The 144,179-nt window shown below is 42.4% G+C and overlaps 1 protein-coding gene across 7 annotated transcripts; it reads left to right on the top strand.

Moving 5' to 3' along the window:
- The first annotated feature begins 24,303 nt into the window (after nt 1–24,303).
- On the top strand, nt 24,304–129,045 carry LOC109889708 (fibroblast growth factor receptor 2). 7 transcript variants are annotated; one of them, XM_020481338.2, is made up of 18 exons: nt 24,304–24,959; nt 27,537–27,813; nt 53,269–53,538; nt 54,116–54,190; nt 66,132–66,301; nt 70,553–70,676; nt 73,923–74,113; nt 74,564–74,702; nt 85,129–85,328; nt 86,306–86,448; nt 93,090–93,211; nt 93,801–93,911; nt 98,473–98,663; nt 99,482–99,604; nt 113,712–113,782; nt 123,926–124,063; nt 124,652–124,757; nt 128,791–129,045. In XM_020481338.2, the coding sequence occupies exons 2-18, from the start codon at nt 27,624–27,626 to the stop codon at nt 128,953–128,955; spliced, it is 2,529 nt and encodes an 842-aa protein (XP_020336927.1). In that variant the 5' UTR covers nt 24,304–24,959; nt 27,537–27,623; the 3' UTR covers nt 128,956–129,045. The 7 variants fall into 7 exon arrangements, with proteins under 7 accessions (XP_020336927.1, XP_020336924.1, XP_020336923.1 ...); XM_020481335.2 differs by having other exon boundaries at nt 24,305–24,959; nt 85,129–85,334; XM_020481334.2 differs by lacking the exon at nt 74,564–74,702 and adding an exon at nt 75,606–75,750 and having other exon boundaries at nt 24,306–24,959.
- The last annotated feature ends 15,134 nt before the right edge of the window (nt 129,046–144,179 follow it).

Below are 144,179 nucleotides of genomic sequence, written 5' to 3'. Positions count from 1 at the left end.
GAATTAAATGAAATAACACACATGAAATCATGTAGTAACCCAAAACGTGTTAAACAAATCAAAATATATTTTATATTTGAGATTCTTCAAAGTGGCCAACCTTTGCCTTAATGACAGCTTTGCACGCTCTTGGCATTCTCTCAACCAGCTTCATGAGGTAGTCACCTGGAATGCATTTAATTTAACAGGTGTACATTTGTGGAATTTCTTTCCTTAATGCATTTGAGCCAATCAGTGTTGTTGTGACAAGGTAGGGGTGGTATACAGAAGATAGCCCTACCTTTTAAAAGACCAAGTCCATATTACGGCAAGAACATCTCAAATCAGCAAAGAGAAACGACAGTCCATCATTACTTTAAGACATGAAGGTCAGTCAATCCGGAACATCAGGAACTTTGAAAGTTTCTTCAACTGCAGTTGAAGAAACATCAAGCGCTATGATGAAACTGGCTCTCATGAGGACCACCACCGGCAGCTCAGCTCAAATTACCTTGACTAACCTGTACCCCCGAACATTGGCAGGGATACCGACTGTATATAGCCTCGTACCGGTACCCCCTGTATATAGCCTCGTACCGGTACCCCCTGTATAAAGCCTCGTACCGGAACCCCTGTATAAAGCCTCGTACCGGTACCCCCTGTATATAGCCTCGTACCGGTACCCCCTGTATATAGCCTCGTACCGGTACCCCCTGTGTATAGCCTCGTACCGGTACCTCCTGTATATAGCCTCGTACCGGTACCCCCTGTATAAAGCCTCGTACCGGTACCCCCTGTATATAGCCTCGTACCGGTACCCCCTGTATAAAGCCTCGTACCGGTACCCCCTGTATACAGCCTCGTACCGGTACCCCCTGTATATAGCCTCGCACCGGTACCCCCTGTATATAGCCTCGTACCGGTACCCCCTGTATACAGCCTCGTACCGGTACCCCCTGTATATAGCCTCGTACCGGTACCCCTGTATATAGCCTCGTACCGGTACCGCCTGTATACAGCCTCATACCGGTACCCCCTGTATATAGCCTCGTACCAATACCCCCTGTATACAGCCTCGTACCGGTACCCCCTGTATAAAGCCTCGTTATTGTTATTTTATTGTGCGTTAGCTCTGCAGAGGATAAATTTGAGTTTTCCAGCCTCAGAAATTGCAGTCCAAATAAATGCTTTGCAGAGTTCAAATAACAGACGCATCTCAACATCAGCTATTCAGAGGAGACTGTGTGAATCAGGCCTTCATGGTCGAATTGCTGAAAAGAAACCACTACTAAAGGACACCAATAAAAAAGAAGATACTCTCTTTGGCCAAGAAACACGAGTAATGGACATTAGACCGGTGGAAATATGTTCTTTGGTCCAATGAGTCCAAATTTGAGATTTTTGGTTCCAAACGCCATGTCTTTGTGAGACGTAGAGTAGGTGAATGGATGATCTTCGCATGTGTGGTTCCCACCGTGAAGCATGGAAGAGGAGATGTGATGTTGTGGAGGTGCTTTGCTGGTGATACTCTCAGTGATTTATTTAGAATTGAAGGCACACTTAACCAGCATGGCTACCACAGCATTCTGCAGCAATACGCCATCCCATCTGGTTTCCGCTTAGTGGGACTGTAATTTGTTTTTCAACAGAACAATGACCCAAAACACACCTCCGGGCTGTGTAAGTGCTATTTGACCAAGAAGGAGAGTGATGAAGTGCTGCATCAGATGACCTGGCCTCCACAGTCACCCGACCTCAACCCAATTGAGATGGTTTGGGTTGGACCGCAGAGTAAAGGAAAAACAGCCAACAAGTACTCATTATATGTGGGAACTCCTTCAAGACTGTTGGAAAAACATTCCAGGTGATGCTGGTTGAGAGAATGCCAAGAGTGTGCAAAGCTATCATTAATGCAAAGGGTGGCTACATTGAAGAATCTCAAATGGAAAATATATTTTAATTTGTTTAACAATTTTTGGGTTACTACATGATTTCATGTGTGTTATTTCATAGTTGGGGATGGACGGTTGAGGGAGGAGGTTGGGGGTAGGTGTGCTGAGGGCTTGGGTGTTAATGAGTTGCTGTTGCAGGACACAAAGCAGAGTCTTTCCTTGCCCTGGGGGGGAGGGGGGTCAAAGGTCAGGCAGCCCATTTACTGACCCTCTGATTTATATCACTGGGCCTCTATCTCACTGTAAACAGGATGAAACAGTGTATGTTGGGAATGTAGTATGCCTCTATCAGGAGTATCCTTTGAAGTAATATACACCTTAAGGCGTCCTTCCAAACTGTTTCGGCATGCTTCCCAGCCGAAACAGTTTGGAAGAGTTTGTCCATATATTCAAGGCAAGCCGAAGTCGGTAGCCGAAGTCTCCGCCCCTTCGTTGGTGATTGGTCAACAGTAGGAGTTCTTCATTAAAATCTTTGTTGTCATTCAACAGGAGATGACTTGTTTTCATGCACTATTTTTCACTGACTCAAACATCTTTAGTTAGATGTAAAATTGAACGACTAATATCTCCTCAACAAAAACAGTAGATTTTTTGAGTTATCCGAGATTCATCCTAACTTTTTTGAGGAAGCTACGGCTTCTCAAAATGGACAAACAGAATGGACAAAATGTATATTTAATTATTTATTTATTTTGCTATATATAATTCATGTTTGTTATGTTATGCTACTTTCCATGATGTAGACAGTATGTGTTACTACATTACACAAGCTGACGTTTTGACCACATCAAATTGGGGGGAATTATGCATCCTTTTTACCTAAGATTGGTACCAAGAGAGTTCACATCTATATTATTCGTAGCCATCGATTTACCACCACAAACTGATTCCAACACTAAGGCCAGACTCAACAAGCTGTATGAGGCCATAAGCAGTGACACAAGCACTATCCTTTATGAATATTGCAGGAAGGTTATCCAGCCCAGTTGCTTTGTTTATGCTCATTAAGCATAGTAGATTGCAAACGTTGTCCTCTGTTATCATGCACAGCTCAAACAAATCATTAGTGATCCTTTGCTGTGGTAAAAGTTGTTAATGAAAGACTGGTCATAGTGTCCAGAGCAGGTGGTTAACTTCTTAACCAGAGATGAGGCTATAGTGTTAAAATAATTTGCAACCTTTGCCTGGTCATAACATAAACCATCATCAATATTCAGGCCCATATTACAGGATTTTACCTTATGGGGAGTTTTTGAGCCAATGTCCTTTAAAATGATCCACAGTTTTCGAGACTGATGGAAGTTGTCATTAACGGCGTCTATATAATGTTGGGATCTGGCCGTATCCATTTTGTATCTTGCCTGGTTTCTACAGTTAATATAACTGTCATAATCTTGTTGTAGATGTGTCCTTATGAATCTGGCCAGGTAGCGATCCCTTTTACTTATGAGGTCTAAGATCTCGGGAAGTGATCCATTTCCCTGACCACTGTTTGATTCAAATTTGTTTCATCTGAGCCAGAGAGTCGAGTGCAGACAGGAACAGATCTTTAAAAAGATACCAAGCATGATCAACATCACAGTTTAGACCAATCCAAAATTACAAGTACTTCTTTTGAGTATTGTTTCATAGACCGTACCTTAATGTATTTATTACCTGGATCTAGTAGCATTTTCGATTTCTTAAAGGTACAGTAGGTTACCATATGATCACTAAAACCAATATTTAAGACACCTGATTAACAGACGTTCTCTTGATCTGATACAATAATCAAATCCAAAGTTGATTTACTGTCAATACATACCCGGGTTAGCTGAACAATGAGTCGATTTAGTCCAAATAACTGATTAAAGTTATACAGGACATTACTAGTGTACTTTTCTTGGGTGATAACTGCACATATGTATTGAAATCGCCAAGCAGAATACATTCTCTGTCAGAAAATATTTTGTGATCAACAGCAATTCGATTCAAGTAAATCATAGAAATCATTCTGCTTAGGAGGCCAATAGCACACACCAACAAGTACAGGACGACATTTAGGAATAAGTATATCTACCCATGCAACCTCAAGACCAAACATTTTCAGATCTGAACGAGGGTTAAAATGCAAATCATTCCTAGTAAAAACACACACGCCGCCACCGTTTCAGTTTTGATCAATTCTATGAATGCTAAAACCTTGTAGCTCAACCTCATCGTCCACAATAGACCCATCGAGCCACGTCTCAGTCACAGCAACTACTGCAGCCCGTGTGTTAGAAGCAAGGAGTTTTAATTCCTCTAATTTCGGCAGCACGCTCTGTGCGTTCACATGGTTAAAATGAAGTCCTATTTGATTGAAACAGTCAAACATGTTATTTTCTGTGCTCACTGCTGATACATATACTATCTCATCTAGATTGCGCTCATCCCTGTTTTTGCACCACATTTAAACAGCATACATTGCAAACAAGAGAAATGTTACTTTGAGATTTTACAGCATCATCATATGGCAAGGGGTTGATAGCTCTGCACTTTATGTGAGAAAACCACCGCTTTTGAGGCAGAGTTTGGGCAGAGTTGTGTTGATTGCTTTGTGGTGTTTGGGCCAGGACAGGGTTGTACATTGCCACAGAGTAGCAGGCTGAAGGTATCAAGCAGCTTGTTGGAGTTAACACCGGTCTCAACGGCGCTGCAGCGTTTCCTGTGTACAAGCGGCTCAGCTGTTTCCGTAGGAAAGGTGATATCAGGTGCCGGTAAAATTGTTCATGGCTGAAGTTCACAAAATGAAAGTGAAGATCTCCATCCAAGTCTTTTGGTGTAGGTGGAACAGGATTGTGGGATAATCTCCATGTTTGAATTGTAGAATAAATCAGAAACGCAGAGGCAAATATTCTGGCTAGAGCCATAATAGTATTTCACGTTGCGATATACAAACAAGCAATACTGATATACAAACAAACAGTGTTCCAGATGACCGTGTGCTCACGCTCTCAGTAGTCGATGTGAGTAAGACCTTTAAACAGGTCAACATTCACAAGGCCACAGGGCCAGACGGATTACATGGGAGTGTACTCACGGACCAACTGGCAAGTGTCTTCACTGACATTTTCAACCTCTCCCTGACCGTGCCTGTAATACCAACATGTGTCAAGCAGACCACCATAGTCCCTGTGCCCAAAAATGTGAAGGTAACCTGCCTAAATGACTACCGCCCCGTAGCACTCACGTCGGTAGCCATGAAGTGCTTTGAAAGGCTGGTCATGGCTCACAACAACAGCATCATCCCGGACACCCTAGACCCACTCCAATTCACATACCACCCCAAAAGATCCACAGATGACGCAATCTCAATCGCACTCCACACAGCCCTTCCCCACCTGGACAAAAGGAACACCTATGTGAGAATGCTGTTCATTGACTACAGCTCAGCGTTCAACACCATAGTCCCACAAAGCTCATCAACTAAGCTAAGGACTCTGGGACTAAACACCTCCCTCTGCAACTGGATCCTGGACTTCCTGATGGGCCGCCCCCAGGTGGTAAGGGTAGGCAACAACACATCTGCCACACTGATCATCAACACTGAGGCCCCTCAGGGGTGTGTGCTTAGTCCCCTGTTCACCCACGACTGCGTGGCCAAGCACGACTCCAACACCATCATTATGTTTGCTGACAACACAACAGTGGTAGGCCTAATCACCGACAATGATGAGACATATTTTCTTAACTCTATTTCTTAAACTGGGCTTTTAAGTAAGCATTTCACTGTAAGTCTTACACCGGTTGTATTCGGCGCATGTGACAAATAAAATTTGATTTGAGTTTGGTGATATAAGGGTGAACCCCCGTATCAAAACGCAACATTCCAAAATGTATCTGACTGTGTTCTGCAGGTTGTCCTCTAACCAGTGATGTAAAAATATATCTAGTTTCCATGTGTTTTTGAGTTTCAACATGTGTTTTTGGTAGTTTCAACAGCACATATCCCCCCTATATTTAGGAATATAACTTGAACTTTCATCATTAATTTCCAATGGTATTTTACTTAATCAGGTAAAAACTGCTGAATGATTTAAAAAACGTGATGTGATTGATTTATTTTGACAATATACCAGAAATCAACTAAACTGATTTTCCCTGTATAATATTAGTGGCAAATCAGACACAATGTCAGTATTTGACACATGGAATCTTTTATTTTTTTTAATGTTATTTCACCTTTATTTAACCAGATGGGCTAGTTGAGAACAAGTTCTCATTTGCAATTGCGACCTGGCCAAGATAAAGCATAGCAGTGTGAACAGACAACACAGAGTTACACATGGAGTAAACAATTAACAAGTCAATAACACAGTAGAATCGAGTCTATATACATTGTGTGCAAAAGGCATGAGGAGGTAGGCGAATAATTACAATTTTGCAGATTAACATTGGAGTGATAAATGATCAGATGGTCATGTACAGGTAGAGATATTGGTGTGCAAAAGAGCAGAAAAGTAAATAAATATAAACAGTATGGGGATGAGGTAGGTAAAATTGGATGGGCTATTTACCGATAGACTATGTACAGCTGCAGCGATCGGTTAGCTGCTCAGATAGCAGATGTTTGAAGTTGGTGAGGGAGATAAAAGTCTCCAACTTCAGCGATTTTTGCAATTCGTTCCAGTCACAGGCAGCAGAGAACTGGAACGAAAGGCGGCCAAATGAGGTGTTGGCTTTAGGGATGATCAGTGAGATACACCTGCTGGAGCGCGTGCTACGGGTGGGTGTTGCCATCGTGACCAGTGAACTGAGATAAGGCGGAGCTTTACCTAGCATGGACTTGTAGATGACCTGGAGCCAGTGGGTCTGGTGATGAATATGTAGCGAGGGCCAGCCGACTAGAGCATACAGGTCGCATTGGTGGGTGGTATAAGGTGCTTTAGTAACAAAACGGATGGCACTGTGATAAACTGCATCCAGTTTGCTGAGTAGAGTATTGGGAGCTATTTTGTAGATGACATCGCCGAAGTCGAGGATCGGTAGGATAGTCAGTTTTACTAGGGTAAGTTTGGCGGGGTGAGTGAAGGAGGCTTTGTTGTGGAATAGAAAGCCGATTCTAGATTTGATTTTAGATTGGAGATGTTTGATATGAGTCTGGAAGGAGAGTTTACAGTCTAGCCAGACACCTAGGTACTTATAGATGTCCACATATTCTAGGTCGGAACCATCCAGGGTGGTGATGCTAGTCGGGCGTGCGGGTGCAGGCAGCGAACGGTTGAAAAGCATGCATTTGGTTTACTAGCGTTTAAGAGCAGTTGGAGGCCACGGAAGGAGTGTTGTATGGCATTGAAGCTCATTTGGAGGTTAGATAGCACAGTGTCCAAGGACGGGCCGGAAGTATATAGAATGGTGTCGTCTGCGTAGAGGTGGATCAGGGAATCACCCGCAGCAAGAGCAACATCATTGATATATACAGAGAAAAGAGTCGGCCCGAGAATTGAACCCTGTGGCACCCCCATAGAGACTGCCAGAGGACCGGACAGCATGCCCTCCGATTTGACACACTGAACTCTGTCTGCAAAGTAGTTGGTGAACCAGGCAAGGCAGTCATCAGAAAAACCGAGGCTACTGGGTCTGCCGATAAGAATATGGTGATTGACAGAGTCGAAAGCCTTGGCAAGGTCGATGAAGACGGCTGCACAGTACTGTCTTTTATCAATGGCGGTTATGATATCGTTTAGTACCTTGAGCGTGGCTGAGGTGCACCCGTGACTGGCTCGGAAACCAGATTGCACAGCGGAGAAGGTACGGTGGGATTCGAGATGGTCAGTGAACTGTTTGTTGACTTGGCTTTCGAAGACCTTGGATAGGCAGGGTAGGATGGATATAAGTCTGTAACAGTTTGGGTCCAGGGTGTCTCCCCCATTGAAGAGGGGGATGACTGCGGCAGCTTTCCAATCCTTGGGGATCTCAGACGATATGAAAGAGAGGTTGAACAGGTTGAGCTGGTAATAGGAATGTCAAGCCCAGCTGATTTGTACGGGTCCAGGTTTTGCAGCTCTTTCAGAACATCTGCTATCTGGATTTGGGTAAAGGAGAAGCTGGAGAGGCTTGGGCGAGTAGCTGCGGGGGGGGGGCGGAGCTGTTGGCCGAGGTTGGAGTAGCCAGGAGGAAGGCATGGCCAGCCGTTGAGAAATGCTTGTTGAAGTTTTCGATAATCATGGATTTATCGGTGGTGACCGTGTTACCTAGCCTCAGTGCAGTGGGCAGCTGGGAGGAGGTGCTCTTGTTCTCCATGGATTTCACAGTGTCCCAGAACTTTTGGGAGTTAGAGCTACAGGATGCAAATTTCTGCCTGAAGAATCTGGCCTTTGCTTTCCTGACTGACTGCGTGTATTGGTTCCTGACTTCCTTGAACAGTTGCATATCGCGGGGACTATTCGATGCTATTGCAGTCCGCCACAGGATGTTTTTGTGCTGGTCAAGGGCAGTCAGGTCTGGAGTGAACCAAGGGCTATATCTGTTCTTAGTTCTGCATTTTTTGAACGGAGTATGCTTATCTAAAATGGTGAGGAAGTTACTTTTAAAGAATGACCAGGCATCCTCAACTGACGGGATGAGGTCAATATCCTTCCAGGATACCCGGGCCAGGTCGATTAGAAAGGCCTGCTCGCAGAAGTGTTTTAGGGAGCGTTTTACAGTGATGAGGCGTGGTCGTTTGACTGTGGATCCGTACCGGATACAGGCAATGAGGCAGTGATCGCTGAGATCCTGGTTGAAGACAGTGGAGGTGCATTTGGAGGGCCAGTTGGTCAGGATGACGTCTATGAGGGTGCCCTGGTTTACAGATTATGGGTTGTACCTGGTGGGTTCCTTGATGATTTGTGTGAGATTGAGGGCATCTAGCTTAAATTGTAGGACTGCCGGGGTGTTAAGCATATCACAGTTTAGATCACCTAGCACAGCTAGGAGCTGAGGGGGGTCGGTAGCAGGCGGCAACAGTGAGAGACTTATTTCTGGAGAGAGTAATTTTTTAAATTAGTAGTTCGAACTGTTTGGGTATGGACCTGGAAAGTATGACATTACTTTGCAGGCTATCTCTGCAGTAGACTGCAACTCCTCCCCCTTTGGCAGTTCTATCTTGACGGAAAATGTTATAGTTGGTTATGGAAATCTCAGAATTTTTGGTGGCCTTCCTGAGCCAGGATTCAGACACGGCAAGGACATCAGGGTTAGCAGAGTGTGCTAAAGCAGTGAGTAAAACAAACTTAGGGAGGAGGCTTCTGATGTTGACATGCATGAAACCAAGGCTTTTTCGATCACAGAAGTCAACAAATGAGGGTGCCTGGGGACATGCAGGGCCTGGGTTTACCTCCACATCACCCGCGGAACAGAGGAGGAGTAGTATGAGGGTGCGGCTATCAAAACTGTTCGCCTAGAGCGTTGGGGACAAAGAATAAAAGGAGCAGATTTCTGGGCATGGTAGAATATATTCAGGGCATAATGCGCAGACAGCGTTATGGTGGGGTGCGGGTACAGCGGAGGTAAGCCCAGGCACTGGGTGATGATAAGAGAGGTTGCATCTCTGGACATGCTGGTTGTATTGGGTGAGGTCACCGCATGTGTGGGAGGTGGGACAAAGGAGGTATCAGTGGTATCAAGAGTGGAACTAGGGGCTCCATTGTAAACTAAAACAATGATAACTAACCTGAACAACAGTATACAAGGCATATTGACATTTGAGAGAGACATACAGTAATCACAGGTGTTGAATGGGAGAGCTAGCTAAAACAGTAGGTGAGATAACAGCTAATCAGCTAGCACAACACCAGCAAGTAAAATGGCGTTGACTAGGCAGAGAGGGTCGGATTAACTACACACAGAGCCTGAGTGCGGCCGACAGATAAAACATAAACAAACAGAATGGAGTACCGTGATTAATGGACAGTCCAGCAGGCATCAGCTATGTAGCCAAGTGATCACAGTGTCCAGGGGGCTGGGTTTCAGGAGCTGTTAGGAGCCTATGCGTACTGAATATCGGTCGCAAATGGCACACTAATCTCTATATAGTGCACTACTTTTGACCAGAGCCCTATGGACCCTGGTCAAAAGTAGAACACGATAAAGGGAATTGAGTGCCTTCTGGGACACATCCAGATAGTAATGTTTAACCCTTCTTCCTGTTGATCCAGACAGAGCAAGTGCATGGATCACCAGCATCAGCGCTAATGCCTAACTCCCTCCACCATGGCGCAAACAAGAATGAGCTCTTACAGTCACTAATAGTATGGAGGCCTGTGTCAATGTCTGGTAATGAGCAGTAGGCATAGAGAGAGAGAGTGTGTGTGTGTGCGTGCGTGCGTGAGTGTGTGTGTGTGTGTGTGTGTGTGTGTGTGTGTGTGTGTGTGTGTGTGTGTGTGTGTGTGTGTGTGTGTGTGTCCTACAGAAGGTACGAATGTCTGGTGTGGGTGTGTGTGTTTGCAGGCTATCCAAGCATGTTTGATGTAAACCCAATAGCTCAAAATTGGGTGAGTCATATCCTGTATAGAATCTGAAACGTGCATAGAGTGTGTGTGTGCGTGTGTGTGTGTGTGTGTGTGTGTGTGTGTGTGTGTGTGTGTGTGTGTGTGTGTGTGTGTGTGTGTGTGTGTGTGTGTGTGTGTGTGTGTGTGTGTGTGTGTGTGTGTGTGTGTGTGTGTGTGTATGTGTGTGTGTGTGTATGTGTGTGTGTGTGTGTGTCCTACAGAAGGTACGAATGTCAGGTGTGGGTGTGTGTGTTTGCAGGCTATCCAAGCATGTTTGATGTAAATCCTATAACTCAAAATTGGGTGAGTCATATCCTGTATAGAAACTGAAATAGGTATTTCTGTACTTTTGAGTTCATTTGCAACAGAAAAACATTGATATATTCGGGCGGCAGGTAGCCTAGTGGTTAGAGCGTTGGACTCGTAACCGAAAGGTTGCAAGAATGAGCTGACAAGGTTCAAATCTGTCATTCTGCCCCTGAACAAGGCAGTTAACCCCACTTTTCCTAGGCTGTCATTGAAAATAAGAATTTGTTCTTAACTGACTTGCCTAGTTAAACAAAGGTAAAAATCAAATTGGTTCTTCTCAAAAGGCCTGGACTCCAAGTCTCATATTGTAAAACCAACTTTGGAGACTCTCTCCCTTTTGTTCACGCCCCAATGTAAGCCAAGCATCCAGGCATCCCAGCTATTCCAAACACTACGAAGAACTGTGGCGGAAACATGAGGAATATGGATGACTGACCCTCTACCCCCTCACTGAATCCCTGCTCTGTCTCTTACCTGACTGATGGTTAGGGGAGTGAGGAGGGTTTGGGCAGTAGAGGGTCTTAAGTGTCCTAATTGGGTTGTTAAGAGATATTGGGGATGCTGAGAGGGGGTAGCTACCTGTACTTCTGTATCCTATCCAGGGTCGTGTTCAGTAGGCATGAAACAGATAAAAAAAAAAATATAAATGGAGTGAAACAAAGATGTACTATCTGAATTTGTCCAATAAGAAACACTAGTTATCAAAAAAACAAGGACCAAGGCACTCTTCATATGATTAAAATGTGTTTCGGCAGCATGGCCTTCGTCAGGGAGTAACTTTCATGTTCAATTGAGCATGCCGTAAAAATAAAGGCATTTTAATTATATGAAGAGTGCCTTATTCCTATTTGTTTTTTATGGTTACTCCCTGACGAAGGCCATACTGCCGAAACACGTCAGACTTTTTAAGACTTTTATCCATTGAACATGCCGTAAGAATAAAGGCATTTTAATTACACTATATGCCTTGGTCCTCATTTGTTTTATGACTACTTAACCCCTTTGCCAAAGAGCAACCTCTAGCTACAAGATTGTGTACCCTAGCAGCGATTCCCTTCTTTTTTCCCCTACAATAAACAGTAGTTATCGTTTTAAATTGCACATTTTAAAATGTTTTGTTACGGTGTGCCCTAATGAACACATGCAACGATATGTAGTAGAGGCTGGGTTCTGGAGTCTACCGTACTGAAAGCAGAGAACCACTGCTAATCCACATTCCTTGGGATATCAGGGAAGGGAAGAGATCTGACCTCTTGGCTGACCCTATCTGGAGGGCTGTGATATTGGTCATGGGTGCAGTATGGTATCAATACTATACCTCTCTTCCCCTCTGTCTCTCCTTCCCTCCACCCCAATACGATAACTTTTATCTCTCACACCTTCTACGGAATGTCCAATAGACTGGTCTCCTTCAATTTAACATGCAATTATATCAGCTCTTGATTTGTGTAGGCTACTAATTGTTTCCCTTACACCAACACTATCCCTCCTGCAGTGACTCCTCCCCCTTCCATCCCCACATGGCTGCAAAGTCAAAGTTATATGGTTCAAATTAAACGCTGGGGCATACTTTTCCTTCTCTCTTTGTCCCCCCCTCCTCCACACACACACACATTTGTTTCAGGTTCTATACAGGATATGACTCACCCACTTTTGATCTTTTAATTATAACGTGACAAAAATATCAAGAGAAAAATCTGGGAGAATAAGAAGAGAGGAGGGGCCCTAGGGCTTTTGGAAGTAGTAAAGTTATACATACCTTTCATATCACTAGGGAAGGGAAACAAAGTTTATATTTTGGTGAGACATGGAATCCAAACCTAAATCACAGTCCAACTAATGTGCCACCCTATGGGTTTACCTCCAAAAATTATATCAATTCTTTACATTGCAAAGAGGATACGTTCATTAGAGTTACCAGACTCAGAAATTGCGTCCCAAATAAATGCTTTGCAGAGTTCACGTAACAGACACATCACAACAACTGTTCAGAGGAGATTGCGTAAATCAGGCCTTCATGGTCAAATGGCTGCAAAGAAACCACTACTGAAGGACACAAATAATAAGAAGAGACTTGCTTGGGCCAAGAAACACGAGCAATGGACATTAGACTGTTGGAAATATGTCCTTTGGTCTGATGAGTCCAAATTTGAGATTTTTGGTTCCAACCACTGTGTTTTTGTGAACAGATGATCTCTGCATGTGTAGTTCCCACCGTGAAGCATGGAGGAGGAGGTGTGATGGTGTGGGGGTGCTTTGCTGGTAACACTGTCAGTGATTTATTTAGAATTCAAGGCACACTTAACCAGCATGGCTACCACAGCATTCTGCAGCGATACGCCATCCCATCTGGTTTGTGCTTAGCGGGACTATCATTTGCTTTTCAACAGGACAATGACCCAGAAGGCTATTTGACCAAGAAGGAGAGGGATGGAGTGTGGCATCAGATGACCTGGCCTCCACAATCACCTGACCTCAACCCAATTGAGATGGTTTGGGATGAGTTGGACCGCAGAGTAAAGGAAAAGCAGCCAACAAGTGCTCAGCATATGTGGGAACTTCAAGACTTTTGGGAAACCATGCCAGGTGAAGCTAGTTGAAACAATCCCAAGACTGTGCAAAGCTGTCAACAAGGCAAAGGGTAGCTACTTTGAAGAATCTAAAATCTATTTTGATTTGTTTAACCCTTTTTTGGTTACTACATGATTCCATATGTGTCATATCATAGTTTTGATGTCTTCACAATTATTCTACAATGTAGAAAATAGTTTTTTTTAAATAAAGCAAAACCCTTGAATGAGTAGGTGTCCAAACTTTGACTGGTACTGTACATGTCGGTTGTTTTGCTCAAGGATGCCCACTAGACTCATCTGAAGGTAGCCTGGTGAATTCAGTTCATTCAAAGTAAAATAAGTAGCATATCTGGATGTGATTTACAGTAGATAAATCTGTCAACCCAGTCATACACATGATGTATAATCCTGTAATATGATTCTGGCCCGCAACGACAAAAATATATTTTAATGTGGCCCTCCGTAGAAAAGAATTGCCCAGGCCTGAGCTAAATGATCCTTGGCATGACCATCTTAAAACAATTCCTTATGCTAGCCTATTATACCTTATTTTCCATGGAGGGCCACATTAGAATATATTTCTGCCATCGCGGGCCAGAGTCATATTACAGGATTATACATCATGTGTATGACTGTGTTGACCAATATATTTACTGTAAATCACATCCAGATATGCTACTTATTTTACTTTTTTAACATGCACAGAAATAAACCACATCCATGTTCTCCTTTTGGTAGGTATTTTCACTATTTTACTAAACATGCAATGAACTACACGGAGGGAAAAGTACACTGCATTCAGCACCACGGACAGAACTCTTGTTAATGGGAATGCACAAAAACAAAAGAAAGAGTGAGAGCTCAACATTACATTTAAACTACTCAATCAGTGTGAGGAGTGAAGTCACTGATGGGCATGGACTAGAGCAGTGAAGTCAGGTGTAGTTTCTGAAGTTGCTATGTGCAGGATTGCTGAGAGGTGAGAGTCAGTAAGAGATGATCTGTGCCTTGACCTGTTATATTTCATCACTGAAAATGTCTGTTCACATATATAGGTTGACCCAAACAGTACAAACATCTTCTGAGCATGACTCCTTATCTTTGGAAAATGTGTTAATCGAGAGATGCATAGAACCTCGTCAGTGACATTGTTTTGAATAGTTCTCCAATTACTGCATCAGACTGAAGATCGATAATGTTACGGTTTTCTAGTGGTGATGAATGAGAGTCGGACCAAACTGCAGCGTGTCGATTGCGATCCATATTTATTAAACAAAACGTAAACACGACTAAACACTACAAAAACAAATAAACGAAAGGAAAACCGAAAACAGCCTATACTTGTGTCAACTAACAAAACAAGGACATCAAGACAAATAGGACAATCACCCACGACAAACTCAAAGAATATGGCTGCCTAAATATGGTTCCCAATCAGAGACAACGATAAGCACCTGCCTCTGATTGAGAATCACTCCAGACAGCCATAGACTTTGCTAGAATACCCCACTAGCTACAATCCCAAATAATTACATACCAAAACCCCAAGACAAAACACACCACAATACAAAAACTCCATGCCACACCCTGGCCTGACCCAATACATGAAGAAAAAACACAAAATACTTAGACCAGGGCGTGACAGATAAACTCAAGTTGCAGGTCAGTGGGAACGTTATCCACATTGAAGGTGACAGGAGAGGAAACCAATAGCATGTCATTTTCCAACACTTTGAAATCCTCAAAACGATGAGAAAACTCACTGTTCAAAGCATGCAGCAGCATTGTATACTTCTCCCGCTGGTTATCTGATAGGGAACAGACTAGTAGTGTCAGAAGGTGGGTGAGATTAATGGCTTCTACTTGGCGGGTCAGGAGGAGTCATTTTCCCTTGAAGGCTTTGACAAGGCTGTACATCTGATGTGCAAAAAGGCTCTTCCCTTGTAGTTTGGGATTCAGTTCATTCATGAGGGCCATGATGTCCACGTTAAAGGCAAAATCAGCCAACCATTCTTTATCTTGCAGTTGACGGAAATCCACATATTTTCCTTCCATTTGCAAAAACACAGCAATCTCCGACTTCAGGTCCCACACCCCTTTTAAAGCACCTTCCCCAAACTCAGCCATCTCACGTTTGTGTGGTAGGGGAGATCTGCACGACACAACTCTGTCTCTTCCAACAGTGAGACAAACTGCCTGTGGTTTAAAGATTTTGCTCTTATGAAGTTTACCACTTTAGTGACTGTATCCACAACATGGCTCATTTTCAGAACACATTTACAGAACACCTCCTGATGAATAATGCAATGCAGGAAAATCATTTTATGATCTGGATTTAGCTCAGCTACTAGATCTTGTATCCTTTTCAAAAGGCAATGTTTTTTCCTGTCAAGTTTGGGCACCCATCAGTGGTGACACTGGATAACTTTTCAAAATTCAGTCCCAGCTTTGCCACACACTTAACCTCACATTAACCTCCTCCAATAAATATTTCCCTGTGGTTGTGCTCTTCACTGACTGCACTGAAGCAAGGTCCTCTGTCATTTCAAAGTCTGGGGTTATGCCTCGTAAGAATATCTACAATTGTGCCGTGTCACGTTCATCACTACTCTCATCCAGGGCCAAGGAGAAATCATTTACCTTGTCTTTCAACTGTTGTTCCATATTCTCTGCAATGTCCTCAACACGCCGTGTCACTGTTCGTCTTGACAGGGAAACGTTTTCAAACAGCTCTTTTTTTTCAGGGCAGTATTGGTGCAGTCAATTAAACATTATTTAATGAATTCACCCACAGTGAATGGCTTGCTATATTTAGCTATTTTGTGGTACAGAACATAGCTAGCTCTCGCAATTCTGTTGTTTGCTGAACGCAGTTTTGTGAAAAGTCCTTGCTGTTTTCCACCCGAGAAGGCAACTCTTTCAATGCACTTGCCGTCTGCTCATGAGACATATTCCTATATTTCTCTCCGCACTGTCTGGAATTGTCGGGACAAGTTGTAGTCTTTCAAGACAGCGATGCTCTCTGATACCTCAATAAAGAAATATTTCGATGTCCACTCTTGCTGGAACACCCTACATTCATTGTCTACTTTCCTTTTCTTTGAAAAACTAATAACAAATACGTTTTTCAAAACTTTACTATTGCAAATTATTTGATCTCAGCATGATTCCGCGGACCGTATCAGGTCGCGGGTCGCATATGGCCCCTGGGCCGACCTTTGCCCAGGCCTGAACTAGCTCATGTTCTGGTTGGTCAGGGGTTAAACAAGGGCTTTTTCAAGTTATAATATTTCCGAAGTTGTAAAGATTTCAAAGTACTAGGTTGCTGATGAACATCACTTAGAGCAATGGTTCTCAACTGGTTTTGCCTCAGGACTCAAATTTAGCCTGGTTGTCTCTGACGCAACCCAATACTAAACATCTCTTTTTTGTTGTTGTCGAAATCCAATCTGGAAAACTATTTTTAATGCTATATTGACAGTAACATTCCCACCTTTCTCATTGTCAGTAATTCCATTTTGCTCATATTCTTGATGTAGAATGTTGGCAGGCTCACTTGTTTGAGAACACAAAATCAAACAAAGCTGCTAAATAGTGCTGCTAATATCTAAATTGAAAATACTGTGACTGAAGATTTTTTTTTTTCAGAGAATAAATTATTTTTAATAAGTAGTTTCATTATCATGTATTTACACTTTCTACCTGGTATTAGTTCTGGCTTAGAGGATAGTGCTTATACAGTTTGTGTGTGTCTGTCTATGTCCCACTAGTTTATTCTCTTCCATTGCTTTGGGTGTTGGGGCAGAAGAAATGGGGGAGGAAATGGGAGAGGGGAGGGGATATTTTCCTTTTGTACATTGTACAACAATGTATATAGACATAATATGACATTTGACATGTCTTTGTTCTTTTGGAACTTTTGTGAGTGTAATGTTTACTGTTAATTATGTATTGTTTATTTCACTTTTGTTTATGATCTATTTCACTTGCTTTAGAAATGTAACATATGTTTCCCATGCCAATAAAGCCCCTTAAATTGAAATTGAGTGGGACATTAGAGAGAGCACAGCTCTTGGGAATTGGGTCCATCCAAGTCAATAGCTTAAAGAAACATAACTTGATTGAGGTTTCTTTCCAAAATAAATGATGTTCAAAAGGTGGAGAAAATGGAAAGCGGTAAATAGCGTAAGGTGAAGGAACGGGGAGTTTGCTTGAATGATTGCCTTGACGCTCTTGTATTAGGAGAAAACTGCAGCAGAACTCTCCCTCTCCCCTCACCCCATCTTTGTTTCAAACGAAGCTGTCATCTTCACCTCTCTCATGGCTTTACTGCAAGAGTGAAAGATGGGGGAGAGAGAGAGAACCCTCCATTCACAGTACAGACCCTCGCTTTTGGTAACAGCCTTATTAGCTGCTCTATTCATCCTGAATGCGAGGTTTTTCCATCTATAAACAGAGCTAGTCCTCTGCCTCCCTCCTTTCCTCCCTCTGTTCCACCCCACTCTCTCTTTCAGAGCCATTGAAAAGGCCTGAACTAATGAGGGAGACTGCTTGAGGCAGAGTGAGAGGGGAGCTACAGGGTGGGCCTATCCTGTGTCTCAGAGGTAGTTGATGAGGTGAGCCTAGGATGTGTGTGAGGGGCTCCTGGGAAGATATACACTGAACAAAAATATAAACGCAACATGTAAAGTGTTGGTCCCATATAACAGGTATCATAAAATAGATTCAGCCAGGGGCCGATTCTTTATTGAGTGGATGATCAGGGGGCCGGAACCTAATTACAAAAATATAGTAGACTGCAAATTGACCACAAGAAACTCAAATAAAAACATTTTCCTAAAACATATTAATTTCAAACCTTGCATACATTTGTATACAATCACGTCAGTGGCGGTCGGTCCCATTTAAAATGAGGGAGGATTATTTTTTTTCCTTCATCGGCATGGCCTTATTTCTGTAACAGCATATTGGATGACTGTCATTCATATTCCATTCACCCAGTTCAATGTAACATTGATAGGTTTAGGCTACTACATGATACTCTAATTTTCCCTATACCCATCATGAGGTTGCTACAACCTTGCCTATGAATGAAAGTTTACAACATACTGTAGGTGCACACAGGTCGAGAGAAGAATACGAGGTGACACATGGACAGACAGTGACATATTCAATACCGCCTTGCACACTCAAATCAAATGTTATTGTATTAGTCACATGCGCTGAATACAACAGGTGTAGACCTTACAGTGAAATGCTTACTTACGAGCCCCTATCCCACAACGCAGTTTAAAAATAATAAGAATAAGAAACAAAAGTAACAAGTAATTAAAGAGAATCAATAAAATAACAATAGCGAGACTATATGCAGGAGGGTACTGGAACAGAGTCAATGTGCGGTGCACCGGTTAGTTGAGGTAATATGTAAAAATTTTAGGGCCTTCCTCTGACACCACCTGGTATAGAGGTCCTGGATGGCAGGAAGCTTGGCCCCAGTGATGTACTGGGCTGTACGCTTTACCCTCGGTCTGTATGGCCGAGCAGTTTCCATACCCGGCAGTGATGCAACCAGGATACTCTCGATGGTGCAGCTGTAGAACCTTTTGAGGATCTGTAGACCACAGTCATCTCCTTTATCTTGATCACGTTGAGGGAGAGGTTGTTGTCCTGGCACCACACGGCCAGGTCTCTGACCTCCTTATTGGCTGTCTCGTCAGGAAGTCCAGGATCCAGTTGCAGAGGGGGGTGTTTACTCCCAGGGTCCTTAGCTTACTGATGAGATTTGGAGTCGTGCCTGGCCGTGCAGTCATGAATGAACAAGGAGTACAGGAGGGGACTGAGCACGCACCCCTGAGGGGCCCCTGTGTTAGAGGTTCTTGGGCACAGGCACTATGGTGGTCTGCTTAAAATATGTTGGTATTACAGACTCGGACAGGGAGCGGTTGAAAATGTCAGTGAAGACATTTGCCAGTTGGTCAGCACATGCTCGTAGTTCACATCCTGGTAATCTGTCTGTGAATGTTGACCTGTTTAAAGGTCTTACTCACATCGGCTGCGGGGAGCGTGATCACACAGTCTTTGGAACAGCTGGTGCTCTCATGCTGTCACGCCCTGGTCAAAGTATTTTGTGTTTATCTTTATGTATTTGGTCAGGCCAGGGTGTGGCATGGGGTTTTTGTAATTGTGGTGTGTTTGTCTTGGGGTTTTGGTGGTGGTATTGGGATTGTTGCTAGTAGGGTTATCTAGCAAAGTCTATGGCTGTCTGGAGTGGTTCTCAATTAGAGGCAGGTGTTTATCGTTGTCTCTGATTGGGAACCATATTTAGGCAGCCATATTCTTTGAGTTTGTCGTGGGTGATTGTCCTTAGTGTCTTACTTGTACTCTCTGTTAGTTTGCACTAGATAGGCTGTTTTCGGTTTTCATTACGTTTATTTGTTTTGTAGTGTTTATTGTTTAGTCGTGTTTACGTTTTGTTTAATAAATATGGATCGCAATCGACACGCTGCAGTTTGGTCCGACTCTCCTTCATCACCACTAGAAAACCGTAACACATGCATGTTTCAGGGTTATTTGCCTCGAAGCGAGCATAGAAGTAGTTTAGCTCGTCTGGTAGGCTCGTGTCAATGGGCAATTCTCGGCTTTGCTTCCCTTTGTCGTCTGTAATGGTTTGCTAGCCCTGCCACGTCCAACGAGCATCAGAGCCGGTGTAGTACGATTCAATCTTAGTCTTGTATTGACGCTTTGCCTGTTTGATTGTTCGTCGGAGGGCATAGCGGGATTTCTTATAAGCTTCGGAGTTAGAGTCCCGCTCCAGATTATTCCTGTGTAACCGATGTGAAATGGCTAGCTACTTAGCAGGGTGCACGCTAATACCGTTTCAATCGGTGATGTCACTCACTCTGAGACCTTGAAGTAGTTGTTCCCCTTGCTCTGCAAGGGCCGTGGCTTTTGTGGAGAGATGGGTAGCGATGCTTTGAGGGTGGCTGTTGTCTATGTGTGCAGAGGGTCCCTGGTTCAAGCCCAGGTAGGGGCGAGGAGAGGGACAGAAGCTATACTGTTACACCTGTAATCCATGGCTTCTGTTTGGGGTATGTACAGTAAGTACGATCACTGTGGGGGGCGATGTCATCAATGCACTTATTGATGAAGCCAATGACTGATGTGGTGTATTCCTCAATGTCATCAGAGGAATCCCGGAACATTTTCCAGTCTGTGCTAGCAAAACAGTCCTGTAGCTTAGTATTTGCTTCATCTGACCATTTTTTTTATTCATCGAGTCACTGGTGCTTCTTGCTTTAATTTTTGCTTGTAAGCAGGAATCAGGAGGATAGAATTATGGTCAGATTTGCCAAATGGAGGGTGAGGGAGAGCTTTGTATGCGTCTCTGTGTGTGGAGTAAATGTGGTCCAGAGTTTTTTTCCCCTCTGGTTGCACATTTAACATGCTGACAGAAATTTGGTAAGACGGATTTAAGTTTCCCTAAATTGAAGTCCCCGGCTACTAGGAGCGACACCTCTGGGTGAGCATTTTCCTGTTTGCTTATGGCGGAATACAGCTCATTCAGTGCGGTCTTAGTGCCAGCATCAGTCTGTGGTGGTTTATAGACAGTTACGAAAATTTGTGACGAAAACTCTCTAGGTAGGTAGTGTGGTCTACAGCTTATCATGAGATACTCTACCTAAGGCGAGCAAAACCTTGAGACTTCCTTAGATATCGTGCACCAGCTGTTATTTACAGAAATACATAGTCCGCCGCCCCTTGTCTTACCAGACGCCGCTGTTCTGTCCTGTCGCTACAGCGTATAGCCATCCAACTGTATGTTGATAATGTTGTCGTTCAGCCACGACTCCGTGAAGCATAAGATATTGCCGTTTTGAATGTCCCGTTGGTAGTTTAATCTTCTGCATAGGTTGATGATTTTATTTTCCAAAGATTGCACGTTTACTAGCAGAATGGAAGGAAGTGAGGGTTTATTTGATTGCCCACTAATTCTTAGAAGGCAGCCCGCCTTTTTCACTGTATTATCTTCACGCAAATAACGGGCCTGTTCCCGGGAGAGCAGTATATCATTCACGTCGGGCTCATCGGACTCATTAAAGGAAAAAAAATATTCTGCTAGTCCATGGTGAGTAATCGCAGTTCTGATGCCCAGAAGTTATTTTAGGTCATAAGAGACGGTAACAGCAACTCTTGCCTGCAACTCCTCAACACTGGAGCTCCCCAGGGGTGCGTACTCAGTCCCCTCCTGTACTCCTGCAGACGACACAACATTGGTAGGCCTGATCACCGACACCGACGATACAGCCTATAGGGAGGAGGTCAGAGACCTGGCCGGGTGGTTTCAGAATGACAACCTATCCCTCAACATAACCAAGACTAAGGAGATGATTGTGGACTACAGGAAAAGGAGGACCGAGCACGCCCCCATTCTCATCGACGGGGCTGTAGTGGAGCAGGTTGAAAGCATCAAGTTCCTTGGTGTCCACATCAACAACAAACTAGAATGGTCCAAACACACCGAGACAGTCGTGAAGAGGGCACAACAAAACCTATTCCCCCTCAGGAAACGTAAAACGATTTGGCATGGGTCCTGAGATCCTCAAAAGGTTCTACAGGTGCAACATCACAGCCTAGTACGGCAATTGCTCGGCCTCCGACCTCAAGGCACTACAGAGGGTAGTGCGTACAGCCCAGTATATCACTGGGGCTAAGCTGCCTTCCATCCAGGACCTCTACACCAGGTGGTGTCAGAGGAAGGCCCTAAAAATGGTCAGCCACCCCAGCCACCCCAGTCATAGACTGTTCTCTCTACTACCGCATGGCAAGATGCACCGGAGTGCCAAGTCTAAGACAAAAAGGCTTCTCAACAGTTTTTACCCCCAAGCCATAAAACTCCTGAACAGGTAATCAAATGGCTACCTCGACTATTTGCATTGTGTGCCGCCCCCACCTATCGTTTTACGCTGCTGCTACTCTCTGTTTATCATATATGCATAGTCACTTTAACTATACATTCATGTACATACTACCTCAATTGGGCCGACCAACCAGTGCTCCCGCACATTGGCTATCTGCATTGTGTCCCACCCTCTTTTACGCTACTGCTACTCTCTGTTCATCATGTATGCATAGTCACTTGAACCATATCTACATGTACATACTCCCTCAATCAGCCAGACTAACCGGTGTCTGTATGTTGCCTCGCTACTGTATATAACCTGTCTTTTTACTGTTTTATTTCTTAACTACCTATTGTACACCTAATACCTTTTTTGCACTATTGGTTAGAGCCTGTAAGTAAGCATTTCACTGTAAGGTCTACCTACACCTGTTGTATTCGGCGCACGTGACAAATAAACGTTGATTGATTTGATTTGATTTGAAAGGAAAGACAGTAGCAGGTGACCCAACTGTGGTTTGTGACTATTATGATTTCCCATTGTAGCAAATTTAATTGCAGTAAATCTGTTAGATTTTTTTTTTGATTACGAGTTTTAATCACTTAATAATTCATAAACAATTTATATAACTAATTGGTATGTCTACCATTACTTGTTACTTCTGTGAACTTTTATTATCCTTCCTCCTCATCAGGGAGAGACATTAGAAAAGACGTGGGTTTTTGGAAACGGAATTACAAGGAAGAAGGCAATAGTTCTTCAATTTACAGAAGGTAAATAATTTCTCCAAAACTAAATATCAGTGTGGATATTAGTTGGCAGGGGTCTTTTTATCAACATTATTGTGTTTTGATGTATTTTTTATACCTTATACAACTTTTTCTGGTAGATGTTTTCGAAGATGCCTTTTCCATTTGTTTATACAGAAATCAAATCCTTTACTTATGCCAAATGTCTTAAATGGAAAATGGTTTAAACATTTATCTATGCCTTAATTTCCCAAAAATATAGACTCTTAGCTCTCATTTGACACTCAATTTGACATACTCCTATGAACTTTATATGTTGGTGCTCATGGGACTTTTCAATGTAAATGCCCTATTGCTATTGTGTACTGTGCATTCGGAAAGTATTCAGACCACTTGACTTTTTCCACATTTTGTTACATTAGTCTTATTCTAAAATGGATTCAATTGTATTTTTTCCTCATCAATCTACACACAACACCCCATAATGACAAATCAAAAACAGCTCTTTAGAAATATATACAAATCCATTAAAAGAAATCTACTGAAATCTTACATTTACATAAGTATTCAGACTCTTTGTCTCGACACAATCCTGTTTCTGAGCTCTCCGGACACATCCTTCTACCTCATGGCTTGGTTTTTGCTCTAGCATGCACTGTCAACTGTGAGACCTTATATAGACAGGTGTGTGCCTTTCCAAATCATGTCCAATAAATTGAATTTACCACAGGTGGACTCCAATCAAGTTGTAGAAACATCAAGGATGATCAATGGAAACAGGATGCAACTGAGCTAAATTTTAAGTCTCAAAGCAATGGGTCTGAATACTTATGTAAATAAGGTGTTTTTGCTTTGTCATGATGGGGTACTATGTGTAGATTGATTTAAAAATGTATATCATTATTTAACTAGGCAAGTCAGTTAAGAACAAATTCTTATTTACAATGACAGCCTACCCTGGACAACGCTGGGCCAATTGTGCACGCCCTATGGGACTCCCAATCAAGGCCAGATGTGATACAGCCTGGGTTTGAACCAGGGACTGTAGCGGCGCCTCTTGTACTGAGATGCAGTGCCTTAGACCGCTGCCCCACTCGGGAGCCCTGAGTGAGGAAATATTTGTATTTAATCAATTTTATAATAAGGCTATAACATAATGTGGAAAAAGTCAACGGGTCTGAATACATTCCAAATGCAATGTATATGATTCGTGCGCATCGGGTGTTTTGTCCGCACGGGGGCGTGGTTATTGCGAGTTGAGCCTAGCCAACGACCAAGTTTGTAGTGAGCTCCGTAAATTGAGCACTCTCTCCTCGGGCGCACGGAGCAAGAAAGGCTCGTCGTTTCTTTCGAGGCAAAAGCATAGAAAGAGAGGGGGCCACTGAGATTTGATTGGCTGAGGAAGGCAGAGCCAAAAACACTCTGGCCAGGAAACGGCTCGAATTTCTGGGGACGTAAGGAGGAGAAAAAATCTAGTAAACCTGACAAAGCGTCTGAGAACAGTACTAGGATTGTCTGGGAAGAAGACGCTCTGCCGCGAGGGATCATATATTGATGGATTCTATGTTTTTGGAGAGTTTATGTTCTTTTTTTACCCATTAGTTCATCATAAATTGCCGACCTTTCGTTTGGATGAAGAGTGTGCTCGCTCTGGTACACTGACATTTGAGTTGACTAGCAACTTGGTGAAGAAGTTTCAGGGACGTAGCTATGTTTTTCTAGTTATTTTTCAAGGATATGGATTTAAATTCGGATTTTTTTAAAGTGCCATGGAACAACAATGACTTCATGATTTAATAATACATTTCAGTGATTTTCTTTTGTTGCTCGTCCAATTTGGGGAAAGTAAAAAAAAATCGCTGCTTGGCATTTTTGGTGCAGTGGGGTGAATTTGCTCCATCGGGACTAGGCTACACATTCCTCTCGATTCGGCACAGGCACTCGCCTCCTGCCTTGTCCATGCATGCGAATCGGAGTTCTTCCAGACTTGAGGTAGTTATTCGTTGTAAGTATTTTGGCCGTATTTTGGCAAATTGTGGGCATAGATCTCAAATGGTTATTGTTCTATTCGTCCTCGGACCAACGAGAATATAATTGAATAGAATCAATTCCTGATGTGGGCTTTACGCATCTGAAATAGAATAGCCTGGTCAAGCACATAGGGGTAGTATTCCACGGCAGTGAAGTTTGTAAGACCTGTTGTTTTAGCCATATTTGTTATTCTAAGCAGTTTTTGAAAGGACTAATCTTATCCATAGGCTAATTAAAATACTACGTTGATCTGATAGTCAAATTATAATAAAATGCCATATAATGTAGCCTACCCCTTTTATACTACGAAGCAAGAGCTCTTGTTTTCTTATTTGGGGGGAAATACTGTTTTTCATTCAACAACAACAGCCTATAAGGCGATGTTTACAATGTTTTCCCTTCAATTAGGAAAACATATCTAAGCAGTGGATGCAGCACCCATGCATGTTCATTAACAACACTGTTCTGGTTATTTATTACTTTGCTTAATTTTCTACATCGCATTAATGGTGCCAACTACCCCGTGACCGCACTTTGTGTTTTTACTGCATGGACTCACTGAGCACTGAGTCCAAAAGCCAACTGATTTGAATATCAATAGGATTAAAATCAGCGCTAAGAAATTTCATTCGGAAGATTTGGTTTAAATGGGGGCCAGGGAAACCTGTGGACATGCATGTGCGGAAAAGCCCTGGTGTCTGAACTTATTGGATGTCATGTTGTTGACAGCAGCAACTCATAAATGGGTTTTCAAAGCTGTAGGCTATACATGTGGTAGTTAGATTTACCACAGCAAAATCCCCAAAAGATGGCTAGACTTGTCCATGGATTGTCGGTTACCTTGCAGTGCCGGTCTGAAGTGTCCATTTTGCTTACGATAATATAATTGAATATAATCTATTCGTGGGCTTTACGCATCTGAAATAGAATAGCTCATTTTTAATGCTGGTAACACCTGTTGTTTTAGCCATATTTGTTATTCTAAGGAGTTTTGAAAGGACTCATCTTGTCCATAGGCTAATTAAAATGCTACGTTGATCTGACAGTCAAATTATAATAAATTGCCATATAATGTAGCCTACCCCTTTTATACTACGAAGCAAGAGCTCTTGTTTTCTTATTTGGGGGAAATACTGTTTTTCATTAAACAACAACAGCCTATTTCTATGTTTTCCCCTCAATTAGGAAAACATATCTAAGCAGTGGATGCAGCACCCATGCATGTTCATTAACAACACTGTTCTGGTTATTTATTACGTTGTTTAATTTTCTACGTCACATTGATAGACGAATTTAGTTTTTTTAAATAAACCATAGTCCTAAACCAATGTAGTCTGCCCACTCTAGTTACGTTGTACGTGCGGGATGCATCCAGGTAGCATCCCATGATGTAGTGCGCGCGGTGGACATAAACGTTTGCTTGCAATCCGCGCGTGCTCTCCCCTCTCCAGTCAATATATATGAACCAGAATCTCTCAACACATGTCAAAGTTGCTGTTTACGCCTACATGTCAAATGACATGCATCTTCCTGGGTAAACCAATCAATACATCGCAGCTGGAGCAGAAGGCGCTTGAGGAAGCGTGACTATGGGCTCTTTGCAGTCGCTCCAAACCCCCATAGATTTCTGAAACGGATTGCACCGCAGATGTTTGGCAATGGCCATATAGATTGATGTGTCCTAGTGTATTCATTTAAATTTCAAGTCGCATAATCCTAGGGCTACAATGAATTAAGTGAATTTATTTTGCAACAGAAAAGTATGCATATTCACTAATACTAACCTCAAATGGAAATCAACAGGTTTGGAGCATCTAGGATAAAACTCAAATAGGCTATTCAGTATTGGATGATTTACATATTAATTGTAACCTACTCTCTGATCAGAAGAGGGTGATGTTTGATGGAATTTGATATTCCACAATTTCAGTAATAATAACAATAGGCTAATAATTTCATTAGTGAAACGGTATAATACAATACATAGGTATAGATAGCCTTGTAATAAAGTTATGTTTTTCACAAATAACAATGCCTATTCTACGCAGTTTCAATATTTATTTTTTATAAATGTACGTCTTTTATTTATAAAGGTTATTTTAGCCTAGAAATGCAAGCGTCAAGTCCACTTAAATGAAATGCTACGTGCTCAGACGGTAGTATTGTAATAGGGAACATGAGGATTTGTGACAATGGGTCTGGTGTAAAGGTAGCTGTAGTGTGGTTGTGTGCTGAGCTGAGGTGCATCAGAGTTTCGGTATGTCTGTGGCAAGGCTTGTTTGACAGCATTTTGTGACACTCTCTCGCTCTTACTCTCTCTACTCTTTCTATTGGTGTTTATTGTAACTGAAATAAATGTAAAAAGTCAGAAAACAAATTAGAATAGGTGAGAATATAACTATAGTATTTTTCTCTTTTGGTTTTCTCCCTATTTCTCCCTCTCTCATCCTTTCTCCCCACATTATTTAAAATGTTCATCCCTACCTACCTTTTTCTCTCCATCTTCACCTATTTACCTCAATTTTTCCAACTTTATTGCTCCTCCCAACAGCCTTTCCTCAGCCCAGGTGATTGGGGGAATTCACAGTGAGTGACAGGCCGGGCAGCCTGCAGTTGATGGTTGGGTGGAGCCCCTCAGATGGGATCAGTGTCCAGGGGGAGGCAGAGCCTGAGGAGGGGAGGATGGGGGACGGACTCACCCTCCACTAACGGGATGGCCTTGTGGGCCTGGCTGCTCGCCACCATCCTGCTGTCCCTAGCAACGGCTACTTTGGCAAGGCCGCCGTACACTGCCGCAGAGGAAGAGGAGGCTACGCTAGAACCTGAAGGTAAGATACTGGCTCCTCATTGACGGTATTATATACATTGTTGCCCCTAGATACTTATCTAAGGTCAGTTTAAATGTTTCCCCCTTCAGTGGTTAAGGTTAGGATTTGGGAAAGATAAGCTGATCCTAGGTCTGTGCCTAAGGGCAATAGGCACCTGTGCCTAAGGGCAATGGTGGGATAGAGAGAAGGAGGTAATGTTGTTGTAAGACTCAACTCCTTAGTTATTGTCTTACACCCCTCATTGTACACTGTAAGGGTGGTTATTGTGGTTTGAGTTGGGGAGGAAGAGAGCTGGCACTTTTGAGTTGTACTCCTATTTCTTTTCCCTAAAATATGCCCTCACCCTCACATTAACAAATCTCCACAGCATTATTGATTCATTAGAAATAAAACATGTGGAATTGAGAAATTGGGGCACATAAAAAGGAAAACTATAAAATGTGGAAACTAACTAACCTTGGCATGTGTGATGTTTGCCACACCATGAGATACTTACTACCATGGCACATAGCTTTGGTTCTTACTTCTTTCCCATAGTCACTTTTTCTTTGCCTGTTGTTGTGAATTTTCAGTCTCAGGACACTATTTGTGTCATCTAAAGTTAAAAACTGTCAAGAAAAGCTTATCAGGCGGTGGTGCTTTAAATTGCCATGGACAAAGCCTAGCATGTGTGAAATACTGGTCCGGGACCTGGAATGATAGGATGAGTGGGAAGGTGAGTGGGACAGTGTTTTCACTTTCACCTCTCGGGTGCCCCGCTGCCCCAGAGAGAGAAGGAAAGAGAGAGCTCTCTTCATCCTCTACTCGCACGGCAGTAGGCTGATTCCCACCATACACAATACTTTTCAAGGTGTTGCTGAGTGAATCAAATGTTTTTTGCTCCTTTTCTACTGTGTTTTTTGCAATTTTTTTCTTCTGTCAGTCTCTCTCTCTGCTTCTTCTGAGGGGAGGAGTGAGGACCACACACTTTAGCCTGTTAGTCTATATGTAGCCTATTTTCCACCAAGCAGCCTTTTGTTTGTTTTTGGTTAACAGTGTGAATGCGAAATGATATACTTTCCTTAATTTTACACAGTTTTTTTGGTTCCTTAGACCAGGGTATGTAGTTTGTAGTTTGTTGTGGAGACAAGCTCCAGCTTGTCTCCAGCTAAATGACCTTCCATGGCCATTTTTTTAAACATCTTTTTGGGCTGCTGAACGGTCACTTCTTGAAATACATTTTGAAAGATGGTTTGTAATACAGGCAGTGTTTGTGAGTATTATGTATTTTGTCGCTAGCCTCCAAGGAGCCTGGAGATTCAGAGAAGTAGGCATACCCTAATTAGAGCTGTTGGGTTGGCTAGTCAGGCAGTAAGTTTTGATAAGTTGGGCCAACACGGCATGACTTTTTAATCCCCCTTCACAGTTTACACACACACTCAGCCCCTGCTCTCTTGCCCTTTGGCCTAGGGGTCGGGAGTTGCCCACACTTTTATTTATTTATTTATTTTACCTTTATTTAACCAGGCAAGTCAGTTAAGAACACATTCTTATTTTCAATGACGGCCTGGGAACAGTGGGTTAACTGCCTGTTCAGGGGCAGAACGACCTTGTCAGCTCGGGGGTTTGAACTCACAACCTTCCGGTTACTAGTCCAACGCTCTAACCACTAGGCTACCCTTGCCCAGACAAGGGTTACCTCACTACCTCAGGTTTTCACTCTTGTTTTTGTTGTTTACAGAAAGAGAGTCCTCTTAGCTCCAATCAGCTCCATTTGAAAAACAGATTTATTGGACATGCCTTTGTTGTAAGAGCCTGGAATTTTCCCCTTGTAATCCAATATTTGCAAATAGCAAAATGTTTTAAGAGGATTTGTGCATAGTTGACTTTTCCTGACTTTTCCTTCAAATAGGGGAGATTACGGAGAAGGAGGAAAAGTTGGGAAGTCATGTGACGGGGATTAAGTGGGCTGAACCTGGGGCTCCCATGATGACTGATCAACAGGGCAGGTTTCTCAGGCTTATTTAGAAAGCCCCGTTATCTGATTTCAGATCAGTTTTTGTTAGCTGACCCTGGTCAAGCACATAGGGGTAGTATTCCACGGCAGTGAAGTTTGTGTGTGTTTTGTGTGTGAACCAGCGTTTTCATTGGATTTATTTGGTTATTTAAAAACACAATCCATACCAGCCACACACAAGTGGATACACTGCATTTTAAACCACCAAAGATGCACCAAACAGTTTTACAATTTATTTCCATTTGGCTCATATGAGAATGAATCTTTCATCTCTCTCACTCTGATTGGTTGTGGTTGTGGTGTCCCATCTGTACTGACAGAAACAGAGGAACGTGAAAAGAGACAGACTAGACTGTCTGTCCCTCTCTTAATTACCCCCCAGAGGTTGTCTTGACAGTAATGGCCTTTGGCCCCACCCCCTCTGAACACTAGAGCGCCCGGGGCCACAAGTGCCACAAGTGCATGCACCACTGTCTCTATATACCTCTCTGGAAAGGGAGGGATATTGTCATAGAGTGCATATCAGTGTTACTGCTTGCTTTGAACAAGGAAGGAACCCATGATAGCTCTGTTGCTAGTCTTTTTCCTACCCACTGAAGAAGGTTGTTAAACTGAAATGTATGTGCACGCCATCCCTTGACTTAGTTTCACTTAAGCATGGGCTGTTGATGCATTTTCTCAATCTCACTCTTTATATCTTTTTGTGTGCAGACCCATAAACTGAAGAAGTAGAGCGAGCATGGTTGTGAAAAGGCTATACAGTACTGGTATTGTGGTTGTCGTCAGTCACCCCGAACGTTCTGTATTTATGGAACTGTTTGCCTTGTCCAGAAGCTAGGCTGGATTTGCACCGTGAAATGAACTGGGAAAGTGGAGCGGAGTAACAATGATATGGAAACGAGTTACAAACACTGGTATGTGTCCCTTTACAATGGCATTTATCCTGCTTGGCTCCGGGGCCTGTTTAGATACTTGTGTTGAATGAATGTGGCACTGTGTGTGTGTAGTCTGTACGTTGAAACTTGCGTGCCGATGGAACTGACAAAGTACAGGTGTTCTAGAAGGTAAACCTAGCTATCTTCACCATAAAAATACAATCTATTCATTCAATTTCTATGGTCCTCACTCTTACTATACTTGTGGTAGTAGTTAAGTGGACTGAATGATAGTCAGGCTAAATCAATGTAAATATGCATGGGCGTGACAACCCATTGTCATGGAAAACACGTAAATTGTGTTTAGTTTTGATTGATTGCTACTCATTATGTGAGCAAAACAACTTGTCAGCTAGTGATATACTGTAGGACTCCTACCTGCAAGGCTAGTATAGCTGGGAGGAACATGCTGAAACGTACTGTGCTACACTTCTGTCCCTCATCTTGTGTGGAGCAGGAAGAGGCTGCTACTGACATTAAAACACAATTTAGTAGGGCTGGGACGATACCAGTATCGCGGTACTCGTTAGTATCATGGCCAAAAAACAAAACACGAAGCAGATTTAGCTTCCTAATGTTAGAAACAAACATTATGTTGTCATCCAGAATCACATCTATTTATTTTCCAAGTTATAGCACACACTATTTTATATACAGCAGGTTTTTAAAGGACCAAAGAGTTTGGTCTGCTTCGTGTTTTCATTTTTGCCATGGGAAACATATTGCGATGCTGGTATTGTTCGTCTCAGCCCTACAATCTAGTAATTATATTTATTGTCTTTAATTATGTTACTTTAAAATCTCTGTTCAGGTTTTCATAACATGATACATGCATAGTTATAGCCAGTTCAATTTTAATAAGAAGAACCCAATTTAATTGCATGTTCATTTTCATAAAAGTGGGTGGTGGAGAAAAGATTGTGGCCATATGACTTACCTCAAACACAGTGATATCTAAACAACAGTAGGATCCAGGTTGTAAAATTGTAAAAGTGTCAGCCTGTCTGCCTGCACCTGGCCTGTTAATGATGTGTGTGTGCGTGAGCATGCTTACTGTGTGTGTGTTTGGTGTGCGTGTACTTGTGTGGGTGAGAGTGCTTATTGTGTGTGTGTATGCCCCAGTGGCAGTGGAGCTGAACTCTCTAACTAAACAAACTATCCTGAGTCCTGCTGTCAATGTGTCCAGGCAGTTACCCAGATAGCCTCTTCTATACAATGGACTTTTATAGGCCCCTACTTGCCTGCCGTTAGGCCTAGTTAGTGTGGTGGTGTATCGGTGTTATATGGACTGTTGTTTGCCTTGGCCGATGCAGCAGAAAACGCCTTGTTGTCACTCCACCACTACCTCACACCTGTCTGATAAGAGGGTGGTAGAACTGAGAGTGCCTTTTCCAGGCTGTGACCAAGGGATGCTACAAGTTGACCACAACACAGTCTGCCTTCCTTGTGTGTTTGCCATGGGCAATGATCAGCTCAAAACATATCTGGGCCCAGTCTAGGCATGACTGGGGTAGGAATGAACTCCAGAGCAGGGTGGGTTGATAGTGACTGGAAATTGCATCCTGAGCCCCCATGAAAGAGCGGGGTGACCAAAACAGTCGCATTTGCGAGGGTTTGACTTGGCAGTGCAACACACATTTTGAATTGGTCGCAAGGGTGGGTACCAGCATTTGTTTTACCTGGTCACGTTAGTTTTTGCTTTGCAATTTGTTAACATGTTTTCATTATGATTTATTCATCAGTACTGTGCAAATTACCAAAAATAAACCAACTTCCTGAACAGGCAACAACGGCGCGGGAATGCCCGTCTGTGTGTCAGGGCTCAACTTAGAGGGGGGGTTTTGGGAAACCCCCGGGCCAGTCGTTCATCCCCGTCTGTAGTGAATATTTCAATAATGCAATTTTTTATCTAGGCTATGTCATTTATTTAAAAAAACAGATGGATTCCTGAAGCTGGTCGTTTGCTGTTTCGATTATTTATCACCTGCTCGCTACACACATATAGCCTATAGATAATCTGTTGGGCAGAGAGAGCACACAGCTTTCAAACAGCTAGTTTTTGCTTGCACTGATGACCGACAGCGGTAGCAGTTCCAAGTTATGAATTCTACCTGTAAATGCTAAGGAAAGAATGGGTACGCAAACCAGGTATTTAAAAAGTTCAAAGTCTTGGTTGAATATTTGCGATGCACAACTCCGTCATCATGGAATAGCCTACCTTGAAAATAATTTCCTCGAGGCTCTTTGGTCCTTGAAAAGTAATTGAAGTTATGGTAGCCGATTTAGAAGTTCTGCAAGCATTTCGCTGCACCTACGATAATATCTGCAAATCTGTGTACGCAACCAATAAACTTTGAATTGATTTGCTCCAATATTATTATTCAACTTGTCACTTTCTCGTTGTAAAACAAGATACAGTAACCCCTCAATAACTCTTCAACATCTCAAATGGCGAGAATGACTAGCTACCACATGGACAGACTTCATTAATGTGTTTGTGTTGGGAGCATGCTGTCTATTTAGTCAGGAAATACTCACATTATTCGGACATATTTTAGAATGTAAATGTATAATTCCATTGGGTAGGCCTATTGAAAAATACATTATGGTAATGTGTGGTAATGCATACTTTTTTGGCATACATTTTGGGAGTTTATTTTTCTATTGGCTATTACAACAATTAAATATAAAATGTAGGTCCTTGAAAATTGCAATTTAATCCTTGAAAAATAATTGAAAGTCCTTGCATTTGACTTGCCAATGTCTCTATGGATCCTGCTATTGAAATTATACATAATTCGCTTTCCTGGCAAATTTACCTGAATGTCGTGACCTGCTGTGTGCGGTTCTATAGGGCCTATATGTATACACTTTGTGTAGCCGTTAGTGATGCTAATTATATATATATAATGTTTTTATTTATTTCACCTTTATTTAACCAGGTAGGCTAGTTGAGAACAAGTTTTCATTTACAACTGCGACCTGGCCAAGATAAAGCAAAGCAGTGCGACATAAACAACAGAGTTACACATGGAATAAACAAATATAGAGTCAATAACACAATAGAAAAAGTCTATATACAGTGTGTGCAAATGAGGTAAGATAAAGGAGGTAAGGCAATAAATAGGCCATAGTGGCAAAATAATTACAATTTAGCAATTAAACACTGGAGTGATAGATGTTCAGAAGATGAATGTGCAAGTAGAGATACTGTGGTGCAAAATAAATAAATTACAGTATGGGGATGAGGTAGTTGGATGGGCTATTTACAGATGGGCTATGTGCAGTGATCTGTGAGCTGCTCTGACAGATGGTGCTTACAGTTAGTGAGGGAGATATGAGTCTCCAGCTTCAGTGATTTTTGCAGTTCGTTCCAGTCATTGGCAGCAGAGAACTGGAAGGAAAGGCAGCCGAAAGGAGGAATTGGCTTTGGGGGTGACCAGTGAAATATACCTGCTGGACTGTGTGCTACGGGTGGGTGCTGCTATGGTGACCAGTGAGCTGAGATAATGCGGGGCTTTACCTAGAAAAGATTTGTAGATGACCTGGAGCCAGTGGGTATGGCGACGAATATGAAGCAAGGGCCAGCCAACGAGATCGCAGTGGTGGGTAGTATATGGGGCTGTGGTGACAAAACGGATGGCACTGTGACAGACTACATCCAATTTGCTGAGTAGAGTGTTGGAGGCTATTTTGTAAATGCCCGCCGAAGTCTCAAGGCTCGTTTGGATAGTCAGTTCTACGAGGGTATGTTAGGCAGCATGAGTGAAGGATGCTTTGTTGCAAATAGGAAGCCAATTCTAGATTTAATTTGGTATTAGAGATGCTTAATGTGAGTCTGGAAGGAGATTATACAGTCTAACCAGACACCTAGATATTTTTAGTTGTCCACATATTCTAAGTCAGAACCGTCCAGAGTAGTGATGCTGGATGGGCGGGCAGGTGCGGGCAGCGATCGGTTGAAGAGCATGCATTTAGTTTTACTTGCATTTAAGAGCAGTTGGAGGCCACGGAAGGAGAGTTGTATGGCATTGAAGCTCGTCTGGAGGGTAATTAACACAGTGTCCAAAGATGGGCCGGAAGTATACAGAATGGTGTCATCTGCGTAGATGTGGATCAGAGAATCACCAGCAGCAAGAGCGACATCATTGATGTATACAGAGAAAAGAGTCGGCCAGAGAATTGAACCCTGTGGCACCCCCATAGAGACTGCCAGCGGTCCGGGCAACAGGACATTCGATTTGACACACTGAACTCTGTTTCAGAAGTAGTTGGTGAACCAGGCAAGCCAGTCATTTGAGAAACCAAGGCTGTTGAGTCTGCCGATAAGAATGTGGTGATTGACATAGTCGAAAGCCTTGGCCAGGTCGTTGAATACTGCTGCACAGTATTGTCTCTTATTGATGGCAGTTATGATATCGTTTAGGAGTGTGGCTTAGGTGCACCCATGACCAGCTCGGAAACTCAGATTGCTTAGATTGCCTTGCGAGAAGGTACGGTGGGATTCGAAATGGTCGGTGATCTGTTTGTTAACTTGACTTTCGAAGGGTGGAAAAATATAGGTCTGTACCAGTTTGGGTCTAGAGTGTCTCCCCCTTTGAAGAGGGGGGTGACCGCGGCAGAGTTCCAATCTTTGGGGATCTCAGACGATACGAAAGAGAGCTGGATTTAGCTGGATAGCTGGATTTGGGTGATGGAGAAATTGAGAGTCTTGGGCAAGTTGCTGTGGGGGGTGCTTGGCTGTTGACTGGGGTAGGGGTAGCCAGGTGGAAAGCATGACCATCTGTAGAAAAATGCTTATTGAAATTCTCAATTATCGTGGATTTATCGGTGGTGACAGTGTTTCCTAGCCTCAGTGCAGTGGGCAGCTGGGAGGAGGTGCTCTTATTTTCCATGGACTTTACAGTGTCCCAGAACTTTATGGAGTTTGTGCTACAGGATGCAAATTTCTGTGACTAGCCTTTGTTTTCCTAACTCCCTGTGTATATTGCTTCCTAACTTCCCTGAAAAGTTGCATATCGCGCTATTCGATGCTAATGCAGTACGCCACAGGATGTTTTTGTGTTGGTCAAGGGCAGTCAGGTCTGGAGTGACCCAAGGATTATATCTGTTCCTGGTTCTAAATTTTTTGAATGGGGCATGATTATTTCACCTTTCTAGCGGAACCCCTCGACAACATTCCTCTGAAAAGGCAGCACGCGAAATATTTTTTGAGTCCAATCCAGCAAATGAAAGATAAACATCTTATTGATCTACCCATCGTGTCCGATTTCAAAAAGGCTTTACACAACATATGATTATGTTAGGTCATAGCCAAGTCGAAAAAACACACAGCCATTTTTCCAGATAGATAGGAGTCACAAAAAGCAGAAATATAGATACAATTAAATCACTAACCTTTGATGATCTTCATCAGATGACACTCATAGGACATCATGTTACACAATACATGTATGTTTTGTTCGATAATGTGCATATTTATATCCAAAAATCTCAGTTTATATTGGTGCCTTACGTGCAGTAATGTTTTGATTCCAAAACATCCGGTGATTCTGCAGAAATACTCATAATAAACATTGTTAAAAGATGCAAATGTTATTCACAGAATTTAAATCTGTGTCAGATTTCAAAAAAACTATACGGGAAAAGCATAATCTGAGAACGGAGCTCAGAACCCAAAACAGCCAGAGGAATATCTGCCATTTTGGAATCAACAAAATTAGAAACAACACCATAAATATTCACTTACCTTTGATGATCTTCATCAGAAGGCCCTCACAGGAATCCCAGTTCGACAATAAATGACTGATTTGTTCCATAAAGTTCCATCATTTATGTCCAAATAGCCACTTGTTGTTAGCTTGTTCAGCCCAGTAATCCATCTTCATGAGGCGCAGGCGATTCATCCAGACAAAAACTCAAAGTTTGGTTACGGTCCTTTAGAAAAAGGTGAAACGATGTATGGAATCAATCCTTAGGATGTTTTTAACATAACACATCAATAATGTTCCAACCGGAGAATTTCTTTGTCTTCAGAAAAGCACTGGAACGAGAGGTAACTCTGTCTGGAGCGCGCGTCATGAGACCAAGGCTCTCTGCCAGAGCACTGACTCAAAGAAGTCTCATGAGCCCCTCCTTTATAGTAGAATCCTCATTCGTTTTTAAAGATGGTTGACATCTAGTGGAAGCCGTAGGAAGTGCCACTTTATCCATATCTCAATGTGTATTCGGTAGGCCAAGCTTTGAAAACTACAAACCTTAGATGTCCCACTTTCTGGTTGGATTTTTCTCAGGTTTTCAACTGCTATATGAGTTTTAGAAATGTCAGAGTGTTTTCTATCCAATACTAATAATAATATGCATATATTAGCATCTGGGACAGAGTAGAAGGCAGTTCACTCTGGGCACGCTATTCATCCAAAAGTGAAAATGCTGCCCCCTATCCCAAAAAGGTTAAGATGGTGAGGTAAGCAGTTTTAAAGTATAACCAGGCATCCTCTACTGATGGAATGAGGTTAATATCCTTCCAGGATACCCGGGCCAGGTCGATTAGAACCTGAGATCCTGGTTGAAGACAGCAGAGGTGTATTTGGAGGGCAGGTTGGTTAGGATGATATCTATGAGGGTTTCCGTGTTTACAGTTGGGGTTGTACCTGGTGGTTCATTGAAATTGCAATCACAATCTTTTGTAAATGTTTTTCCCAAATCGTGCAGCCCTACATTTACCTATTCCCAAAGTTAGTTAAGACATGTACCATAGGCCTACATTTAACATTTGGTGTCATTTGGTTCTATGGTTCATGAGAAATGGTTTTATCATATTTTAGCATATTAGCATGTGCTAATATGCATTTACTGGTATAGTGTGGCAATGTTCGAGTGCATCAATATTATTTTCTCAAACTCTTTAGGGACTATTGTAGGGCTGTAACGATTCACCGATACACATCAGTCTCTGATTCAAATGTTTAAGATACAAGTGCATTCACGCATTCGTCAGAAAATGTATTCAAATGTTATGAATCACCGGTTAAATGTTTTTTTGCGTTTACCTTCCGAAAGTACCATGCTGACCAACGGGAGGTAGGCGACCTGTCCCTGTTCTTGCTCATCTGCAAGGAATCTTCAGCATTCAAATGCTAAAATGGCATGCCTGATATTAGGCTTTAATAGTTGAGTGACAACCTACAGTTGAAGTCAGAAGTTAACAAACACCTTAGTCAAATAAATTTAAACTCAGTTTTTCAGAATTCCTGACATTTAATCCTAGTTAAAATTTCCTGTCTTAGGTCAGTTAGGATCACCACTTTATTTAAAAAATGTGAAATGTCAGAATAATAGTAGAGAGAATGATTTATTTCAGCTTTCATTTCTTTCATCACATTCCCAGTGGGTCAGAAGTTTACATACACTCAATTAGTATTTGGTAGCATTGCCTTTAAATTGTTTAACTTGGGTCAAATGTTTTGGGTAGCCTTCCACAAGCTTCCCACAATAAGTTGAATGAATTTTGGCCCATTCCTCCTGACAGAGCTTGGTGTAACTGAGTCAGGTTTGTAGGCCTCCTTGCTCGCACATGCTTTTTCAGTTCTGCCCACACATTTTCTATGGGATTGAGGTCAGGGCTTTGTGATGGCCTCCAATATCGTAACTTCGTTGTCCTTAAGCCATTTTGCCACAACTTTGGAAGTATACCTGGGGTCATTATCCATTTGGAAGTTAATTTGCATCCAAGCTTTAACTTCCTGACTGATGTCTTGAGATGTTGCTTCAATATATCCACCTAATTTTCCTGCCTCATGATGCCATCTATTTTGTGAAGTGCATCAGTCCCTCCTGCAGCAAAGCACCCCCACAACACGATGATGCCACCCCGTGCTTCACGGTTGAGATGGTGTTCTTCGGCTTGCAAGCATCCTCCTTTTTCCTCCAAACATGACGATGGTCATTATTGCCAAACAGTTCTATTTTTGTTTCATCAGACCAGAGGGAATCTCTCCAAAAAGTATGATCTTTGTCCTCATGTGCAGTTGCAAACCGTAGTCTGGCTTTTTTATGGTGGTTTTGGAGCAGTGGCTTCTTCCTTGCTGAGCGACCTTTCAGGTTATGTCGATATAGGACTCGTTTTACTGTGGGTATAGATACTTTTGTACCCGTTTCCTCCAGCTTCTTCATAAGGTCCTTTGCTGTTGTTCTGAGATTGATTTGCACTTTTCGCACCAAAGTACGTTCGTCTCTAGTTGACAGAACACGTCTCCTTCCTGATCGGTATGACGGCTGTGTGGTCCCATGTTGTTTATACTTGCGTACTATTGTTTGTACAGATGGACGTGGTACCTTTGATAATTGCTCCCAGGGATGAACCAGACTTGTGGAGATCTACCATTTTTTGGGATAATTTCTTTTCATTTTCCCATGATGTCAAGCATCATGGGATGTTCCCATGATGTTCCCATGATGTCAAGCAAAGAGGCACTGCGTTTGAAGGTAGACCTTGAAATACATCCACAGGTACACCTCCAATTGACTCAAATTATGTCAATAAGCCTATCAAAAGCTTCTAAAGCCATGACATCTTTTTCTGGAATTTTACAAGCTGTTTAAAAGGCACAGTCAATTTAGTGTATCTGAACTTCTGACCCACTGGAATTGTGATACAGTGAATTATAAGTGAAATAATCTGTCTGTAAACAATTGTTAGAAAAATTATTTGTGACATGCGCAAAGTAGATGTCCTAAATGACTTTCCAAAACTATAGTTTTTTTAACAAGAAATTTGTGGAGTGGTTGAAAAACTAGTTTTAATGACTCCAACCTAAGTGTATGTAAACTTACAACTTCAAATGTATATAATTTGCTAGATTATTGTTATCTGCTTGGTTGAAAATGGTGTTTTACCGGAATACAAATAAGCTGCTGGAGGCACAATTCTCATCTGGTTATACCTGCTGAATGGGCTTACACAATATATTATTTCGATTTTTCAGGTTCTCCATCAGGAATAGTTTTGGTAGTTTTTCTTTAAAACAAGCAGAGTCATTTTTTTATATGAAATGATCAACTTTGCCCTGTATAACAAGGACAGCAATCACTTTTGAGAGGAGAGGGAGGAGAATATATTCATTGGCTATTTCATAGCTAATATATAAATTATAAATATTGATACATTACTAGCTCACACACTTAGTCAGGAAAAATGGCAGGTTAATTAGTGGGTGATGGTGATGTCAAAACCAAAGTGTGGGGGGACAAAAAACATAGGCTAATCTGATAGTGGTAGTGGGGTGGTAGATGGCTAGTCTCCCTTATGGCTCAGCTCCGGTGCCTGCATAGTACATACAAGGGGTGTGAACAGTTAAACGTTAAAATGTTGTGATCCTTAATGTTAAACATTTTTTATTTAATTTTTCCCCCGACTTTATAAAGTTATCACAAAACATATATATTATTTTCCGTGTTATAGCCGATAGGCTATGAAGGCCTGGGGAAGTTGTGTAATTAAAATAACACCAGAGAGGAAGAAGCAAACTTTAGGCTACTTGGTGAATTTGCAAGGCATGCAAGACAAGACCTGAGATACAGATTACCAAAACATATGAGCACGCTTGCCTGCTCTGTCTCTTTGCTAATGATGCAAGTGTGTGTTCAGTCTTCGGTCTGTTGCGTGCAGAATATCCTAGCCTATTCATGGCACCGATGTCTTCGGGCCAGTCTTGCAAGCACAGGGTTGCCTACTCTTAGTTTTTACCTCATATTAAAGGCATTACATACATTTCCAACAAAGCAGAGGCGTCACGAAAGTCAGAAATAGCAATAAAATAAATCACCTACCTTTGAAGATCTTCATCTGGTTGCAATCACAAGGGTCCCAACTACATAACAAATGGGCCTGCTGTTCGATAAAGTCCTCCTTTATATCCCAAAAAAAGTCAGTTTAGTTGGAGCGGTTAACCGGTTTCCTTCGTTCAAAATGCATAGAAATGAATCCCGTAAGTTACCAATAAATCAAATCAAATGTATTTATATAGCCCTTCGTACATCAGCTGATATCTCAAAGTGCTGTACAGAAACCCAGCCTAAAACCCCAAACAGCAAGCAATGCAGGTGTAGAAGCATGGTGGCTAGGAAAAACTCCCTAGAAAGGCCAAAACCTAGGAAGAAACCTAGAGAGGAACCAGGCTATGTGGGGTGGCCAGTCCTTTTCTGGCTGTGCCGGGTGGAGATTATAACAGAACATGGCCAAGATGTTCAAATGTTCATAAATGACCAGCATGGTCCAATAATAATAAGGCAGAATAGTTGAAACTGGAGCAGCAGCACGGCCAGATGGACTGGGGACAGCAAGGAGTCATCATGTCAGGTAGTCCTGAGGCATGATCCTAGGGCTCAGGTCCTCCGAGAGAGAGAAAGAAAGAAAGAAAGAGAGAATTAGAGAGAGCACACTTAAATTCACACAGGACACCGAATAGGACAGGAGAAGTACTCCAGATATAACAAACTGACCCTAGCCCCCCGACACATAAACTACTGCAGCATAAATACTGGAGGCTGAGACAGGAGGGGTCAGGAGACACTGTGGCCCCATCCGAGGACACCCCCGGACAGGGCCAAACAGGAAGGATATAACCCCACCCACTTTGCCAAAGCACAGCCCCCACACACACCACTAGAGGGATATCTTCAACCACCAACTTACCATCCTGAGACAAGACTGAGTATAGCCCACAAAGATCTCCGCCTCAGAGAGATAAACTTCTTCCAAACAAGTCAAACAACGTTTATAATCAATCCTCAGGTACCCTAATATGTAAATAAACGATACAATTTAAGATGGACTATAGTATTGTCATTACCGGAGATAAATAACGAAGTGCGCGCCCTCACCGGAATGCGCTACAAACACTACAGCCAAAATGGGAGCCACTTACAAAAACTACAAATTCTAGCTTAAACTCTTTCTAAAGACTTTTGACATCTAGTGGAAGCCCTAGGAACTGCAATCTGAGAGGTATTACTTTTATATACCCATTGACAGCCCCTAAATAGAGTGAAGAGAATGAAAAAAGAATAGTCCTGAGATTTAAGTCAAAGGACAGAGAGAGAACACTGAAAAAGGGGAGATAGGCAGCCTATAGCATAGTTTGAGGTGTGTGTGTCAGTGTGTGCATGTGTAACCGGTGCTGTGCTGCACCGCTGTAATTCTGCATTGTGTGTGTGGTTGATTGAGACTATAGACGTCGACTGGAGATCAGGTTGTTTTAATTAATCAGAATTCACTCTCTGCATCCTGCATCCAAAAGAAAAGAAAACATTTGTAGAGCACATATGTTCTATGAATCGTCGCCCCTTTCTCTCAAATCAAATCAAAGTCATAGTGCATCAAAATGAGTACGGCCTCTTCTTATTATGCATCAACACATAACATATATTTTACATAGATAAAACCACATACCTGCATCCCCCCAAAAATAAAACATTTGTAGAGCCACATATGTTCTGTGAATCGTCGTCTCTTTCTACAACAGATGCACAATACAAGGGACTGTGATCATTCGATGAGCTATCCATCGTTCACACATACAATAGCCTGCTAATACCTTAGCTAGCTATTAACCACATGTTGAAATCAGAATGTAATCCTAAAAAGTACAATCACAAGTGCATCTTAACTTCTTGCGTCGAGCCATCCCGGATCGTGAATACAGCCTCTAGCTCATTACCATAATGCAACGTTAACTATTCATGAAAATCGCAAATGAAATGAAATTAATATGCTAGCTCTCAAGCTTAGCCTTTTGTTAACAACACTGTCATCTTAGATTTTCAAAATATGCTTCAACCATAGCAAAACAAGCATTTATGTAACAGCTAGCGCACCTAGCGTAGCATTTAGCGTTAGCATTAGCAGGCAACATTTTCACAAAAAACTGAAAATCATTCAAATAAAATCATTACCTTTGAAGAACTTCAATGTTTTCAATGAGGAGACTCTCAGTTAGATAGCAAATGCTCAGTTTTTCCTGAAAGATTATTTGTTTAGGAGAAATTGCTCCGTTTGGTGCGTCACGTTTGGCTACCAAAAAAACTTTTTTCCAAATTAACTCCATAATATCGACTGAAACATGGTAAACGTTGTTTAGAAACAATCCTCAAGGTGTTTTTCACATATCTCTTCATGATATATTGTTCGTTGAAAGCCTCCTCTCTCCTCTCAATCACTGGATGACTGCGTGCAGCTTGTAGATTACGCACCAATTTAGACAAAGGACACCGGGCGGACCCCTGGTAAATGTAGTCTCTTATGGCCAATCTTCCAATGATATGCCTACAAATACGTCACAATGCTGCAAACACCTTGGAGAAACGATAGGAAGGGCAGGCTCATTCCCGGCACATTCACAGCCATATAAGGAGACAATGGAAAACAGAGCTTCAAAAATTCTACCCATTTCCTGGTTGAAGTTTCATCTTGTTTTTGCCTGTAGCATGAGTTCTGTGGCATTCACATATAATATCTTTGCAGTTTTGGAAACCTTAGTGTTTTCTTTCCAAAGCTGCCAATTATATGCATAGTCGAGCATCTTTTCGTGACAAAATATTGCACTTAAAACGGGCACGTTTTTTTATCCATAAATTAAAAGAGCGCCCCCTATATCCAAGAAGTTAACAATATCAACCACTTATGAGGAACCTCTAAATATACAACATTATTTATGAACAAAACACTGTGTTTTTGCTTTGTGCTTAAAATAATCTAACTTTTCTGACGACAGAAAAAGCTTGCCTCCCTCTCATAGTGCATCAAAATTATTTGAGCACAAGCACGCAGGGCAAAACGTAAGTACACAATCCCCTATTCCCAGGATGCAGGAATGCATAATAACAAGTCAACATGCGATTAATATATCAACCTGGTGAAATTCACAAAATACTTTAACAACTGTTACACGTGTGCATGCTTATGCATGTGTGTGTGTGTACCCTTTGTAATGACTTTCAGTCCTACCATCCCATTATCCACTAAACTAAAGGCGAGAGAGATGGGCGGGAAGAGCTAGCTGGTTTACAGCAGTGTCTTGTTTTATGATCACACACCTTTTAGAAAATCAAACTGCTCTCTATGTATGTATCTCATGCTCCTTTGATAATTGTACTGTTGGTGCTTAGTCTGCTCACAGATATGACAGAGAGTTGGACAGATGGAGTGAGAAAGACAGATAGAGTGTATTCTGGTGTGCGAATTGGTTGCAGCACTTTTGCCGTAGTCTCTCAGGGAGCATGATTACTTCTTGTCAGGATGGTGTGAATGAAGAGAGGAGAGGAGTGCGACAGCGCCAGTCTGTCACACTTGATAGACATGCTAATAATAACTGTCACCAAGGGGGGGGGGGGGGGGAGCGAGAGAGAGAAAGAGAAGACAGGCTATGTGCCCACTGCCCACAAAATGAGGTGGAAACTGGGATGCACTTCCTAAACTCCTGGCAAATTTAGGACCATATTAGAGACACATATTTCCCTCAGATTACACAGACCCACAAAGAATTTGAAAACAAATCCAATATTGATAAACTCCCATATCAGGTGAAATAACAGTGTGCTACTACAGCAACAAGAATTGTGACCTGTTGCCCCAAGAGAACGGCAACAAATGGAACACAAACACCATTGTAAATCAAATCAAATTAGACTGTCACATGCGCCGAATACAACAAGTGTAGACCTTACTGTGAAATGCTTACTTTACAAGCCCTTAACCAACAGTGCAGTTCAAGAAGAGTTAAGAAAATATTTACCAAATAAACTAAAGTAAAAAATAATAAAAAGTAACACAATAAAATAACAATAATGAGGCTATATACAGGGAGTGCTGGTACCGAGTCAGTGTGCAGGGGTACAGGTTAGTTGAGGTCATTTGTACATGGTAGGGGTGAAGTGACTATGCATAGATAATAAACAGCAAGTAGCAGCAGGGGGGTGGGGGGGGGGGGTCAATGTAAATAGTCCGGTGGCCAGTTGATTAATTGTTCAGCAGTCTTATGGGTTGGGAGTAGAAGCTGTCAAGGAGCCTTTTGGTCTGAGACTTGGTGCTCCATTACCGTTTGCCATGCGATAGCAGAGAGAACAGTCTATGACTTCGATGACTGGAGTCTCTGACAATTTTATGGATTTACCTCTGACACCGCCTATTATATGTCCTGGATGGCAGGAAGCTTGGCCCCAGTGATGTACTGGGCCGTACGCACTACCCTCTGTAGCGCCTTACTGTCAGATGCAGAGCAGTAGCCATAGCAGGCGGTGATGCAACCGGTCAGGATGCTCTCGATGGTGCAGCTGTAGAACTGTTTGAGGACCTGGGGACCCATGCAAAATCTTTTCAGTCTCCAGGGGGGGGAAAAGGTTTTGTTGTGCCTCCTTCACGACCATCTTAGTGTGTTTGGACCATGATATGGACACCAAGGAACTTGAAACTCTCATCCCGCGCCACTACATCCCCATCGAAGTTAATGGGGGCCTGTTAGGCCCGCCTTTTCCAGTAGTCCATCATCTACTTTGTCTTACTCACATTGAGGGAGTGGTTGTTGTCCTGGCACCACACTGCCAGTTCTCTGACCTCTCTCATTATTGTTGGTGATCGGCCCTACCACTGTTGTGTCAGCAAACTTAATGATGGTAATGGAGTCGTGTTTGGCCACGCAGTCGTGGGTGAGCAGGGAGTACAGGAAGGGACTAAGTACACACCCCTGAGGGGCCCCAGTGTTGAGGATCAGCGTGGCAGACGTGTTGTTGCCTACCCTTACCAACTGGGGGCCGCCCGTCAGGAAGTCCAGGAACCAGTTGCAGAGGGAGGTGTTTAGTCCCAGGGTTCCTTAGCTTAGTGATGAGCTTCGTAGGCACTATGGTCTTGAACGCTGCTCTGTAGTCAGTGAACAGCATTCTCACATAAGTGTTCCTTTTGTCCAGGTGGGAAAGGGCAGTGTGGAGTGCGATTACGTAGTCTGTGGATCTGTTGCGGCGATATGCGAATTGGATCTAGGGTATCCGGGAGGATGCTGTTGATGTGAGCCATGACCAGCCTTTCAAAGCACTTCATGGCTACCGACGTGAGTGCTACGGGAGTAATCATTTCGGCAGGTTACCTTCACTTCCTTGAGCACAGGGACTATGATGGTCTGCTTGAAACATGTCGGTATTACAGGCACGGTCAGGGAGAGGTTGAAAATGTCAGTGAAGACACTTCCCAGTTGGTCCCTAGATGCTTTGAGTACACATCCTGGTAATCCGTCTGGCCCCGCAGCTTTGTGAATGTTGACCTGTTAAAAGGTCTTGCTCACATCGGCTACGAAGATAATTATCACACAGTCATCCAGAACAGCTGGTGCTCTCGTGCATGCTTCAGTGTTGCTTGCCTCGAAGCAAGCATAAAAGGCATTTAGCTCGTCTGGTAGGCTTGCGTCACTGGGCAGCTTGTGTCTGGGTTTCCCTTTGTAGTCCGTAATAGTTTTCAAGCTCTGCCACATTCGATGAGCGTCAGAGCCGGTGTAGTAGCATTCAATCTTAATCCTGAATTAACGCTTTGCTTGTTTGATGGTTCATCTGAGGGCATAGCGGGATTTCTTATAGGCGTCCGGATTAGTGTCCCGCTCCTTGAAAGTGGCAGCTCTAGCCTTTAGCTCGATGCGGATGTGGCCTGTAATCCATGGCTTCTGGTTGGGGTATGTACGTACTCTCACTGTGGGGGGGACGTCTTCGATGCACTTATTGATGAAGCCGATGACTGAGGTGGTATACACCTCAATGTCATTGGATGAATCCTGGAACATATTCCAGTCTGTACCTACAAAACAGTCCTGTAGCGTAGCATCCACATCATTTGACCACTTCCGTATTGAGCGAGTCACTGGTACTTCCTGCTTTAGTTTTAGCTTGTAAGCAGGAATAAGGGGGATATAATTATGGTCAGATTTGCCAAATGGAGGGTGGGGAGGAGCTTTGTATGCATCTGTGTAGAGTAAAGGTGGTCTAGAGTTTGCTTTCCCTCTGGTTGTACATGTGACATGCTGGTAAAAATGTGGTAAAACTGATTTAAGTTTGCCTGCATTAAAGTTCACTAGGAGCGCCGCTTCTGGATGAGCATTTTCTTGTTTGCTTATGGCCTTATACAGCTCGCTGAGTGCTGTCTTAGTGCCAGCATCGGTCTGTGGTGGTAAATAGATAAGAAGTCTCTTGGTAGATAGAGTGGTCTACAGCTTATCGTAAGGTACTCTCCCTCAGGTGAGCAATACCTCAAAACTTCTTTATTCGACTTGTTACCCGTGGTCCTTAAAAAAACTGGTACATATTTTTGTTTATCACAATTATGGTCTTTAATACAGGGCCAACAGACAAGTTCCTTACTTTTAATGTTTTTTTTTAAACTGAAATTGCAACCAACTTTCTATGGCTTGTTATAAAAAAAATAACAATTATTTTGTTTCAAATAACCAAAAGTGAGCGATTGTAATCTAAATAATAGGGAAACGGCCATTCTTGAAAATGGGGTGAGATTTTCTTACTTATATGTAAATAAAGCCAGTTTGTTATTTAGAATTATTTGTTTCTGTTTTTAGAGGGAGAGAAACCAAAAGCCCACTGTGCGTATTTTTCGAAATTCCTCATTCCACATGTCAAGTGAAAATCCCCCATTGTATATACCCAAGTTCTCTTTTAACTCCAGGACCACCAACAGTTTGTTGTTGCCTGATGCAGGACTCTAGTGCCAGACGAGAGAATTTTAGACAAAAAACGCCTCCATTAATTGCCACAGTTTAGACTATCGATAGATCAGCGCTCTAACTGCCCCTTGTGATAGTGTGGTAAATTACAGAATGCCACCATCTACCACTAATGGTCGTGACATAAGCTCGTAAGTTTTAAAGGAAGAATCACTGTATCTGACAAGGATAAAGAAATGCATGTCGGTGTCATAGCATGCAGCCAGCATCTCTCTCTCTCTCTCTCTGGGGCTAGACCTAGGCTTCTTTTCCTTTAAACATATTTTTCAATATTAAAATCATACAGTGGATGCCTACGCCCATAGGCCTATGCATGCAATACCCTGATGCATTTAGGGCTCAAATCTCCGACAGCTGAACCATGAGGTGGACAATTATTGTTTTAGGTAAGTAAAAACCAATAAAACAATTGGCTTTAAAGTTTTGCATTTGCTAGACATTGAAACACAAGGAATAGTGTTTTTGTTATTAAGTTATAGGCTGTTTTTAAGGACACATACTGTAAATGTGGCTCATCTAGCAAATATCCCTTGGTTATTGATGGCGCTGGCTGCTTGGGTTACGCACCCAATGCATATGGACGTACGGTACATTTCTCAAATGTCCGATAAATGAAAATCTTACCAGTCATTTGGACGGCGCCAAATTTTCCTGGCAGAAACCCTGGTGGGTGTGTGTGTGTTTCAAGGTGTGATTTGTGGTGGTCCCCATGGTTCACATGAATAGTTGGTAATCCTGAAGGTGTCAACAGGTTTAGCGATGGGATCAGGGTCAGGTCAACAGTGTCATGGGGGGAGGAAAAGGACAGGAGGAGGGGAAGAGGACGTGAAAGAGCGGAATGAGGGAGGAGAGGCCTTCATGGAGAGGGACAAATGCACACAAAGTGGTTTTGTACATTAACTATTTGCACATTGTTACAACACTGTATATAGACATAATATGACATTTGAAATGTCTTTATTCTTTTTGGAACTTCTGTGAGTGTAAAGTTTACTGTTAATTTGAATTGGTTATTTCACTTTTGTTTATTATCAACTTCACTTGCTTTGGCAATGTTAGCATATGTTTCCCATGCCACTAAAGCCCTTAAATTGAAATTGAATTGATATAGAACACCTAAAAGTAACACTTAAGCATATCTTTCAAAGTGCCACCATGAGGGAGCCCCTCCCAGTTCTTCTTCTTAGTTACCCTCCATCTCTGCTTTCATTTTCCCAACTTGTCTTTTTTTACCATGACTTGCCCCACCCCCCCATTCTGGGTATGTGCAATGCATGGTCCCTGTCATAGTATATGACCATCCCCTCTCAGTTCTGTGCATATCGGCTTTCTGTACACCCGTTCTCTCTCTTCTCTCTTCTGTGTTAACAGACAGAGAGAGAGGCCTAGCTCCCTAACTGAGGCCAAGGCCTGAATCAGGCAACAGGCTAACACAACAGCTCTTTCCAAAGTCTTTGATTACACAATGGAGGGAAACGCAAATTCAATAACTATTAAATTAAATTACAGAGTGGCCCCCGCTACTAGGGAAAACAAAGGTGCTGAATATAGCCCCCATCAAACAACACACACTCGTCTCCAGACCAAACACACTGGGTGGTGGTGTTGGGTAGAGAGGGAAAGGTTCATTATTTCAGGAGTAAAGGAAAGAGAAAAAGTTGTGCTGAGGCACAGGAATGGTTGGGAATGCTTCTATACCTGGGGTTGCAGGTAGCCTAGCGGTTAGAGAGGAAAGACAGCAACCGGAGGGTTTCTGCATTGAATCCTGGGTCCGTCTGGAAAAATCTGGTGGGAAATTAGCTGGCAACCGAAGGGTATCAAGTCCTATATGCCATTGCCTGCCATTGTGCCCTTGAGCAAGGCCTTAACCTCCCACAACAACAGCTCCTCGGGCGCTCAGTGTGTCAGCCCCTGTACATCTCCAAAAAGCTGTATACTGTATGTATGTGTGTCTTGCGGAGGGGTTGGGTTTAAACGTGGGAACAAAAATGTCAGTTTGTATGCGACTGACCAATAAAGTCATCTTCATCAACTATGCCTGTAAATATTAGTGTACAATTAGCCAAATGTAGACAGTCAGCCAAAATACACTTTAGACACACACAGAACTGGAGATTTTAATAAATGTTTTTCTTGTTGTTGGGAGTTTATTTTCCCCTTAAATCCTTTTTATCTTTCCCAGCTCAGCCCCTTTCCTGAGAAAGAAAACACATGCACAGACATGCACGCACACAAACAGTGTTTTGCTCATCATTAAACATCCAAAAATCTTGCACCTCTGCCAATTTTTTTTTCTTCATTTTTTATAATAAAAGGGTTTTACTGAGTGTTGAGATCTGTAGACTGAGTTGATCCAGAGAATCCTCTCTCTCTCGCTCTTTCTGTGTGTGTGGGGTCACGCCGGTGCTAAATCGTGGCTGCCACTGCAAACAAAACAGCTTTTTGTCTGTGTGTGTGGGGGGGGGTTGGAAAGATGTATGCCCCAGAAAGACCCCATCTTCTGCCACCCGCAGGAAGACCCTGCATTTACCCACTCCCCCCAGCTAACTTTTTCCTAAGGGAAACACTTGTGTGTAGGTGTTATGTCAGAATGTGTGGGAGAGCCTGGGGGTGACTGGGCCTGGATTCAATATACATTGCAATATGCAATTTACATTGGCATCATATCAGTGTCTAAACCATTAGCCTAATGGTTTTCGATGCTCACTCGTAATGCGTTCAGAAAGGTGGATTGAATCCATGCAGCTGTGGCATCACAGAGAGACATGGGAACAGGAATGGGAGTGAAGTTCTAAAGGTTAGTTTGGGTCAGGATCGACAGTCCACAGGAATGGGCAGTACAGGGGGTGGGGGGTTAACAATATTGTATAGCCACTGCCAGTCACTACTTTACCTCAGATGCCAACGTACGTCAGGGAATGATGAAGCCTTCAAGAGAGGAACGTCTCGTTGCAGCCAAGGACCCATCACTAACATTAGAGTCATTAAAAGGAAAGAGCGTTGTTTTTGCTAAAGTTGATAGATGTCTTTGACAATGAAGAAACGGATTACACGGCTTGTAAAAAAACATGTAGCGGTTTAATCCAACACCAACCCGAGAGTGGGACAAGCGGCCTGTACCAACAACGTTACCGGTCAAGCCCAATTGTTTGCGTATTTAACTAAACCCATGCCATCTGAGGTAAAGAGTAGGGTATGTGCGGCATTTAATCTTGTTGTGGCCAAATGTTTCGAAATCGTGACCCAACGTTCCATATCCATGAGTTCATCCGACTTTGGGCAAGTAGAAGGGCTGCCTTCATTGCCAAAATCACGTAATGTGGTTGTTATCAGCTGTGTGTGCAGGCAAGTGTCTTATGAGCGCTATGCAGCAGCCAAACGGAGCAGTTGCTATGGCTACACACATGCAGAGCAGGGGACAGACAGACAAGTAGCTGAAGCCAGAAGTTATTCCTTTTTTATGTGTGGAAAAATTAGCACGGGACAGGATGGGAGTGAATTTTGATCGGGATAGGATAGGGAAGTACCCGGGGTTATATAACTGTTGCAGGATCAGGACAGTACCGGGAAAAATTTGACAAGATGGGACAGGAATTAATTTTCACTCCCGTGTCAACGTATAGGTAGCATCTCAAAAGGCACACTATTTCCTATATAGTGCACCAATTTTGACCAGGGCACATGGTTCCAAAGTAAGGCTCGGGTCCCATATGGCTCTAGTCAAAAGTAATGCACTGCGGTACCAGTCAATAGTTTGGACACCTACTCATTCAAGGGTTTTTCTTTATGTTTACTATTTTCTACATTGTAGAATAATAGTGAAGACATCAAAACTACGAAATAACACACATGGAATCATGTAGTAACCAAAACGGTGTTAAACAAATCAAAATGTATTTTATATTTGACATTCTTCAAAGTAGCCACCTTTTGCCTTGATGACAGCTTTGCACACTCTTGGCATTCTCTCAACCCGCTTCATTAGGCAGTCACCTGGAATACATTTCAATTAACAGGTGTGCCTTGTTAGAAGTTAATTTGTGGAATTTCTTTCCTTCTTAATGCGTCTGAGCCAATCGGTTGTCTTGTGACAAGGTAGGGGTGGTATACAGAAGATAGCCCTATTTGTAAAAGACCAAGTCCATATTATGGAAAGAACAGCTCAAATAAGCAAAGTTAAATGACAGTCCATCATTACTTTAAGACAAGAAGGCCAGTCAATCCGGAAAATGTCAAGAACTTTGACAGTGCAGTCGCAAAAACCATCAAGCGCTATGATGAAACTGGCTCTCATGAGGACCGCCACAGTAAAGGAAGACCCAGAGTTACCTCTACTGCAGGGGATAATTTCATTAGAGTTACCACACTCAGAAATTGCAGCCCAAATCAATGCTTCACAGAGTTCAAGTAACAGACACATCTCAACATCAACTGTTCAGAGCAGACTGTGTGAATCAGGCCTTCATGGTCGATTGCTGTAAAGAAACCACTACTAAAGGACACAAATAATAAGAAGAGACTTGCTTGGGCCAAGAAACATGAGCAATGGACATTAGACCAGTGGAAATCTGCTCTTTGGTCTGAGTCCAAATTTGAGATTTTGGGTTCCAACCGCCATGTGAGACGCAGAGTAGGTGAACGGATGATCTCCGCATGTGTGGTTCCACCGTGAAGATTGGAGGAGGAGGTGTGATGGTGCGAGGGTGCTTTGCTGGTGACACTGTCAGTGATTTATTTAGAATTCAAGGCACACTTACCCGGCATGGCTACCATAGCACTCTGCAGCGATACGCCATCCCATCTGGTTTGCGCTTAGTGTCACTATCATTTGTTTTTTAACAAGACAATGACCCAAAACACACCTCCAGGCTGTGTAAGGGCTATTTGACCAAAAAGGAGAGTGATGGAGTGCTGCATCAGATGACCTGGCCTCCACAATCACCTGACCCCAACCCCATTGAGATGGTTGGACCACAGAGCGAAGGAAAATCAGCCAACAAGTGCTCAGCATATATGGGAACTCCTTCAAGACTGTTGGAAAATCATTCCAGGTGAAGCTGGTTGAGAGAATGCCAAGAGTGGCGAAAGCTGTCACCAAGGCAAAAAAATTAATATATTTTGATTTGTTTAACACTTTTTTGGTTACTACATGATTCCATATGTGTTATTTAATAGTTTTGATGTCTTCACTATTATTCTACATTGTAGAAAATAGTAAAAATAAAGAAAACCCCTTGAATGAGTAGGTGTGTCCAAACTTTTGACTGGTACTGTATATATTTTCATTTTGGAGGTATCTGGCTTTCCCTGCTGTTTCACACTGGCTGCCTGGTATTTCTTCTGAAAGGGAGGTCTATCTGTCTATCTGTCTGGGCACAATTATTGGTTGTTATTCTTACAGGCTCCACCTCCACACCACTTTCCACTCTCCACCTTCTGCATGCTCTACTCATGAAAGTACAACCCAACACAAGATAATGTTTAGAGTGTGGCTGACTGATGGATCCACAAGGGGTTATGGGGTTGATGTCCTAATTTATGGTTTTAAGATTAAATTGTTTGGGCCTCTTCTCTCTCACTGTATCGCTCCTCTTGGCATGATGTTGATTTAAGTGCATCCATGGGGTTATGTGTTTTTTTTTTTTTACACTATTGCTTATTTCTTATTCTCCCACCTTTCCCCCTGCGTTTCCTTCCTCCTTTCTGTGCACAACCCTCCTCACTTTCCTCCTCCCCTTCCTTCGCTCTGCAGAGCCTCCGACCAAATACCAAATCTCTAAGCCCACCGTGTGCTCGGTGCACCCGGGGGAACTGCTGAAGCTCAGCTGCCTTCTGGCCGGGGAGCCCGGGGCCATCACCTGGACTAAGGATGGTTCCACTCTCGGGGCCAACAACCGCACCCTGATAGAACAGGAGGTTCTGCAGATCCGCGACGCCACGCCCAAGGACTCTGGGCTGTACGCGTGCAGCACTGTGGGCCCTCAGGGCAGCGACACGCTCTGCTTCATAGTGAACGTCACAGGTGAGTCAGGGTGCCATGAAGGAGGCGGGACAGAGAGTAACCAGCCAGTCAGCCGGCCAGCTTGTCAGGGCAGGACAAGGGCATGGTGTAGGTCTTACACTATGCTTTTATATTGCTCTGGTAATACAGATACGCCGTGTCATGAAAAGGACAGTCAGTGTAGGCAGAGTGGATAGTCGCTGAACTGCAATGTGGCTTCAGCTACTTTACCTGTGAGGGTTCGAGTTGCACCTACATCCCTGTTCTTGGGAGGTGGTGCTGCCTTTGCAATGGTGTAGTTAGGGAATGGCCATGGAAGGGCTGTGGACTGGGTGTTTATTTTTTTGGTTCATGTAGTTCATTTATAGTTATTTAGCTTTTCTTACATAGGTTAGTGACTCATGTCAATATTACATCACCTGATCCTCAACACATCAGTGCACGTATGAGCATGTGCTGCAGTGAGCATGTGTGTACTGTAGTAGTGTGCATGCGTGCCCGTGTGTGTGCCTGCCTAGCAGTGTGAGTGTATATGTTTGGCTGCAGCTGTCCTGAGGGTGCCAGAGATGGCAGTAAGTAACCGTGGTCATCTCTACAGATGCCATCTCGTCTGGGGACGATGAGGACGACACAGAGCGATCTGAGGACGTGGGGGCGGACGGAGAGCAGATAAGTGAGTATGGGCATAGTATTGTGGGGACAGTGTGGGCAGCAGAGGCCATGACTATTGTCTTCTGTAGTGGGGGCCTGTGGGCAATATGTGAACTTTTTTTTTGTGATTGTTTTTACCCTCCTTGTTATATGATAACACTGTTGTGGAACTGAGGGCAAACGCTTGGACTATTGACCATGAGATCAAATGTCATCATGACTAAAGTTACTTTTTAAAATTCTACGGGAAACAGAGAAGACAGTTTTGTATGTATATTACCTACTCTGGTTATTTTATATTATTTAAAATCTCTTGCGAGGTATCAGCTATACCGTTGCGTTCCTCTGTATGTACTGAGTCTGGAAGTCTGTTTGTGCTGTGAATGTATGTTTGTTCTGAGGGTGTTTGTGACCCACATTCAAAAAGACTACAGTTTAGAATTCTATAATAAAATGTAGTATACTGTGGAATACTATACTATATACTGTAGTATCTCTCGATCATGTGTAGTACTTACTATATAATGTTGTAATAGTACATATTATTGTATTATCCTGAAATAAAACACTGTAGTAAATACTACAGTAATGTCCGCAAAAACACTACAGTCTGCGAAAAAATACATTTTTATATAGTAAATACGACTGTATATACTTAGATTTTTTTCACAGGCCTACACACTATCCTATAATGTCAAATTGGAATTATGTTTTTCAAATTTTTACAAATTGACCCCTTTGTTATGGCAAGCCTAAATAAGTTCAGGAGCAGAAATTTGCTTAACAAGTCACAAAACAAGTTGCATGGATTCACTCTTTGTGCAATAATAGTGTTTAACATTACTACCTCATCTCTGTACCGCACACCATACAATCTGTAAGATCCCTTAATCAAGCAGTGAATTTCAAACACCGATTCAACCACAAAGACCAGAAAGGTTTTCCAATACCTCGCAAAGGGCACCTATTAGTAGATGGGTAAAAATTTTAAAAAGCAGATGTTGAATATCCCTTTGAGTATGGTGAAATTATTCATTACACTTTGGATGGTGTATCAATATATCTTCAGACACCAATGGAAGAGCCTGAGGGGAGGACTGCTCATAATAATGGCTGGAAAGGTGCCAATGGAATGGCATCAAACCATGTGTTTGGCGTATTTGACACCATTCCAGAAATTCTGCTCTAGCCGTTACCACTAGCCCATCCTCCCCAATTAAGGTTACACCAACACTCAGGGATTTCACCATGAGGCCAATGGTGACTTTAAATACAGTGGGGCAAAAAAGTATTTAGACAGCCACCAAATGTGCAAGTTCTCCCACTTAAAAAGATGAGAGAGGCCTGTAATTTTCATCATAGGTACACTTCAACTATGACAGACAAAATTAGGGGGAAAAATCCAGAAAATCACATTGTAGGATTTTTTATGAATTTATTTGCAAATTCTACTTGAAAAGCTATGACAAGACCTGGAAATGGTTTTCTAGCCATGATCAACAACAAATTTGACAGAGTTCAAACATTTTGGAAGTATAATGGGCAATTGTTGCACAATCCAGGTTTGGAAAGCTCTAGAGACTTACCCGGAAAGACTCAACACTGTAATCACTGCCAAGGTGCTTCTACAACGTATTGACTAAGGGGTGTGAATACTTATGTAAATTAAATGTTAGTGTATTTCATTTTTCAATAAATCCGCAAACATTTCTAAAAACATGTTTTCACTTTTTATTGTGTGTAGATGGGTGCGATTTTTTTTTTTTTTACTTAACCCATTCCGCAAAATGTGGAATAAGTCAAGGGGTATGAATGCTTTCTGAAGGCACTGTACCTACAGGTTATGTGTGTTTTTCTCCGTATTTCTCCAGTAGGTTTCCGAAAGGAAAAAGCCCCCACTTCTATTTTAAAGATAATATAAGAAAGGCTGTATAGTAAGTACTACATTAATGTCCGCAAAAACACTCACTAAATACTACAGTGTACTACAGTCCGCAAAAACACTACAGTAAATACTACAGTATAGTACAGTCTGCAAAAACACCAGTAAGTACTAAAGTATACTACAATCTGAAAAAACACTACCTGAATTACTATAGTATATACTAGAGTTTTCTTTTACTACAGTATTTATACTATAGTTAACTGTAAATACTACAGTATACTTTTTTTCCTTCATTATTTTATTTTACTAGGCAAGTCAGTTAAGAACAAATTCTTATTTACAATGACGGCCTACACCGGCCAAACCCGGATGACGCTGGGCTAATTGTGTGCCGCACAATGGGACTCCCAATCACTGTAGTGACGCCTCTAGCACTGAGATGCAGTGCCTTAGGTTGCTGCGCCACTCAGGAGCTACATTATACTACAGTAAAAACTACAGTCAGCAAAACACTACAGTTATTACTATTGTATTTATACCATCGTATACTATTGTATTTTTTTTATGTCGGGAGCACCTGGGGTAGTCAGGCCATATCTCTATCAGACCTTCTAGGCACTCTAGGGAAGAAGAATTCCTAGCATTCCTGCTGTAGCCGGAATCTCTCAGGTTGTCAGGCCCGAAGGAGCCAGTCAGCTGGACTCATCCATTATGTAAACTCTCATCTGGACTGGGTTAGGGACGTGATGGGGGATGGGCTTTGTGTAGTGTGTGTGTGAGAGTGTATAGTGCATTCAGAAAGTATTCTGACCCCTTCACTTTTTCCACATGTTGTTGTTATGTTGATCAACCTTGAGATGTTTCTACAACTTGATTGGAGTACACCTGTGGTAAATTTAATTGATTCGACATGATTTGTAAAGGCACACACCGAGTCTATATAAGGTCCCGCAGTTGACAGTGCCTACCAGAGCAAAAACCAAGCCATGCAGTCGAAGGAATTGTCCGTACAGCTCCGATACAGGATTGTGTCGAGGCACAGATCTGGGGAAGGGTACAAAAAATGTCTGCAGCATTGAAGGTCCCCAAGAACACAGCGGCCTCCATCATTCTTAAATTGAAGAAGTTTGTAACCACCAAGACTCTTCCTAGAGCTGGCCGTCCAGCCAAACTGAGCAATCGGGGGAGAAGGGCCTTGGTCACTAATGTGACCAAGAACCATTTGGTCACTCTGACAGAGCTCCAGAGTTCCTCTGTGGAGTTGGGAGAACCTTCCAAAAGAACAACAATCTCTGCGGCACTCCACCAATCAGGTCTTTATGGTAGAGTGGCCAGACGGAAGCCACTCCTCAGTAAAAGGCACATGACAGCCCACTTGGAGTTTGCCAACAGGCACCTAAAGGTTTCTCAGACCATGGGAAATAAGATTCTCTGGTCTGATGAAACCAATATTGAACTCTTTGGCCTGAATGCCAAGCGTCACATCTGGAGGAAACCAAGTGAAGCGGTGAAGCATGGTTGTGGCAGCATCATGCTGTGGGGATGTTTTTCAGCGGAGGGGCCTTCGAGACAAGTTAGAATCGAGGGACTAAACGGAGCAAAGTACAGAGAGACGGAGCAAAGTACATAGAGATCCTTGATGAAAACCTGCTCCAGAGCGCTCAGGACCTCAGACTGGGGTGAAGGTTCATCTTCCAACAGAACAACGACCCTAAGCACACAGCCAAGACAACGCAGGAGTGGCCTCTGGCCACAAATAGCTGTGCAGCGATGCTCCCCATCCAACCTGACAGAGCTTGAGAGGATCTGCAGAGAAGAATAGGAGAAATTCTCCAAATACAGCTGTGCCAAGATTGTAGCATCATACCCAAGAAGACTAGAGGCTGATGTCGCTGCCAAGGGTGCGTCAAAACAGTACTGAGTAAACGGTCTGAATACTTATGTAAATGTGATATTTCTGTTAAAAAAATATATATATATTTGCAAACATTTTTTTTTAATTTAAATATTTGATTTGTCATTATGGGGTATTGTTTGTAGATTGATGAGGGGAAAAATCTATTTTATTAATTTGGCTGTAACGTAACAAAATGTGGAAAAAGTGAACTTTCCGAGTGCAATGAATGTGTGTGTGTGTGTGTGTGTGTGTGTGTCACAGGGCTGAAGTGAAGATGAGAGCTTCCACATCTTCTTAAAATTTTCCACAGGCATCCTGCCTCACTGTGGGCTGAACCCCCCCTTTAGGGCCAACTGTAATTACCTGAAATCCATTTAATACGGTGGATAGGAACTCTGCAAGGAGAGGAAAATGGAGAGGAAAAAATTATAATTCTGGTGGTAATAAGCTGTTTGAAAACAAAGTAACAGCTGTTTTGGCAGCTCTGTCCAATTTTCTCCTGCTGTTTTTTCTATGATTTCAAAACCTGGAATATAAAAAGAAAGAAAGAGGGAAGAGTGGGGGAAAATGAAAAGGGAAAAAAAGGGGAAGGTTGAGGCCTTTAACTACAGCGTTCTGGTTTGGATCAGCACCAGCACTTCTCTGTGTACGCTGTGGAGCTCTGTTCCCTGGCCCACTTCTGGAGGGGGGATGTAGAGGTATGGGAGGGGGGAAAAGGAAGGACATAATAGGGGGGGTGGGGATTAGGTTTCAGTGTCTGCCTTAGCTTCTACTCTGAACACTTTTATTCCACTTTCTAAAAAAGACATTGAACAACAACACAACACAATCACAACCCGGACCCCCCAAAATACAAGGAGAAAAGGTTACGAGCTAAGTTGTACCCACTGCCCAGCATCAGGAGGTTGGGTGTGATTGGAGGAAACAAACATGGCCCAGCGGAAGGATCATGTTGAAGGCTTTGTTTTTCGGGGGAGCATTGACGTCAGTAGAAGGTCAGAGTGGATGTGGGGTTCCAGTCCCGTTGGTTCTGTTGTTCTCTAGTCTGTTAAGGAGATCAACCTTAATTGCTCCCGTTTGTTTTCGTTTGACACATCTGTAGGGTCCGTAGACCGGACAGTTGATGTAAAATTACTGGATTTGATGCCTCAATTTTATAAAAGTCTAATATAATTTGCTGTTTTGTTATGTTTGACCTATGTACTGTATATATGTAGTTCTAGTATTGTACTTCTAAATTAATGTCTACAGTATTGGGCAAATTTGTGGATTTCATGCCCTTGTGTTACAACTTTAAGCAATTAGTACTATGATTTGCCACTTATGTTTGTGCCTCACTTCTCATTTTGAATATACAGTACGTTATTGTTCGAGAATAACATGGGCTTACCCCAGAATGCCACAGAGTAAACAGTGAGATGAGCTGTCCGGATCCAGAGGGCTTAAGGGTCATAGTTCACCCGAGAGACGAGCTCCCGACGTGGGCATACACCACCTTAATCTGTCTGTATGGCGGAGTGTTGAAGAAGATGGAGAGGGAAAGATGATGAAAGTGAGAGAATACTGAATGTCTGTACAGAAAATACGAGTTGAAAGATAGAGAATATGGGGAGAAATGGAAAGAGGAGGTGGAGATAGTGAGAGTGAAGGAAAGGGGCTGAAGAGAAGCTAACTAGCCTAATTAAAGTGTGTTAGTTCATCCCGGAAGGAAGAGCATGGTTTACTTCTGTATCAAAGTATGTGTACTGCTCAGTTTGCATGCCAGAGAAAATTATGGGAGGTGACTGACTCCGATAGTATTCCGAGTGCACTGGTGGGTGGGAAAGGGAGAGAGGAGTGGGAAGAGAGAGAGGGGTGGATAGGGAAGCGCAGAGGCCCAAGAACAAGAAGGCTAAACTCCTGTCCATTCCCTCAGTGGTCAATCTGATTGAAGCAAGGTCAGGAGTGTCTCAAAGCCAGTGTAACCCTGGAGTGTTCCCCATGTTCTCCCTGCTCCTGTCGAAGAGATATAGGAAGTGATGGTGGGGTGGCCATTGGTCTTGTTGTTTTGCTCCAAATTTCTCTTCCTCAGTGAGTTCATCTGCTTATGCAATCACTCTCCCAGGTGCAGAGAGAAAAAGAAAGAAACTGAGTAGTGTTTGAGAGAGAGAGCGTGAGAGGGAGATAAAGAGAAGGGTCTTCAGTGAACTACAGCTGACTGAGAGACCGAGGGGGGGAGAGTGGGGGAAAGAAAGGGAGGGAGGGGTGGAGAGATATGGGGTTAATGAGCTGCAGTTATGTAGGCCAAACAGAAGAGTGGTGTTCTTAATTCTCTATGTGTGATCGACCGGCTCGATTCGGTATTACGTAGCATAATTTGAAATTGTGTTTTTTACATTGGATAAAAGCATAGACACAGCTACAAACTGGTATATCATACACTACAGTTGAGGAACAATGGGAAAGTAATTATGCTTTGAAAGTTGATAAACTTGTAAAATCACCTTTGAGAAAATTACCCTTCAATGTTTTTGTACAGATACTGGAGAGCTCTTCTTTGTCTACACCCATTCAGCCTCGTTCACACCCTCTTAAGCTTTAGTCCCACCCATCTCTTTAAGGACTCACGCGAGGCTATGTAGTAAACAACCAAAGGTTTAAAGACTAAAGGCTGGTTTACTACGGTGTGTTCATAAATTTAATCTGGAGTGCCAGAGGGTTTTCTGGGCGTTCGAGTGTTGTCAGATTTTCTGTTCGTAAATTCAGAGTGTTTCGCTCTTGGCGCGTTTGGAGTGCACACTGGACGCTCTGCCCGAGGAGTACGGTTGATTAGAGCGTTCTGACCTAACATCAGCAGTCAAGCACCCAGGCTAACTGGCTAGCTTGCTAGCTTGCTAGCTACTTCCAGACACAATTGAGAGAACAGCTCACTCTGACCATTTTACTTGCCCCAGCAGAGGTGGTTAGGCTGTTTTTATGTTATCCAGAGTGTTGGTGACTGCAACTGTGCTGCTGGCAACTATTTAATTAAGATGTTTTGCCAATGCTTACTGACACCGGCCATATTCAACGGGTGTTGAGTGTTTGTAAATTTGTCAGTAATTCTGCGCTCTGGCACACTCAAACGAGAGTGCTCTGAAATCGTAGTAGATAGCCAGAGCGAATTTACCAGCTACGTCTAACGACAGTTTTTGCAGTGACATCATGAACATTCTACTGAAATGGTTCCTTGCATAGTGCTGTCTTTTGTTTAGACATGTAGCTAGCTAGCTAAACAATGAACCATAATCCCAACTCATAACTTTACTACTGTGCTTGTTATATCTGGAGGTAGCTAACCAAGCAGGTTCAATGTTAGCTAGCTAGCGTTAGGCAATAACTAGCAATGCAAATGGCTCTGAGATACGAATAATATTACTACACAGATCATACATGTAACGTTAGCTAGCGAGCCCGCCAGATAATGTTAGCTTGCTAGCTAACAGAACACTTGAAATGAAAATGACTTTCTGACAAAATTAGAAACGTGTAATATCTGAAAATGTAGCTAGCTAGACTCTCTTAACTGTATACATGGATGGACGCATCTCTCTCTCTGTCACAGATGCCATGGTTGCCCTTAGTTTGAAGATGTAATCCGGAGACAGGTGTTTTATACAACAACCTTCTGTGTGTTCTCTTTTCGACTCTGTCTGCATATTTGCAATCAAACGGACTGAATTTTCTTTATCTCCTTAGCTATCATACTCTAATTCCACTGATTTCAAAACTCGGTCCTTCAGAAAGTGGAGAGTAACACTTTTGCAGTTCTACTACGTGATATCAAAAAAAAAGAAGCTGCATTAGAAAGGATTACCTACATATACTGACCCACTCATGTTATAGACAGAAGTGTGTTACATGGCAGACCAATCCAAACTTATCTCTCGGCATGTCTCAGCCAATCATGGCTAGCGGGAAGGTAGCTGACTTTTTCCATGGCTTAATCAACTAGGCTCATAATTTAGCAATTGTATAAGTTGTATAAGTTTACAGATGGCTTACAAGTTTGTTATTAAGGCACATAAATGTTCACATGTTCCAGGGGGCATTTCTGGCCAAAAACACATTTTATGTTCAAATTGCTCTCCTGTGAAGTTGTGACGCACGACAAAAGCCTAGTTTCCTGAAACGAGTCACATATGTCCCAATTGGGGTGTGTTTGAATGATGGACCGTGATCAGTGCGTGGGTAACTTACCCTCTACAAACCAAACATTGCTCACTCACAACAAACATGACATTTTTTTTCCCTTCCTGAACATAATGATTATTTACGGGTGATAAATATTCCTTCTCCCCAACATACATAACTTCTCCGATGATAGGAGGATGAAAATTGTAATTTGAGCAGGGTTGGGCTCATTTCAGAAATGTTGAATTGACTCCCATTCAATTCAAGAGTTAAAATTCGAATTGAATTGGCCAACATGATGTAGAATTTGAGTTTGAGGGACAGGAATAAAAATGTTATTCAATGCAATTAAAATAAATTCCACTCAGTCTTAGAACATTAGAGTTTTATTGAATCTGACAGTTCACACTTCCAGATACCAAATAATATATCACTTTTCTCTGGAAACAATGTTCATATACTCTATTAACCTCAGTGCTTAGAATAACCAATTATATTTCCACCAACCATTTAATTTGTTTTGCTTTTAGTGACTAAAATATTTGTCACACACCTATTTTTCAGTGGCAATTGATGAGACTATAACTGACTAAATAGACCAGAAAAAAACATAACGAAACAAAAAATATTTTTCATTTCAGTTGACTAAAACGAGACGAGACAAAATTATCTCTGTGACTAAAATATGACTACTAAGTGGACTGGACATGAGTTTTTGGGAGAGATGAAGAGCTTTCGGTGATAAGCACAATATTAGCAGCACAGTTCTGTTCAGAAGTGGGAAGGACGCCTCACACCTGGCACAGCCTACATTAAATAGCCATCATTAGCACATTAGAGACTGCTGCCTATATACAAAGACTTGAAATCACTGGCCACTTTAATAAATCGAACACTAGTCACTTTAATAATGTTGACATATTTTGCATTACTCATCTCATATGTGTATATACTGTATTATATTCTACTGTATATTACTCTCTGCCGCTCTGACATTGCTCGTCCATATATTTATATGTTCTTAATTCCATTCCTTTACTTAGATTTGTGTGTTGGGTATATGTTGTGAAATGGTTAGATATTACTGCACTGTCGGAGCTAGAAACACAAGCATTTCGCTACACCTGCAATAACATCTGCTAAACACGTGTATGTGACCAATCAAATTTGATTTGATTTTATCAGCTGTTGAGCTGCTGGAGACAAGTGATGAGTGTGGGCAGACAAGCTCCGCTCCGGCTCCGCTTCCGATTATACACATCGCGCAGGCTACTTTCTTGCTTCACCTTAGCTAACCATCAGCTACCCGTTGCCTGGTGAGGAAACACAAGTTGCTTTATGAAATAAAAACCATAGCAGCATTGAGATTAATAGTAGGTGGCAATGTTTTGGATTGTTCAGATATGCAAATAACTGCCACTCTCATGGTAATTACCCGTTAATTAACAAACACATTTAGCTCCTCCTGGTTTCCATGCGTAGCCTACAAGCCACTGATGCAGACCGTTGGAACATCTACATTTTAAAACGTCTAATAAATCCATGTAATACAGCATGTAGTCATTTTCAGAAGAACAGAATAGCATGCTCTGAGTTGTCATTATGTTAGGCCCTGATCTGGCTGTGCTTTATGGCTGTGGGATACACTAGTTCATATAGCAGACAAGATTTGATTAGAATTAAATGGCATGATTTTATATTATGAAGAATACAATTGAACATAGCTGAATAAAATAGAAAGGATATTTTCTCCAAACAAATTTTTTTTTGGGGGGGGTACTCCTATATGCTTAATTTAGAGTTATTTATGTAACTTTAGTTGTGATACAAACTCTGGGCTAAATGTTTAGATTTAAGATTTTAATATCCATTTTTTTTTACCCCTTTTTTTCTCCTCAATTGGTAGTTACAGCCTTTTTCTGTTGTGCCCTAGGGCCGAATATAATAATTAATATTCCCTTCTCCCGGCTGGGCACTCCAAAGCACCTCTGCCTCTCAATGGCTCTCTGTCACGTGATCGGGTCTTTCTCACAGGCTATAAGTGAACACGGAAAATCGGGGGCAACTGCGCAAGTTGTTATCCAATTCTGATTATTGAAGATATGGGAAGAACTGTACACATTTACTTTTCATCAGCCAACAAGATGAGTAGACCTAACGAACAGCAAAAGCATTAGCCTATGTCAATCTACTATCTCCCATGGTACAAAAGTTGACCTTTTCTATTCTGTGCAAGAAATAAATATTTCTAACATAGTTTGGGTGTAAAATATAAAACTCAAATATCACATTTAGATAAGTATTCAGACCTTTTATGCTATTCTTTGTTGAAGCACCTTTGGCAGCGATTAAAGCCTCGAGTCTTCTTGGGTTTGAAGCTAGAAGCTTGGCACACCTGTATTTGGGGAGTTTCTCCCATTCTTCTCTGCAGATCCTCTCAAGCTCTGTCAGGTTGGATGGGGAGTGTCTCTGCACAGCTATTTTCAGGTCTCTCCAGAGATGTTCGATCGGGTTCAAGTCCGGGCTATGGCTGGACCACTCTAGGATATTCAGAGATTTGTCCCGAAGCCGCTCCTGCGTTGTCTTGGCTGTGTGCATAGGGTCGTTGTTCTTTTGGAAGATGAACCTTCACCCCAGTCTGAGGTCCTGAGCACTCTGGAGCAGGTTTTCATCAAGAATCTCTCTGTACTTTGTTCTGTTCATCTTACCCTCAATCCTGACTAGTCTCCCAGGCCCAGCCGCTGAAAAACATCCCCACAGCATGATGCTGCCACCACCATGCTTCACTGTAGGGATGTTGCCAGGTTTCCTCCAGGCGTAATGCTCGGAATTCAGGCCAAAGAGCTCAATCTTAGTTTCATCAGACCAGAGAATGTTGTTTTTCATGGTGTGAGTCTTTGGGTGTCTTTGGGTGCCTTTTGGCATACTCCAAGCGGGCTGTCATGTGCCTTTTACTGAGGAGTGGCTTCCGTCTGGCCACTACAATCAAGGTCTGATTGGTGGAGTGCTGCAGAGATTGTTGTCCTTCTGGAAGGTTCTTCCTTTCTCCACAGAGGAACTCTAGAGCTCTGTTAGAGTGACGATTGGGTTCTTGGTCACCTCTCTGACCAAAGCCCTTCTCCTCTGATTGCTCAGTTTGGCCGGGCGGCCAGCTCTAGGAAGAGTCTTGGTGGTTCCAAACTTCTTCCATTTAAGAATGATGGAGGCCACTGTGTTCTTGGGGACCTTCAATGCTGTAGCCATTTTTTGGTACCCTTCCCCAGATCTGTACCTCAACACAATCCTATCTCGGAGCTCTGCGGACAATTCCTTTGACCTCATGGCTTGGTTTTTGCTCTGACATGCACTGTCAACCTTCTATAGACAGGTGTGTGCCTTTCCAATATTTCAGTATTTTATTTTTAATACATTTGCAAAAATGTCTAAAAACCTGTTTTTGCTTTGTCGTTATTGGGTATTGTGTGTAGTTTGAGGAAATAAAAAAAATGATTGAATCAATTTTAGAATAAGGCTGTAATGTAACACAATGTGGAAAAAGTGAAGGGGTCAGAATCATTTCCCCCAAAATATATAGGGGATTGGAAATGATGCAGACAATTACTTTGATGTAGCCACCATCTATCTGCAATTTTTAAGCTGATCCTGTAACACATGCCATGTCCCAAATGGAACCCTATTCTCTATTTAGTGCAATTTATAGGGAATAGGGTGCCATTAGGGCTGTAGCCTGTGAATTAATGGCTGAGTTGTATTATCCAGACAGCCCTGTGTTGTGAAGGGGGCCAGGTATGTGTGAATAGCAGTTAAGGATTTGCCCCCTCGGTCATACCTTACATACCTAAGTTTTATTTTACAATCCGGTTTTAAGCTGCTATTTACATGGTAATAACTAATTCACTATGTGGTAACAATGTATACTTTCTGGTACTTACCAAATATAATATGTTACATGTTCCTGATTTGCTATAATTCTGTTATTGAGTTTAGAATAGACAGAATATGACTTGATTGGTCGTGTCTTTTCTTTAGGGGCGCCCTATTGGACGATGTTGGAGAAGATGGAGAAGAGGCTGCACGCGGTGCCTGCTGCCAACACAGTCAAGTTCCGCTGTGCTGCCGGGGGCAACCCACGCCCTAAGATGCGCTGGCTGAAGAACAGCCGACCATTCCGACAGGAGGACCGCATGGGCGGGTATAAGGTACGCGAGAACCCTGCGCTGCAGCATGCACGGGGTTTCTCACGACTAGTGTCTTGGAATGAGTCTATGTTGTTAAATGTTTCAATTCGAGTTTACATTTCAATCAATCAAATTTTATTTGTCACTTACACGTGTTCAGCAGATGTTATTGCGGGTGTAGCGAAATGCTTGTGAACTGTTGTTTAGAAAGGATTTACTCTTCCAATGCTATTTTCTGCTTCTTGATCTTGATGCAGACTGCCCTTCCCGTTTGGCTCTTAAAATCCGCTAATCACATTTCTCTGTCACCCAACCCCTCTACACCATCACTGGAGACAGAGGAGAGGAGGGCAGGGTTGCTGGTGTGAAATTGGACTCAGACATCCGTGTGTGTGCTCTCGATGGGACATTTTACTCACTCTCTCTCCCCCAGCTTTAAATGTCTCTCAACTCCCCCAATTAGAAAACCCAAACATACAATAAAACTTTAGGTCACATAGACAGTAAGCAAGTAGAAAGTGACACAAATTAAGAGAACAACAATTGGTACAATCAGGGTTCACGTTAGAGTTCCAAAATGTGCATTTTCAGAATGCAGATCTTCAAGAAATCTCAGTTTTAAACCATTTCCCGTGTTTTATATAAAGTCAAGTGTTTTCTTCTTCAATAGAGTGAGCAGGGGCATGCAACTATAGTGCAACACATTCGGTAGAAAATAGCTTCATTTCAAGTGTAACTCACAGCCTTCATATTTATCATAGAAAGAATGTAGAAGAAAGTTCCTAATGTTCTGTTTGAAGTTAATCTAGCATTTTACCGGAGAAAAGTTGGCTACACTGAGAAAAGTACCGGAGAAAAGTAGCTACACATCAGTCAGAGTGCTGTCTGCTGATAGAATGCCCATTCATGAGTTCTCGTCCAATTGGAGAAATGCAACTGAAGCAAAAAATGTGTCTGATGCCGAACATAAATTTTAATAAGAAGCATTTTAGATCTGCAGAAATAGCCACGGGATGTTTTTTCAATACCGCCAATATTGTTGAAACTTGATATTTTACTTGTGGCGGGCCGGCGCTTTATTTAAACAAGGAGCCGCTAGAGTGCGATGAGCCAAGTAAAGCCCCCTCGGCCAAACCCTCCCCTAATCCGGACTGGGCCAATTGTGCGCCGCCCTATGGGACTCCCTGTCATGGCCGTTTGTGACAGCCTGGGATCGAACCTTGATCTGTAGTGACGCCTCAAGCACTGCAATGTATTTATTGTCCTGTATCTACTTTTTAAGTAAAAATCTCTACCTGTCACATTATTTTACATTATGAAGCTTACCGGTAGTTCCCAGTCACAGTTTGTTTACAAGCACACAACGATGAGAGACATGAGCCTTACCGAATATCCCAGGATGGCAGAAGGTCGGTATGAAGGCAAGCATTAAACACACCCAAGAGGTGACCTAGGATTCAACTGTAAATGCAAATGTAGTCCTGAAGGTTTTTTCTCAAGACTTTTGATTTCAATATTTTTAAATTCTATATCTATGTATTCTATTTCTATTCAATATTCTAAATATATTTTTTAAATGTCTTTAAAAAAAGGCCAGGAGACTTGATACAATTGCACTTCACGTTTTTTAAAATATATATATATTCCAAATTGACATTTTTGTTCCAACAGAGGAAGTCTGGAGAGAAAGTTTCATAATCATTTCACTACAGCCTCTGTGGTACTTATAAGATAACAGTTAGTGAGTTGATTTATTTGTCCTGAAAATACCTGAGGCCACATGTAATGGGAAACAGGGAAAGTCAAACTGGGCCCGGTTTACTGACAGCAATGGAACTTTGGCTTACGAGTGTTTTAACAATGCATCTTTCCTACACCGGCCAAAAATGTAACATGCATTCCCAAAACACCATGCTAAGTGCGTTGTTGGAGCATGTGTCGATACGGATAGGATCCGAAGAAAGTTAGTGCTGTTCTTGTATCAGCTTTCTCAATTCATATCTTACCTAAACATTAGAAATATTTCACACATCTGATGACGAATCAGCTCCTAGAGAGATATTACCAGCTTATTCTAATTCTTACCCCCCCAAAATTGTGCATGTTAAGCTACACCATTAAATATATTGAGACAAATTACAGACAGTATCAAAATATAACTGCATTTATTGAACATGAAATGTATTTCAATATGATTAAAATAGGCCTATAGCCTACTGTATTTATATTTTAATTCAGTCATATTTTAATTCAGTCATTTGAAGCATATTTTTACACGTTGCTTGTTTGTATCAATTGCAAAGACATTGGCAACTTTGTATTTGTAATCAACTTTATTCTGAAGTTGTCAGCGGTCACAGAGAGATGTTTAGTAGAGATATTCTGTGTATAAAGTGACACGAGAGGGCAAAAAAAGCATCTAACGACACACTTAGCTGCTCTACAAGTGGCCTGAGGCTGGCGTTAGATGACGAGCATTTTCAAGTGCAGCGTTAATTAACAACGGTTTTAGAAACAGCTCGGAGATTTAATGATGGTCCTACGAAGGTTCTAACGATGAACTTTGCCTTAAGATACTTTTGAGAAACCGGGCCCTGGCCAGTAATGTTTTATTTCCTCTCAGCATTAAATGGATGTTAAGAGCTACATTTCGTTTGAAAAACCTGAATTCCTCCCATCTGTCATAGTCTATTTGGGTTGGAGTTCAACATTTGTGTTTGGGTCAGAGAGAACCCTCTGTCACTTTTTACAAGCTTCACAATAGCCTCAAATATATGTAGATACTTAAGCTGAATAAGATTGGGGAGTCATCCAATTCTAATTGCCCTAATGAACTGCATTTGATCAAAATCGAATCAAAACTCACATCACACTTTACAGTGATAGATTCATTTGCAAGTTATCCAGTGTGCTTGGATGTGATAGGGAAGGAACAAATGAGTTAATGGGTGATCGTTTGCCCCTGACTTGGTACTGGTACTCCTTGTATATAGCCTCATTACTGTTATATTATTGCGTTACTATTTCCTTTTATTTATTTATATTGTCTCTTTTGGGGGGGGTTGTAAGTAAACATCTCACAGTAAAGTTTGTTGTATTCGGCGCATGTGACAAATACAATTTTATGTGATTTGATTTGAAGCTAGCGAAGAAAGTTAGCTTGGGGGGGGGGGGGGGGGTTGGTATACCGTGGAACACCACTACGTAGTGTCTTCAGTGACACTCCAGTAAACACACATACACATCACACTTGACTGGCCCCTGCTACAATAGAGGACCATGGTCAGTGAACGGGGCTGAGATCCTTGCTTGTCTGTGTGTAGTCACCAGTGCAGGCCACAGCCACAATGACCAAATGACCACATGTGGGCTTATACAGTACCAGTTGATTGTTAACGGAGAAAACAAGTGCCTTAATATACAAAACAGAATGTACAGTGCAGTGTAACGACTGTTTGATTTTCTATAAGTAGTAAAAAGTCCAATATTTGGAATCTTTGGTGTTTTCTAAGGCAGTGGTTCCCAAACTTATTATAAAACCTTTACCAAGGTTTTTTTTTTTAATGGGGGGGGAGACTCAGTCGGGCCTTCAACTTTCTTTTGAAAATTGTAATAGTAGAATTTCGAAATTGGGTAGTGTATAATCAGTTTTCCTCTCGTCAGTCATTGCATACCTTAGAGTGCTATTTATAACTTTTTGGATATGTAATTGTCCATATCAACTAGCCCATGTTAAATAAAGTTTTTTAGCCCATTGATTTTGTTGTATTGTTTGTAACTCGGATATCACATGAACACACATAAGACATGGCAAAATGTATAGAATTGTAGGAAATAAGCTTTTAGATCTGCTCAATGTCCTCTCCGCCAACAAGAGGGGTGTGAACAGTTTGTGTCATCGACAGTGCTTGTGCCCATAGAAATAGACGAGGCGGGTACGGGGCCGCGAGTGAAAATGATGGGAGGGGGGCTAGAGTAAAACATTTGGGAACCACTGTTCTAAGAAGTAGAAGGGTAAGTGGTAGCTTTAGGAGTTTTCCATTCCACAGTCCCAGCAAAACAGTGAACTTCCTTGGTAAGGTGTAGAAGCTCACCTTTGGACCAGTCTGTCACCACCCGTAATATTGTTTTTCACCATGATGCACTAGTGAGAACAGACCTGACCGCCCGTCACTCACCCTCATTCACACTCACTCTCAATCTTATTTAGTACTCTACAATTGTCTATTTTGGTCTGCATCCTTCCATCCCATGCATTGTTTTCCCTCTCAGGTGCGTCACCAGCACTGGACCCTGATTATGGAGAGTGTGGTGCCGTCAGACAAGGGCAACTACACTTGCCTGGTGGAGAACTCATATGGCGCCATCAATCACACCTACACCCTGGATGTAGTGGGTGAGTACTGTACTGGGCTTGCCCTGGGATGGAGGTAGGGATGGAGGGATTGGGAGTTAATAATATTATCTGCAAGACACCCGTGGGGAGTTGGTGTCAGAGCCAGGGTCAGCTATATCAGAGCCAGGGTCAGCTATATCAGAGCCAGGGTCAGCTATTTACAAGTGTCCCTGGAGCATTTGGGGCACACAGACATATTTTTCATCCTGTTGGCTCTGGGATTCGAACCTTTTGGTTACTGGCCAAATGAGCTAACCTCAAGACTACCTGCCACCCCTACCTAAACGTTATCTGTTTGTGCCAGCATTAGGGGTACTGATGGGGGGGGGTTAATACTGGCTGTTTGATCCCCCAGGTGCACGCTACTATACTCTATGCAGGTGCAGAGAAGGAATGCTGCCTAGGTGTGCCAGATCTGTTTCTAAGGGCAGTATTGATGCATGTACTGTATGTAGGCAGGGCCCTGGTCATTGCTCCTTGGTCACAATAGCCTGATTCACACCAAACCAAGTTGAACTAAACTGGGATTTCCTGGTTATGTATCAACCACATTTACTGGAACTTTGCCGGAAAGGAAATATCCAAGCCAAGACAGTACGGTTTGGGGTTGGCCCTACAGTGTGAATCAGGCAACTGTCAAGTGGACATAAGGACCAGGGATGTGACCGTCAGAGGAGCTGGAGAGGGACAGTGGGAGTGGCATGCTGCTGTGCTTCTCTCTGGGGGCAAACAGAACCAATCGGTTATCAGTATTACAAGGGGCACAGCAAGTTCAAACCCAACTCACTCAACCCCTTTGCGCTGACCTTTGGAGCAAGCAAGAGTGTGTGTGTGTGTGTGTGTCATAGTCACCATGCTATCCATGCATTTATGGAGAGACCTACACCCGACACATACCATACATGCAAACAAGCATATACTTCACAGAAACACTCAAGTCACGAACATACTGTACGTTTCACAGAAGCACTAGAGCCACAGTGTCGTCCGAGAGCCGACTGGCTATAATTCAAACGTAGCAGCGCTAAGCAGCCACCACGACTACATGATGAACCCGGTCAGGTTCCACAGGACTTGACCGAAGCGCGTCTTCTTTTAGCCTCTACCCCAACACCTTTCATTTAACAACGTTTTTTTTCTGGAACACACTAAAAGAGGATCTAAGAATTCTCTGAAAAGTTTTGTGAGCATAAGCTGTGGCACAACTAGATGCATTGTAAATTTATGTGTATTTGAATATGTGAAGATTTACTTACTTTAATTAGTAGTCAAAATAATTATTATGATTTACTGACTGATGTTTGACGGTTGTTAACCTGCAGTGGGCTGAATCAGGCTCACGCAGAGTGTTTCTTGGTAGTCTTAAACAAATCTATTTTGAAACAAAAGTATACACCTCACACATATGGCTATAGTCTTAAGAAAAAGACACCTATTCCATGTCAGATATAGAGTTGAAATGTATTCAATTTTGAGTTTGCATCCCAATATTACACTTTATATACATCACAGAAGACGGAAGTCAAAACCGTTTGACATAAAAACACTGGATTTTCGGTGGTTTCAAAATAAGAATGTTTATGAAATTATGAACATTTTTAATAATGTTCCACCCATGAGGCCCCTAGAGGGCGATTTGGTCATTTGACTGCAGGAAAATCAAATTAATATAATTTTGTGTTGTCTTGACTAGCTGTAAAGAAATATATTGTATTGGACAGCTTGCTAGCTATCATGCTCCTGAGTTGTTTGTGTGTAAAGGGAGAAGTGGGCACAGAGAGGGAGAGTAAGGTGTTTGCATCTGTTTGTGGTGTAGGGTGCCTCATTCTCTCCATGTTAATATGCGTGTGTGTGTGTGTGAGAGACAGAGAGAGAGTGATTGAGAGACAGAGAGAGGTGTGCATGTGAGTGAGAGGGATGGAAGGAGGAGGGGCGGGGACAATAAGCACGCTGAGCCAAAGGAATGCGTAGGGAGGAGGGAAAAAGAGATAGAGACAAGGGAGGGGTGGGAATCATCTGATCTGACAGAGAGCGAGAGTAGCACTTTGGCCTACTGACAGACAGAGAGCAGAGGACTATTGGCAAACCCCTGACAGACAGACTGACGTCAATTCAATATCTATTCCACGTTGGTTCAATTTCATTGAAATGACGTGGAAACAACGTTGATTCAACTAGTGTGTGCCCAGTGGGTATTCTCTCTACCTTCCTTTTCTTATTCATTCTCTTCACTCCTCTCACTTTCTCTTTTCAATCTCCATCTGTTAAGCTCCATTTATTCACTCTTATTATTTGTCCACCCCTTCCCCCTCCTCTCCTTTCTCTGTCACCTCTCCCCACCTAAAAGCCCTCCTTCTTTAACCCATCCAGTGCCCTGGGGGGGGGGGTTGTGCAGGGTAGTGAAGGGGAGGCAGTGGTAGGGTGTGAAAGGGACCATTGTTCGGCAGGTCTAGCTCTGTTTGGATTTGCAGGCCAAATGTTTGCTTGCAAAAGAATGCAGATAGTTTTTAGTGAAGGAAAATGAAGGTGTTTCTCCAAGACTGGTGCATATTTGAGTCGGAACATGGTTGTATAATTTAACCCTTACCAGGCCACAGTGTCTGCTAATGTTTACTTACAGTACTTCAAATAGTTGCCAAAGTTGCCAAAATTTTGCAATAAAAGGCATTTTGAAATAGCATCGGCTCAGAAAGTGGCTGAAGTGAGTTTTTAGATTCAACTCCTACTACAGGTGTGTTTAGTCCTTATCAGTAGAGATAACTCCTCTTTGTTTTGTGTGAATGATCTAAGTGGTGTGGTGATAAGAGACAGGCAGTTCTCTTGTCTTGACTCTGCTTGTCTCCCGGTTGTGGAATATTCACACATGTCCACTGTTCTCCTAAACATCCAGACCAGGCCCCCTTTCACAGCCTCAAAACGTAAAAAACACAAGCATATAGTAAGAACAGTTCTTTTTTCCATACTGTCCCAAGCCTTTGCATCAGGCTTTTGGCTAGTATTCTGTGCTCGTTTTCAGTTCCTTACACATAAAGTGTCTGTGTCTTAATGCTTAGTCTCAAGGTACCCAGGTGGTGATCGAGCTTAGTTGATCAATTGACTGTCATTGACATTAGTAATACGAACCTGTCTATTCCTTAAAGGTGTACAGAGCAAGGTTGGAGTTTGAAATGGCCATGGTGTAGTCTCAATGCACAAACTAACATAACTCATCATATCACATCTTCCCCTTTTCTCTCTCCATCTTAGAACGGTCCCCCCATCGGCCCATTCTCCAAGCAGGGCTGCCAGCCAACACCAGTGTGCAAGTGGGGGAAGACGCACGCTTCGTGTGTAAGGTGTACAGCGACGCTCAGCCCCACATTCAGTGGCTGCAGCACATCCAGAAGAATGGTAGTCGCACTGGCCCAGACGGACACTCCTACGTCCGCGTCCTAAAGGTACTTTCCAGCCCTCCATGGCCCCTCATTGGCTGTTCTGACCTGAGCGGTGAAAATTGCTGGCTCCTCCTTCCTGTGACATATTCCTTTAAATATGTTTTTTTTCAAAGTGTAGGCTAATAATGATTATGTTTTCAGGTTACCTTTTTGCCATTTGTAAAAGCTTTTTGTTAGTGTCCAATTTGTCTTCCTATAAGAGAGTGAAACTGAAAGAAAACAACATTTTCCCCCTTTACGAAGAGTAATAAATACAAATTTTCCTTCTATACTATACTACTGGAGCACTCTAGCTGTGTTCCTGTCTGGGTGGCGGCTCCTTTACTCTCCTCTCCCTGCACGTAGATTGCAGATGTGACACTTAACAGGCTTTTCTGTGTTTTATCCCCTTGCTGCCGTGTGTGTGTGTGTGCACATGCGTGTTTTTGTATGTGTGTGGCTCACACACTCCAGCGCTCGGGCATCAATAGCTCGGACGTGGAGGTGCTCACGCTCACCAACGTGACCGAGGAGGATGCCGGAGAGTATACCTGTAAAGTCTCCAATTATATAGGGGCGGTCAACCAGTCGGGCTGGCTGACCGTCATCCCAGGTAACCACTGACGCCTGACCCTTGACCTCTGTTGACCCCCTCCCTTATGGTCTCTTTGGGCCTGTTACTGACCCGGTTCAGTGTGGTTTGGTGGTGTGCTGGTCTTGGTTCCTGCTGGGTTGTGGACTGACCTACTCTCTCCCAGTGTTCTACTGTTTTACTCCCAGCTGCTCTACTGTGCTGTGTCTGACTGTGACTGTACAGCCATGGAAATGACCACTGGACCTGCACGCCCATGCACTAACCTGCTATGTCCATCACGTGCCTCATCTCTCTCGCTCTCGCTCTCTCAGTTGAAAGGTGTGATGTGTCATTGTACAGGCTAGTGTTGGGTGCTGCAGTGGGGTGATCTCCATATCTTCTCCTTCTGTGGTTGTGTGCACTATGCATACACAGGCCTGGTGTGGACTTACTATTGGGCTCTGGTGTTGTGGGTGATGGGATTTTTTTTACAGTGTTTTTGTGTATTGTGTTTCCTATTTTTCCCTGTGGTACGAGGTGCTCTTCTTGTTTGTTTTGAAAGCTCCTCCCATCTTCTCTATCTCTATATATGGGTCACCAGTTCTCCTCCCAGTGATGGACGCCATCCAGCTTCTCCTCTCTCCTGGTGTTGTGGATTTAATTGTTACATCTGCTTCCTCCTGCTCTCTTCTTCCCTCCCCTCTATTCTTACTCTGACTCCTTTCCCTTTATTTTACTTTCTTCCACTTCAACCCCCTCTATCCTCAAATATCCATCTATCCTCTACTCTAATCCTTCATCTTCCCTTATTTTTCTGCATCCTCCCTCCCTTTGACTTCCTCCTTCTTCCACCCCTCCTGTCCCATTCTCCACCCCCCCCTTCCTTTCTCTTCCTTTCCTCCTTTTCATCGTCCTACACCCTTCCTCCTCTCCCTCTCCCAGACCGCAGGTGTTAACACCACGGACAAGGAGATTGAAGTCCTCTACCTCCCCAATGTCACTTACGAGGATGCTGGGGAGTATACGTGCTTGGCGGGCAATTCTATTGGGATCTCCTATCACACTGCTTGGTTGACGGTGCTTCCAGGTATATACACTCAACTATACTGCGCTCCCTTTCCCCCCTTTCTCTATCAATGTTGTCCACTAATGGTTCAATGTTCAGTCAATAAAGTTATTTCGATAATTTCTATGGGAGGACGAACAGAGAAGTGAAAAGTCCCTCTGGAGTGAAAACAACCTAACTCAACGAAATAACAAAATATCATAGGGCTCCCGAGTGGCGCAGTGGTCTAAGGCACTGCATCACAGTGCTAGCTGTGCCACTAAAGATCCTGCGCTCTGGTGACTCCTGTGGCGTGCCGGGCACATCCACGCTGTCACGGTCGCCAGGTGTACGGTGTTTCCTCCAACATATTGTAAGGCTAGCTTCCGGGTTAAGCGGGCATTGTGTCAAGATGCAGTGTGGCTTGGCTGGGTTGTGTTTCAGGGGACGTACGGCTCTCGACTTTCGTCTCTCCTGAGTTTGTACGGGAGTTGCGGCGATGGGACAAGACTGTAACTACCAATTGGATACCACGAAATTGGAGAGAAAAACTTATTTAAATATCAGATTACTATGATGAGCTTACACAGTCAACAACTCAACATCTAACTCTGTGTAATAGACCCCTTTCTGTGTTTAACATTGCTGCACAGAGGGCGATGCGCGCAAGTTGTTGGCAGAACAAGGGGGAGTTCTTATTTACATGTTGCTTATGAGTACATTTCACACTACTTTTTGATTACAATTGGATTTTAAGGCTCGTATGAATGTCCTGCGTAATATAATGTTTATGTCATCATCGCAAGTCGAGGTTATGTTTAATGGGCACAGATGGTGATGGCTTTCTTACTGCTGCCAAGAGTCGCACACATCTATACGTGACGTCAGTGTGTCGTGTACTGGAAAAGGCTCTATACTAGAGCAGGAATATGAATTCCATATATTCTGTTATCTTGATTGGCAACGTTTTGAAAGCTAGGGGCCTAAATAGAGGGACATTTGCTCAAGGCTTATTATAACTCCAGAGCGGAAGACGACTTTCCCGAATGGCTCAAGTACAGTGCATTCGAGAAAGTATTCAGACCCCTTGACTTTTTCCAGATACTTTTCTAAACTCACTGGATTACAACCAAATGATGATAAGTGTACTACTATATTACGTATTGGATCACAAAAAGACATAACTTTTACATTACTGTGTAGGTTACCAATAAAATGGTCTGACGGTGAAGTGCAATATACTCTGTGTTCACATCCCGAACTAAATAAATGATCTCGCTACAATACATTTTAATAGAAAGTTGTCAAAAATAGATATAATATGTCTATTTGTGGAAAAATCAACCTGATTTAACTCTTTAGTCATATCTCACTTTACTAATTTGTGTATGGCATTGCCTACACCTAGCGAATAATTTGTTTAAACATATATGAGCAAAAATATTAAATTTTATTTGGAACGGAAGCCAAACAAAATTAAACTAGCCTATTTATATGAATATTAATTTGGGGGCAGAACTAATTTAATATAAAATCATTAGACCTCTCACTAACGGCTTCAGTCATACAAAAGTTATACTTAAATCTGAACTGGTTCTCTCGCAGATTAGTAAAAATGTCTCACCCCATGTTCAAGAATGTTATTTTTCCCTTTTTCAGATTACAAGAGAAAGGCCATAATGTATTAATTCCAGCCCAGGTGCAATTTAGATTTTGACGGCCGCAGTGTATGTGCAAAGTTTTACACTGATCGAATGAACCAATGCATTTCTGTTCAAAATTTTGTATGAAGACTGCCCAAATGTGCCTAATTTGTTTATTAATAACTTTTCATGTTCAAAATTGTGCACTCTCCTCAAACAATAGCGTGGTATTCTTTCACTGTAATAGCTACTATAAATTGGACAGTGCAGTTAGATTAACAAGAAATTAAGCTTTCTGCCAATATCAGAAATGTCTATGTCCTGGGAAATGTTCTTGTTACTTACAACCTCATGCTAATCACATTAGCCTAAGTTAGCTCAACGTCCCGAAGGGGACCCACCAATCCTGAAGAAGTTTTAACTAATTTTGACAAATGTTAAGAAAATGTTGAGCAATGTAATAAAATGATGACTAGTTGTGTGCATTCTCAATGGACATTGTTAATTCGGGTGTGTTCGTAAATTCCTTCTGGCTATCTACTCTGATTCCAGAGCACTCGTCTGAGTGTGCCAGAGCGCAGAATAACTGATTAATTTACTAACGCTCTTCATCTGTTGAATATGGCCGGTGTCAGTCAAAGTTGGCAAAAAAAGCATAATTCAGTTGTTGCCAGCAGCACAGTTACAGTCACCAACGCTCTGGATAACACGAAAAGAGCTTAACGAGCTCTGCTAGGGCGAGTAAAAGGGTAAGAGTGAGGTGTTCTCTCATTTGTGTCTGGAAGTAGCTAGCCAATGTTTGCCAATTAGCTTGGGTGCTTGACTGGCATCCAGTGCGTGCTCTGAAAGGTCCGAGAGTAAAATGCTCTGAACTTACTAATGCCCAGAGCACACTGTGAGTGCACTCTGGCACTCCAGATTGAATTTACCAACACACCCAAAGTCGTAAAATGTCTAGCTAGCAATATGTTATGCTAACAAGATAGTAAGAAGTTGAATAGCAACAGCATAAAATTCCGGGAGACAATTGCTAGAATGCTCAACTGAAAGGATACCGTTTGTTTACAGTAATACTAAATTGAACTAATAGGACATAGTGTGAAGTATATACTCATTAAGTATGTAGTATACAGAATGTTAGTATGGGTAATTCAAACACTGCTATAGTCAGTCGAGCAATAATATAATAATACTCTTAGCAAACAATTTAGTCTTTAATTTACAGTCAGTAGAATCTATGAGAATAGAAAGGTTCAGAACGTTTGTGAAACATCACAACAGAGTTAAAAATATATGCAAAATATAAATCAAAACTGGATGGTGTTCAGAGATAGATGGGAGGTGTTGAGTGGAGCTGAAGGATGGGACAAAATCAAACAAACTACTGTAAAATGTATATAGTATGTATAAGTTGTAAGTAGAAGCCTAAGGCTTGTTGTTCATTAGTTTATTCCAATTAGGGGAGGGATGGTAGGGTTAGGGGAAAATAATAAAGGAAAACATATTTTTTTTAATATATAATTTATATATACAGTACATTCGGAAAGTATTCACACCCCTCAACTTTTTTCACATTTTGTTACGTGACAGCAATTCTAAAATGTATCACATATTTTTTTCCCTTATCAATCTACACACAATGCCCGATAATGACGAAGAGAAAACAGGTTTTTAAAAGTTTCAGCAAATATATTAAAAATTAAAAACAGAGGTATTCAGACCCTTTGCTATGAGACTCGAAATTGAGCTCCGGTACATCCTGTTTCCATTGATCATCCTTGAGATGTATTTGAAACTTAATTGGAGTCCAGCTGTGGTAAATTCAATTGATTGGACATGATTTGAAAAGGCACACACCTGTCTATATAAGGTCCCACAGTTGACAGTGCACGTCAGAACAAAAACTAAGCCATGAGGTCGAAAGAATTGTGGAAAAAGTGTGGGACAATTCAAGGGGTCTGAATACTTTATGAATGCACTGTATCTCCTTACTTTAGGGGTTTTGTCTCTCTCTCCTCCCCTTCCTCCCTTATTTCTTTCTCTTTTTCATATCGTATCTTTTTCTCTCTTCTGGTTCTCGGGGAAAGTTGGGAAATTTTGGCTCGGACTGCATGGTTTTATAAAAGCAGGGTGTCTGTCTGTCTTGATGATATTGTCTGTCTGTCGGTGTTAATGGGTGCCCTGAGATTGGATGCCAATTCCCTCATGGCTTCTTTCCTGGGTCTGATCATTTATTTCCTTTTTATTATTTCTCCTTGAGATAATACAAAAGAAAAAAAAAAGTCACAGGCTCAATACTTACTTGACTTTCTTGAATATCATTTTTTTTCCTTCAATGTATTCAATGTATTTGATATAGTGTGTTTGGCTGCGTGTGTTTGTTTAAATGTATGCATGTCTCCCTGTGTCTGCGCGAGTGGGTGTGTGTGTTTAAATGTCTATGTGTCTCTTTGTGTCGGCGCGAGTTCGTGTGTGTCTGTGTCTCTTTCACTACCGGTCAAAAGTTTTAGAACACCTACTCATTCAAGGGTTTTTCTTTATTTTCACTATTTTCTACATTGTGTAATAATAGTGAAGACATCACAACTATGAAATAACACATATGGAATCATGTAGTAACCAAAAAGTGTTCAAAGTAGCCATTCTTCAAAGGCCTTGATGACAGCTTTGCACACTTGGCATTCTCCCATTCAGCCTCATGTGGAATGCTTTTTCATGAGGATAACCAACGAGAGAGAAAATTGAGTGGTATAACTCATTGGAAGTCTGGTTTTAATAACCTTGCATTTCCTATCTTGCCATGTGACTCTGCTTTTAGAGGATTGTGGGTAATTCAAAAAGGTTTGATTTTATGATTTTCAAACAATGTTGTATGCATGTTTGAAGAAGGAAAAGCATATTTCTATGTTAGTATTAAACTCGTTGTGCCATGAGGTGTAATGGATCATGAACGGATATCAAAACCGTCATTCAAAGAGGACAGCACCCATTCACACATTCGTGATTGTCAATTGAAAAGGCATGTGCAGAATCCTCAATTCTTGCAGTTTAACCTACAGTTAGTGTTGTTCGTTTGAACACTGTGCTTTACATTGCCTTCCAAAACGGTATAAAATGGCAAACGATTAAATACAGAAAATAAAGTAAAACATCAAGACCTTTCAGAATAAGTTTTGAATCCTAGACAGGATTCAAAACATCATAATAGTGTTTAGAAGCTTTAGAGAGAGGAAACTGCACCAAAAGAGAAGGTATCTGTATCTAATTCTGCATTAAACAGGACTCTAAATACCAAAATAGTATTTTCAATATTTGCCTCTCCTATATCAGAGATAAAAGAAAGGTCAGGAAATATATATATACAGTGCCTTGCGAAAGTATTCGGCCCCCTTGAACTTTGCGACCTTTTGCCACATTTCAGGCTTCAAACATAAAGATATAAAACTGTATTTTTTTTGTGAAGAATCAACAACAAGTGGGACACAATCATGAAGTGGAACGACATTTATTGGATATTTCAAACTTTTTTTTAAATTGGGCGTGCAAAATTATTCAGCCCCCTTAAGTTAATACTTTGTAGCGCCACCTTTTGCTGCGATTACAGCTGTAAGTCGCTTGGGGTATGTCTCTATCAGTTTTGCACATCGAGAGACTGAAATGTTTTCCCATTCCTCCTTGCAAAACAGCTCGAGCTCAGTGAGGTTGGATGGAGAGCATTTGTGAACAGCAGTTTTCAGTTCTTTCCACAGATTCTCGATTGGATTCAGGTCTGGACTTTGACTTGGCCATTCTAACACCTGGATATGTTTATTTTTGAACCATTCCATTGTAGATTTTGCTTTATGTTTTGGATCATTGTCTTGTTAGAAGACAAATCTCCGTCCCAGTCTCAGGTCTTTTGCAGACTCCATCAGGTTTTCTTCCAGAATGGTCCTGTATTTGGCTCCATCCATCTTCCCATCAATTTTAACCATCTTCCCTGTCACTGCTGAAGAAAAGCAGGCCCAAACCATGATGCTGCCACCACCATGTTTGACAGTGGGGATGGTGTGTTCAGGGTGATGAGCTGTGTTGCTTTTACGCCAAACATAACATTTTGCATTGTTGCCAAAAAGTGAAATTTTGGTTTCATCTGACCAGAGCACCTTCTTCCACATGTTTGGTGTGTCTCCCAGGTGGCTTGTGGCAAACTTTAAACAACACTTTTTATGGATATCTTTAAGAAATGGCTTTCTTCTTGCCACTTTTCCATAAAGGCCAGATTTGTGCAATATACGACTGATTGTTGTCCTATGGACAGAGTCTCCCACCTCAGCTGTAGATCTCTGCAGTTCATCCAGAGTGATCATGGGCCTCTTGGCTGCATCTCTGATCAGTCTTCTCCTTGTATGACCTGAAAGTTTAGAGGGACGGCCAGGTCTTGGTAGATTTGCAGTGGTCTGATACTCCTTCCATTTCGATATTATCGCTTGCACAGTGCTCCTTGGGATGTTTAAAGCTTGGGAAATCTTTTTGTATCCAAATCCGGCTTTAAACTTCTTCACAACAGTATCTCGGACCTGCCTGGTGTGTTCCTTGTTCTTCATGATGCTCTCTGCGCTTTTAACGGACCTTTGATACTATCACAGTGCAGGTGCATTTATACGGAGACTTGATTACACACAGGTGGATTGTATTTATCATCATTAGTCATTTAGGTCAACATTGGATCATTCAGAGATCCTCACTGAACTTCTGGAGAGAGTTTGCTGCACTGAAAGTAAAGGGGCTGAATAATTTTGCACGCCCAATTTTTCAGTTGATTTGTTAAAAAAGTTTGAAATATCCAATAAATGTCGTTCCACTTCATGATTGTATCCCACTTGTTGTTGATTCTTCACAAAAAAATACAGTTTTATATCTTTGTTTGAAGCCTGAAATGTGGCAAAAGGTCGCAAAGTTCAAGGGGGCCGAATACTTTCGCAAGGCACTGTATATATATGTAAAAAATTATGTTTTAACCATATATATATATATATATGGTTAAAACATAATTTTTTACATTTACAGTGCATTCTGAATGTATTCAGACCCATTGACTTCTTACACATTTTTTACAGCCTTATTCTAAAATGGATTAAATACATAATTTTGCTCATGAATCTACACATAATAGCCCATATTGACAAAGCGATAACAGGTTTTTAGAAATGTTTGCACATTTATAAAAAAAATAATAATAATAATAATGACCTTATTTACATTACATTGCTATGAGACTCGAAATTGAGCTCAGGTGCATCCTGTTTCGATTGATCATCCTTGATGTTTCTACAACTTGATTGGAGTCCACTTGTGGTATATTCAATTGATTGGACATGATTTGGAAAGGCACCGACCTGTCTATAAGGTCCCACAGTTGACAGCGCCTGTCAGAGCAAAAACCAAGCCATGAGGTCAAAGGAATTGTCCGTAGAACTCCGAGACAGGATTGTTTAGAGGCACAGATCTGGAGAAGGTCCCCAAGAACACAGTGGCCTCCACCATTCTTAAGTGGAAGAAGTTTGGAACCACCAAGCCTCTTCCTAAAGCTGTCCGCCCGGCCAAACTGAGCAATCTGGTGAGAAGAGCCTTGGTCAGGGAGATGACCAAGAGTTCCTCTGTGGAGATGGGAGAACCTTCCAGAAGGTTCCGTCCAGAAGACGGAAGCCACTCCTTAGTAAAAGCCTGCTTGGAGTTTGCCAAAAGGCATCTAAAGGACACTCAGACCATGAGAAACAAGATTCTCTGCTCTGATGAAACCAAGATTGAACTCTTTAGCCTGAATGCCAAGCGTCACGTTTGGAGGAAACCAAGTGAAGCGGTGAAGCATGGTTGTGGCAGCATCATGCTGTGGGGATGTTTTTCAGCGGCAGGGCCTGGGAGACTAGTAAGAATTGAGGGAAAGATAAATACCTCAAACTGGGGCATAGGTTCACCTTCCAACAGGACAGTGACCCTAAGCACACAGCCAAGACAACGCACAAGTCTCTGAATGTCCTTGAGTGGCCCAGCCAGAGCCCAGACTTGAACCCGATCTCTGGAGAGACCTGAAGATAGCTGACAGAGGTTGAGAGGATCTGCAGAGAAGAATGGGAGAAACTCTCCAAATACAGGTGTGCCAAGCTTGTAAGTGCCATACCCAAGAAGACTTGGAAGGCTGTAATCACTGCCAAATGTGCTTCAAAAAAGTACCAAGTAAAGGGTCTGAATACTTATGTAGATGTGATATCAGTTTTTTATTTGTAGTAATTTTGCAACAATTTCTAAAACGTTTTTGATTAGTCTTTATGGGGTATTGTGTTTAGATTGATTAGGTAAAAAACTATTAAATCAATTTTAGAATAAGGCTGTAACGTCTTGAAACAAAATGTGGAAAAAGTAAAAGGTTCTGAATACTTCCCGAATGCACTATGGGAGGTGTAAATTCACTCGCAGGAGACGATGAAGAAGCATCATGCTCTCCCTCTGTGTAAAGAAATTAGACTGCAGCCAACCACATCACACAAAAGTAACATGGATACCAAGACACGGGACAGACAGCAAACTGACAAACCAGCAGTGTTTCCCTGTCATCCCTCGCTTTGTGACTGACGGTAGATCACTAGAATATGCATATCGTTCATTCTAGCTGGAGATAGATATACGGACTTTACTGACTAGTGACTTTAAACTTTTAAATGAAAAGAAGCCTAGTTAATTTATGAAGTGGAAAAAGTAGCCGGGTGACAATGTCTGTTACAGCTGACGGTGCTTATTGAAAACACTGCCTTTATGTACTCGCAGAAAATAGCTTTGTTTTGTCTCTAAACAAAATCAAATTATCACAGGCAGCCGAATAATAATTCCTTGGGGAATAATATCTTTGATTTATTGCCCTAGTTCCACGTATCTGCTCTGGTGGCGCCTGTATGGCGCTGCCTGCTGTCTGTGTTGCGGCTGTTTGCTGTGATTTTTGGACCAGGGGATACAATGCTGACAGGAGAAAAGTTCCAACATGTTATTATTTCCCCTGACTGCACATCACAAGGGCCTTGTTTGTAGCTGTGCGTGGATGGCATGCATTATGGAACAGGCTGTGGTCCTATAGCCACTCAGAGACAGACGCAGACCCGTTTCTTTCAGACAGGAAGCTCAGGCCATATACAACCACAAAGGGCATCACTCACTTGTTTGCCATCTGAAGTGAGTGTCTGTGTGTGTGTGAAAGAGAGAGCGAGAGTAAGCGTGTGTGTGAGTGCATGCGTGTGTATTTGAAAGAAAGAGAATGTGTGTCTGCACCCTGCATGTGTGGTTGTCAAGTAGCCCTGAATGTAGGCGCATAGTTTGTAAACAGCCTACTGTTTGAGCTCAGTCAAGATGTACTCTCCAACAGACTGTGTTTTCCCACTTTGATCTGGTTTACCCCCTCTTCTCAGATCAATTCCATTTCCTGTCTGTCCTAGATGGGCAGTAAGTATATGGTTGTTTGATGAAGAGGAGGAGGAGGGAGAGAAAAAAAATGTTGCGTGTGCGTCTTTGTCATTATTTACATTTTGTTTGTCTATCCAGCGATGACGTGTGAGTGTGTGTGTGTATGTTGTTTCCATGGCGTGTGTTCTGTTTATACATGGGCGTCTATCAGATGTAGTGTGTCCGTGTCTGTTTGTTTACGTGTCCGTGTGTCTCTCAGTGTGTGTGTACATATGTCAAGAGTCAGCATGTGCCTCTACGTTCCACTTTTTTTATTCCTCCCTGACCCTCTCCCCTCCCCAATCAGCCAGTAACGACGAGATGGTGACGGGTCTGATGTCACCTGACTACGTGGAGATAGCCATCTACTGCATCGGGGTGTTCTTGATCGCCTGTATGGTGGTCATCGTGGTGGTATGCCGGATGAGGAATACGGCTAAGAAGCCTGACTTTGGGAACCAGCCAGCGGTCCACAAACTCAGCAAGCAGATACCTCTGCGCCGCCAGGTAACAGAAAGTAGATAAGGGGTTACCAAGGCCTTTAACACCTGTAGAAACACAAACTCCACACAAACATGCATTCATACATAATTATTTATTCACACTGTCGTTCTGACCCGGACGAAACTGTACTGACTAGGATATTATAATTTCATGGTTTCAGCTACTATGGTGGATGTGTAACCAGGCCGGCTCAGCACAGCTTGGTTTGGCTCGGCTCGGTTTCGGATATAGCAGTGTGAAAAGCCCTATATACTCAGATTTATATGCAAATTACAGAAAATAGTCCAAAGTTTACCCACCAAGAGCGGAAAACACAAAAAAAGTTCCACCAAATTTGTACTCCTGACATAGATCTTACTCAATTGGGTTATTGGTACTCTAATTTGAGAGCCCACGAAATGTAGCTGTTCATGGGAAGTGGATTTTCATAACAATACTGTAACTAATACATCGCACTGCTTGAGGTGCTAAGCCCCAGTTAACTCTACTGAAAGACAGCTAGCTACAGTGCATGGCGTCTGAGCATGTTAGCACTGTTATCCATCACCTCTAGCTCCTGCTCTAGCTCTTCTACTTCTCTGTGAGTGATGCTTTTCCCTCAAGGGGAAAAACACAAACTCCAAGAGGTACAAAAAGTGTTGGATTACGTTCCTGCGAGAGACGGGTGGTTCCTGTGTCAAGGTAAGGTTAGGACGAAAGGAGATAGGAGCCCTGAGGACAATGACAACAGCATGATAAATGGACACATTCATCAGATTGAACGTTACTCTCTAGCACTGAGTTGTTGCTCAACTCTAATGATTACTGACATGCAATTCACTCTTTTTTAAATGGAAAGTATGTTGATTTGCACAATAACAATCCATATCGGTATCATTTGATCTTTAGTTATGGAGACACGTGCACACACACACCTACACTCCTTTTTTTAATATGACCTGTGTATCGAGACAGGTGATCAGCCAATCCGTCTCCTACAGGTGTCAAATGACTCCAGCTCCTCGATGAACTCCAGCACTCCGTTGGTCCGCATCACCACACGACGCAGCTCGGCTGGCCACGACGACCCCATCCCAGAGTATGACCTCCCTGAGGACCCACGCTGGGAGTTCTCCAGAGACAGGTGAGGGACAGAGACCGTAACCGAAGTAGGAATAGGGAGGGGGGGGGGGGGGTATAGGGTGTGGCATCTCATCGGTATGGCTGCATTTCAGGCTTCCTACTACATAGCAGGTGCTCGGCAAACTCCCGCAACGCCTAGATACGTGCTTGCCACGTCAGTAACTACATCACTGCCTGACTTAATGCGAGACTGCAACATATGACATTTTGTCTTTCAATCATTGGTTAATTTGTGTTGCTTAACTGCTTCACAGACCCCCTGGAATGTGGCCTACAGTGGCTTTACCCTCAGGTATTTCTCTGAGAATCGGTGAGGCCCAAGGCTGGCTGCATACTGTTGTAAGTTGCAGTCAGTGAGGTTTTTGCTCAGTTGGAATGGACAGTATTTCTACCTAACTTCAAACACACCCAGAAAGGAATTCAGTGCAGGGTCCCATTTGGAAGAGCATGAGGCAGTGTTTTCGCAATTTAAAGTGAAAGTTGCTCCCTACTTAATTGTCTCCTAACTATATGCATTATAGTAGCAGATTACCCCCCCCCCCCCCCCCCCCCCCCCATCATGGTATAATGATGGCAACTTATGCAAACATTTAGCTAACTGATTGTATCGGCAGGCTGTTACATGAGGCACTATTGTTGTCTGGTGTAATATACCATTAAGCACCATTCAACATGGTTTATTATCTGTAATGATTAACCAGTGAGTAATGGCTATGACTGTGATAAAGAACAATGAGTCATTTCTGAGTACTACACTGTACCAGGGTAGTGTTCATTAGGCACAAAACAGAAGAATGAGAGACTGAAAGAGGAAGGGACAACCTGGACTTGTCCAATATGCAACCCGAATTTTTGTTTTCCATTGAAAAATGTTTTCAAATGTTGAGCCTAATGATCAGGAACCCGTGTTGAATAAGTTTAAACAAAATTGGGATTGTACATTTTCTTTTGCCTATAAAAACAATGTTAGTTGTTGCAGTTATCACAAAACTACCACTAACGGATCCTCATAATAAAGGGGAAAATACAAAAAAAAAAGAAAAAATACCCCAAACAACAATGCTGTAATATTAGGAGGATCCATTTGATTATTTTAGCTAGTTTATTAACCAGAGATGTAATGCAGGAAGGAAAGAGAAGCTCAAGCAGGGAGCGAGGGAGGGACCGTGCGGTGTGCATCTGTGAGTGACGAGGGGAGCAGGAAGGGGGACAGAGATAGCAACCAAGTGGACTCGCGCTGGTAGACTTACTAATTGCTTGGTATTTATCATCTCATCTGAATACATAATACCTGTCTTGACTGCATCAAACCGAGAGACGCTAGCTGAAAAGCAAGAGCAGCAACACCATAAATGATAACATTTTCTCTTTCTCTCCTTGGGAAACGCGATGTAGATCATCTGGTTTGTGAATTCACATGGAGTTTTATGCATTTGTCTCGTTGTTTTAACGGAAAACCGATAAAACATTACTGTTTAAACATTAACAAAATGTGTCCATGTATCACATCCCTAGTGTGTGTGTGTCATGGCTATAGTCTGTCTGTTTGTGCTGTGACTGTTTGCTTTGCCTCATACCAGAACAGTTAGTCCCTACGAGTTGAACTAATGGCCTCAGTCAGCTTCAGTGGAAAGTGTCAGGCTTAGGGACACAACACTTATACATGCAGTGCATTCGGAAAAGTATTCAGACCCCTTGATCGTTTCAACATTTTGTTACGTTACAGCCTTATTCAAAAATGGATTCACACATTTTGCTGCCACCACCATGCTTCACCGTAGGGATGGTGCCAGGTTTCCTCCAGACGTGACACTTGGCATTCAGGCCAAGGAGTTCAATCTTGGTGTCATCAGACCAGAGAATCTTGTTTCTCATGGTCTCAGAGTCCTTTAGGTGTCTTTTGGCAAATTTCAAGTGGGCTGTCATGTGCCTTTTACTGAGGAGTGGCTATCATCTGGTCACTTTACCATAAAGGCCTGATTGGTGGAGAGCTGCAGAGATGGTTATCCTTCTGGAAGGTCAGAGGAACTCTGGAGCTCTGTCAGGGTGACCATTGGGTTCTTGGTCACCTCCCTCATCAAGGCCCTCCCCCGATTGCTCAGTTTGGCCAGGCGGCCAGCTCTAGGAAGAGCATTGGTGGTTCCAAACTTCTTCCACTTACGAATGATGGAGGGCGCTGTGTTCTTGGGGACCTTAAATGCGCTAAATGTTTTGGTACTTTTCCCCAGGTCTGTGTCTCGACACAATCCTGTCTCCACACTTTTTCCACAATTCTTTTGACCTCATGGCTTGGTTTTTGTTCTGACATGCATTGTCAACTGTGGGACCTTATATAGACATGTGTCTATGCCTTTCCAAATCATGCCCAATCAATTGAATTTACCACAGGTGGACTCCAATCAAGTTGTAGAAACATCTCAAGGATGATCAATGGAAACAGGATGCACCTGAGCTCAATTTCGAGTCTCATAGCAAAGGGTCTGAATACATATGTAAATAAGGTATTTCTTTATATATTTGCAAAAACTTCAACAAACCTGTTTTCGCTTTGCCATTATGGGGTATTGTGTGTAGATTGATAAAACAAAATGTGTGAATCCATTTTTGACTAAGGCTGTAACGTAAAAAAAATGTGGAAAAAGGGGTCTGAATACTTCCCGAATGCACTGTATTGATTTAGCTGTGGTGAGGTCTTTTGTTGTTAAGCAATATGGAAAACCCAGGCCGTAAAGCACACTCTGGCTCTGTGGTTATTAACATGCCTTCGCATGTGGTGTAAGGCCAAGCCATGTTAGTGTGAATATTTAACAGTAGAGGATCAAAAGCATTCCCAGAAGAATTCCCTTATCTCTCAAAAGCATTTCTCATGTGTTCTTTTCTGTACTCGGGATTGTCTGTTTGCGCGCTAGTAGAATTGAAGTTGCATGGCAATAAAAGTGACCAAGTCAGTTCTAGCAAATGTAATTGATGTGCCAATGAAAGGAACTGTTTGTGCTGTGTGAGTTATGGATGGAATGCAAATGTTTTGCGAAAATTCAAAATGTTCTCCTTAGCATGCTCAGTTGAGCCCTTTCTCTCTCTCTTTCTGTCTGTGTGTGTCTCTCTCTCTCTTTTCTCTCTCTCTTTTCTCTCTCTCTCTCTCTCTCTCTCTCTCTCTCTCTCTCTCTCTCTTTCATTCATCTCTGTCCTCCTCCGCTCCTCCTCTGTCATTCCCAAGTGCCTCAGGGGCCGTGTTGTAAATGCACAACATTCAGGAATGCTAACGTTTGTGGTGGCGTGAAAGGAAAAATAACATTGATTATGTGTGGTGGGCCAGTGCAGAATGGGTGCCATTGAGCTAGGGGTGGGGTAGTTGGGAAGCATGTATATGGACAGAATAGGGATTGTGTTTCTGTGATGGGGTGCTGGCCTCAGGCCCCTGAGCCAGTGTGAATGTTTAGACAGCCGCAAGACTGGGCTGCAGGGGCGGGGCCACCACCTTTCAATCAAACTAAGATCAGAGGGTCAATCTATGACCAAAGAGTCATAGGTCAGGGAGGTGTTGTGACCATGAGTAATAGTGGTGTGGAGTGTGTGGGGCTTGGTCTAGGGGGGGGGTGTGTGTGTGTGTGTGTGTGTGTGTGTGTAAAGGAGAGCTATTAGAAATTCTATGTGTAGCTATTCAGACCTTTCTCTTACAAAGTTTTACCAGAATTGTATGCAAACTGAGTGAGTGACTTACTTAGATTTACAGTTGAAGTCGGAAGTTTACATACACTTAGGTTGGAGAAATTAAAACTCATTTTTCAACCACTCCACAAATGTCTTGTTCTGTAGTTTTGGCAAGTTCGTTAAGACATCTACTTTGTGCATGACAGGCAGTGAGTTTGAAGGTAGGCCTTGAAATACATCCACAGGTACACCTCCAATTGACTCAAATTATGTCAATTAGCCTATCAGAAGCTTCTAAATCCATGACATCATTTTCTGGAATTTTCCAAGCTTTGTTTAAAGGCACAGTCAACTTAGTGTATGTAACCTTCTGACCACCTGATATTGTGATACAGTGAATTATAAGTGAAATAATCTGTCTGTAAACAATTGTTGGAAAAATGACTTGTGTCATGCACGAAGTAGATGTCCTAACCGACTTTCCAAAACTATAGTTCGTAAACAAGAAATTTGTTGAGTGGTTGAAAAACGAATTTTAATGACTCCAACTTAAGTGTATGTAAACTTCCGACTTCAACTGTATATAAAATCATATTAAAATAGGGTACTACACAAGAAACCATTATTTGGAGGATCAGAGGATTCTTAGCTTCTTAAAAGCTGTGGATTGTTTTAAATCAAATAGATTATTGTTAAGTTGCAAATGTCAGTGAATGACAGGCACAGCCAGGCATATCGCAATATTTCAAAATACAATCGCGGGAAAACTTAGTTTGGATAGCAATTGGCTATTGATGTAAGGAGAAGACAATTAAAACACTAGTCTTCTCGTTATCTAAATTCTCTACTTAATTGAGCGAACAGTATTGATTGGTGATTGAATTTTCCGCGATTGAGTTATCAGCCTAAGTTATAACTATCCAATTTACTCAGCTGACTATTTCTAGTGTGATCTTACATAAGCCTGCAAATGTGATGATGCATGGACTGCTTTATACTTTTTATGGTGAAAATTTGCTTCCCAAAACCTGAGTCTATGAGCAAGACAGTTAGGCCTATATGCGCTAATGTTTTTCCATTGTCTATATGCACTAATGTTGTGTGCCCCCTGTTGGCTGTCAGTTAGGTCAATGACTGTGTACATATGCCACGCCAGTCACTGACACCTGTAATTCCATGATTGTCAGAGCCCTAGTGTGAAACATGTTAATTCCTTAGTGATGTGGACATGGCGGAACTTGAAACTCTTGATCCGCTCCACTACAGCCCCATCGATGTGGATGGAGGCATGGTCACACCTCTTTTCCTGTAGTCCACGATTAGCTCCTTTGTCTTGCTGACATTGAGGGAGAGATTGTTGTCCTGGCACACTTTCAGGTCTCTGACCTCCTACCTATAGGCTGCCTCATTGTCATTGGTGATCAGTCCTACCACCGTCAAGTCGTCAGAAAACTTCAAAACTGCAGTCATGGGTGAACAGGGAGTAGAGGACGGGGCTAAACACCCACCCCTGAGGGGCCTCCATGTTGATGGTCAGCATGTCGGATAGGCTGTTGCCTACCCTCACCACCTGGGGAGGCCTGTCAGGAAGTCCAGGATTCAGTTGTAGAGGGAGGTGTTTGGTCCCAGGAACCTGAGCTTGGTGATGAGTTTGGAGGGGACTATGGTGTTGAATGAGCTGTAGTCAATGAACAGCATTCTCACATGGGTATTCATTTTGTCCAGGTGGGAGAGGGCAGTGTGGAGTGAAATAGAGATTGCGTCATCTGTGGATCTGTTGGGGCGGTATGCGAATTGGAGTGGGTGTCTGGGAGGATGGTGCTGATGTGAGCCATGACCAGTCTTTCAGCGAATTCCTTTAGGCAGGTTACCTTGGCGTTCTTGGGCATGTGGACTATGGTGGTATGCATGAAACAAGTTGGTATTACCGACTGGGTTAGAGAGAGGTTGTTAACCTTGTGATTGTTAACCTGTTTAAAGGTATTACATCGGAAAGCGAGATCACACTGTCATCCGGAGCAGCTGGTGCTCTCATACATGGTTCAGTATTGCTTACCTCAAAACGAGCATAGCTTGTTAGGTGTGGAAACACTGTTGCTTTTATGTATTTTGTTTTGTTGCTTTTTGTGCTATTGCTCTGTCTGCATGCTACGTGTCGCTTGTCCTATGTTGCTCTGAATGTGCTCACTGCTGATTGTCTGGATTGTTATTGTAATTGTTTTTAATAACCTGCCCAGGGACTGGGGTTGAAAATCTACTGGCTGGCTAAAACCAGCACTTTTACTGAAACATTGATAAATATGCACTCTCCCTCTAAAAAAATGTAAATAAACTCAATAGAAGTCTGGTAGGCTCGTGTCACTGGGCATCTCGCCGCTGGGTTTCCCTTTGTAATCCGTGATAGTTTGCAGAACAGATAGTGTCAGAACCGACGTAGCAGGATTCGTTCTTAGTCTAGTATTGATGCTTTGCCTGTTTGATGTTTCGTCAGAGGTCGTAGTGGGGTTTCACATAGACGTCCGGATTAATGTCCCTCCTTGAAAGCGGCAGCTCTAGCCTTTAGCTCAGTATGGATGTTGTGAGTAATCAATGGCTTCTGGTTGGGATACGTATGGTCACTAAAAAGATGTGGTCATCGATGCACTTATTAATGAATCTGATGTCATCAGATCAATCCTGTATCAGGGCATTATGTCCCTACCACCCTTGCACAGTCCACTGCCACCACATCGAGCCAATTAAGCACTCACACAACCTGATTGAAATGGAGAGGAAGTGGCAGAGAGAGAGAGGAGCATGGAAAACGCTGGCCTAGTGCCTGTTCGCTCTCTGTTTACCTCTCTTTCTCGTTCTCTTTATCTCCGTCTTGCAATTGCTTTCTCAATCTCGCTCTCTTGTTCTCTCTCTGTCACTCTCTTTTCTCTCTCGAATATGACTCAGGTGTTTGAACATGAACTGTTTCTCTAACGTTTCCCCTTTTCTCCTCTACAGGTTGACTCTGGGCAAGCCGTTGGGCGAGGGCTGCTTTGGCCAGGTGGTGATGGCTGAAGCGTTAGGCATCGATAAGGACAAGCCGAAGGAGGCCATCACAGTGGCTGTGAAGATGCTGAAAGGTACGTGTGAGTGTGTGGGTTGGGGTGGATGTTGTGGTTGGGGTGTGTACATGGGTGTGTTTACTTATTTATGTCTTATGTACACTACATACACTGGCTATATGTGCATGCGTGTGTGTGTACCTGTATGTAGGGGTTGTCGAGGTGGGGATTGGGTGCCCAGGTAATGGTGCTGACAGCGGAATAAATCCAATGCCATTGTGTCTGACTGACTGGTCGCCTCGATCAGACCCATGAAACAGAGACTCATTTGCTGCTGGAGACAATAACTTCAGATTGACTGAATGTCTTTTAATTCCCTGGCTGCTGAAAGAATAGAGGCCTGTGTTTAGTGGTCAAACTGCTATAATGTAATCTAGACCACCGCTGTCAGTGAAGCATGCTTAATAACGGCACAGATTAAGCTTGTCTGCTTGGACTGTAGGACAGACGGGCTGGGGCATCCTGGGTTATGGGGAAAGAGATGTGGGTAGTGTGTGTGTGTGTGCTTGTCTCTATGCATGAATATTTTTGTGTGTGTGTCTGTTTTTTTTTTATGTGTGTCTGTTTTGTCCTCTACAGTATATTGATGCCTTGTTTCCCCCTCCAGACGATGCAACAGAGAAAGACCTGTCTGACCTTGTGTCAGAGATGGAGATGATGAAGATGATTGGGAAACACAAGAACATCATCAACCTACTAGGGGCCTGTACACAAGATGGTGAGTATGAGGGGCTTTACCTTAAAGGGACAATCCACCCAAAACCACAAATTTGTATGATTAACAGTGCGAAAACAAATATTTTTTGTGAACTAATCTTTCCTTTTGCCGTTATAACAACGTTGTTAGCAAAATGTGAAAATCATTGTGTAAATCTGTTCCAGCTCAAGTCGACTACAAAACCCACAATGCAATGCTCTCTCTGGGCCGGCTGGCTAGCTAGCTAGCTAGCAAACATAGCTACACACAATAATACCAAAGTCAATATCAGCATTTGGAGTAGCTAGCTGTAAAATCGCATCAACAAACTGGACGATCAATTTACCCGTGGTATATTTTTCTATGATACTACTATGGATACTTTCATTCATATCCTGGTACTACTATGATACTTTCAACTATACCATCCCATAGTCTGAATCATGGAAATGTACCATGGTTTTGGCTTTGAAGTATGATGGTACTACTATGGTATTGCCATTGTACCTAAATAGTACCATGGTATAAATCTGAATCATGGAAATGTACCACGGTTTTAGATTTGAAGTATTATGGTACTGCCATGCACCTAAGTAATACCATGGTATTGCATAATTTATACCATGGTAGATGTGGATCATTGAAATACCATGGTTTTAACCTGCATTATACATTATACCATAGCGCACAATTATGATAAATGGTAACAATAATTATCATAAGGTACCATCTTTATTAATTGTGGCAGTATAATGCATTAAATAAATAAACCTCCCAAGGTAAAAAGAGGTTGTTTGGTATTATATTGATTAATTTATATACCAGTGTGGACAAGTTTCTGATAAAGTCAGGCTACTATTGTTGGTCCTAGTTTGTCTGTAACATCAAAAGGGAAATAGTTAGTGTGAAAAAGGGGTAGTACTTTCTGTATATGCCTAGTTAGTAAGTCAGTTGAACGAGAGAGCCAACTGAAGAGAGAAGCACCATATAAACGAAATATTTTAAACGTTATCATTATAGTTAGCGAGTTATAAAGCATGTGATTAACTTGACATTTCAAATCCTGTGTAATTAAGCGAGTGTAATGATAAGTTGTTATTTTTGGATGATGTTTTCATGGTTTAAATAATTTATAAAATCCATTAGCATAGATGGTAAAGTTAGCGCCAGTCAAGCTAGCCTGTCGTAGTCATGTCGACAGGACCAACGAACGTGTAATCAAAGGGAAACATTGTAAGTTACTGTTTTTAGGGATATGTTGAGATTTAGATTTTGAAAATGTATCTATGTGATAAGGTGATAATACCTTTTTACAAATATTTTTTTAGTATATTGGCTATTTAGAACTGTATAAGAGTAGTCAAGTCAGTTGAATGATGGAGAGCCAACTGAAAACTGTATTGAAGAGAGAAGCACCAGATAAACTATCGAAAAAATCTAAGGTTTCAGACTCCCTTCATTCTTCTCACCATACCTTATTCAGGTCCCAAGGTTTAAGAGGGTACACTACACTACCAGACAATGTGTTGTGGTTTTTCACATTGAGCTAAAGGGGTTTAAGAGGGTACTAGGCCTACGCATTGCCATTGCAGAGTGAGTAGTAAATGTTGCATTTTGTGAGTACCATAAATTACTATGTTTTTGGTCACTTTACCTGAAAAACGTTGGGACACAGACCATCATAATGCATTGTAAACAACTACCATGCTTTCATGTTTCACTACATGCTGCTAGTACAAAACATTGGTATTTTTTGAAAAATATAGAATGTTTTCGTGGTCACTACCATGGCAGGAAAATGCATGATATTTTCCTGCCATGGTATTTGCAATGAATAAAACAGCATGATACTATAATGTTTTTTGGTTCACTACCAGTCAGCAAAATACCATTGTATTGCAACAGTACCATACCATTTTTATTTTTTTCATTGTACTACCATGGTACATTTTTGTAAGGGTAGGAGTCTCTCAACGAGTTCAACTTGCAGTTTGTCTCTGCCCCAGAGCGAGTGCAGAGTATGTTGCTATGTCAACAATGGCCCTGTCCCGCATTTCCCACAAACACACAGGGTGCATTGCAAGATGTAACTTTAAGGAGAAACTGAGTTGGGCAAATTAGGTACACTGTTTAGATTGAGCACATATAAGTGAAATATATACTTTGTTATGATAATAAACAGATGCACGTATTCAAGACAAGTATGCCCTTACCGTCTATTGGCAATCTGGACTGGACTGTTTTAAAAGTATTATGAAATGTGATAGTGTGTTATCCCTATCTCCACTGACAAGAACCATGTAGCTATGACGCGTTCCTACACGATTTCCTGATTTCATAGACAGACCACTTAGAAGTTAAATCATGGGGGAAATTGTTATTTTAACCACTGATAGAACATAGGCTTTCACCAAATCACAAGTTTCATGATTTTATTTCTGAGGTGGATTATCCCTTTAACCTGTCTAGGTCGGAACCACAGCCAGTGAAAGTGCAGGGCGCCAAATTCAAAACAACAAAAATCACATAATTAAAATTCCTCAAGCATACAAGTATTTTACACCATTTTAAAGATAAAATGCTCGTTAATCCAGCCACAGTGTCTGATTTCAAAAAGGATGTACAGCGAAAGCACCACAAACGATTATGTTAGATCACCACCAAGCCACAGAAAAACACAGCCATTTTTTCCAGCCAAAGAGAGGAGTCACAAAAATCAGAAATAGAGATAGAATGAATCACTAACCTTTGATGATCTTCATCAGATGACACTCATAGGACTTCATGTTACACAATACATATATGTTTTGTTTGATAAAGTTCATATAAAAAAATCTGAGTTTACATTGGCGCGTTCAGTAGTTCTAAAACATGCGGTGATATTGCAGAGAGCCATATCAATTTGCAGAAATACTCATAATAAACATTGATAATGATATGACTATTATACATGGGACTTTAGATAAACTTCTCCTTAATGCAACCACATTTCAAAAAAACGTTTTGGGGAAACCAAACCATGCAATAATCTGAGTACAGCCTTTAGACAACAAAGCAGCCAAAAAGATACCCGCCATATTGGGTAGTCAACATTACTCAGAAATAGCATTTTAAATATTCACTTACCTTTGATGATCTTTGAATGCACTCCCAGGAATCCCAGTTCCACCATAACTGTTTTAATTTGTTTGATAATGTCCATCAGTTATGTCCGAATATCTTCTTTTGTTAGGGCGTTTGGTAAACAAATCCAAAAGCGCGTTCAGGTCGCGCCGAACGTCGGACAATAAGTTCAAAAAGTTCCGTTACAGCCCGTAGAAACATGCCAACCTTAGTATGGAATCAATCTTTAGGATGTTTTTAACATAAAACTTCATTAATGTTCCAACTGGACAATTCCTTTGTCTTTTCAAATGAAGTGGAACGTAGCTACTTTTCACGTGAGCGTGCCAGACCGAGGCTGTGGCACTCTGCCAGACCACTCACTCAAAGAGCCCTTATGAGCCCCTCCTTTAGAGTATAATACTCAAAACAGGTTCTAAATACTGTTGACATCTAGTAGAAGCCTTGGGAAGTGAAACATATCTAATTTCACCCTGTATCTTCAATGGGGGCTGAGTTGAAAAACTACAAACCTCAGATTTCCCACTTCCTAGTTGGATTTATGTCAGGTTTTCTCCTGCCATATGATTTCTGTTATACTCACAGACATCATTGAAACAGTTGTAGAAATTTCAGAGTGTTTTCTATCCAATACTAATAATAATATGCAAATATTAGCATCTGGGACAGCGTAGGAGGCAGTTCACTCTGGGCATGCTATTCATCCAAAAGTGAAAATGCTGCCCCCTATCCCAAAAAGGTTAAAGGACTGGTTCACTTTTTTGATGTAAAGGGCATGTTATAGAAGGTTCCAGACTTTTTGGGGGACGATTTCACTTGTTTTTGAAAAAATTACCCCACCCGCAATAGACTTCCTCGTTCTCCAGTTTCTCATATCACCACAATTAGAACGAGAAAGCACGTACATGCTCTCACAAGAATATGTATCGCTTGAGTCCAACAAAATGAAATATAATGCTGTGGATAAAGTTTGGAATAAAGTTTGGAATTGCATCACTTACAATAAGGAAGTGAACTACTCCTTTAATGGTCCAATGCAGCCATTTTTATCTCAATATCAAATCATTTGGTGGCCATTAATAAACACGAACAATGCTCCCAAAACACCCAAATACGTCCTTTGGTTCCATTGTGGTGAAATGAGAAACAAGAAAGCACGCGCATGCTCACACACTGAAATGTATTGCTAGAGTAGAGTTGCCAAGTTCTCTCCCACACACCTACAATGAATATAGTGTTGAACAGAACTCTACCCTCCCATATATTTGTCATTAGTCCATGTTTGCCACTGTCCCCCACAAATTGTTTCAGTCAACATTTAAATCCTGATGCCCAAAATCCCTGCTTGACTCGGTTACTTCTCTCCTCCCCACTTTGGAAAGCAGTGGTCAGTCAGTGTGGTTGAGTCCTAAATGAGTGTGTGTCTCTCTTTCTCAATCTCTCTCTGTGTGTGTGTCAGGCCCTCTGTATGTGATAGTGGAGTATGCCTCTAAAGGGAACCTGAGGGAGTACCTACGTGCCCGCAGGCCCCCTGGCATGGAGTACTCCTACGATATTAACCGCTGCTCAGACGAACAGCTCGCCTTCAAGGACCTGGTCTCCTGTACCTACCAGGTGGCACGGGGCATGGAATATCTGGCCTCGCAGAAGGTGCACACACCACACACAAACACACCACGTTCATTCTCACCATTCTGCTTGGTAGACAGACTTCCATGACATTGCACTGGGCCTTTGTTAAGGCTTTATAGCTAAAGCTGGTTGTGTAAAAAGTGCGTGTTTATCATTGTGGGAATATTGTCTCCTAAAAACACATCTCTAGCCCTCTGTCCAAATCCCAGCATTGTCTCTCGCTATCACACAAAGCCTTTCTGTGCAGACAACTGAAGAATATATTTTTCACAACAGGGAATGGGCACATAGCCCAATACTCCATCACGCTCCCTCTCACTAGAGGAATCTGTCAGAGGCTAGAGCATACAATCACAGAGTATGTTAAGACACACACATACACACACACACACACACACACACACACTCTGGCACGCAGTCATGCACAGAGACACACATGCACACAGAGGCACACAAAACAACTTATGTATGTCAAAAAATAGTTTTCAGATTCAGGCTTGTTTCTCATGCATGTGCAATGTCATCATGGTATATTAGGTAGCATGTGGTTAGTTGAATGTGTGTTTTTGGGTTACTACACATATAAAGTATAACAGCATTTATTAGCATCGCTTGTTTGTATTTTAGCATTTGCATATGTATTTATTTGCACAATGAAGTAACTGTATCATGTTCTCTTCTCCTTTTCCCAATCTTTCCACTGGTTTTCCTCTCTTCTTCTACCCTCTTCTGCTTTTCTAACCTTTTCTCTCCTCTCCATCCACCCCTGCCCTTTCACAATTACCACTGTTATCTTTTCTCCCCTTCTCCTATTTTATCTCCTTCTCTCCAACCAGTGTATACATAGAGATCTAGCAGCGAGGAATGTCCTGGTCACAGAAAGCAACTTTATGAAGATTGCAGACTTTGGCCTGGCCAGAGACGTCCACAACATTGATTACTATAAAAAGACAACTAACGTGAGTATTTGGGGGGGGGGGGGGGGGGGGGGGGCATGCTATTCTGTGTGTAAGTTAGTGTTCTGTGGTGTTGTGAAGGGGTGTATGTGACAGAGTTTGGGGTCAATTCCATTTAAATTCTGTTAAAAGTCCAGGTAGTCGATAATGGACCGTAACAGATATGTATGTAGTTGGTGCTGTATATGAACTAATATACTGTACATGGGTTGTAATGTTAAAAATGATTTGTTAGTTTACAATTGTACAATCTATGCTCCCTGCATATAAAATCCACGAAGACTGCCGGAAAGCCCCGAACACAAGATTGTAATTTTTGTAAACTCACATGGTGGAGGAACATACATGTATTGCCTGTAGCCTACTGTACACAGTAAGCTGTAAATGGCACTTCACTTTTTACTATAAACAACAACTGTGAGGATTTTTCTACAATAGTCACAACAATCTTTATAGAATACAAATGTAATTACATGTGGAAATACATATGAATGAACATTAGCAAGCAAGCAGCAGATGGAACAGAAATGGAATTCTCTCTTCCTTCTCCCCCGGTTTTAGCTTGTTTTAGGATATTTACTAGCCCATACCAGTGACAAACATAGCTATGTTATTAACATATGGCAGTACACAAACAAAATCTAGCTAATTTATTTAGCTAAAGTGACTTCAGGAAATATTCACACCCCTTGACTTTTTCCACATTTTGTTGTGTTATAAAGTGGGATTAAAAATGTTTTAATTGTATTTGTTATGCAAATGTATATAATTGTAGTTCATAAAAGTTAACGAATTTGAAGTTAGAATAGCTTGAACATGTGAGAGTTGGTTTGGTGCCTCTAGCTTGAACGGTTCAATAGTTAATGTTGTGGAGTTATTCAATGGAAATGTGTATTATTACAGTTCCTAAAATGTTAAAATATTTTTTATTTAGGATAGCCTGAACATGAGAAAGTGGGTTTGGTGATGTTATGCTAATGTAGGCTGACCCCAATAATCAACTGGTCTATTGTTTGGTCGTTAGGCTGTTGGTCGACCTTGAATGTTTTAGTTGAGCAGTAACAAATATATATATTTGCGCCCATCTCAGTAAACAAATCCATTGCGGAGGCCTAGGCTAAACGCCAATTTATGCTTGATCCGAAAATGTGGTCAGAGACTAATTGTGACGCAATTGCAGAGCCCCCAGAGGCATGCAGAGTCAAAAGCGAGCTCTGTACCACATGCTCCTCCCAAATGTTTTATTTTTTATTTAACCTTTATTTAACTAGGCAAGTCAATTAAGAACACATTCTTATTTACAATGACGGCACAATGCAGGGTGTATCTATATAAAAAAAATACACTTTTAAATCATTTGACCAATTGATTGGTCTAAAGAACAAACGGCTTTTGTAGTCTAAGATCCCTAGTCTTAAACTGGTTAGTATTTATGTGGTTGGTCATTAGTTGTGTTGTTCAGTAGTTGTCTGTTTTATTATTTATTTAACTAGGGAAGTCAGTTAGGAACAAATTCTTATTTACAATGACGGCCTACCAGGGGGGCAAAACCAGGGGGGCAAAACGACAGATTATTACCTTGTCAGTTGTGGGTTTGTGGTCAGTAGTTGTTGCTACGCAACAGTTGCCTTGGCTGGCCTGCTCCCTCTATGGCTAAAGCCAGTGTAAAAAAAATGCTAACATATACAGTACATTTGTTCTTTTAAATGAAATAAGTACTGCACTTTAACTAGGTCTGTTGCGGTGACCTTATTACCGCCACACCGGCAGTCATGACCGCAGTCAAATTCCACGTGACCTCACTCTGGACATGGCTAACGACCATCAGGTCACACAGGGCTCGTCTCTAACCACTCTGACTTCAATGCAATGTATCACAACCGGCCATGATCGGGAGTCCTATAGGTTGGCGCACAACTGGCCCAGCATCGTCCGAGTTTGGTGAGGGTTTGGCCGGAGTGGCTTTACTTGGCTAATCGCGCTCTAGCGACTCCTTGTGGTGGGCCGGGCGCCTGCAGGCTGACCTCGATCGTCAGGTGAACGTTGTTTACTCCGACACATTGGTGCTGCTGGCTTCCGGGTTAAGCAGGTGGGTGTTAAGAAGTACGATTTGGCGGTTCATGTTTCGGAGGACGCATGACTCGACCTTCGCCTCCCAAGCGCATTGGGGAGTTGCAGCGTTCTTGCTTTTTTTTTTTTGACTCGCCTCACGGTGATTTATCAATTTGAAGAAAGAAGTTCAACAACAGGTCGAAACTGAGTGGAAACATGGCCTTTGTGGATGTTGTTTCAAAGTTGAACACCGAAATGGACAGCGCTTTCTAAGGTGATTCATTCAACACCCATACACATATTATAGCCCAAGCCCAAAAAATACCCTGAATTAAAACGATTGTGCTGTTATACAATACATAGCCTACCGCATATGTTACACACAGCAGAAAAAAAAACTGATTTAAGGAGTCTTTGGTTCATAATTGGTTTTTATTAATTCTATTAATCGCATTTTAGTGTGTATTATTATGCATACTGTATGGACTGGTTTCCTTATGCTGTGCTCCAAACTTAATATCCATGAGTCTGGGAGAGAACATATAGGCCTAGGTGATGCTGTTGGTTCATTGAGTGTGCAGGGCAGTTTACGGAGCTAACCTACATGTTTATTTGACACATTACCTTTAGCATTTCCATCTCTTCTCTTTCCTCCATTCCTTTCCTGAGTGCACAGTGATGGTGCTGTCAACAGTTAAATTAAATATGTTTTGTTGTGAAAACATTTTATTTGACTTCACTGCATCACATCCAGCCGTGATTGAGTCCCATAGGGCGGCGCACAATTGGCCCAGCGTCGTCCGTGGTAGGCAGTCATTGTAAATAATTTTTTCTTAATTGACTTGCCTAGATAGATAAAGGTTCAAATTAAAAATACATTAAAAAAAATCCCAAACAGATTTCACTTGGTTTCCCAAATTAGGGACTGGGTAGTTGCAGAAACAGGGTTGGAGAGCCCATGGCATACAGAGTTTGGGTGTAACGTCACTTGTCGCGCAGCGAGAGGCTGCATGCTCCTCAAACAGTGGTTGATGCATGGAGTGAAATAACCAGAGTAGCCTACCCGCATGATTGAAAAGAGGGCTCTAGTCGCTATTTGAGTACACACGGATGACATGGCTTTACCCCCTGCCCATTTGATAATGGGCCATTCTAAATTGAAACAGAAGTCTGTTGGGGAAAATATATAACACTTGATGAGAGAACAGCGTGTACAACCTGAGGCAAGGAACAGAACGCACAACTTGCGACTTTCTCAAATCATCAATAGTCTATAGTCGCATCATGCAGCCCCTATATGTTTTGATTTCTAAAAGACATTAAGGTTTGTGTCATTCGCAACCAAAGTTGCCAAATAACTTTAAATCTAGCGTGTAGGACCTGTTTCAAATGATCACTTTTACACTCAACATAGCCACTTCATATGCCCACTCGCTCCAGAATGTAAAAAACATTCTTTCTGTTTTATTCAGCTTCAAGTTCAATTATATTCTTCTTACTATAAAATCATATAATGTAAAATAATGGCATTGGACTTAAGCATATCTTGTCTGCTAAATGAACAAGCCAACAGCTTATGCCATGGCACATAGTCAGATAACATACAGTAGGCCAACGCATACTGTTCTTCTGAAATACATTTTCTTCATATCATGTTTCTTTAGACCTGCCTAAAATAAATGGATTTTATACTTTTTAAAATGTAGATGTTCCTAATGCGTGCGTGTTTATGTTAATTAACAGTCAATTATTTTGCATGACCCTAAATCTGACCCACAAAACGTATTTGCTAGATTCATGATAGTGTTAGACAAAGCAAGGAAAGTGAACTTCAAAACCTGATGTCATTTTATTGGAATTAGCAGCTGTTGTTGGTAAATAATGAATCTGCTAGCTTCTGACATGACGTACTGCATCTAGAGAGAGATCAGTTGGTGTGTTACTAAAACAGCATTATCTATTGATTGGTCGAAGCTATTCCTAATATTTTTTCAGATTTGAAAAGCAGAGTTTTTGTCTGACTTGTTCGGGGGGAGTGGTCAAAACGACAGTTGTTTGGAAACGGATGGGGGAAAAATGTGTTAATGCAGTTACTAAAACTGCTGTTTCATGAGATCCGTATAGAGGGGATATTTTTTGTTCCGTGAACAGATTTGAATAGCGGAGAAGGAGATGAAAGTGTCGCACCCTCTCCAACAAGTTAGACAAAAGGTTGGAAGTGTTCAAAATTTCAGCTGTTTATTGAAAGTTACAGAAAATGTTGTGGTTGCTAAAACAGCTGTAACTTTATAAAAATAAGATATTTGGTTAAAAAAAGGGTTAAATACATACAAATGTGTTTCCTGATCTTTCTTAAATCTCAGTGAATTTGTTATTCAATATGTTTGTTTGGGCTAATAGCAGTAAGGCCAATTTCTTTTCTCCATACAATATATATTTTTATACTTCAAGGGGTCTTACAATTTAAAATCTAATAGCTAAACTACCCTGGCTTAGACTTATGAATTAAAATGTATACATTATATAAAAAAGTTATGTAATCACACTGGTCATGGCTAGTCTACATACAGTGGGGCAAAAAAGTATTTAGTCAGCCACCAATTGTGCAAGTTATCCCACTTAAAAAGATGAGAGGCCTGTAATTTTCATCATACACTTCAACTATGACAGACAAAATGAGGGGAAAAAATCCAGAAAATCACATTGTAGGATTTTTTTATGAATTTATTTGCAAATTATGGTGGAAAATAAGTATTTGGTCACCAACAAACAAGCAAGATTTCTGGCTCTCACAGACCTGTAACTTCTTCTTTAAGAGGCTCCTCTGTCCTCCACTCGTTACCTGTATTAATGGCACCTATTTGAACTTGTTGTCAGTATAAAAGACACCTGTCCACAACCTCAAACAGTCACACTCCAAACTCCACCATGGCCAAGACCAAAGAGCTGTCAAAGGACACCAGAAACAAAATTGTAGACCTGCACCAGGCTGGGAAGACTGAATCTGCAATAGGTAAGCAGCTTGGTTTGAAGAAATCAACTGTGGGAGCAATTATTAGGAAATGGAAGACATACAAGACCACTGATAATCTCCCCCGATCTGGGGCAAGATCTCACCCCATGGGGTCAAAATGATCACAAGAACGGTGAGCAAAAATCCCAGAACCACACGGGGGGACCTAGTGAATGACCTGCAGAGAGCTGAGACCAAAGTAACAAAGCCTACCATCAGTAACACACTACGTTGCCAGGGACTCAAATCCTGCAATGCCAGACGTGTCCCCCTGCTTAAGCCAGTACATGTCCAGGCCCGTCTGAAGTTTGCTAGGGAGCATTTGGATGATCCTGAAGAAGATTGGGAGAATGTCATATGGTCAGATGAAACCAAAATATAACTTTTTGGTAAAAACTCAACTCGTCGTGTTTGAAGGACAAAGAATGCTGAGTTGCATCCAAAGAACACCATACCTACTGTGAAGCATGGGGGTGGAAACATCATGCTTTGGGGCTGTTTTTCTGCAAAGGGACCAGTGTAAAGGAAAGAATGAATGAATGGGGCCATGTATCTTGAGATTTTGAGTGAAAACCTCCTTCCATCAGCAAGGGCATTGAAGATTAAACGTGGCTGGGTCTTTCAGCATGACAATGATCCCAAACACACCGCTCAGGCAACGAAGGAGTGGCTTCGTAAGAAGCATTTCAAGGTCCTGGAGTGGCCTAGCCAGTTTCCAGATCTCAACCCCAGAAAATCTTTGGAGGGAGTTGAAAGTCTGTGTTGCCCAGCAACAACCCCAAAACATCACTGCTCTAGAGGAGATCTGCATGGAGGAATGGGCCAAAATACCAGCAACAGTGTCTGAAAACCTTGTGAAGACTTACAGAAAACGTTTGACCTCTGTCATTGCCAACAAAGGGTATACAACAAAGTATTGAGAAACTTTTGTTATTGACCAAATACTTATTTTCCACCATAATTTGCTAATAAATTCATTAAAAATCCTACAATGTGATTTTCTGGATTTTATTTCTTCTCATTTTGTCTGTCATAGTTGACGTGTACCTATGATGAAAATTACAGGCCTCTCTCATCTTTTTAAGTGGGAGAACTTGCACAATTGGTGGCTGACTAAATACTTTTTTGCCCCACTGTACCTTAAAGTTGCAAAAGCATTTCTAGCTTAAACAGTGTAAGAGTTGCGTGCTAAATAATAAAAAGTCAGAGGAATGATGACGAGTTAAACCCGGGAATTTTGCATTGCAAGTCCCACGAAATATGAAGCATGATGAAGATTTAGAATGGAACCACTGTTTTGTTCAAAAGCTGAGGAATTGGAGGTGGAGAAATGTAACCACTCAACAACAAAAAACTAAAAAAACTATTAAAAAAATCGGTGAGCTATGGATACAAAATTGAAATGTTATCCATATTCAGAGGTTAAACGGTATCTGTTTAAAATTACCTTGTTTAGAAACAATTGAGTAGAACAAGCATATTTTTAGGGTTCTGATGGGGTATGACAAATTGGACTAAGTGCATTTATTATATATAGTGCATTTGGAAACTATTCAGACCTTGACTTTTTTCACATTTTGTTACGTTACAGCCTTATTCTAAAATGGATTAAATAGTTTTTTCCCCCTCAATCTACACACAATACCCCATAATGACAAAGCAAAAACAGGTTTAGACATTTTTGTAAATGCATGGTGTTAAATATTTTTGTATTCATATATTCATGTCATTGACACTTACAAATAATTAAAATGTAGTTGCTAGTAGAATGTTACAATGCGAATGTCATGTAAAAAATAAAAAAAACTTTTTATACATTGTTTTAGAACTAAACCTCCCTTGCACTGCACTGCTTTGTAACACCTTTTGCTCAGTTGTTTCAGTGGGCTGGCCCTCATCTGCTCTGTAAGCAAATTATTCCCATAGTTCGCTTCTGGAGACAGTTTTGTCAACAAGCTGTGGGCATGGAGGTATGATATCTTCTTTAGAAGAAGCCATGTTGTCTGCATTCTCTTTCCTCTCGCTTGCTCCTCAAAAGTGACTTGCACTGTCAGCTGCAAGTGCAAGCATGGCTGGCTTGCTACGGCCCCGTTAAGATTCAGACAAATTACTAGACATACAGATTGATGGATCGAGTCTATGACGTGAGAGAGATTTGACTGAAGTACCGAAAGTAACAGAACGTCTAGTTCCGAACTGTTATTCGTGTTCTAGTATTTAATAAGTACCGAAGGGTCGGTGTACCGTGCAACACCAAAGTAAACGTTGTTAAACTGGAACCCAGTTGTCATTTCGAGTTAACACTTCCCTCCCTCCCTTCTCAGTCTTGGCAGAGATTGGAGGTTCCCAGACCATCAGTAAATGCAGTGCTTATAGAGTGGCTCTGTGCCTCTCTTGTTCCTTCACTTCCATAGCCACTTGTCCAAACAGCCCGAGAGAGAGAGAGAGAGAGAGAGAGAGAGAGACAGATACTGAAAGAGATGGAGAGCAGAGTGCTTGTCATCTTCATAGTAGACCCCCAGTAGCATTCGTCCCATTCCCACTGTAGAGCATAGAACAGCCTGCTGCTTTTTCATTACACATACTATAATGCAGAGAACCTAGCCTAGTTGAAAACAACCACCCACAACAGCATGGGCCATAGACAGTGGGTGATGGTGAGGATGTAGTCTAGGAGAAGTACACCTTTCAGAAGGTGTATTAAAAAGGTAGGGGCAGATATAATGTTAATCATCATGACGGTTCCTCTATGAGGACGGATATCATCACCATCTATGAGGGCCTCCTAACCCTATCTGGGAAAGCTGATTACCTGGCGGGTCAATCAAGGCAAAATAATATTGTAATAGATGGTATCTAGGAAATCAGAGACCAGAATCAGAGACAAAGTTCATAACTTGTGAAGAGGAGGATTATTTAAAATACTGTTTGAATACTGTCAGAAGTTTTTCTGCTGTCCTAGCTTCAGGGGAAAGCTGGTTCCACCATTGGGCTGCCAGGACAGTAGAGCTTTGGAGGGCCAAGAGACCTGAGGTGGCAGAACTGAGTGCTTGAGTTGGGTTTGAGCATCGCCTGAAGGTAGGGATGGGCAGTTCCTCTTGCTGTTCCGTAGGTAAGCGCCATGGCTTTGTAGTGGATGCGAGCTTCGACTGGAAACCAGTGGAGTTTGCGGAGGAGCGGGGTGACATGAGAGGACTTGGGAAGGTTGAAAATAAGTTGCAGGTGTTTGATGGCACAAACAGGGAGCCCAGCCAACAGCAAGTTGCAGATGTCCAGACGGGAGGGGACAAGTGCCTGTATTAGGACCTGCTCCGCGTCCTGTGTGAGGTAGGGCCGCACTCTACGGATGTTGTAGAGCATGAACCTACAGGAGCGAGTCACTGCTTTGATGTTTGTAGAGAACGACAGGGTTTTGCCCTGGGTCACCCTAAGGTTCATTGCACTTTGGGAGGGCAACACTGGAGTTGTCAGCCGTGATGGAGAGGTCTTTGAGCGGACAAGCCTTCACCAGAAGGAAGAGCAGTTCCGTCTTGTTGAGCTTCCAAGTTGAGATATCTGGGGGAGAGGGAGGGGGGTGATAGCAGAGATAGGAGAGACCATGTGAGGATATGATGGAGCCGAGTGACTTGGTGTATAGACCGAAGAGGAGAGGCCCTACAACCGAGCCCTGGGGGACACCAGTAGTGAGAGTACGTGGTGCAAACACAGATCCTCCTCACGTCACCTGGTAGGTGTGGCCTGCCAGGTAGGATGCAATCCAAGAGTGTGCATAGACTTCTCCACCACTGAGAGGGTGGAGAAAATGATCTGATTGTTAGATCTAGCGGTTAGCTCTAGGAGGATGAGAACAGAGGAGAGAGTCAGCTTTAGCCATGCGGAGAGCCTCCATGACACAGAGAAGAGCAGTCTCGGTTGAGTGACCAGTCTTTAAGCCTGACTGGTTAGGGTCAAGAAGATCGTTCTGAGAGCGATAACGAGAAAGTTTATCAGAGACAGTACACTCAAGTGTTTTGGAAAGAAAAGATGTGAGATGAGTCGAGTGTTGGTTTCTTGAAAAGGGGAGAAACTCGGGCCAGAGGGGGTGCAGCCGGTGGTCAGGGATGAGTTGATGAGGGAAGGGAGGAATGGGAGAAGGTCTCCAGAGATGGTCTGGAAAAGGCAGGAAGGGATGGGGCTGGGTGGCCAGACCTCACTAGTTGCAGGATGTCATCAGAAAGAGAGGGGAGAAAGAGGTCAAGACGTAGGGTAGTTCTGTGTGTTTGAGACTAGTGGACTCAATAGGCTTAGTGAATGAGTAGCGGATGTCGTCAACCTTTTTGTCAGTGGTTGACAAAGTCGTCCGCAGAGGGAGGAGGAGGAGAGTTTCCTAGGGTTAGAGGTAAAGCTTTGAAATGTAGAGTGGTAGAAAGTGGCTTTAGCAGCAGATAGAGTAATAGAAGGTAGAAAGGAGGGAGTGAAAGGATGATAGGTCCTCCGGAAGTTTCATTTTCGCTCAGCTGCCCGTAGCCCTGTTCCGTAAGCTTGCAATGAGTCACTCAGCCACGGAGTAGGAGGGGAGGGCCGAGCGGAAAGGGGACAGGGCGAGTCATAGGATGCGGGAATGGAGGAGAGTAGGGTCGAAGAGGCAGAATCAGGAGACAAGAGGGAGAAGGATTTAGCAGAAGGGAGCGATGATAGGATAGAACAGGAGAGTGTAGTGGGAGAGAGAGAGCAAATATTGTGACGGCACATGACCATCTGGATAGGAGCTGAGTGGTTAGGGTTGGTGGAAAGGGAGATTGATCACTACTTAGTTTCCTGTTCTGAGTCCTGGAAGGGGTGGGTGGGGGGGGGGGGGGTTGCAGTGAGATTAGTAGGTCCAGCAGACTCTAGAAAAGTATAGGCTGAGATGAACTCGTTCTTGCGTTCTTGACTGCAAATTGGCTGTTCCAAATGCTAACAGAGACCCGGAATTGCACATGGGTTGTGCACGCAGGGTACACTAAATTAGAAGGGTTGCAGCCAGGGGGTGGGGAGTGTCTGTAAAGCCTGCCGAGAGAGGTGCAAACAGGTATAGAAAACACACACATAGTTGACAAAGCTACAAAAGTGCAACATTAGAAAATCTAGGTAAGATACTCAAGTGAGAGTTATGTGGCGCCTTCCTCGAACATCTCGGCAGAACTGTTTTTGTTTTGCCGACTGTCTTTGTTTTGTGACAAAACTGACCTGACCAGCCGCTTATAGCTGCGACTGAGAAACCAGGGGCGACTGAAGCGCTAACACTGATTGGCTAGGAGAAGTGAAACCACTCCCCACCTATACAGCCACTGATTACCAAAGAAAGTCACACAGTTCTTGCCCCTTGATCCTGGTTGATGTGTCAACAACTATCTGAAAATGATGATCAGTCAGCAGTTCACACACCAAGTAGGCCACTGGGAAGACAGGCAGCACTTAAAGTAGATGGCCCTCGCTAGCAAAAAGACTACTAGCTAGCAAAAACTAGACCACATCAGATAAAGAAACAAAAATATATACATATCACTCCTGGAGATATCAGGAGTTCTCTGTCTATAGAATGAAGCACGATTGTAGTGAAGTCCTTCCGGTTCAAGGACAAGCTTGAGGTTCTTGAAAGAGCGAAAACCCTTAAAGGGTCCAGCATCTTCAATGAGGATTTCTCTGAGGCAGTCCACCAAAGAAGAGAATAACTCAAGCCAGCTATGAATGCTGCGGGAGAAAGCGGTATGACAAACTGATTGTTCACCCTTCTCCCAAGGGCCTATGAGGAGTGACAGAAAGACACCGTTGGGTTAGTAATCTCAGCCACTCCCCCCCCCCCCCCCACACACACACACACTGACTGAGTATCTGCAGGTTCATGCTCGTCCAATTAAATACTCTGAACCAAAGAAAGGTCTGTTGATTGCTCATACAGTATGAATACATGCAGTTTAAGGAATACAATTAATTAAATGTGTAGTCATACCATTTATGTATTAGCAATATCAGAGACTCATTTGAGGATGCAAAAATCTCAATACATGGATTATACACTGAGTGTACAAAACATTAAGAACACCTGCTCTTTCCATAACAGACTGACCAGGGGAATCCCGGTGAAAGCTATGATCCTTTATTGATTTCACTTGTTAAATCCACTGCAATGTAGATGGAGGAGATGAGAGAGGTGAAAGGATTTGTGAGACATTTGTGAGACATGTATTGAATGGGCAAGACAAAATATTTAAGTTCCTTTGAGCCGGGTATGGTACATTTTAGGAGGTGCCAGATGGACCGGTATCGAGAATGGTCCACTTCCCAAAGGACATCCAGCCAACTTGACACAACTTTGGGAAGTATTTACCACAGTTACCATTTTGATAGAGGCATGCATCAGTACCTAGGCTGATGATATCAGCAGCAGAAATGTATTTACAAGGATATGTTCACTGGCAGCTGACTACTGTAGGAAAGTTATTGTAGCGATGTGCGCTGAGAGCCAGGAAGCAAGTTCAGGGAGTGTTTTAATAAAATGAACATAATACAAACCAAGAACCTCGAACAATGCATAGACATGAAACAGAAACAATGACACCTGGGGAAGGAACCAAAGGGAGTGACATATATATATATATATAGGGCAGGTGAGTCCAGGTGAGTCTGACGACGCGCAGGTGCGCGTAACGATGGTAACAGGTGAGCGCCATAACGAGCAGCCTGGTGACCTAGAGGCCAGAGAGGGAGCACACGTGACTGCACCCCCTTCCCTGACGCGTGGCTCCAGCTGCAGGACGCCGACAAAAATGACGATTCCAGGGAACAGGAGCGGACCGGTCACCTCTGCAGAGGCGCAGCCAATCCGGCTGAGACGCAGGAGCATAGCGACCTAGAGCGCCGGAGAGAGAGCATATCTGACGGTACCCCCACCCCAGCACTGTCGGCTCCAGCCGCAGGACGCCAACCCAAGGGACGATCCCGGGGATCAGGAGCAGACCGGTCACCCCCGCTGATGGGGACCGGTCACCCCCTCTGATGCGCAGGTGCGCGTAACGATGGCAAGAGGTGTACGCCATAACGAGCTGCCTGGTACCTAGAGGCCGGAGAGGGAGCACACGTGCCAGTTACAATCTAATGAAACATTTGTTACATTAAACAGGATCCTTTTAGCCCATATGTGTCATCCTATGAATTGGACGTTATGTTGCGCACTCACTAGTCTGTCCCTCTCATTTTAGTAGATATATTTTGCCGTAATGATCTGGCAACATGCAACAAGGGATGTAGCCTACAGTCAGAGGGGGAAGATGGACACTGTTGATTGGCAGGTGAAAGTATGTCCAACGGGGTTGCAAGGTAAACGTGGGACTGGGATGTGGGATTAGGTCGGCTCCTTTCCTCCTTGCTTGGCAGAAATCTCAGAAAATGTCAAATTGTGAACCCGCGACCCAAATTGATCACATAGAATTGAGTATTTTCACTGTTATATTTTTCGTAGTTGGGTGTTATTCTACAAAGTTCTATCTAGCGCTGCAGTGAGTGGGAGGGCTCTGACAGATTTGCTAAAAAGTATGGATGACAGGAAGTTTGTGGGTGCAGTGTTGTTAGACTTTAGTGCTGCTTTTGATGTAATGGATAATGAACTGTTGCTAGGTAAACTCAAATGTTATGCTGCTCTATTCTGGATGGTAAGCTATCTATCCAGGAGAAGGCAAAAAGTATTATTTAGTGGTAGCTTTTCGAACAGTAAAGATTTACACTGTGGTGTTCCTCAAGTTAGCTGCCTAGACCCACTTCTTTACTAATGATTTACTGTACCCTCAGTAATGAATAAAGCAAGAGTGGATATTTATCCTGATGACTCTACAATGTATAGCGCTGCATCAGCATATAATGAGTTCACAAATGTACTGAACAAAGAACTAAGGACAGTGTCTGAGTGGGTTAATGTTAACAAATTGGTGTTGACTATTTCTAAAACAAAATGTGTTGTATTTGGTACAAGATAAATGCTTGCTGGTGACCCTACAATTAAACTTGTCGATGGATGGGTAGCCTGTGGAACCAGGTCATAAGACCAAACTACTTGGTGTCACATTGGACGCAGCTTTATCCTGGTTTGAACATATAGTTAACCTTTGTAATCAAAATAGGTAGGGGCATTGCTGTAACAAGAAATTGTTCTGAGTATGTAACATCCAACACTCTTAATCAGGGAATTCTAGCTTTGGTTCTATCACACCTAGAGTACTGTCCAGTCATGGTCATCTGCTGCAAAAAAACTAGCTCAAAACAGTGCTGCCTGATTAGGTCTTCATTGCGCTAACCATATGAATATCTACCTGCTACTACTATCTGTTTTTTTTTGTCGGGGGGGGGGGGGGGGGGGGGTGTAGTAATATTCAAGAAACCAATGTTTTTTCTGTCCAACTAGTGTATACAGGTAACGAACATAACAACCACCAAACCAGATGGGCAAGTTAACCTTATACCCCCCAGACCAAGGACGAATCTCAAATCTAGAGTAATATTCAGAGCCATGACCGAATGGAATTCTTTACGAAGTCACATTTCTCAGGCAAAAAGTAAATACAACTTCAAGAAAACAATTAAAAAACATCTACTGCGATCGACCACATGACTGGACAGATACTAATCCCACTGAATGTTAGATGTATTACCTCTAAGGTTATTTTAATGCTCTTTATTGTCTACTTGTTAAGTGTTTGTAATGTCTTAAGGTAAAAGGTAATTGTTTCTTAATGTCTTTATAGTGTTGAACCCCAGGAAGATTATAGTGTTGAACCCCAGGAAGATTATCTGAGATTATAGTGTTGAACCCCAGGAAGATTATCTGACATTATAGAGTCAGCTAATGGGGATCCTAAATAAAAATAAAATTCCCAGATCTAATGATATTCCTGGGAATACCAGGAACCTGGAAGAACTGCATGATTGGCGAATAAATATTGGTCATAAAATACCTCAGAGGATGTCTATTTGCGCATAACTTTTTCAACCCTGTGACCTATTGACCTCTCACCTGTGTGGGTTTGTCCTCAGGGTCGTCTCCCGGTGAAGTGGATGGCTCCTGAGGCTCTCTTCGACCGTGTGTACACTCACCAGAGCGATGTGTAAGTACTGTAACTTGTTTTTACTCTCTCTCACACCCATGCAGTCCACTGGGCACAGACGTCAATTCAACGTCTATTCCACATTGGGTTAACATAATTTTATTAAAAGCAGGAACTCAGCCTAGACTGTGTTCATTAAGGCAAGAAAAACAATTAAAACAGGAAGAGACTAGCTAGACCTGTACAATAAAAAAAACTTTTATATTCGTTTTCAGTTGCAAAACACTTTAAAACATTTGTCATTGTGTGCCCTAATTAACACAACCCTGGCCTATACACTCACTGACTGTAGCTCTTTAATGCAAATTGTTTTGCAGCAAGACCGAGGGGGTAAGAGGGTGGGATGGTGGTGGGGGCTCGGGTACAGGAGGTCAGTGAGGTGTTTTGAATGTGGTGGAGTTAGTGGGTGGGGGGTGGTATTTTTGGGGGGGTGGGTTGTGTACCAGCCGGTCTGTGGCAAAAGTGAAAGTTTCACGCTAGACTTGCAGCCAATGCTGTGTTACTAATCTGCCTGTCTTCAAAGCCTCTGGAAGGGGTCAGAGCCCACCCCCTGCCCTGCCCTGCTCGGAAGTCTCCCGTAGACCTCCTTCAAGTCTTTCACACATAACTGAATGCAACAATACCACCTCGCCCCCAACCTTCAAATTAGGCCTCCTCTCTCACCTTCTACCCATTCTGCACACACTCGTCTCTCAGTCTTGAGTCTTCATTCTTTGAACATGTGGCTCATCTATTTGGGGGGCCTTTTCCATTAACAAAATAATCCCTATTTTCCCCCCTCTGTTTTTATTTTCATTCATCTCGAAAGTGAATGGCAGCAGACCCGTCTTTCCTCCTTTCCTCATCTCTTTCAAGGACTACTTGCTCTAAAAAAGGAAACCGAAGAACAAAAGAGTAGCCCCATCTGAATCACACTTTAAGCAAAAACTGATCCATAGCATGACATCAGATGAAATGAGTATATGATGTCTCTTTTGGATTAAGTAATACCCGCATACCCCCATGGTCTGATGTATGTGTTTTGATCTGCTTTTTACAATTCATATACATGCTGTTGTTTGTCAAGAAAAAATGTTAGAGTGAAATGCCCAACCAGCTAACAGTGTGCACTCATTTGAGCCACAGAAGTATGCTATTCTGCATAAGCTTAATTTATTTAGGCTAGTTAGCAGACCAGTCTCACCCCCCATTCCCCTGTTGTATGCTACCTTAGTGTGTGTATGAGAGAGACAGAGAGAAAGCTTGTGTATACCTACATGGGCCAATGGAATGATGAGAGGTGAGCGATGGATACAAAGTGCCATTGAATGGAGCAGAGGAGTATGTAAACAAACAGAAAGATATGGTGGGAGATAGGAAAGAACAAATTCAGGGCCAGTTATGTTAACAGATGGATGGAGAAATACCCGCAGGACTAAATAAAAGAAAGGTGTGTCTGTGTCATGTCATGTCCTCTTTGGGTCATTAACGTAGGCTTGTAGCTCTGTGTATGTATGTGTGTGTGTGTGCCGCATTTCCTTGCGTGTGCTATAATACACTCTTTGTTGCTCCAAACACACACACTGCCATGATGAATGATTGTTTTGTTGAGATATGCCATACACTGAAAACAGACAACACTTCCAATATTTCCCCTAGGATCTTTCCCGCTGTTAAATTAATTTAAGGGAAACATTGATCTTGTGTATCACCGTATGTAGATACAGCTTGCTATTGATGAATGTCAATATCAGGGTATTATTGATGCTTTCAATGAGTGTTGTAATAATGACCGGACACTGTACAGTACAGTGACAAAGTACAGTAGAAGTGAGCTAGCTATTAACACAGTCATCCATTACATAAATAGTAATCTATACTGTTAGCCTTGTTATCTCTGAGTGGGTGGTCCAGTTCACTGTTTGTTTTGGTGTGTAACTCTGACTAGTGACTGGACAATGGGGGCCAGTGTGACATTGTGACTGTCCAGTATTGGGACAAAGGGCATCTTTGATGCCAGCATGGCACTACCCACCAGCTGTAGGAGCGGGTCGGTGCCGCGGGGTGGTGCGGGCTACCGGAGGGAGGTCAGAAAGAGGGCATTGATAGCTACACCCTGCTACAGCTCATCCAAGCTCATCACCAAAACCTCTCTGCAACTGGATCCTGGACTTCCTGATGTGCTGCCCCAGTTGGTGAGGGTAGGTAACAACACCTCTGCCACGGTGACCATCAACACGGGAGCCCCTCAGGGGTGTGTGCTTAAGGCATCTGCATGCTTCCCAGCCGAAACAGTTCAGAAGAGTTTGTGCATATATTATGACAACATTTTGTTTGTCTTGGACTTCGGTGAGGAATTTTTTCAGGCTGTTTGGTCACGCACATCTTTTTATTGGTGGCAAGCCAAAGCTCGGAGCCAAAGTCTAAGCCCCTTCGTTGGTAATTGGTCAACAGTAGATCTTTTTCAATAACATCTTTGTTGTCATTCAACAAGAGACAACTTGTTTTCATGCACATTTTTTCATTGAGAAATACTGCACCAAACATCTTATTTAAATGTAAAATTGCGCAACTAAGAACTCCTCTGCAAAAATGTCAAAATTAATGATCTTAGATTAATTCTGACTATTTTGAGGAAGTTGGGCTACGGCATCTCAAAATAGACAAACCGTACTAATGCCGCATTTTTCGTGTTTTTCGACCAAAGGTATTTTAAGGGAGTATGCAAGCATGCTGACACCTTTAGTCCTCCCCTGTACACCCTGTTCAACCATGACTGCAAGGCCATGCACGACTCCAACACCATCATCAAGTTTGCTGACGACACGAAAGTGGTGGGCCTGATCAACGACGGCGATCAACGACGGCGATGAGACCGCGTACAGGGAAGAGATCAGAGACTTGGCAGTGTGGTGCCAGGACAACAGTCTCTCCCTCAACGTCAGTAAGACCAAGGAGCTAATCGTGAACTACAAGAAAAAGAGGGGAAAGCACGTCCCCATCCACATCGACAGGGCTGTAGTGGAGCGGGTCAAGAGCTTCAAGTTCCTTGGCATCTACATCACATGCTCCACACACACCCGCACAGCCGTGAAGAGGGCACGACAGCGCGTCTTACCCCTCAAGAGGCTGAAAACGTTTGGTATGGGCCCTCCCGATTCTCAAAAAGTCCTACAGCTGCACCATTGAGAGCATCTTGACTGGCTGCATCACAGCTTGGTATGACAAATGAACCGCTCTCGACCGCAAAGCTCTACAGAGGGTGGTGCGGACGTCCCAGTACATCACTGTGGCCGAGCACCCTGCCACCCAGGACCAGGCGATGTCAGAGGAAGGCCCAAAAAATGTCACCAGCCAATCAAGCCATAGATTGTTCAGTCTGCTACCGTCCGGCAAGCGGTACCAGAAGAGCATCAGTTCTCGGACCAACAGGCTCCGAGACAGCTTCTACCGTCAAGCCATAACACTGCTAAATAGTTAGTCCGGGTAACCATTTAATTATCTGCATTGGCCATATCTTGCACTGACTCTCTGCACACTCACAAGACTATATACAGTGCATTCGGAAACTATTCAGTCCCATTCCCTTTTTCCATATTTTTTTTACGTTCTAAAATTCTAAAATGTATTAAATTACATTTTTTCCTCATCAATCTACACACAATACCCCATAATGGCAAAACAAAAACAGTTTTTTCGAAATGTTTGTGAATGTATTAAAAATTAAAAACACTATTCAGACCCTTTGCAATGAGACTCGAACTTGAGCTCAGGTGCATCCTGTTTCCATTGGTCATTCTTGAGATGTTGCTACAGCTTGATTGGAGTCCACCTTTGGTAAATTCAATTGATTGGACAAGATTTGGAAAGGCACACACCTGTCTATATAAGGTCCCACAGATAATGCATGTTAGAGCAAAAACCAAGCCATGAGGTCAAAGGAATTGTCAGTAGAGCTCGGAGACAGGATTGTGTCAAGGCACAGATCTGGTGAAGGGTACCAAAACATTTATGCAGCATTGATCCCCAAGCACACAGGGGCCTTGGTCAGGGAGGTGACCAAGAACGCTATGGTCATCCTGACTGAGCTCCAGAGTTTGTCTGTTGAGATGGGAGAATCTTTCAGAAGGACAACCATCTCTGCAGCACTCCACCAATCAGGCCTTTATGGTAGAGTGGCCAGACGGAGGCCACTCCTCAGTAAAAGGCACATGACAGCTTGCTTGGCCACGTCATCACACAGTGAATGTAACGGCTTTCTTGTGGTGAAGGAGAGTCGGACCAAAATGCAGCGTGATGATGATTCATGTTATTTTAATGAAGGAAAAAACTATACATGAAGAAACGACAAAATAATGAAAATGTGAAAACCGAAACAGTCCTATCTGGTGCAAACACAGAGACAGGAACAATCACCCACAAAACACTCAAAGAATATGGCTGCCTAAATATGGTTCCCAATCAGAGACAACAATAAACACCTGCCTCTGATTGAGAACCACTCCAGACAGCAGACTGGCAGCTCCTTGCAGCAGTCTGCAAGGAGCTGCCAGTCTGCAAGGAGCTGCCAGAGCTGCCAGTCTGTAAGAAGCCGCCAGAGCTGTCAGCCTACATGGAGCAGCCAGAGCCGCCAGTCAGAGCTCCTTGCAGACTGGCAGCTCTGGCTGCTCCATGCAGACTGACAGCTCTGGCGGCTCCATGCAGACTGACAGCTCTGGCGGCTCCATGCAGACTGGCAGCTCTGGCTGCTTCATGCAGACTGACATCTCTGGCTGCTCCATGCAGACTGGCATCTCTGGCTGCTCCATGCAGACTGGCAGCTCTGGCTGCTCCATGCAGACTGGCAGCTCTGGCTGCTTCATGCAGACTGGCAGCTCTGGCTGCTTCATGCAGACTGGCAGCTCTGGCTGCTCCATGTAGACTGGCAGCTCCTTTCAGACTGGCAGCTCCTTGCAGACTGGCAGCTCTGGCTGCTCCATGCAGACTGGCAGCTCTGGCTGCTCCATGCAGACTGGCAGCTCTGGCTGCTCCATGCAGACTGGAAGCTCTGGCTGCTCCATGCAGACTGACATCTCTGGCTGCTCCATGTAGACTGGCAGCTCTGGCTGCTCCATGCAGGCTGGCAGCTCTGGCTGCGCTGAACCGGCAGGAGACTCCAGCAGCGCTGTAAAGGAGGAAGGCTCTGGCTGCGCTGAACAGGCGGGAGACTCCGGCAGCGCAGGAGAGGATAAAGGCTCCGGCAGCGCTGGAGAGGCGAGGCGCACTGTAGACCTGATGCGTGGTGCTGGCACTGGTGGTACTGAGCCGAGGACAAGCACAGGAAGCCTGGTGCGGGAAGCTGCCACCGGAGGGCTGGTGCGTGAAGGTGGTACTGGATAGACCGGACCGTGCAGGCGCACTGGAGCTCTTGAGCACCGAGCCTGCCCAACCTTACCTGGCTCGATGACCACTCTAGCCCGGCCGATACGAGGAGCTGGAATGTACCGCACCGGGCTATGCACCCGCACTGGGAACACCGTGCGCACCACTGCATAACACGGTGCCTGCCCGGTCTCTCTAGCCCCCCGGTAACCACAGGAAGTTGGCGTAGGTCTCCTACCTAGCGTCACCATGCTCCCTGTGAGCCCCCCCCCCCAATACATTTTTGGGGCTGACTCTCGGGCTTCCATCCGCTTCGCCGTGCTGCCTCCTCATACCTGCGCCTCTCAGCTTCCTCCGCCTCCAGTTCTCCCTTGGGGCGACGATATTCTCCAGGCTGAGCCCAGGGTCCTTCACCGTCCAGTTCGTCCTCCCATGTCCATTCCTTCTCTTGCTGCACCTTGGGGCGGCTACACTCCCCTGGTTTAGCCCAGGGTCCTCTCCCGTCGAGGATTTCCTCCCATGTCCAGAATTCCTTATTACGTGTCTCCTGCTGCCGCTGTTGCTTCTCCTGCTGCTCCTGCCTGTTGACACGCTGCTTGGTCCTGTTGTGGTGGGTGATTCTGTAACGGCTTTCTTGTGGTGAAGGAGAGTCGGACCAAAATGCAGCGTGATGATGATTCATGTTATTTTAATGAAGGAAAGAACTATACATGAAGAAACGACAAAATAATGAAAATGTGAAAACAGAAACAGTCCAATCTGGTGCAAACACAGAGACAGGAACAATCACCCACAAAACACTCAAAGAATATGGCTGCCTAAATATGGTTCCCAATCAGAGACAACGATAAACACCTGCCTCTGATTGAGAACCACTCCAGACAGCCATAGACTTTGCTAGATACCTCCACTAAGCCACACACCCAATAACTAACAAAACCCCAAGACAAAACACACCACAATAAACCCATGTCACACCCCGGCCTGACCAAATAAATAAAGACAAACACAATAATACTTCGACCAGGGCGTGACAGTGAAATCATCAATGTGCGCAGCTGAACACTGCAATTTGTTAACCAATATTTGTTCAATATAAATACTGAACTTGTTTTTGCATGGATTCCACGATGCTGTTTGCTTTTAACAGCTAGTCCTGCTATTTCTTGTCCCGGAATCCCACTTAATAGCCTGTTTGACAGAGCTGCTAGCCATCAAGCTAACAAAGTTAGTCCCAGATGAGTTTTGCAAAGGAGCCCTTTTGTCTGGAGAAATAAATGAACTGTTCCAGCCCTGTAGGAGCTGTATCTACTACGCTTTGTTTCGGTGCAATTGTTTGCTTGCCGAGGATTATAGGCTTGAGGTGGCTTCCTTGATTACTCAGATCGCCAGCCTACGTAAGAAACTGGAGAAAGCACAGAGTGGAATGTTAACCTCTTCTACGCCGGTGGCTGGATGGCGTTCGCGCTTGTTGGATGAATCTCCGCCTTGTCGTTTGACGTTATCCGACTGGCCGTTGTTGCCCGGAGATCCCCATCTGATAGCGGAGTCGAAGGAGCACACCAAGAGGAGCATGGCAATCAACGATGGTCGCATGTCACGAGCCGTGGAAGCTGAAGACAGTAGCCAACCGCAAAGCAGTCTACACTCCCAACGAGAGGCCTGGAGCGGATACAAACAACGAATAGTTTTGCCGTCTTGGAGCCTGATTTTGCTGCACCTTCATCACTGGGGGTTCCCAGCGCTGGGGATATCCGAATCCTGTGAAGAGTGGGCGGATTTCCTCATCCTTCTCACCAGCCGTGATTTTGGGCAGCTCCATGGTAAGAAATGGGACCGTTCCTGGTGCAAAAACAATGTCCTATCCCGGAGCTCAAGTAAATTACATTACTAAGCTACTCCCGAATGTACTACAACAGGACATGGAAATCGATTCCATTGTAGTCCATGTGGGTTTTAATTACATTATGAAGGGTAGCTAATGACATTATAAAGAGCTGATTGACTCTCTACTAGACACTAATAAAATACCCATCATATCTGGCTCTGCTTCGTGGCATTGAACGCTTTGGCGTTCAATTTTCTTTCTCTTCACAACTGGCTATGTGATTGCAGCTCAATTTGTGTAACTTTTGTTGACCATTTCGATACCTTTTTGAAACAAACACGTTTTATAAGGAGGATAGGATCCACCCAAATTGCGCCCTATGGGGCTCCCAATCACGGCCAGTTTTGATGCAGCCTGGAATCAAACCAGGGTCTGTAGTGACGCCTCTAGCACTGAGATGCAGTGCCTTAGACCACTGCGCCACGCGGGAGCCCACATTAACATATGTATCTTAAGAAACAAGGTTCATGAAATCAATGATTTGCTAGTAACTGATGACATTCATATCTCTGAAAGTCACTTAGATAATACTGTTGATGATACAGTGGTAGCAATACAAGGTCATTTACAGAAAAGGCAGAAATGCCAATGGTGGATGTGTTGCTGTTTATATTCAGAACCACATTCCTGTAAAGCTTAGAGAGGATCTCATGTTAAATACTGTTGAAGTAATATGGCTACAGGTTCATCTGCCTCACCTAAAACCCATTCTTGTGGGAAGCTGCTATAGACCACCATGTGCTAACAGTCAGTATCTGGATAATACGTGTGAAATGCTTGAAAATGTATGTGATATCAACAGAGAGGTATATTTTCTGGGTGATTTAAATATTGAGCCCAGGCAAGAAATGTAATGCCAGATTTATAGACCAAGTTGCTATTTTGCTAAAGTTAACCAGAAGGTTATTCACTTACACTGGTGTTGATAACAATGTGGCAGAGACATCATCAAGCGGAGTGAGGAGAGGGGGAAAAGCCCTATTCAACTGTTATATGTAGACTATATGTAGAGTTTATAAAACATCCATATATATTTTCAGAAATGAGACAGATGCTGCTTCTGTTGCCTGGTTAAGTGTTTGTTTGATTCCGTGAGCTCCAACTGCCTCAGACAACCACAACATGTAAGCTACACTATATATACAAACGCATGTGGACACGTCAGCACAAGCAACGTCATCAAAGAACCGTTCGTCGGGAGCGTCGTGTAATGGATTTCCATGGCCGAGCAGCCGCACACAAGCCTTAGATCACTGTGCAATGCCAAGCGATGGCTGGAGTGTTGTAAAGCTCCCTGCCATTGGACTCTGGAGCAGTGGAAATGCGTTCTCTGAAGTGGTGAATCACGCTTCACCATCTGGCTGTCCAGCGGAGGAATCTGAGTTTGGTGGATGCCAGGAGAACGCTACCTGCCCGAATGCGTAGTGCCACCTGTAAAGTTTGGTGGATGAGGAATAATGGTCTGTGGCTGTTTTTCATGATTTGGGCCTAGGCCGTTTAGTTCCAATGAAGGGAAATCAAAACGCTACCACATACAATGACATTCTAGACGTTTCTGTGCTTCCAACTTTGTGGAAACAGTTTGGAGAAGGCCCTTTCCTGTTGACAATGGGATGAATTTGGGATGAATTGGAACGCTGACTGTGAGCCAGGCCTAATCGCCCAACCTCACTAATGCTTTTGTGGTTGAATGGAAGCAAGTCCACACAGCAAGTCCCCACAGCAACGTGTAGCCTTCCCAGAAGAGTGGAGGCTGTTATAGAAGCAAAGGAGGAACCAACTCCATATTAATGCCCATGATTTTGGAATGAGATGTTTGAATAAAACGTATGTTGAATAAAGCAATTTCACGAATTCCACTGTTTTTACACTTTGCCATGTTGTAGTAAAGATTTTAGTAATTGTTTTCATTAGAATAGATTCTGTGATTTAAAAACAAAAAATTATTCAGCACTGTTTTACGCTGTTCCAAACAAACATATTTTTTTGTTTTTATAATAGGCCCAGCTTTTACACACTCTGTCTTCTTGATCGCTTTCTTATTATTATTATCATCATCATTATAATAATACTATGCTAATATCATCATCAGTAGGCTTAGTTTTAAAATGAAATAACAAAGGGAGCCTTGAATAATTCAACAGGTAAACTGCAACGTCAGCAATTGTAGGAATGCGACTGTGTTTAATCTTTGTAGTCTAATAAAACCTTTTTTTCATTAGAACAGACTCTGGGATTTCTTATAATTTGTTAGGTGCTGTTTACACTGTTCCAAACAGTCAGAAAACACAAACTTTTTAATCTAACACCTGTTTGGCAGTGGCACACACAGCGCTCGGTTTACCCACTTTCTCCTTCTTCGTCTTCTTCTTAAGGTTATTATAATTGTTATTATTATTATTAAGTACTATAGTAGCCTATATAAGTATGAGTCATTCAGTCATGCCTTTAAAATGAAATGTTCTGGATAATTAGGCTATGGCCTGTGTATTAAGACAACAATAATTAAATAATAAATAAATAAATGTTCTGGATATTATTAGCTATTGGCCTAACAGCATAGCAGGGAAGGCACATTTAGCGAATAGGGAATGTTTTTTCAGTCTCAACAAATGAGGGATTTCGGTAACATAACTTTTCAGTCAGAGAAACAAGCAAGAAACAAATGAATAACTAATTAGATAGCAGCTTCAGCCCAACGGACAGCACATTACTCTTGTACTTTCTCCTGCAGCTGACGGAGGAGAGAGAGAGAGAGGGTGTGCCATTCACACAGGCACGCACTGTAAAAAAAATTATATATATATAGGCCATGAAAAAATTATTGAAAACACAGGCCCGGCCCGAACCCGTCGGGCCCCATCAGGTTCGGGCTGAAATTGAGAACTCTGGTGTGTATGTGTTTTTCTTCCCAGCTGGTCATTTGGGGTGCTAATGTGGGAGATCTTCACCCTGGGGGGTTCTCCGTACCCCGGCATCCCCGTAGAAGAGCTCTTCAAGCTGCTGAAAGAGGGCCATCGCATGGACAAGCCTGGCAACTGCACCAACGAGCTGTATGATACCATCTTTATCTTATTAAAAATCTCAAACACACACATATGCATGCACGCAGGCAGGAGCACAAGCACGAATGTGTGCATTCACGCAGGCAGGCACACAAACACACATAAACCTTATTGGAGTCCCCACCCTCACCCCATCTCCATCAGATCAATGACCCTACACATCTGGCCTGGGTCTGTATCAATGTCCTCATTCACAATGGGGCCTGTCCAGTCACACAGAAAACAATGTTGCGGCCTACACCGGTACTGTAGGGCCTAATGTTCTCACACTGTACTGGAAACAGTGAAGCCCACAGTGGAGACAGACAGACAGACAGACCTAGGATAGGATTGGCATTGGCGTCCATCAGTCTTGAACGTTAAAGAGTACAGAGAAATAGAAACTGCATAGCTCTGTGTTTGGATTGTCTGGTTCATACCTGGACACTTAGGCTCAGAGAAATCAGTCTTAATCATCTCACCCACTTTGACAGTGTTTTAGAGAAGAACAGCAGTCTGTTTAATGGGTGACAAGGAATGTACTTTGGAAATATATAATACAGGACTTTTGTCTCTCTCTCTCTCTCTCTCTCTCAGGTACATGATGATGAAAGACTGTTGGCATGCCATTTCCTCCCATCGGCCCACCTTCAAGCAGTTGGTGGAGGATCTAGACCGTATCCTGACCCTGGTCACCAATGAGGTGAGGGCACAAACCAGAGTCATTCCGCTTAACCATCACACTTGTTCACACTAGGGCTGTGGCGGTCATGAAATTTTGTCACCTGGACTCATGGTAATTGACTGTTAAACCTCTTTGGGCTGCAATCCCGGGATGATATGACAACAGCCAGTGAAAGTTCAGGGCGCCAAATTCAAAACAACAGAAATCTCATAATTAAAATTCCTCAAACATACATGTATCTTATACCGTTTTAAAGGTAATCTTGTTGTTAATCCCACCACAGTGTCCAATTTCAAATATGCTCTTCAGCGAAAGCACCACAAACGATTATGTTAGGTCACCACCAAGCCACAATAAATACAGCCATTTTTCCAGCCAAAGAGAGGAGTCACAAAAAGCACAAATAGAGATCAAATGAATCACTAACCTTTGATGATCTTCATCAGATGACACTCATAGGACTTCATGTTACACAATACATGTGTGTTTGTTTGATAACATTCATATTTATATCAAAGAATCTGAGTTTACATTGGCGCAGCAGTTGCATTAAGGAGACGTATATCTATAATTCCATGTGTATAACTTGTATTATCATCTACATTTATGATGAGTATTTCTCGTAACGTTCACTAGTTCCAAAAACATCCAGTGATTTTGCATAGACACATCGATTCAACAGAAATACTCATCATAAATGTAGATGATAATACAAGTTCTACACATGGAATTATAGATATACGTCTCCTTAATGCAACCGCTGTGTCAGATTTTTTTAAAACTTTACGGAAAAAGCAAACCATGCAATAATCTGTGACGGCGCTCAGAAATATAATACAATTAGCCGCCATTTTGGAGTCAACAGAAATTACATGATAAATATTCCCTTACATTTGATGATCTTTATCAGAATGCATTCCCAGGAATCCCAGGTCCACAATAAATGCTTAATTTGTTCGATAATGTCCGTTATTTATGTCCAATTAGCTACTTTTGTTCGCGCGTTTGGTCCACCTATCCAAACGCTAGTGCTGGTCGACCATTTCTTCGGACAAATACTTCAAAAAGATATATTACAGGTCGAAGAAACATTTCAAACTAAGTACAGAATCAATCATTAGGATGTTTTTATCATATATCTTCAATTAAGTTCCAACCAGAGAATTCCTCTGTGTCTTGAGGAGCAACACAACGCAGGAAGATATCATGTGGTATGCGCGTGACCGGGAAATGTCTCTCTGCCAGTAAGCTGACTCATTCACCTCTTATTCAGTCCCACAACACAGTAGAAGCCTCATTCAAATTTCTATAGACGGTTGACATCTAGTGGAAGCCCTAGGAAGTGAATCTTCATTCATATCCCATTGTGATTTCAATAGGGAATGGGTTGAAAATATACCAACCTCAGATTTCTCACTTCCTGTTTGGATTTCTTCTCAGGTTTTTGCCTGCCATATGAGTTCTGTTATACTCACAGACATCATTCAAACAGTTTTAGAAACTTCAGTGTGTCTTCTATCCAATACTAATAATAATATGCATATATTAGCAACTGCGACTGAGGAGCAGGCCATTTACTCCGGGCATCTCTGGGCACCTTTCATCCAAGCTACTCAATAGTGCCCCTGCAGCCATAAGAAGTTAATGAACATGAACACATTTAGCATCTCCGGCTATCGTACTGCTTTTGGGGTAGGGTAAATTCTATGCACTTGAATAGCGGATGGAGGACTCTTTCGCTGCGATTCATTTTCATACCAGCCAGGTAGGGTACTCCAGTTGTAAAGTGACGCAAGGTGCTTAATATTAGAAAAGTTGAGAAAAATATATAGTAGGCCTAATCTTTTTAATAGAGGCCATCACAACTGTTGCATAGCCTATAGAAATGTTGCGCAACATGGGCTTATAGGAACACTTGTTTCATTCCATGCATCAACCAGCTATGAGAAGCTGGCTCTCCTATTTTGCTCAAATTCTGAATGCCAGAGCTCTCAGAAGTGTTTTATTTGATTTTCTATTGTATTTGCATTGATGTTAGAATGATTAGTGGAACAATAGAGCGCTGAGTACTGACCATAAGCGACTGACCCTTAGCAAATTTGATAGGCTACTAATGACCATCAGCGGCATCAGAGAGCAGTTTTGGAGAAGTCTAGTTACCGTGACTGTCAAGTGGAATTTGACTGCTGTCATGACAAGTGACTGCCGGTGTGGCGGTAATGCGGTCACCGTAACAGCCCGAGTTCAGTCCCCTACAATCTGAAGTCTGAGAAATTCACTTACAGTGCCTTCAGAATGTATTCAGGCTTTTTCCACATATTACTGTTTGGTTTGCTTTGTCATTATGGGCTATTGTGTGTAGATTGATGAGAAGGAAAAACAATTTAATCCATTTTAGGATAAGGCTGTAACATAACAAAAAGTCGGAATACTTTCCGAAGGCAATGCACGTACAGGGTTGGGGTCAATTCCCTTTCAATTCAGGAAGTAAACAGAAATTCCAATAAATATAATTTGCATTGAGGAAAAAATGGAATTGGAATTTAAGTTTACTTCCTGAATTGACAGAATTTAAATGGAATTGACCCCAACCCTGCTGACCTCGTATCCTTGGAAGTGCTCGGGCATTGAAGTATGACGTAAAAGCATGTCAGGCTTCTCCAAAAGCTTGGAAAAAGATGAACACGATACAGGCTCACAGACACTCCAATTGGGGGCAAGCAAAGTTGAACAACACTTTTTTTTAACAAGAATGTTCAAAAAGCATTAGAAGGAACCTGCGTTGGCTGACACATGACCTTTACAGTGACCAGAAAATGGCTGGTTGATGCAAACCAGGCCATGGCCCACTGATGTTGCCCAATCATAGAGAGCTACTTTGAGCTATTCCTCGCCTCGGAATAATGGTTTGTGTTTCTTTCCGTTCCCCTCCTGTCGTGTGTGATATCCGTACACGGGTCTGAAGAGGGGCTGTGGATGGAAATCTGTCAGGGCTCATCTGGCCTCAGACCGGGACTCCATAGATAATGCCAAAAGCCCCAACTTCAAGGTTTCAGTTTGAACTTTTGAAATGTAATAAAGCGCCCCTTTTTCCCCTCCCCAAACCACTGGCATATGTGGAGCTCTTTAGTAATGTGAGATGCCTTGTGTTGAGCTGAGAAAATGGAAGCCAGCACTCTTTTTATGAAGAAAGCTCAAACCCCAAGAACACTTCTAAGGAGAGAGGAGGGTGCAGGGCTAAAGACAAAATGACTGGTTTAAGTCGAAAAAGCCCCAAAATGAATACAGAAAAAATATTTTTGTTTTTTATATTTTCCTCGTTTTTTGGGTGAGCGCTGAAGGTTGCCAGACTACGTTCAGCCACATTCCAATTTCAGATGTCAGGTTTGTTTGGATTGTGCTGGGGAGTGACGTTAAGCGGAGCGGTATAAATGTAGCCCTCTCTTTTAGTTTGAACGGTCTCTCTCTCTCTCTCTCTCTCTCTCTCTCTCTCTGGTCTGTCTTTCACTCCCTCTCTCTCTCTCTCTATTTCTTGCCCCTCCTCTCTTAGTTTGAACTCTCTCTCTGGTCTCTTTCTCTCTCTCCCTCTCTTTGGTTTCTCTCTCTCACTGGTCTCCCCCTCTCGCTCTTTCCCTCCCTCCCTCTCTCTCTTGTTCTCTATCACTCTTTTGTTCCTTCTCTCTCTCTCTGGGTGCTCTGCCTTGCCCGCCCAGACACGTTGAACCACTTTATACTGAGACTAGCAGCAACCGGGTCAGCATTGTTCAATGTGAACCGTGCTGGAAAGTTCCCCTCGCTCCAGCACGCACCATTTATTAAGTATTATTTGTGCAAATATTCTTATACGGATCCGATTTAAGATTATTTTCTCTCCTGGTGCCGCAAACATTTTTTATGAATCTGTCCAATGTGATTTAGGAATAGTTTATAGTTTACATAATAGTTTATAGTTCTCTCACTTTCTCTTCTCTTTCTCTCCTCTCTAAACCTGTGAGTGTTATAGTTGTCTCACCCCCCTTCTTCCCTCTTACCCTGTCTATGTGTCCTGTAGGAGTATCTGGACTTGTGTGCCCCAGCGGAGCAGTATTCTCCCAGCTTCCAGGACACACGCAGTTCCTGTTCCTCCGGTGACGACTCTGTATTCTCCCATGACCCCTTACCAGAAGAGCCCTGCCTCTCAAAGTACCAGCACATCAATGGGGGCGTCAAAACATGAGGCCTCCCCTCCTCAATCCCTCCATCGAGCCTGACCTGCCCCTCACCCGTACAACCCCCCCCCAAACAGACACTTCCATAGAGAGAAACAGAGATAAACCCCCACAACTAACCCCCTCAAACCACAAACCTCCTGCCCCCCCAAACCCCCCTCTGGCTCCCAATGGACTTTATTTTGTATTTTTTTATTTCACCTTTATTCAACCAGGCAGGCCAGTTGAGAACAAGTTCTCATTTACAACTGCGACCTGGCCAAGATGAAGCAAAGCAGTGCGACAAAAACAAACAACACAGAGTTACACATAAACAAATGTACAGTCAATAACACAGTAGAAAAAAATCTATGTACAGTGTGTGCAAAGACAGAGTGTGCAAAGGACTAATGGACTGGATGGGACTGGGCCAGTGGCAGCGCTGCTGTTAGAACTGAACACATTCACCCACGTTCATACCCATGTTCAAGGTTTTGTTATTTGTTCGGTTGTCTTCCACAAGAGTTTGGAATTTACAACTTGTGCCTTCCATGATTCCATTCCGCTGACTGCCATTCTAAGACTTTAGTTTGTGCCCAGAGGGAAAATATGGACCTTAATGAACTGAAAAAACAAGGAACTCAAAAAGAGGACAACAAAATAGGAAGGGGAGTGAAAGAAGGCATCAACTAACAAAAACGGTTAAATAGGAGAAGAGCGCTTTCAGACACGCCCTCTTGTTTATATTTTGTAATATTGTCTTGTTTCTTTTTACCTTCTCTTGATAATCCCACAGACATATTATTATTATGGCGAAAACATAATGCATAAATATAGTGCTGAGTAAAATTGTAAATATATTCAAATATGTATAAATATATAAATAGTATATATTTACAGTTAATTATTTTTTGTATGGACTCCAGAATAATTCCCCCCTCTCCTGTCCTCCCTCTTTGGGTTTGAGACAGGTGTGTCATCACCCAGGTTATGTTTCTGTTCTCTTGTGTTCTTTTAAAGACACAAACACAAGCATGCACACGTACACACACACACACACACACACACACACACACAAACACCTGTCTCACTCTCACTCAATGACACAGTGGAGTATTATTGGCTTTCAGGGAAAGAGATAGCATGTTAATTTATTTACTTTTTTTATGAAATCAAAAAGTTGAAAAAAGAACAAAAATAGTAAGAAAGAATTAATGCTATTAATGATGCTGATAACAAAGAATAAATAATTCATTATTTTTATTATGGTCATTTAAAATTATCTTTCAGAGGTAACAGAAATAAAGCTATTTTTGGTAGTGGGTGTTAAAAAGATCCTGGTTTCGTACATTTTATATATAAATGTGAATATTAAGTTACAATTTAAATACTGTACATTTTATAGTTTGCTAATCCCTTTCTTATGTAGATGATGCAGTTTCTATCCAGTCATTTGACTCTTTCTTAGGTTTGCAAATGGAATGAGATTTCTGGATATTTACAGTACATTCAGAAAGTCTTCAGACCCCTTCACTTTTTTCACATTTTGTTACGTTACAGCCTTATTCTAAAATGTATTAAATAAAACATTATCCTCATCAATCTACACACAATACCCGATAATGACAAAGTTAAAACAGGTTTTTGGACATTTTTGCAAATGTATAAAAAAATTAATAGAAATACCTTATTTACATAAGTATTCAAACCCTTTGCAATGAGACTCGAGTCCACCTGTGGTGCATTTAATTGATTGGACATGATTTGTAAAGGCACACACCTGTCTATATAAGGTCCCACGGTGAACAGTGCATGTCAGAGCACAAACCAAGCCATGAGGTTGATGCAATTGTCCGTAGAGCTCCGAGACAGGATTGTGTCAAGCACAGATCTGGGGTATAAAAAAATTCTGCAGCATTGAAGGTCCCCAAGAACACAGTGGCCTCCATCATTCTTAAATGGAAGAGGTTTGAAACCACCAAGACTCTTTCCTAGAACTGGCCGCCCTGCCAAACTGAGCAATCCGGAGAGAAGGACCTTGGTCAGGGTGGTGACCAAGAACCCGATGGTCACTCTGAAAGAGCTCTAGAGTCCCTGAGGAGATGGGAGAACCTTCCAGAAGGACAACCATCCAATCAGGCCTTTATGGCAGAGTGGCCAGACAGAAGCCACTCCTCAGTAAAAGACACATGACAGCCCGCTTGGAGTTTGCCAAGAAGCACCTAAAGGACTCTCAGACCATGAGAAACAAGATTCTCTGGTCTGATGAAACCAAGATTGAACTCTTTGGCCTGAATGCCAAGCGTCACATCTGGAGGAAACCTGACACCTCCTTACAGTGAAGCATGGTGGTGGCAGCATCATGCAGTGGGGATTTTTTTCAGCGTCATGGACTGGGAGACTATTCAGGATCGAGGCAAAGATGAACGGAGCAAAGTACAGATGACAACCTGATTGATGACAACCTGCTCCAGAATGCTCAGGACCTCAGACTGGGGCGAAGGTTCTCTTTCTAACAGGACAACGACCCTAAGCACACAGCCAAGACAATGCAGGAGTGGCTTCGGGACAAGTCTCAATGTTCTTGAGTGGCCCAGCCAGAGCCCAGCCTTGAACCCGATCGAATGTCTCTGGAGAGACCTGAAAATAGCTGTGCACCGATGCTCCCCATCCAACCTGACAGAGCTTAAGAGGATCTGCAGAGAAGAATGGGAGAAACTCCCCAAATACAGATGTGCCAAGCTTGTGCCGTCATATCCAAAAAGACTCAAAGCTGTAATTGCTGCCAAAGGGGCTTCAACAAAGTACCAAGTAAAGGGTCTGGATACTTGTGTAAATGTGATACTTCCGTTTTAAATTTTTAATACATTTGCAAAAAAACAAAAAAAACTGTTTTTGCTTTGTAATTATGGGGTACTATGTGTAGATTGATGGGGGGGGGGGGTTTAATCAATTTAAAAAATAATCCTAACGTAATAAAATGTGTAAAAAGTGAAGGTCTGAATACTTTCCGAATGCACTGTATATGATTGAAAACTACCCACTAGCAATCTGTTACTTCATTTAGGCTTAAAGATTAACACCAGAGGATTCAAAGCTGAAAAACAAAAGTATTAAATCATGTGTTTTTTTTCTTCTAGTGGACCAAGTTTAAGATGTTTTTTTTGCAAGTGTTCTTGTCACATTTGAAAAATAAAAGATAGAAAAACAAGTGCCTGTGTTGACTATTCACTCAAAAATATTTTCATGTCCTTGAGAGAGGTCTGAGACTGGCTATATTAGAATATCAGACTATTATCCGTTTTGTTTTGGTGTTGGCTGATTCGTTGATGGATTTTGTTCAGATCTGAATTAGTTTAGCAGAGTGAAATATTGATTTACGTAAACATGTAGGTAATCAGTGTTTATCATCAACTGTGATTGATAAAGGCTGTGTTAGAGGTTAATGGTGCTTTATTCATATAAGCAAAGCAATAACGCTAATAGCAACATACAGCAAGACACTGGCATTTCATAAAAAATACATTAGAGTTGATGAAAGTTTAGCCAAATTAATTGTACCAGATGATAGCATGGGTTAGAGCTTTAAATGCATGTTGTATTTGCCAGTCAGTATATAGGAAGGTGGGGGAATGATGTGTCTAGTTTTAGGGCCTGGAATAAAGTTAGGAAAACTGACCAGAACAGGGTTCGCTGCAGATGCACTGTCGAGGCCTTTTGCTCTACTAGGAGCTAAAAATAATAAGGGCTCTGTTCAATTTAAAGACAATTTTCCCACGTTAGCGGAGACTGCATTCACAGTAAATGCTGCGTATGTCTGCTCAATCGGAAATTAACTTTATTTCTATAGCACAATCTGTCATGCTTCAGCAATAGAGATTGAATAGAGCCCACTCCTGTGACTCGATGGCACTCAACGTGTTCTGCCATGCTCCCTGAGAGGGCAGAGTGAAAAGTAGGGGAAAACATGTATATTTTTCCACTGAAAAAGCCAAGAAGAGCCCTGGAGGATTTCAGAACAGAAAGAGTGGCAGAGTTTAACCACATACACCCGTCATTGTAGGGAGGAGAGATGGTGGTCTTGGAGGCCAGATATCCACACTGGCTATAGCTCACTGTAATCAGTACCTGTGGGCTGGCTATACACACTCCTGGAGGTTGCGTATGGAGACTGGAGAGGGTATAAGGTGCTCCGTCTTGATCTACAGTGGGGAGAACAAGTGTTTGATACACTGCCGATTTTGCAGGTTTTCCTACTTACAAAGCATGTAGAGGTCTTTTTATCATAGGTACACCTCAACTGTGAGAGACGGAATCTAAAACAAAAATCCAGAAAATCACATTATGATTTTTAAGTAATTAATTAGCATTTTATTGCATGACATAAGTATTTGATACACCAGAAAAGCAGAACTTAATATTTGGTACAGAAACCTTTTTTTGCAATTACAGAGATCATACATTTCCTGTAGTCTTGACCAGGTTTGCACACACTGCAGCAGGGATTTTGGCCCACTCCTCCATACAGACCTTCTCCAGATCCTTCACGTTTCGGGGCTGTCGCTGGGCAATACGGACTTTCAGCTCCCTCCAAAGATTTTCTATTGGGTTCAGGTCTGGAGACTGGCTAGGCCACTCCAGGACCTTGAAATGCTTCTTACGGAGCCACTCCTTAGTTGCCCTGGCTGTGTGTTTCGGGTCGTTGTCATGCTGGAAGACCCAGCCACGACCCATCTTCAATGCTCTTACTGAGGGAAGGAGGTTGTTAGCCAAGATCTTGCGATACATGGCCCCATCCATCCTCCCCTCAATACGGTTCAGTCGTCCTGTCCCCTTTGCAGAAAAGCATCCCCAAAGAATGATGTTTCCACCTCCATGCTTCACGGTTGGAATGGTGTTCTTGGGGTTGTACTCATCCTTCTTCCTCCAAACACGGCGAGTGGAGTTTAGACCAAAAAGCTCTATTTTTGTCTCAGACCACATGACCTTCTCCCATTCCTTCTCTGGATCATCCAGATGGTCATTGGCAAACTTCAGACGGGCCTGGACATGCGCTAATGGTTTTCTTTGAGTATGTGGTCCCAGCTTTCTTCAGGTCATTGACCAGGTCCTGCCGTGTAGTTCTGGACTGATCCCTCATCTTCCTCAAGATCATTGATGCCCCACGAGGTGAGATCTTGCATGGAGCCACAGACCGAGGGTGATTGACCGTCATCTTGAACTTCTTCCATTTTCTAATAATTGCACCAACAGTTACCAACACCTTTCTCACCAAGCTGTTTGCCTATTGTCCTGTAGATCATCCCAGCCTTGTGCAGGTCTACAATTTTAACCCTGATGTCCTTACACAGCCCTCTGGTCTTGGCCATTGTGGAGAGGTTGGAGTCTGTTTGGTTGAGTGTGTGGACAGGTGTCTTTTATACAGGTTATACAGGAGTTCAAACAGTTGCAGTTAATACAGGTAATGAGTGGAGAACAGGAGGGCTTCTTAAAGAAAAACTAACAGGTCTGTGAGAGACGGAATTCTTACTGGTTTGGTGATCAAATACTTATGTCATGCAATAAAATGCAAATTAATTACTTAAAAATCATACAATGTGATTTTCTGGATTTTTGTTTTAGATTCTGTCTCTCACAGTTGAAGTGTACCTGTGATAAGAATTACAGACCTCTACATGCTTTGTAAGTAGGAAAACCTGCAAAATCGGCAGTTTATCAAATACTTGTTCTAAACACTGTATATGCTATGTTTTCCTCCAATGCTGAGGCATGTTTAGGCAAACAGTCACTGATTATGACAAGTTCACAGCAACCACTAATGCAATGTAAAAAACATTTCAAGAAAAGAGTGACAGATTTAAGGAAGTTGTTATTTTAGGTCACAAATACTGATACAGCACATATAGACATGCCCAATATATTCTGCTTCATTCTCCTGAGATTCCTTTCATCATATAAACTACGAAGTTATAGTTTTGTATTTCTAAAATAATTTCTGCTAATCACTCTCACCGAACATTCATTCAGTGAATTCATTGATATATGTATTATCTTGCTGAGGTATTCATATATTGTTTTATTAAACTGCACCCCAGGGATGATTGCAAGATAGGACTTGTTGTTGTAAACCTTGTTCAACCTTGTTCAATAAGATAGTTGTCATATGAAGAAAATGCTAAACTACAGGACTGTTTTCCTAGCACAGACTGGAATATGTTCTGTGATTCTTCTGATGGCATTGAGGAGTACACCACATTAGTCACTGGCTTCATCAATAAGTGCATCGATGACGTCATCCCCACAGTGACCGTACGTAAATACCCCAACCAGAAGCCATGAATTACAGGCAACAGCCACAGCGAACTGAAAAGACGAGTGACCCAGGGATGTGTTTGCTTTGGGGTGTTGTATGTGGAGGTTGAGGGCTGCAGTAGATATCTCAGATAGGGGGGAGTGAGGCCTAAGAGGGTTTTATAAATAAGCATCAACCAGTGGGTCTTGCGACGGGTATACAGAGAGGACCAGTTTACAGAGGAGTATAGAATGCAGTGATGTGTCCTATAAGGAACATTGGTGGCAAATATAATGGCCGAATGGTAAAGAACATCTAGCCGCTCGAGAGCATCCTTACAAGCAACTAGATCCTGGACTTCTGACGGCCACCCCCAGGTGGTAAGGGAAGACCCCCATGAAAAGTACAAAAATTAAAGGCAATTTATTGGCATTGGGTGAACCATATACACAATCGCAAATACCACTCAAATGGACGACAGTTCATCAAAACCATATAGCAACCGGAACATTGCAAGTGCCAAGTGTCATAAACCAAAAATCCCATAGGGGATGAGTGTGCCCCACTGTAGATTTTCTTTTTGGGAAATGATCACAAAGGCAGATCCCAAGGGTGAAATTTAGAAAATAAAATAAAAAGTACACATTTTAAAAACCCATAAAAAGTGCTTTTTGGACCATTCTTTAAAATGTTTTCAATTTATTTTTGTCAATTATACATATGTAGTAACCGTATGGACATGCATTTGTCTTATTTTATTGAGTTTGTCCATAAGGTCTATGTTTTGTCCATTTGCCATATATGATCATAGGAAGTCGGCTTCCGAACCCACAAGTCAGTGCACCATATCCAAAGAACCAAATCAGGATGTTATGTCCATTTGCCATATATGATCATAGGAAGTTGGCTTCCAAACCCACAAGTCAGTGAACCATGTCCAAATGGCATATATACTGACCAAATGATGTATATCACTATGTTAACTTGTTCACGCTAAACGTTCCCCAAGGGCACCCCCCCCCCCACGCTCAACTCAAAAGATGGCGCACAGAATGCAAAAATATTCTTAGAAATATTTAACCTCCACACATTAACAAGTCCAAGCTCAAATGAAAGATAAACACCTTGTTCATCTACCCAGCGAGTCAGATTTCTAAAATGTTTTACGGCAAAAACACACCACATATATATATTAGACCACCACCGAAACAAAGACAAGAGGCAGCCATTTTGTCCCAGAAAATATAAAATTATAAAAGCAGGATTAAAAAATAAATCATTCACTAACCTTTTGAAAATCTTCATCAGATGACAGTAATAGGACACAGTACATTTGTTTTTTTCAATAATGCCATTTATATCCATAAATCTCCATTTACATTGACTTCATGTTCAGAAAATACTCAAAAATGTCCGGAGAAATGATACAGTGCCGCCAGATAACATAAATAGACATCATAAGCTTTGACTAAATATACATGTTCTACATATAGTTAGAAAGATACACTGCTTCTTAATGCAACCGCTGTGTTACATTTATTTTTAACGTTACAGAATTAGTTCACTATCTAATAATCTGAGACGGCGCTCAGACGTAAGCAATATTTCTCCGCTATGTTGGAGTCAACAGAAATACAAAATTACAACATAAATATTCCCTTTGATGGTCTTCGATCAGAATGTAGTGGAAGGAGTCATACTTACCCAGTACATCGTTTTGTTTCACTTCGTGTGTTCTTACAGTAACATCTGCTAGCAGTTTCAGCTGAAATGCACCCAAAATTACTTCTGGTCCCGGACAGTTGCGCATCAAAACTTCAAAATGACATATTATATGTCGACTAAACTGGTCAAACTAAGTGCAGAATGTTAGGATGTTCTAAACGTACAAAACAATTATCTAATCTATTGGAGAAACGTGCCTCTTCTCAGGCATTCTGGAACAAACGAACGTCTCTCCAAAATACGCGCTCTCGTGACCTTGTATTTTCTCGCGACATCCACTCTTTCGCCTCCCAAAGGGTCAAAACTCGCGGGATTTGCACAATTAAACGCTGTACTGAATGAGGACATCTAGTGGAAGACATAGAAAGTGTATCCAGATCCATAGCTGGTTTGGAAGGGTGGGGGCGATGACGTCAAAGTTGCCCCAAATTTCAGGCTCCCAAAAATAGTTTGGGAGATTGCCTGCCCTGTGAGTTCTGCCATACTTACAGACATAATTCAAACGGTTTTAGAAGCTTTAGAGTGTTTTCTATTCAATAATTATTATTATATGCATATATTAGCAATTTTGGACAGATTTATTTTCAGTTTACTATGGGCACGCAATTCATCCAAAGGGGTCAGTATTCTGCTGAGGCCTAACATTTGTCATGTTTGATCATAGGAAGTCATAAGAAGTAAGAATTTCTCGTTGATGTTGATTCTGCATGTCCATTTCGTAATGGGAAGTCCTTATGGATATACATTGGCAATGGACACGGTCAACATGCAGAAGAGCATGTTCAAACTGACAATATAGCATATGTGTGATGGACACTGTCCAATCGCTCATTGGTGTTGATATCAGCCTGTCCATTTGGTGATGGAAAATCCCTAATTAAATACATTGGAAATTGACAAATGTAAACTGTCCATTTGCAATGTCTTACAATGGGCATTTACCATCACGAATTGGACATGCTCTAATATACTGCAGAAATGCCAAATGGACTGGCTCGTTAAGATTTCTAGGGCAGGCTAGCAGAACCCCTCGACAACATTCCGCTGAAAAGGCAGTGAGCGAAATTCTAAAATATTTTTTGGAAATATGTAACTTTCACTTAATTAACTATTAATTAAGTCCAATACAGCAAATGAAAGATAAACATCTTGTTAATTAACCCATCGTATCCGAATAAAAAAAATGCTTTACAGTGAAAGCACAACATATGATTGATTATGTTAGGTCATAGCCAAGTCGAAAAAACACATACATTGTTCCAGCCAAAGATAGGAGTCACAAAAAGCAGAAATATAGATGAAATGATTCACTAACCTTTGATGATCTTCATCAGATGTTACACAATACATGTATGTTTTGTTCAATAATGTGCATATTTATATCCCAAAATCTCAGTTTACATTGGCGCCTTACGTGCAGTAATGTTTTGATTCCAAAACATCCGGTGATTTTGCAGAAATACTCATAATAAACATTGACAAAAGATACAAGTGTTATTCACAGAATTAAAGATAGAATTCTCCTTAATACAACCGCTGTGTCAGATTTCAAAATAACTTTACGGAAAAAGCATAATCTGAGAACGGAGCTCAGAGCCCAAAACAGCCAAATAAATATCCGCCATTTTGGAGTCAACAGAAGTTAGAAATATCACTATAAATATTCACTTACCTTTGATGATCGTCATCAGATGGCACTCCAGGAATCCCAGTTTGACAATAAATGACTGATTTGTTCCATAAAGTTCCATAAAGTCCATAATTTAGCCACTTGTTGTTAGCGTGTTCAGCCCAGTAGTCCATCTTCATGAGGTGCGAGCACTTTGTCCAGACAAAATTCGAAAAGTTCTATTACAGTCCGTAGAAACAAGTCAAACGATGTATGGAATCAATCATTAGGATGCTTTTAACATAAATCATCAATAAGGTTCCAAGCGGAGAATTTCATTGTCTGAAGAAAAGCACTGGAACGAGAGCAAACTCTGTCGGGAGCGCGCTTCACAAGCCTGAGACACCCTGCCAGACCACTGACTCAAAGAGCTCTCACGAGCCCCTCCTTTATCGTAGAATCCTCAAACCAGTTTCTAAAGATGGTTGACATCTAGTGGAAGCCGTAGGAAGTGCAACCTCATCCATATCCCACTGTGAATTCAATAGGGACTGAGTTGAAAATCGACCAACATCAGATTTCTCACTTCCTGTTTGGATTTCTTCTCAGGTTCTTGCCTGCCATATGAGTACTGTTATACTCACAGACATCATTCAAACAGTTTTAGAAACTTCAGAGTGTTTTCTATCCAATACTAATAATAATATGCATATATTAGCATCTGGGACAGAGTAGGAGGCAGTTCACTCTGGGCACGCTATTCATCCAAAAGTGAAATGCTACCCTCTCTCCCAAAAAGGTTACACTTGGGATGGCCGAGCGGTGATAATGGTTCCTCTCCATCGCTCGTTGGTGTTGATTTCAGCCTGTCCATTTGGTGATGGAAAATCCCTCATTAAATACATTGGAAACGTACACTGTACATTTGCAATATAAAATGTACAATGCCAATATATTATACTGCCATCAAGTCAGCCATCAGTCAATAAGATATCATACTGACACCAAACCCACATTGTCCATTTAGTTTAGAAGCCAGCAATCACATACTTCAGAGCCGGCCCAAAATTCACAGCGCCTTCTATCAAAACCATTAAAAATATTAAAACACATAGTTACGTTCTATCTGAGGTGACCCTCAATCCCGAGTTTTGGCTCAATAGGTCATTTGGAGCCCTGAGCAGCGACCTTAATTATTGCTGAAAATAAACTTTTCCGGGCTTTGCTACGGGGTCCCTGAAAGAGCTATCGGACAGAAACTTTAGGGTCCGTCTCTATGGGCCAAGACAGTTTCAATGAACGTAGTCTTGTGATTATGGGACTTTTCTAAATGTTGTAATTTTCGATGTTAAAAAATGAATTGAAGTTATTGCAAATGGACAAGGCTGTTTCTCTGCCTGAGAACCTTCTAGAGCCACATAACTCACCGTGCACTACCGATGCAAGCTCTAGAATAGGTTTATAACGTTTCACAGCTCTAGGTCTGATGGTTCTTTGATGGTGCGAACGCCAGTAACTATTGCAGGCTTTGTGTCTATAAGCCCCACACTGTCATTCCATCCTGGCTGTGTGTGTATGTGAGTTTTTTCATGGACATCTGATGGGAGAAATGACTGATTTACAGTTCATGAGGGTTGCCTAATCACACATATGACATTTTGGAAAGATGTGACCTTTTTAACGCTTCGAAACGGCCCCTATGACCCCAATTTAAGGCACTTCCGGTTGTCACAGGAAGCTGAAAGTAAACATATCCTCCTTGGTGCAGGGTTTTACAGAATCCTGAGTTTCAAGTCTTTACGTTAAGAACTGACTGATTTACAGAGGGATGAATAAGGTGTTTTTCACAAACTGTAGGTTGTGAAAACAAAACCACTTTTAGGGTAATTAAACCACTTCCGGTTGCTCCAGGAAAATTAAACTCAACACATATAATCCTCCTAGTGGCCTGATACATTGTCATTGAAGACAGTTTGATATGGCAATCATAATCCACATAAGCATCCGGTTGAAGTCAGGGCAGCAGGCAATGTAATCCCTATGTTGAGAGATGTGAACGTTAGCTTTTAGAAGAAAATACCTTGTTTTCACAGCTAAGGGTTAATTCCACACGGTTAAAACTTGTTGAGGATAGGGGGCAGTATTTTCACTTTGGATGAATTGCGTGCCCATAGTGAACTGCATCCTACTCTGTCCTAGATTGCTAATATATGCATATGATTATTACTATTGGATAGAAAACACTCTGAAGTTTCTAAAACTGTTTGAATTATGTCTGTGAGTATAACAGAACTCATAGGGCAGGCAATCTTCCAAACAAGAAGTGAAATTCTGAATGTGGGTCAACTTTGACGTCATCGCCACCTCCTTTCCCAACAAGATATGGATCTGGTAGCACTTCCTAAGCCTTCCACTGGATGTCCTCATTCAGTAGAAAGTGGAATGGAGCTTTTGCTGTGAACTTTGACCGAATGGGATGGGAAATAGTCACTGTCCCGACAGAATGCCATTTTCCTGTGGCGCATTTCTCTGTGGGTGCCACCGCCATTCCATTTGGCTGCAGCTGAAAACGTATGATCCGGTTGGAACGTTATTGGATATATATGAAAATAACATCCTGAAGATTGATTCTCTACTTAGTTTGACCAGTTTATTCGACCTGGATTATATCTTTTTGAAGTTTTCGTGCGAGTTGTCCTGGACCAGCAGTCAGTTTTTGGGCACGTGAGCTGAAAGTGGGAGCAAATGCAGCTAATTGGACACTAGTATTGGACATTATGGAACAAAACAACGATTTATTGTGGAACTAGGACTCCTTGCACTACATTCTGATGAAAGATCAAAGGTAAGGGAATATTTATCAGGTAATTTCGTATTTCTGTTGACTCCAACATAGTGGAGAAATATTGCTTATGTCTGAGCGCCGTCTCAGATTATTGAATAGTGAACGATTTCTGTAACATTAAAAAGAAATGTGACATAGCGATTGCATTAAGAAGCAGTGTATATTTCTAACTATATGTAGAACATGTATATTTAGTCAAAGTTTATGATGTGTATTGCTGTTATCTGGCGTTATCTGGCGGAGCTATCTATAATTTCTCCGGACATTTTTTAGCATTTTCTGAACATGGCGTCAATGTAAACAGAGATTTATGGATATAAATGGCATATTATTGAAAAAAACATAAATGTACTGTGTAACATGTCCTATTACTGTCATCTGATGAAGATTTTCAAAAGGTTAGTGAATTATTTTTCTTTTAATCCTGTTTTTGTGATTGCATCTTTTGTTCGACAAAATGGCTACATATCGTCTGTGTCTTTGTGGTGGTTTGACATACATATGTGCTATGTTTTCACCATAAAACATTTTAGAAATCTGACTCGCTGGGTAGATGAACAAGGTGTTTATCTTTCATTTGAGCTATTGGACTTAATGTGTGGAGGTTAAATATTTCTATGAATATTTTTGCATTCTGTGCGCCCCTGTTTCAGTTGAGCGGGGGGGGTGTGGTACCCCTAGGGGAACCTGTACCGTTAACACGTTATCTCAAAGAGTGTTGAGGCCTCAATGCCATTTTGTTTCTGTGCTAAAAGCACATTTGGCCAAACCTGTGCTCACCGAGGTTCATCTTCAAAGTCTTTTCCGATTATGAGAAACGGCCATGTCCATTTGGTGATTTTTTTTTTGTCCATTTGCAATAAGTAGCCAGTTGCCATCTGGTGGAGTTTTCTGGTACAGCAGAAAAAATGTAAAAAAGTAAAAAAGAATATAATGTGAAAACCAAATGTCCGAGAGACTTTATTTGATGACTTCCCAGAAGACCGGGCCCTGGGGAACGACCTAAGGCCGTAGACCTATTTTAATAACACCCGCGGATGTCTAGTAAGGGACCGGACATTTGCAATATGGAGATCCTCATCAACCATATGGGAAATGCCACTCACGTCCCTTATGTAGGTAAGGGTAGATAACAACACATCTGCCACCCTGATCCTCCACACGGGTTCCCCTCAGGGGTGCGTGCTTAGTCCTCTCCTGTACTCCCTGTTCACTCATGACTGCATGGCCAGGCAGGATTCCAACACCATCATCAAGTTTGCCGATGACACAACAGTAGTAGGACTGATCACCGATAACGATGAGACGGCCTATAGAGAGAAGGTCAGAGATCTGGCCGTGTGGTACTAGGACAACAACCACTCCCTCAATGTGATCAAGACAAAAGGAGATGATTGTGGACTACAGGAAAAGGAGGACCGAGCATGCCTCCATTCTCATCAACGAGGCTGTAGTAGAGCAGGTTGAGAGCTTCAAGTTCCTTGGTGTCCACATTACCAACAAACTATCATGGTCGAAACACACTAAGAAGGTTGTGAAGAGTACCTGACAAAACCTATTCCCCCTCAGGAGACTGAAAAGATTTGGCCTTGGTCCTCAGATCCGCAAAAGGTTCTACAGCTGCACCATCGAGAGTATCCTGACTGGTTGCATCACTGCCTGGTATGGCAACTGCTCGGCCTCTGACCGCAAAGCACTACAGAGGGTAGCTTCCTGCCATCCAGGACCTCTATACCAGGCGGTGTCAGAGGACGGCCCTAACAATTGTCAAAGACTCCTGTCACCCTAGTCATAGACTGTTCTCTCTGCTACCACACGGCATGCGGTACTGGAGCGCCTAAGCAATAAGACTCCTGAACAGCTAATCATAGGGCTACCCACACCCCTCCTTTGCGCTGCTGCTACTCTCTGTTTATTATCAATGCATAGTCACTTTAACTCTACCTACATCTACATATTACCTCAATTATTCAACTAACCGGGTCCTCACACATTGACTCTGTACCGGTACCCCTTGTATATAGCCTCGCTATTGTTATTTTACTGTTGCTGTTGAATTATTTGTTACATTTCTTTTCAATTTTTTACTTAACACTTATTTCATTCAACCACTGAAAACCCTTCCACCTGCTGAAAACACTCCCCACTTGCTGGCCAACAGATTTTCACATGGAGTTTTCATTCAATAGAGTTTTCAGTACATTTATTTTAAAGCTGCCATACGTAACTATTCGACTGACCCTTCCAAATGCACATAGAAATGTGTTATGGATCTGTCATTCTCATTGAAAGCAAGTCCAAGAAGCGGTAGATCTGTTCTATGTGGACTATTTCTATGCTTCCAGTGCTTACGTTTTGTTTTTGCATCTTTTACTTTCGGTTATGTACACCAGCTTCAAATAGTTGATGGTACAATGATTATCTATGCTGTACTTGCTTGTACAAAATTGGCGAACTATTCAAATTTTAGCAACCTGTAAATGGTGGAGCGATTTCTGCGTAGTGCATCTCTAAGCCATCTATTTAAATACGGTGTACCTTTTAATTTGAATGTTGGTTACATAATATATCAAGAGAAGGGGTTTAGAATATTAGGGATCAATGAAATATATTGATGAATAAAAAATAGTGGTTTGCCTCATCCTGAACGTTGCCATAGTCATTTATTTAACACATGGTAATGTTGGAAGATTAGTTACAGAAAGATATTGTACAATAGTAGGCGATACCGCCTATTGCCTGCAATAACTATTGGTTCAAACTGTTACGGCTTGGTCTGCAC

This window comes from Oncorhynchus kisutch, linkage group LG4 (genome assembly GCF_002021735.2).
Source record: "Oncorhynchus kisutch isolate 150728-3 linkage group LG4, Okis_V2, whole genome shotgun sequence".
Lineage (NCBI taxonomy): Eukaryota > Metazoa > Chordata > Actinopteri > Salmoniformes > Salmonidae > Oncorhynchus > Oncorhynchus kisutch.
This window is presented reverse-complemented; position numbering and strand designations above follow the sequence as displayed.

Bases quoted from the DNA above. Each gene is read 5' to 3' on its own strand.
- LOC109889708 (XM_020481333.2), top strand. From the start codon at position 27,624: ATGGGATCAGTGTCCAGGGGGAGGCAGAGCCTGAGGAGGGGAGGATGG. The intron at 27,814-53,268 runs GTAAGATACTGG...TTCGCTCTGCAG, and splicing joins GGCTACGCTAGAACCTGAAG to AGCCTCCGACCAAATACCAA. The intron at 74,114-75,605 runs GTACTTTCCAGC...TCCCTCTCCCAG, and splicing joins CCTACGTCCGCGTCCTAAAG to ACCGCAGGTGTTAACACCAC.